General features: G+C 46.3%; 1 protein-coding gene, 5 long non-coding RNA genes and 3 gene segments (V, D, J or C); 4 read left to right on the top strand and 5 right to left on the bottom strand.

Annotated features, from left to right (window-relative positions):
- Positions 1-8,314: 8,314 nt before the first annotated feature.
- LOC123607692 lies at positions 8,315-10,269 on the top strand. Its single transcript, XR_006716854.1, has 3 exons — positions 8,315-8,753; positions 9,486-9,613; positions 10,159-10,269. It is a non-coding gene; the product is annotated as an uncharacterized LOC123607692 (long non-coding RNA).
- A 10,497-nt stretch (positions 10,270-20,766) lies between these two features.
- On the bottom strand, positions 20,767-27,894 carry LOC123607294. The segment is given in 6 exon segments: positions 20,767-21,001; positions 21,267-21,373; positions 21,508-21,525; positions 22,095-22,481; positions 25,770-25,988; positions 27,891-27,894. Coding segments are annotated over 6 exon segments (756 nt in total).
- A 1,658-nt stretch (positions 27,895-29,552) lies between these two features.
- LOC123606993 lies at positions 29,553-36,097 on the bottom strand. The segment is given in 5 exon segments: positions 29,553-29,816; positions 30,083-30,189; positions 30,324-30,341; positions 30,907-31,293; positions 35,922-36,097. Coding segments are annotated over 5 exon segments (708 nt in total).
- A 5,912-nt stretch (positions 36,098-42,009) lies between these two features.
- On the bottom strand, positions 42,010-45,823 carry PRSS2 (serine protease 2). The gene is made up of 5 exons (XM_045495948.1): positions 45,691-45,823; positions 44,295-44,454; positions 43,004-43,257; positions 42,505-42,641; positions 42,010-42,213 (listed from the first exon to the last, which is right to left on the bottom strand). Exons 1-5 carry the CDS (start codon positions 45,728-45,730, stop codon positions 42,061-42,063), a joined length of 744 nt encoding a protein of 247 aa, XP_045351904.1. The 5' UTR covers positions 45,731-45,823; the 3' UTR covers positions 42,010-42,060.
- Positions 45,824-47,377: 1,554 nt separating this feature from the next.
- On the bottom strand, positions 47,378-53,935 carry LOC123607012. The gene is made up of 2 exons (XR_006716609.1): positions 53,625-53,935; positions 47,378-50,029 (listed from the first exon to the last, which is right to left on the bottom strand). It is a non-coding gene; the product is annotated as an uncharacterized LOC123607012 (long non-coding RNA).
- A 7,930-nt stretch (positions 53,936-61,865) lies between these two features.
- Positions 61,866-108,762, top strand: LOC123607009. Its single transcript, XR_006716606.1, has 3 exons — positions 61,866-62,191; positions 81,369-81,496; positions 108,632-108,762. It is a non-coding gene; the product is annotated as an uncharacterized LOC123607009 (long non-coding RNA).
- On the bottom strand, positions 90,985-91,874 carry LOC123607002. The segment is given in 2 exon segments: positions 90,985-91,557; positions 91,684-91,874. Coding segments are annotated over 2 exon segments (432 nt in total).
- Positions 108,763-110,727: 1,965 nt separating the features above from the next.
- On the top strand, positions 110,728-120,907 carry LOC123607007. Its single transcript, XR_006716603.1, has 3 exons — positions 110,728-111,228; positions 115,930-117,672; positions 120,797-120,907. It is a non-coding gene; the product is annotated as an uncharacterized LOC123607007 (long non-coding RNA).
- A 2,167-nt stretch (positions 120,908-123,074) lies between these two features.
- On the top strand, positions 123,075-137,568 carry LOC123607006. Of its 2 annotated transcripts, XR_006716601.1 has the most exons (5): positions 123,084-123,186; positions 130,774-131,002; positions 136,151-136,289; positions 136,914-137,106; positions 137,219-137,568. It is a non-coding gene; the product is annotated as an uncharacterized LOC123607006 (long non-coding RNA). The 2 variants fall into 2 exon arrangements; XR_006716602.1 differs by lacking the exon at positions 130,774-131,002 and having other exon boundaries at positions 123,075-123,186.
- The last annotated feature ends 4,950 nt before the right edge of the window (positions 137,569-142,518 follow it).

The following is a 142,518-nucleotide window of genomic DNA, read 5'->3' as shown; positions in this document are numbered from 1 at the left end:
TTGCAATTTCCTTGGGATAAAAGACTTGCCTCAACGCTTCTGCCCCCCTTAACCTCTCCCTGTTCTCTCCGCCCGCCTGCTATCGTTCGGGAATGTTCACATCCACCGCCCTGCCCTCACCACCTCTCGTCAATGATACCAGTGGTTTGACTCCAGATTTTATTGACCTTCTTATGGCCTTTTAAATATTCTCACCCTCTCTTTCTGGCCACCATCTCCTCCTGGCTCCCCGGTGCCATCCCATTTTTCTTCTTACTTCTAGGACTACCTGCTTCCTTTCTCAAGCTTTTTTTTTTTTCCTTTCCTTTGTCAAAAAGTCTGGATTTTCAGCAATTCCTGTTTTTGGAATTGTGTTTGTTCTTTTGTCTCACTTGTTACTTTGGCGATCTCACCTGTGCCAGACCTTTCGATTATTATCTCTATGTAAGTACTCCCCAGTCAGTCCTGATATCTCACTAAAACTCTGGTCTTTCACTTGGACTTTTTCCCTGATGAATTGGGCCACTGTAACTTCAAGATCCGAGCACTAAATTATACTTATCACCCTCCCCAACAATCCTTGTAATTTTACCAATTTTTGTGGGTAACAACAAGGAGAAAAACCTTATTTTCTAACCAGCAGAATTCTCCCTAGATGGAGACTTAACTTTGTCTACTAGAAGTTGGATGAATCACTTTCAGTGAAGGGGGACAGGGGAGTGGTTCATGCCAGAAACCATGAAGCGTGTGTAAAATGAAGTGATGATGGGGCGCCTGGGTGGCGCAGTTGGTTAAGCGTCCGACTTCGGCCAGGTCACGATCTCGCGGTCCGTGAGTTCGAGCCCCGCGTCGGGCTCTGGGCTGATGGCTCAGAGTCTGGAGCCTGTTTCCGATTCTGTGTCTCCCTCTCTCTGCCCCTCCCCCGTTTTGCTCTGTCTCTCTCTGTCCCAAAAATAAATCAACGTTGAAAAAAAAATTAAAAACAAAAATGAAGTGATGATGGAACTGCTTTCCAAGACAAGCTGACCCACGGTTCCACTTTTACAGGCTACTCTCTCCACGACCTGAACTTGTCCGGGACGGTAATGAGGATGGCCATGGACAGAAGAGGGAAAAGGTAGCTGGCATCCAGAATGCAGATCTGGCGAAAGAACAAGCACATTGAAGAAGAATTTTATGAAGCTTTTCACTTGGCATGGAATTATAGATTTACACTATTTTTCCTTTTTTTAAAAAATTTATGTATTTAAAAAAATTTTAGTGTTTTTATTTTATTTTTGAGAGAGAGAAAGAGAGAGAGAGAGAGAGAGAGAGAGAGACATAGCATGAGCAGGGGAGGGGCAAGGAGAGAGAGAGACACAGACTCTGAAGCAGGCTCCAAGCTCTGAGCTGTCAGCACAGAGCCTGATGCGGGGCTCAAAAGCACAAACCGTGAGGTCATGACCTGAGCTGAAGTCAGACACTTAACTGACTGAGCCACCCAGGCCCCTATTTTGAGAGAGAGAGAGAGAGAGAGAGGGCAGGGGAGGAGCAGAGAGGGCAGAGAAAATCCCAAGCACACTCTGCAATGTCATTGCAGAGCCCGATGTGGGGCTTGAACTTACAAATGGTGAGATCATGACCTGAGCCAAAATCAAGAGTCAGGTGCTTAACTGACTGAGCCACACAGGCATCCCTAGGTTGATACTATTTTTCTATTACTAAAGGTGTTGCTCTACTGTTTTCCTTCTTGCATTGTGTTCATCAAGAAAACTTCTGCTTCCTTCTCTTGTTCCTCTGTATGAAATGGTCTTTATTCTCTGGCTGCTTTTAAGATCTCTACAACAATGTTTTTTAAAAATTTTTAATGTTTATTTTTGAGAAAGAGAGAGAGAGAGAGAGTGACAGAGCACAAGCAGGGGAGGGGCAGAGAGAGAGGGAGACACAGAATCTGAAGTAGGTTCTAGGCTCTGAGTTATCAGTGCAGAGCCTGACACGGGGATCGAACCCACGAACCGCTAGAGCATGACCTGAGGTTAAGTAGGGCTCATAACCTACTGAGCCACCCAGGGGCCCTCTCTAACAATAGTTTTGAGCAATTTGATTGTGGTATTCTTGGGGGAGGGATATGCGTGTGTGTGTGTGTGTGTGTGTGTGTGTGTGTGTGTGTGATGCTTGGGTTTTGTCAAGCTTCTTGGATCTGTGGGTTTAGAGTTTTATCAAATTTGGAAATTTTTCAGTCATGATTTCTTGTAATTTTTTTAATGTTTATTCATTTTTGAGAGAGAGAGAGAGAGCATGAGCAGGGAAGGAGCACAGAGAGAGGGAGACACAGAATCCGAAGCAGGCTCCAGGCTCCGAGCTGTCAGCACAGAGCCCCATGCGGGGCTTGAACTCACGAACCTGAACCATGAGATACTGATCTAAGCTAAAGTTGGATGCTTAACCGACTGAGCCACCCAGTCTCCCCTTGTAATTTTTTTCCCCCCTTTCCATCACTCTTCTTTTGTAGGGGGGGCTCTAATTACAAGTATATTAGGACATTTGAAGTTGTCCTATACCTCACTGAAGGTCTGTTTATTTTTGAAAAATTCTTTTGCTCTATTTCATTTTGGTTTGTGTTTAATGCTATGTTAGTTCATTAATAGTTTTTTTGTCTGCACTGTCTGATAGGCCATTCATCTCTACCAGTGTATTTGTTTTTCATTTCAGATGTTGTAGTTTTCCTCTCGAAGAGTTTGATTTGGGGCTTTTAAAAAAAGATCTTCTACGTCTGTCCTTAACATGCTACATCTTCCCTATAGGCTCTTGAACATATGGGATAACTTGTAATAGCCGTGCTAATATCTTTGTCTTTTAATTCTCGTATCCGTGTCAGTTCTGGGTTAGTTCTTATTGATTCATTTTTCTCCTCATCGTGAATTATATTTTTCCTCTCCTTTGCATGCCTGGTAATTTTTTTATGGCATACCACGCGTTGAATTCTACTTTTGTATTGGGATTTTTATATTCCTATAAATATTCTTGGGCTCTATTTTAGAACACAGTTAACTCACTTGGAAACAACTTGGAAACACTTGGTTCTTTTGTGTCTGGCTTTAAATATTTGTCAGGTGGGACCAGACCAGCATTTAGGCTAGGGATAATTATTCTCCACCCCTGAGGCAAAAACACTTCTGAGTTCTCTACACAATGCCCCGTGAATTTTAAGTTTTTCTGATCTGGCTGGTGAGAATATGCACTATTTCTGGCCCCATGTGAAATCCAGTCACTGTTCTCTTTAATCCTTTTGGATGGTGGTGTTTCCCGTCTCAGATAGTTTCTTTGCATCTGTGCTCTGATCAGCACTCTGCTAAATACTAACGATGTGAAGATCTCTCAAATTCTCTTTCTGGGTGGCTCTCCCTTCGCAGCTCAAAGGGGTTGCTGGTCTCCGCCTGGGATTCCCCCCTGTTTGCCACAGCCCGGAAATTCTCTCAAAGGAGCAGCTCCGGCAATTATAAAATTCACCTGACTTTTCCTGTTCTTCCTTGCCTGATGTCTAATGCCTTAACCACTATTTTTTTTTTAATTTTTAAAAATTTATTTATTTATTTTGAGAGACAGAGAGAATGAGTGGGGTAAGGGCAGGGAGAGGGAAAGAGAATTCCGAGTAGGTTCTGCACTGTCAGCACAGAGCCCGACATGGGACTTGAACTGATAAACCTTGAGATCATGACCTGAGCTGAAATCAAGAATCCGACACTTAACCAACTGAGTCACCTAGGTGCCCCTAACCACTATTGTTTGCTTGTTTGTTTGTTTGTTTATTTATTTATTTATGTATTTGAGAGATCGTGCAAGTGGGGGAGGAGCAGAGAGAGAGGGGGACAGAGGATCCAAAGCGGGCTCTGCGCTGACATCAGAGAGCCTGATGTGTGGCTTGAACTCACAAACCATGAGATCATGACCTGAGCAGAAGTCAAGTGATTCACTGACAGCCACCTGGGGACCCCCTAGCCACTATTGGTTTTTGTATTTTGTCCCTTACTTCATTTTGGTTGGCAGTAGAAAATCAGTTATTTTTTAAAATATTTAAAAAATAAAAATGTCATTTTTACATTTATCACATATTTAGTATTGACATTTCATCAGTCATATTTTGTAGCTGGCTTGCAGTTCATGAGACCCAAATGTTAAATACTCGCAAATATCATGCGCTAGTCGTTAAACCGTAGACGGCGTGACTTTGGCCCTGGAGGAAATATTTATGTTCATGATATTAGTCAGTGCTGTACATGTAAGCTTTTTCCCTCCTTTTTCATCCTAGCCCCCAGCCTTCCCTGACAGCTGCCTTACAGATTCCATCTGGACTTTTCTATTTTTTTCATTCTGCCTGAAAGATATCCTTTAACATTTCTTGTAGTGTGTGTCTCCCAGTTCTGAATTATTTTCGTTTCTGCAAGGCTTTTGCAAGATCTTTTCACCGGCTCCAGGGTCATTGCGGGTGCGATCCGTTGAGTCAGGATGAGGTCCTAGTGGAGCAGCGTGGGCTCCTGATCTGAGAGGACTGGTGTTCTGAAAAGAAGACCGCCATGTCAGGGGGGACGTGCAGGGACAGCACCATGTGATGACAGGGGCAGAGTTGGAATTTCGGAGGTAGCTACCAACCAAAGGAGCGCCAAACATTGCCAGTAAGCCAACAGAGGTAGGAACGGGCAAGAGAGAATTTCCCTCCACATTTCAGAGGGAGCATGGCCCTGCCGTCATCTTGATTTTGGACTTCTAAACTCCAGAATTGTGAGACAATAAATTTCTGGTGTTCTAAGCCACACGGTGTGCAGGACTTGGTTACAGTGGCCCAAGGAAACTAATATAGGGGACTAATTGGATACCAGTTTCTTCATCATAGAGGGAAGCAGAACTCTCCAAACTCCTTTACCATTTGCCGTCCGAATGACTTTTCCACCTCTTACCTTCCTCGGTGGATATAAGTTATCGGAAGGCAAGTATCACATCTTATTTATTTTTGTGTTTTCCTTAGCACCTCTTTAATGTTGAAGTTAACATGCATGTAAGTTGGCAATGAAATCTGGGACCCCAAGTATGGGTAGGCAAAATAATTTTATTTTCTAAAGTTAATATTTTATTTTATTTTTATTAAAAAATTGTTTTAACATTTATTATTTTTTGGGGGGAGAGAGAGACAGAGAGGCCCTGTGAGTAGGGAGAGGCAGAGAGAGGGAGACACAGAAATGAAAGCAGGTTCTAGGCACTGACTGCCAGCACGGAGCCTGACATGGGGCTCGAGCCCACGAACCATGAGATCATGACCTGAGTCGAAGTCAGATGCTTAACCAACTGAGCCACCCAGATATCCCAATACAATTTTATTTTATTTTATTTTTTTTTTTAAATTTTTTTTTCAACGTTTATTCATTTTTGGGACAGAGAGAGACAGAGCATGAACGGGGGAGGGGCAGAGAGAGAGGGAGACACAGAATCGGAAACAGGCTCCAGGCTCTGAGCCATCAGCCCAGAGCCTGATGCGGGGCTCGAACTCACGGACCGCGAGATCGTGACCTGGCTGAAGTCGGACGCCTAACCGACTGCGCCACCCAGGCGCCCCTACAATTTTATTTTTAAGTCCCCATTCCATCGGGATACATCTGGTTTATTTGGGGGTTTGTCAGGTAGGCCATGCTTTTCTCCTCATCCTTCTTCCTGGTGGTATCTAAGTTATGGAGAACTTACAAAGTGTCAAGGAATTGGAGTGCCTGGGTGGCTCGGTCGGTTAAGCGTTCCATTTCCACTCAGGTCCTGATCTCAACAGTTGGTGAATTTGAGCCTCACGCCAGACTCTGTGCTGACAGCTCACAGCCTGGAGCCTGCTTCAGATTCTGTGTGTCCCTCTCTCACTGCCCCTCCCCTGCTCGTGCTCTGTCTCTCTCTGTCTCTTAAAAATGAATAAACGTTAAAAAAAATGAATCGAGAGATGTGTTCTTTAAAAAGTAAAACAAACAACAAAGTGTCAAGACATTGTCAGGCAGGGTACTCGGTCTTTGGTCATTGTTCATCTTTTCCGCAGAATTCTCATTCATACTGGGTGTTCACCATCTGTCTCCACCTATGTCTGCTCCTCTTTGGTGTGTCTGTTCCTCAACCTCTGCTGATCCATGCAGGATGCTCTATGTCTTTCCTATTTCAACCAGGAGGTCTCTCCAGTCTTGGTGGCTTCTCCCAGTTCATCTGTTCTGACACGAGTGAGAGCATAGCTATACCGGATCTATCCTGAGTTCCTGGGGGTCCTTAGAGACTGTTTTGGGTCTCTCTGTCAAGAAGCATTGTGGAGACACGTCTTTGTTTTCCATTGCTGCCGTAATAAATTGCCACAAACTTAGTGGCCAAAAACAATGCACATTTATTATCTTACAGTTCCGTAATTCAGAAGTTTGACGCAGGTTTTGCTGAGCTAACACCAAGGTGTCAGCTGGGCTGAGTTCCTTTCTGAAGGTTCTAGGAGAGAATCCATTTCCTGGCCTTTCGCCGTTTCTAGAGGCCATCTGCATTCCTTGGCTCGTGGCCCCCGTCGGTCTTCAAGGCCAGAAACATAGCATCTTTCCGACCCTGTTTCCATCAGCAAACCTCTTTCTCTTCTGTTTTCCCCTTCCACGTTTACGATTCTCGTGCTTACATTGGGCACACCTGGATAATCCAAGATAATGTCCCTATTTTACACAAAGCTGATTAGGAACCTTCATTCTACCTTCAACCCTAATTCCCCTTTGCTATGTAACCCAACATATTCACAGGTTCTGGGAATGAGGATGTTGACAACTTGGCAGGGGCATTACTCTGCTTACCACAAGCCATTTCTACTTCCCAGTCTGTGACACAGGGGGACCGGGGACCTTGTAGTCCTCACCCTGGAAATTAGAATCACTGTCGTCTGCAAGAAACTTTGAGCTTCTGATTCTGCACCTGTCTCTCATTTCTTTTCCTGATCAGGATGTAGAGCCAGGGCACAGAGAGAGAGAGATCAGAGAAGTTCAGGAACATCTCCTTTGTTGACTCGCCTCCCTTTCCATTAGCCCAAGTAATTTTTAACTCCTTTATAGAGGAACAAATAGATCCTGTAAGAATCTTTCAAATCCATCATTTAGGGAGAGATTTCAGTTTTAAAATGAAAAAGAGAAGAGTTCTATTTATTGTCATTCTCCTCACGCATAAAGCTATATCCTGTCAGTAGTGATTCATTAAGAATCTAGCATGGAGAAAGAAACCCAATATGGTAGCAAGAGGATTTGAGGGGAGGCTTGCCAGAGAGGCGGGCGCCCACCTAAGAAAGTGCCCAGAAGGGCAAGGAGACAGTATAGCTCAAGCCAGCCTTCAGTTCAGCTTGTCTGGTTGACACCTCCTCGTCTGGGCCGGAGATATGGCTGGTTCCTCCCGCTCGGAGATGGGCGGAAACAGAGCAGAGGACTTGTATTCTCATGCACATTTCAATATATGAATGAATTGGATGAACAAGGAATATTGCAGATGGAGATGGAGAGTGAGGGATATTTTTCTAAGGCATGAACCATATGGAAGGAGCTCCAAGCTACTGAGTTGTGACAGTGATCAGGGAGTCACGAGCCAGCTGGTTGCCCTGATCTGGAGGACACGTCTCTTCGCCCTCCAGTCTGTGGTGCCGTCTCTAGGGAGGAAGGCGGCATTGCTCTGGTGCGTGGTGCTGACACTGAGCCAATGCGGGCGATGAGTTCCGTCCGTTCTCACGGGCCGTGCGGGGCCCACACGGCCTTAGCTGGTGTGAAAGCCTGCCAGCCAAATGAAAAGATGATGCAGCCTCATCAAGAGGGAGAACAGTTCCCTTCTCCCTGTGTCTGCGGCCCCTCTCTGTCTCCCTCCCTTCACTCAAGCAGTACAAATGCTGGGAGCAGACAGGAAGGAGGACAGAAAGGGAAAGAAAAGGAGAAAAGAGGCTGTGGGTATGCCTGTGGGCACGTGTCCATCTTGGGCTTACTCCCTGCAGCCCTGACTTGCATACATGTTATACTGAGTCCTATCAACAGACGTAAAAGTGGAGATCGAACAACTAATTGGCTACAGCAATTTTTCATGTGTTCTAAATGTTCACAGGATGCATGCTATGCTTACTACTTGCTTTACCAATATTTAAATAAATACTATAAAAGGATTCATTCAACTGAAAAGGATTAAAAAAAAAAAAAAACCCAGAATACGGTCCCACAAATACAGTGTGGCAGCTGAAACTCTGTTAGAAGCCAGAACCCCAGCGTGAACTTTGAATTGTGTTACTCGACCCTGATGAAATGGGACGCATCACAAATGCCCAATGTGCTGCAGGCTCACTCTCCCTGTTGGGTCACTTCTACTGCCTCCTTTCCTAGGTGCTCACCTTAAACCACTCCATCACATGCAACCCAAAGTGAATAATTGTTTTGAAAACGAATCGTTCAGGGGACAGAGCACGGCACAGGAAGAGGGCAGAGGAGGTTCTGAGGCACGCGTCGGCCATCTTCCCGCCATCTTGGGGTCTTACGACTCATTTCAGCAGAATGAGGTTCTACCAGCTGCCTAGCAGATTCTCAGCCTTAGCTATTATGGACTGATGGTCTGGCAATGCTTCTTGCGTCTCTGTCATTCCCTCAGCCCCCCACCCCCATCCCACCCCACTGTAAATCTTCTCGTCTACTGCAGGCACAGGCTTTCCCTGGACTTCAAAAAACAGCCGACCCTTGTAAGAGTTGCCTGTACCCGGCAACCGGCAACATGCATCTGTCAACCAGTTTGTAAGTATTATACTCCTTTTACTTTTATAGATGACAGAACTGAAGATCAGGACTTTCTAAGAGTTCCTAAACCAGAAAGAGGTAGGGCTGTGATTTGAACCCCAGTCTGTTTGATCCTAAGTCCCCATGACGTTTCCACTACTCGTGTTGCATTTTGGAGCATAAATTAGATCTAGTGAGGTCCTTAGAGGCACACGGAACCCAGGTTCTAACTTTGATGGGTTCAGTAGTTGACTCTGCCTGTCCAGGTCTCAGATTCTGTCTGCCAGGGACGAGGAGGTTGCAGATCCCTCGGTTGGCTGTCGGAACAGCTTCCTTCCCTCAGAACTGAGCCTTTTTTTGCTTTGAATGCCCTGAAGACCTAAATCTCTTGAGCTGTGATCCGCTTTGGTCTCCTTTCCAGCCACCCAGGTGACATGTCCTAAAGCCGGTTTCCAGCTTCAGAGACTGAGATCTCTTTTCATCATCCTGCCAGGGTCACCCTTTCTCTGATGGTTTCGAAGCTTCTCGATGGTCTCCAGGGGGAGCCAGAGAGTCATCTGTTGTTTACAGGGAAATAATGAGTCATTAAATATATTTACATACTAGGACTTGCAGGATTTCAATAAAGATAACCAGTGCAGGGTAAAGCTGGTTCCCAGGGAGGATGGGGTGATTCATCACACAAGAAAAGACCAGCCTCATTTCCGCCCCAGCTTGAGGGGAAATGAGCGCTCTGTTCTGTGGCAACAGGTCTGCGAGAGGGAGGGGCCCCACAGCCACAGCTCTGGCCCAGATGAGCCCACCCGTACCAGAGGAGCCGAGGCTGGCTTGAACTATGTCCTGCTGTCTCCTTGCCCTTCTCCTGGGCACTTTCTTAGGTGGGTACCGCTCTCTCTGGCAAGCCTCCCCTCAAGCCCTCACGCCAACCCCACGCATCCAGAGCCTCAGCTGTCGGATTGACCTCTTTGGTACATTCCTTCCATTTTCTGGAATAAATATGGGACTTGAATCCCAGGGGCTGGCGTGCTGAATCTTCGTTTTCTCTATCCTCTGGGAAGGCGTTTGCTCTCGTGGTCTCCCCTTGCCCGGTGTCCCTCTGCGCCCTTGGCCAGAGAGAGGGTGCAGTCCACTCTTTTTGATGGATCCCACGTGCCCGAGCCATGGGAGGGCCTGAGCCTCCCCTATGTCAGGCAGGAAGGCAAGCTTGGCTGGGGTCCTCCACTCTAAGTGGCCTTTCACATTTCCCTCAGGTGTCAGCGCTCAGGCCATCCACCAATGGCCACCTGTCAGGGTGCAGCTTGTGGGCAGCCCGCTCTCCCTGGAGTGCATCGTGAAGGGGGAATCAAACCCTTATCTATACTGGTACCGGCAGGCCGAGGGAGGGCCCCCCCAGCTGCTCTTCTACTCCCTAAATGTTCACCAGGTAGACCCTGAGGCACCACGGAACTTCACAGCCTCCAGGCCCCAGGACGGCCAGTTCATCTTGAGTTCTCAGAAGCTCCTCCTCAGTGACTCTGGCTTCTACCTCTGCGCCTGGAGTCTCACACTGAGCCGGGCGAGGTAGACATCTGTGCAAAAACCCCACCCTCTCCGGGAGCCCTCCCTCTGGGGTTGGGCGGAGGATATTTGGGTTTCTGATTGTCAGCCAATGTGAGAACAACAGAATCCAGCCAGATTCTCCTAAAGAACTTCATTAAGTTCTCAGGGAGAAGAGAAACGTATTCACGTGCGGGCCCCGCGAATCGCACATACACGGTCAAGTCCCCAGTGTACGGATGCCTAAGCCTAGGCTGTTACCCTCCAGCCCTCAAAGTGAGCTGGACCCTGCCTCACACCCTGTTCTCTCAAAGTCCCGTCTGTCCACACTGGGGAGTGAGAGAGTCGGGAAACACCTGCAGCAGGATGTGGTGTGGTGGCGGACAGGTGGACAATTACGAAGATGCCGACTCAGGTGACTTACTTGGTTAATTTCAGTCACCTGGAGAGTCTCCTTTTGTTGATCTTTCTGTGGCAAGGAGACATCTTGGGGGAGCTTGGGTGAGGCTCTGTGGCGGGGAGGAGCCAAGGCGTCCAGCCGACTGTTCTCGTGTCGGCTAGAAGTGCGCGTTTGTTAGTAGCAGAAATCACACTGAGGGATTTTGACTATTGATTTGGATTTTAGGCTTTTTAATTCGTGTTCCACTGTGTCTCATCCCTTCCCTTGTAGCGAAAGAGGGAGCAGAGAAGCAGATGGTGACCAAAGAGATACAAGAGACAGGAAAAGGATGAGGGCACGCGTGTATGATGCTAAAACCCTAAAAAGAGAAATTATTTGGATGAGCATGAAGGAGAGGAAAAGGCTTCTGGGGGTGGCTGGGAAGAGATGCCACGGTTTCCCTGGCAACCAAACTTCCTTCCTCATCCCTGAGTCCCTCATTCGTCCCTCGTCCTCCTTATTCTTAACAAGGTTTTCTTTTCTAATGTCCCTTGTGCTCCACAAGGGGGCACAAGAATCTTAAAATACTCTGTCCCTGGGATCTCTTCATCTGGGACAATTCAGACATTTGTTTTTATTTTCAGCATCATTCGATTTGCAGAGGGAAATCTGAGACAGAGACCGTAGTGTTGGAGACGGTATTTAATAATGCCCCGGGGCTCCTATCGCCCCTTCAGTATCTACTTACGTATTAAGCAGCTATTATGTGCTGGGCACTCTGAGCCATCACAGGGATCAAAAAAGAAAAAAATGGAGTGCACTCAAGACGGTGCTGGGCCTAGTCACAGCATGGTTTTAATCAAGGCTCTTGGTTTGCTTTTTTCCCTATGTGTGAGAATATTAATTGACGAAAGCAATCAGTAATGCCATGACCACAAAAGGAAAGATGCTTTTACGGCACAAGTTTGGTTCTCAATGAAGAGTAAACGATGTTTCAAGCCAATGTTTATTTGTTAACTGATTATTGAACGTTGGTGGAATTGGATCTCTCCCCGAAACAGTGCTGTCTGATAACTTGGAGTTAATAGACTTTAGAACAGGCTTAGTTTCACATAAAAACTGAGCAGATAACAGAGAAAGTTCTCACATTTGTTCCTCTGATCCCCCTGTTTCCTGTTATTAACATCTGACATTGGTGTGGTATATTTGTTACGTTTTTAAAAAATTTTATTTATTTTTGAGAGAGCGCGAGAGAGAAACAGAGTGACAGTGGGGCAGGGGCAGAGAGAGGGAGACACAGAATCCGAAGCAGGCTCCAGGCTCTGAGCTGTCGGCATAGAGCCCGATGCAGGGCTTGAACCCATCAACCGTGAAATCACGACCTGAGCCGAAGTTGGACACTCAACTGACTGAGCCACCCAGGCGCCCCTGTTACTTTTTATGTCTTACCTGTCTATGGTTTTTGACAAATATGCTGTGTCCTGTATTCCCCATGGCAGCGTCCTGTAAACAGTCTTACTGTCCCAGATCTCCTGCACTTCACCTGTTGACTTCTCCTCTCTTTCCCTGATCTTTTCACTGTCTGTATATTTTTAAGGCATTTAGTTTTTGAGGCTAAATTTACTAGTTGTCTTAACCTTGGGCGAATTATATCATTTCTCTTTCCTCAACTGTCAAACTCATTGGATTAAGTATATTAAATGAGGTGATGTCATGTTATAAAGCCCTATTACAGGGTCTGATTTTCAACGGATATTATTTTCCTCTTTTAGCTTACAAGATATTTTGATTCCAACTCACCCAAAAGAAAGACTTATTTAAAAAAAAAACATTAAATTTTAACTATTTATTAAATATTTTAAAATGCTGAGCACACTCAGATGGCAAGCCCGCGAAATTTTCATCCTGTGTGGTACCCATTCCGATAGGGGTGCTTTCTGGTGGGGTTTCATGCAGCTTCAGAATCCTTCCTAACTGAAAGGGTTCCGGGTAATCACCACTCGTCAGGTGGAGTTGGTAGGAGGGTTAAGACAGATTTTTCATTCCTATAAGATATTCAGAAGTTCTGGAAAACCTCATGAGGGAGATAGAATTTTAGCGAGTGTTAGGTTTTTAGGAGTCTAGTATTTAGATAAACAGAATGTCATTCTCAGCCAGAGTCTGTTTCAGTAGAAATGTGGAGGTCCCAGTGGATATCGTGAGTTCCAGGAAAGCCGTGAGTGAACAGCTCTGATCATTGCGCCGAGCGACAGAGAGACGAGAGGACATTAGTAGGTCAGGGGAGGCTAGTCGAGGAGAGACTCGAAAACCATCCAAATTCATCAAGACAAATTCCTATCCTCCACGTTCCTGCCCTAGTCATGACTATGAGTCCTCGTCCCTAACGGTTTCCCCATGTCAAAGGGCTCGGAGATCTACAGTCGCCTTAATTTCAGGGGACAGAGGAAAGCAGCCCAGACACCATCTCCTGCCAGGAAGTCACCAGTCTCACTTACGCCTGGGGCAGAGGAAGCTGCCTCCTCTCTAGGAGAGGTGCCAGGACCCCGTTCTTGGCGGACTCTGGAGGTGTGTCAGGAAAACCATTCCCACGCTTGTCATTCCTAGGCCACCGACATGTGGAAGACCCCAAGCTACACGCTGGTGGCCAGCAAAACTCCACGCACTCCTGGGACTGATAGGGAGAAAGCCGGGGCCTCTCTCTAGCCAAGGAAGATGGGGAAGGCCCAGGTTTGGGGAGCTGGTGACACTGAAATTGGGCTGCTTCGTCTTTTTGTCCAGGATTATATGCTTTGGGTTGAGCGTGTCCCAGCCCTGTGAGCTGCTGCAAAGCCGGCTTGGCCTGTTGTAGAGCCTGTCATTTCCTAGTCCCTCCTTCAGGGTTTTGTCTCTCTCTGGTTTTCTGTTGTCTCTGCACTCAGGTCTCCCTCCTCCTCTTCCCCAGATGGGGTAGAAAATATCTGTCACGCAGACCTTGCAGACCTTAGCAGTAGGGGACGATGCTTCGAGAAACCCAGCGAGTCAGGCACACAGACACCTGCCCAGATACCCAGGGACCGTCCATTTTCAGTCTGTTGATTATCTAGGGCTCTTTTTCCTGTGACTCATTAGCCCCTCTCATTAGATGACTGGAAGGAAGCTGGGGGGGCACAAGCGGGGGTGGGGGGTCCATTTAGGGGACAGGTGGGAGGAGGGAGTTGCCTGAGGGATGTGGGGCCAGAAGGGACCCCAGTTGGGTCAGAGCAGTTTTGCAAGCTGTTTTCATTCCTCACTATCTCCAAGGTGCCCCCTGCGGCCTCTGCTGGGGCGGGGGGTCGGTGGGGGGGGTCCACCTCCAGCAGGTGTAGATGCCGGGTTGGGGGCGGGGAGGTCTGCATGAGACGCTCAGGTGCCTAGATTCCCCCTCCAGAGGGGTTTTCCTCTCCTCTCTGTAGCTGTATTTTCTTTCCACCGCCAGGGTGCTCGTCTGAGGCCCAGGTAGAAAGAGAGGCAGGGAAGGGGTGGGGGCGGGATGGGGATGTGGTGAGTGTGGTTCTCGTGGTCCTCAGAGGGCGGGTGGTGGGGGGAAGGACTTTCACAGGCCCCCAGATGCAGGACCTGGTAAATGTCAAACCACATCCTGTTGTGAGTCCCTGAGATGCTCCAGGGGCAGGTGGGTGTCTGTTGTTACTTGGGCTGATGTTGCTCAGAGATAAACAGCTCAGCAGCCCGCACTGGGCTCAGACACCCCCAAACCTGCCCCAGTTGTCTCCTCAAAGACCCCAACCTGCATCTCTTTACTTCCTGCCTTTGATTCCAGGCCGCTGTCCTTTCAACACTAGTTTCTTCTCCTCCTTCGGGGCCTGGCCTCTTTCCTGGAGGAGGGCCAGGGAACAGGTGTCAGGCTCCAGGTGCCGGTTATTAGCACGGGGTTCCCGGGTCAGCCCATCCCCCTCACATCAGAGGCAGCCTCTGAGGCTCGGTGGCTCAGTGAGTGATTTGGGTCTGGGGAGAACTTAGATCCCCTGAGTTATCTCCCTCATGGTGATTCGGGGCCTGCAGACCTCAGATCACCGAATCAGAAGAGCAGAGTTTGGAGATTATTTAGACACCATTCTACCCCATCTCGTTACTTCACAGCCGAGGAGATGGAGGCGCAGGAAGCGACATGAGCTGTCCAGGGCCGCGCGGCTGTGGACGGAGGGGGACCAGAAGCGAATGCTCTGTGTCAGAGCAGCTCCTGGATCTCGGACGAAGCTCAGAGGAACGTGGGCTCCATACTGAGCTGTGATCTCGCTATGAACGTCATGAGCCACTTGTGTAAGGACGAGAAAGGCGCGACGGTCAGACCTGAGTGGCAGTTGGAGGGAGGGGTGAATACGATGACCACAGCTTTAGACTCCTCAGAAACTAGACCGGTTGGAGAGATGAGCTGACGAACTGCGACAAAATGAAACAAGGCTTCCTGTTTCCCCTCCTCCGCCTGCCCCCCCTGCCCCAGAAAGAGAAGAGCAAAGGTCTGCACGCAGGAAAGCAGCATATGGCTCATTTGCAAGACCTGTGAGAAAGACCCAGGGTCTGAGTCAAAAGTGAGCTCTGCGAGCGGGTACAGGATGTTGAACATTGCTCTAACGGTCCCAGTGTGGACGGCATCGAAACTGAGGAGGCAGAGCTCTCTCTCTCCCCTATGTAGGTCAGAGCCCACCTGGTGCTGCCTTCCTGGCCGAGCACCACGCATTTAGAAAAGTGGGAGGGTAAAAACAAACATAAATGTTTTCAGAAGAGGGTGGCTGGGCTGGGGAGAGTCAGAAGTGCTTCAAACTGGGCCACCTGAGGAAAACATCCTGTGCGTTGCATAGCGTGTGCGTTAATAAGATGAAGCCACCTTATGAAGTCAGGGTTGTGATTCAGCCCATTTTATAGGAAGGGAAGCTGAGTCTCCAACGTGATCGTATAGCTGATAAGAGCAGAGCTGAAGCTGGAACCTCGGTGTCTTTGGCTTAAAAGTCTATATTCTTTGTTGTCATCCTGTTCTCCTCTCTCTGCTGTATGCTTTCCCTCCGCTGCACGCTCAAGCTTTTAAGGGTTCTGTCCATTCTGTCTCTCACAGACATGTGGACTCAGCTGGGGTGGGCTTGCTAGCTGTCACAGGAAGTGTTCTCATGGGAGCACCATGATGGCCAACGAGGGGCGCTACAATGGGATGGATGGATACGCAAACAGGAGAGAATTCTTCATGAGAGCCACCCAGTGATGAAATGGCCTGCTCAGGTGGGTGGTTCTCTGTTCCCAGGACAGGTCAAGCATAACTGGGGGGGTGCAAGACTGCAATGCATGCTTCCTTACCACCCAGAGTGTATATGATTCCCCACCCCAGTCAAGAAAAAGTCTTACCGTGGGAGTGAGGGTTCCAGAGGACCGAGCTGGAATCGCTGGAGTGGCCCAGGACTTAGGCAGGAGTGGTCATGCCCAGGACCACCCTCAAGCCACTATCTTAAAAACCACTTCTTTATGTCAATGAGTTTGATCGGGAAGCAGTAGGGCACTGGGTCCACAGGAAGCCCTGGGGTTCAGTCTCCTGTGAAGACCACACTTCATACTCACGGAGGACAGCTGAGATAAGTTAGAGCTGGCTGATGACACTATCCTGGGGAGATAGTCACAGCTGTGGGCTCATTTTCAGGTCCTTCTTGTTGACATACAGATCCACTCACTGATCTCTGGGACCCCATGTTTCCCAAGGAGGGAACCCTATTAGGAGTGAAGTACAAAAAAGTAAAGATAGTGGGTGGAAATGGAGGAGAGTCCCAATGTAATTGGGACTGTGGGCATGTGGTGAGCAGAGACTATGTCCTCTGTTGGAAGGACATGATTCAGGACATGGTTCGGTGCTGTCACAGTAAACCCTAAAGAGAAACAGACAGGTATATTATGTTAAGGAACCCGGGGACCTCAGCTCCATAAACACAGCTCGAGAGAAGAAAGTCTCCAAGATGGGAGGGGAGGATATCCAACTGTGGACTGAGGCAGGAAACATTTTGTTTGGTTAACATCTCAGATTATGGGGTTATCAAGGCCAAGCAGTCACCCTTCTGGTAACTATGGGAGTCTGCCACAAGCAATGGGAATGAACCATAATTAAAATTGTTGTCCAGGCTTGATGGCCTTCCAGGCTCTGTGTCTTATACGGGCATAGAGTAATTTCCATGGACAGGGCAAAAGTGAACCGGGTGATGAAAGTTTGAGAAGAGGTCAGTGGGTGAGCAGAAGAGCAATCCATCCGTATGTCAGGCATCATGCTGAGAATTGATATGGGTGTTGTAGCCATTTGTGATCTCCACCAGCATCTGCTAGCACCCCTAAATGAAAATATGTGTAGGCATGAGCGTGTTTTTGTGGTACACGTATAGTTTCAAGAGAGGGCTCAAGTACCAGTCCTCTATTCTCACATCCATGATCTCACGAATGCTCCTCCTACATAGGACATTTAGGGCTGTGTGTCACACTGACTGTTAGGGGCTGAGATCAGTCAGGCTGCCCTTCCCTGGGTCCCTATGGAAGAAGAAAAATAAGGAAATGTCTTATGGCAGGAAATGGATATATTAGTATCTATCAGGATCTTCCCCCCACCTTGTTCTACAATCCTATTCTCTTTCTTCTCCCCCCTCCCTCCTCCGTAGTTATTTACTTAAGAGAGAAAAAACATCTTTGTCTCTTGGATGGTCCCAGCACCTTCTTCCCCCATCCCCATTGCCCAGCCTGTGTAGCTTGGCCATGAGCCATGCAGTAGGAAGGTGTGTGGGTCTTTGACGGATACTTGTGCTGACAGAAAAATTCTTCTGGGCAAGTGACAGTGGCTTGAGCAGCCCTTCTCCATAGGAATATCATCCCCCACCAGGATGTTCTTCTGATTACATGACCAGTTGGATGCTCCCTTTTCCCTCTTAATTTCTAAGTAAATCTCTAAAGGTCACAGGGTTGAGGTTCTTTTCCTGGGGAGCTGCCCATGACGAGTCCGGCTGTGTCCCAGCGATGGTGAGAACTTGGGGGCCCTAGACATCCTCCTAGAGATGTTTTGCTTCTAAGTTTCTTCATTCAGTAAGCATGTTTTGCCCCTGTACTGGTCTCACTTGTGGAGTTTGTCCCTAGATTACCTTCTGCCCACAGGTTTCTTCAATGGGATGAAGTTTAAGTGAATCTTGAGTTGGAAGAGGCAGACAGGCCTGGGCCAATGATGAGTTGCTTCAGTGCTGTCCCATTACAGGGATAACTCTGAACCCAGAAACTCTTTGGTGGCCCCTTTATTTTTATTTTTTAAAAAATTTAAAAAATTATTTATTTTTGCGAAAGAGAGAACACAAGCTGGGGAGGGACAGAGAGAGAGGGAGACACAATCTGAAGCAGACTCTAGGCTCCGAGCTGTCAGCACAGAGCCCGATGCAGGGCTCAAACTCACAGACCACGAGATCATGACCTGAGCCGAAGTCGGATGCTTAACCGACTGAGCCACCAGGCACCCCACTTGGGAGCCCCTTTAATTGGAAAGGCCACATATCCTACTTTGCCGGGACAATCCTTATTCACCTCCTTTGTCCCAGAATCCCGTCTCTCGCTCTCAGTAGTGTCCCCGTTCATGCAATAAATGTTAGGATTGCCTTACATCTAACCTGTCTTTGCTCAGTTTCACCTGGGGAAGGATGGACGGGATGCCCAGTATTGGTTCCGAAAGACCTACTTAGAAACCAGAGAGAGGGACAGAGGCAGAAGAAGTTAACTTCCTAGTGCTGGGAGTTGAATACTGGGGAGCTGGGGGTGTTGTCTGAGGGAGACAAGGAAGCAGCTGTAAAGATTTGGGGAAGGAGGCTCTCCTTGGGTCAAGCGGGCTGTGGGGTGGGGACTAGATGACATTTGTAACTTTCTCCATCTCTATTATGTCTCCTGGAGCGGGCAGGTAGAGGCTCATTCATCCTCCAGAGGACATTCCTTGGGTCCTCACCTCCGCCCACATCCTCCCAGCTGCCAGTGCCCCTGCTCAGCAGGCCCCCTATGAGATCACCAAGCCTACAGGCCCCATTTCCTGTGGGGGGGGGGTCTCCTCTTCCCACCTCCCCTCCATCTCTGTCCTGCTCTTGCTCAGTCCCCCTCACTTCTCTGCGCCCACAAATGCCTGTCCTCGATGCCCTGTCCCCGGCCACCCCCTCTGGCCCACACAACACCCTCCTCTCTCTGAGGCATGTTCTTGTCCCTTCTGTGCCGACTGTCCCTGGCCCACCTTTGTGAGGAAGAGCCATGCCTGTCTAAAGCATGGGAGGTGCTGCTCTTGCAGGTACTGGTCTAGGACCTAAACCCCCCCCCCCATTTGGGGGCTTCTTAGTCATTATAAAAACAAGTGAACAACAACTAAAATACTGCTGCTGTTTGAGAAATCTAGAAATAATTACAACTGATGGGAAATTGCAGGCGTGTGAGGCATTCCCAGGGTCACCCCCGCCCTGGGCCATGTCCTTTCCCGGCCTGTGTGAGCTGGGTCTAGAGAACCCTTAACCACCCCCCTCCCCGGTTCCTAGACACTCGGTGCAGTGGGATGAATAGCGTCCCCCCAGAATTCATGCCCACCCAGAACCCCAGAATGTGACCCAATTTGTAAACAAGGTCTTTGCAGATGTAAACTTTTCATCTCGGGATGAAATCCTTCTGAATTCAGGGTGTGTCCTAAATCCAACGACCCGTGTTATAATAGGAAAAAATAAGGGGAAAATCCAGGCCCAAGAACATGGGAAGAAGGTGATGTGCAGACAGGCCTAAAGTTGGAAGGATGCTGTCACAGCCAAGGGCCATCAAGAATGCCAGAGGTGGGAAGAAGCAGAGAAGGTTCTCCCCCTGGAGCTTCTAAAAAGGGATGCGGCACTGCCCACGCGTTGGTTTTGGCCTTCTGGCCTCCAGAACAGTGAGAGAATAAATTTCTACTGTTAAAACCATCAAGTTTGTGGTTCTTTGTTACTGCAACGCTGAGGAACAAATACACCCAGGGATCAAGGTCCCTTTACTCTGTTACTGTGGGTCCTGGGCTGGAGGTTGGGGGCAGCTACTCCAACGTCACCCGGGGACAGTCACACCCCTCTGGCCACTACTTGGAAAGAACTTCCTGAATTTCCATCTTCAAAAGAATGTGCCGCAGTTTCCCGGCTTACCAGCCATTTGATCTGCAAACGGTGGCTTCCTTACCAGTGGAGTAGGGAGAATGACACCTGTTTCTAGGGTCACTGTGGGGATGAACTGGGGCACCCTTGTGCCTCGTCCAGCCCCAAGTCTGGAACCAAGCAGGCTACCAAAAAGGGATGCCACCTTCCTCAATCTTTCTCAGCTTTCAGACTTCCTTCTCACCCCCGACTTTCTGCCTAAGCCAGCTTGTCTCCGGTCTCTGTCACCAGTCTGTGCCTTCTTTCCCCTGGGGCATCCCTCCCTTCCCCTGGTGCAATGACCTACCGCAGTGACTGTGATTCGCTTGTGAACCCAGAGTTTACCCCAGGAAGATAACTGTCTCTGCCCAGGCGGATGTGCTTGACGGGCTGCATCTGGGGGGGCCCGCTCTCCATCCCACCGAGCGAAGGGTCACTCAGGTGTCACACCTCAGTCCCTACCGGACCCCACCTCCCTCCCCCCGCCCCCCAGGGCCTGCCTCCACATGCCCCACTTCTGTGAGATCTCTGGACTTCACTTATCAGGGGTTTCAACTCTGTGCCTTCTTCGGGATTCTTCTAGATAGGCAGACTGGAGCTAGGTCTGAAGGAGGCATTAAGAACAGATGTAGATAAAACCTAAATGCATAATAAATGAAACTTGAGTCTTGAATTGAGAAATGACCAAGCATTCCAACACACAGGTTGCCCTGCCCTGTGCCCCATGCCAAGGTGGGGTTAGGGCTCTCTTGTGCCCAGCCCCTTACCCTGCAGACCAACCCCACACACCGGGAGCCTGGAATGGCTGGTGTGGATCAGGGAGCCCATCCTCCCTCAGGATGAAGGGAGGAAGCAGCATCGCTTAGGAAGAAGGGTCAGCGGTTTCATGTGCCAGAGGGGTGGTGCCTTCGCTAGGTCTTTGGAGGGCAGAACTTCACAGACACTTCTGAGACACAGCCAGGCCTGGCACGATGCTTTTTATTGTTTTAGTCTCATTCAGTGTCAGGGCTGAGGAGCTCAATCCACAGGGAAGTGGGGCGAAGGGACAGATAACCCGGCAGGAAGGAGATAAGAGGCGGAGAGAGAATCACGCTTTTAGAAACACAGGCTGGAAGCATGTAAAGGAGAATCCGGCGTGAGGATTATGAACTCAGGATACGCTTTTGGAGCTGGCCTCAGGAATCCTTTCTCTTGACCTGAGGAAGAGAGGGCATTGTCAGGGTCCCAGGGGCCACGAACAGTAGGAGAACCTGATTCTGCGCCCGGCTTGGGGTACAGCCGCTGGCTCTCCCCATCCTCTGGTGCCGCATCCTGTAACGTTCTCCCCAGTCTGGCAGCCACCTTATAATTTCTTTGAGACGCAGGAAATATCAGGCCCGGGTCGGGCTCTGCGGTCCCCTCACATTCCAGGTTCTACCCTCTCCCTCCAGCCTGCCCGCCCCGTCCTGCCCGCCTCCATACCTTGGCCATCAGCACGAGGACGCTGACCAGGATGGCATACAGGGTGGCCTTCCCCAGCAGGATCTCATAGAGGATGGTGGCCGACAGGACCCCCTGCTGGTAGGACGCTGTGGGCGGGAAGGGACAGCACAGAGCTCCCTGTGAGCCAGCGCCCCTGGCTCCCCCTCGCCCCCAGGGCCCAGGGGTGCCCCAGCTCTGGTGCCAGGGAGGCAGAGAGGAAGCGGGGGAGAGGGTCACTCACCCGAAGTGAAGCCACAGTCTGCAAGAGAAAAGGGGGAGGGAAATGGATGAGAGACCCCACCTCCTAAGGCAGAGGAAGAGCTGCTAAGTCGGGTACACCTGAAACTAACCCGGTGTCACCTGTCAACTGTACTCCAGTTAAGAACGACACGAAGGTCACTAACATGACAGGCGGAGTCCGCCTCGCAGGTGGGCACGGACTCCCAGGCTCAGACCAGCCCGCTCTCAGGCTGGACGGTCCCTCCTGTGCTGAGCCAGCACAGCCTCGTCATCCCTGAAACCCGTGGAACGTGGTGGCACGGGGGTGGGGGCACCCAGGTCGGAGCTGAGCCCCACGGGCTGGGACACAGAGGGGCCCCAGAGGCAAGGCCCTGTGGGGCTGAGGATGCAGGGGGGGGGGAGGGGGAGAGGGGGGGAATGAGCCCGAGGGGCCCGCTCACCCTCAGAGTGGGCTTTGGTCTTCCCGCTCTGCCCCACCCCACCCACCCCCCGTTTTCTGCATCCAGTCTTTCTGGTCTCCTGCCTGCCTGGACCCCCTTTCTGTGCCCCAGCTCACCCCCTGCCCATCCCCCCCGGCCCCCCGCTCACCTGCTCTGCCCCAGGTGTCGGCACTGACGTTCTGGGTGACGGGTTTGGCCTCGGGGTAGTCCCACTGGTCATCCTTCCCGAGCCCGTGGAACTGGACCTGGCAGCGGAAGTGGTTCCGAGGGTTGTGCCAGAAGGTGGCGGAGACCCTCAGCCGGCTGCTCAGACAGTAGCTGGAGCCATTCGCGCCGGACTGTTCCTTGTAGGGCTCAGGGTCCGTGCTGACCCCGTCGCGCACCTCCTTCCCGTTCACCCACCAGCTCAGCTCCACGTGGTCGGGGTAGAAGCCTGTGGCCAGGCACACGAGTGTGGCCTTCAGGGTCCGGGAGATCTCTGCTTCTGATGGTTCAAACACTGTGACCTTGGGAGGGCTCACCTTTTTGAGGTCCTCTGCAAGGGAAGAGGGGTTGGGGCCAGGCCTGGTCTGAGAGCTGTCTGGGTTTGGAAGGACAGTGTGTGTGTGTGTGTGTGTGTGTGTGTGTGTGATGGAGAGGGAGACAGAGAGAGACAGAGAGAGACAGAGACAGAGAGAGCTGGAAATGGGGTCATCCTAAAGCAAAATTATGGAGTTGTAGGTCCTGTGTGTTTGGGGGTCACTGTCCCATTCCTCTGTCATTGTTCTCCTGCCTTTCCTGTCCTTTGTAGTTACCCTACAGACATTTTGAGTAATGTCCCTTCATTAATGTTATTTGATTTCTTCTCCATCAGTAAAAGCTCACCTGTCTACATTTCACCATATTATGTAGTAGTTATTTCAGGGGAGCGAGCACAGGATTGGAATCAGAATAATAGGATCCAAATCCTAAAACTTGACGTTGCCCACCACTGTGACTTTGGGATGATGTCTTAATTTCCCTGCATCATTCTTCCTTCTTGTGAAGGGAGGATTAGGACACTGACTCTCCAGAGGGGCTGGGGGGTTTACGTGATGTAAACATTCAGAAGGCTCCCGTCCTGAGCTGGTGAATTGCATCTGAATCTAAGAGGCTCAGGTGTAATGGGGAACTGGGGATAAGGGGGGCATTTGGGGGCTGGGGATTTTCTTCAGATGACAATATACAGATGGCATAGGGTCGTGCACCTGTGTGAGGGTACACTTTTCTTTTATGGTGTGCTCATGAGAATGTGAGATTTTCTGCCTTTTTTTTTTTTTTTTTTTTTTTGCGGTTCATGAGTTCATCCTGGCCATTCGTCTGCCTTCGGGTACCCCCCAAGGTTCCTAAGCTCAGACGGAGAGCAATGTCTCCTTATGTCAAATTCAAGGATTCCTCAACCTTCTTTGCTCTTTTGCTTCCAAATGTTATCCTTTTTTTTCTACCAGTCAGCTCCCTAAATAAGCATCTGAGATCCTCAGAGCAAATTCTTGCTAGCAGTTGCTTTGAGACAAGTTTTGGCCTGAGCGTCTCCTCTGCAGAGTCGTGGGTAAAGGCCCAGGCCACCTTCTCATCAGCCTGGCTCACTTCTCCTGGGCCTGCTCTCCATTCATTGTATCCCACTCCTTTGCTTTCTGCTGATTTTTTCGTTTGTTTCTTGGCAATTCTGTTAAAATGCAAAATCTCATTCTTACGAGAATCTAGTTTAGCCTGGAAGATCGAGAAAATGTTCTTCTAGGGGATGCTTCACATTTCTAGGGCTGTGACCTAACTTCCAGGGCCAGCCTCATGGGTGTGTGACCCGTGTTCAGGACCCCACGTTTACAAAGGCCCCACTCTTGGCTTCCCGGCTGCTGTCACCGTCTTGAAATTCTTAACAAGAGCCTGGCATCTTCCTTTTGAGCTGATCTGGCCTCCCAACCTGTCAGCTTCCTCTCCCTGCAAACGTCTACTTGCTAACTGCCCCTATGTCCCTAGGTTTTTCCTGGCTGACCCAGCCTGAAGTACTAACAGGCTAATTAATAGCTATACTGCCCGGCTCCATCAACCTCCCTGCTCAGCCTGGCGTCTTCAGTCTTGTCTCAAAGACCCTGGCTCTGGAATTGTACCAGCTTTCCTGGGGCACCCCTCTGACCCCCTCATTGGCAAACACTCAGTCCTTCCTGCAAAATTAATGATGTCCTTTGAGCCACGTGTGATGTTTACTGGCAGGACAAACAGGACCTGGACGGCACTCTAGGGCACTGTCTACACAGCTCCTTGTGAGGCCGGGTCACTTTATCCTTCCATGTTTGTGAGTCCCTGCAGGGTGTGGGTGAGCTTGCCTAGGTGGGTGTAAGTTTGGTTCCAGTGGGCCTCTGTTTGTATCCGCTCTGTGGGTTGGACTAGCCTCAGGCAGATTTGTGAAGTTTCTTTCTTGTTCCCAGTCCACCGTCACATATGGCCAGCCCTCCTCTCCAGTATCCACAGGTCAAATCCTGTCCCTCCTTTGGCACTGGGCTCACCCTCTGCCCTCACCCCCCAGGGACCACCTAGGGGAAGGGTGGAGAAGAGAAGGGCTGAATGATAACGATCCACCATTGCCGAGTACTTGACATACAGGGTCCTATGTCACCTGCACAGCAATAGTAAGTGGTAGGTATTGGTGATGACATTGTAGAGGGGACCCAGCTTCACACAGATTCCTCTGCCCAAGGTCACCCGCTCACTAGTGAGCCAGGGATTGGGACCCAGTTTTCTCTGGCTCTAAAGCCTCGTCTTTTCTCACCCCTGCTGATTGCAGGAATCTGGCCTTTCCCCGGGACAAAGTTTAGCCAAGCCCCACTGGCTCCAGCTTAATGACAGTCTAACTCCAAATAGTGCCTGCTGTCATCAAAATAGTCCAGGTTCCTGTACCAGTCTTGGGAGTTTCTTCCCCTCTGTGGCCACAACATTCTCAGCACCAGGGGATGTTCCATCCAGGTGCTTTCCAGATCTAGGAGCTTGGGATCCCCCTGGGAAGTTTTCTCAACCCACAAACACCAAGTCTGCATTTAAATGTATGTTTGGGACAAATGAACTCCTGCCCACCTGGGCTGTTGAACTTGGTGTGAGGTCTGAGATTTCAGGCTGGGGTGGGGGTGGGGGGAGAGGGAGACATGGCCGGGGAGTGAATGCACCCCCCAGGGCTGAGGTTCCAGTCCAGCCCAAGGCAGGACTGGTGCTGTAGGCACACCTCAGGGGCCTCCCGCTTCGGAGAGAAAGGCAGGGGGTTAAATCTAATTCTAAATGCCGAACAGTAAATCAGGGAACCCTGCTTGTTTGATGCCTTCCTTCACTATTTTTCTGGCCTTTCTCTTCCTCTCCCGCTTTTCATCCCTTTCCTCCTCTGTCCAGCGGCCTCCCTCCATCGACCCCTCCCAGGAGCCGGCTAGGCCGGGTGCCCGCCATCCCTTGCTGGCCCTGCTTCTCCCCCCTACCCCCCTCCGGCTCCCAGCTCTGCGTAGCAGCTACACCTGCGCCTCCCCCAGCCCGGGGGTTTCCCTTCTCTGTCTGGTCCTCTAATCCCGTGGCCCTGAGTCCTAATCAACCCTCTCGTTCCCCACTCACCCTGGCCCTAAGTACCTCCGGGGCAGGAAAAGAGACCTAAAGCCCCCTTTGCCCTCCGCCTGGTTCGTGGCGCGGGAGGACCCGGTCCTCGCCCCCCTTGCAGGGCTGACCCCGCAGATGGACAGCGCGCCCCCGTCCACCCGCCCCTTCCACGGGGACAGAGGGGCTGGGACGGGGACGCCGGGGGTGGGGGGGGGAACAGACTTCCCAACCTTACCTAAGACGGTGAGTCTGGTGCCGGGGCCGAAATAGCGCTCGTAGGAGCACAGAGGTCCAGCCCCGCACGCAAACCCAGCAGCGCCCACCCCGCCTCGCAGCCCGGGCCGGCGCGGGGAGCCCGGCGGGCGCCCAGCGGGTGCCCAGGGGGTGCGCAGGCGGGACCAGCCCCGGGACCCGCCGCCTTCACTCCCGACCCCGCGACCACTCACCCACGACGCTCAGCCGGCTGCCGGCCGAAGGTCGGGGTGGAGGCTGCACAGCCCCGGCCGCCCCCCGCCGCGCTCACCTAGCACCGACAGCCGGGTTCCGGGGCCGAAGTGCAGAGGATTTTGACTCACAGCCCCCAGGCGCGGCACAAAAACAGACCCGCCCCCCTCCCCGGCCCCGTCGCGTTCCCCGGCGCCCCCCCGGGCACCCCCGCTTACCTAGCACGGTCAGCCGGGTACCTGTGCCGAAATACTGAGTTTCTGTGCTCACGGCCCAGAGCCCCAGGACAAAAACCCGGCGCTGCCCTCTCCCGCCAGCCCAGCTCCCTTGCGCGCCCCGCACCCCCGGACCCAGGAGTCCCGGCCCTGGCGCTGAGCCCCGCCTCTGAGCGGGACCCCCAAACGGAGCCGGGCAGCTGCCCACCTCTTCATCCCACCCCGCGGAGCGCTCGGTCCTTACCCAGCACGATCAGCTTGGAACCAGCCCCAAAATACAGCTGCCCGGTGTTTGCACGGCCTTGGGATCCCAGACTCAAACCTGCCTTCCCGGACTAGGGCCCAGGAGGGGCCAGCACCCACTCCTTGAGAGCCAGGGTCGGTGGGGAAGGTGTCCAGGCTGGGCAACGCACCCTCCCTCCCACCTGGAGCTTTCTTACCTAGGACAGTGAGCCGGGTCCCTGGCCCAAAGTGCTGCTCATTATTGTAGCACAGTGGGCAGGGGCTGCCAAAAATTTCTGCTTCTTCCTACTTCCCTTGGCACGAGCTGAGGGCGCGCTCTTCTCCTTCCTGGGCTTGTCTCTCCCCACTTACGGATCTAGCCTGACATAGTAACCTGGATACTGCAGGAGGTCATGGCCAATTTGCAGAGGAGAATCAGCTTGGCTTGGGGACAAAACAGTGGAGGTGGAAAATGAATGGGGATTGGTGAAGGGTGGTTTGGGCTGGAGTTGGGAAGTGTTCCAGGCTAGACCCCCGTCTCTTAGTACTTATAGGGCCTGCAACCTCTCTGGCCTTAGTTCCTTCATCTGAAAAATGGGAAAACATCTCTCCCACGGTGTTGTTGTGAGTTCTTCACAAGTAACGCGTGTGCAAATACTCTGTCAAGGGCGAGGTTTGTGAAAAGTGCTGTGTGATGATCCCACTTTGACACTTCCTGGGAAGCTGTCTGGAACAGGGAGATACAGAGGCGTTCCCTGAGTCCAGGTCCACGCAAGCGCCCGTCAGGGACCAGCTCCAGAGACCTCTCCCAGCCACGCCCCATCCAGGAGTGTTCCCTGGGCTGGGTGGGGATATTTGCTGAGGCAGAGCTTTTTGTAAAAGCACCTCCTCTACCTGAATCATTGTGTGCTACTCCCACCCCCACAATGTTACAGCGCGATACAAAAATGTTTCCTTCCCTCTGGCCCCCTCCCCCAACCACCAGGCAGAGACAGGAAGCACAGGTGGCAGAGGGCTGGTGGGGCAGAGAGGCCCCTTCACGGAGGCACACACCACTCTGAGGAGACCTGTGTCGCCGGGTTTCCCCTCTGGGACTCACTGTGCCCACCTGCACAGACTGGCATTTATAGTGAGGCGGGTGGGAGGAGCCAGGAGTGGAATCCACAGAACAGGTGATGGCAGCTTGTGGCATGGGGACAGACAGCTGGGAAACCTCTGTAACCCCCCGGTGCTCCCTGCACAAAGCCCAAGCTCCTCGTCCTTCGTGTATTCCGCACGCAACACGAGCACCTACTATGTGCCAGGCCTTGTGCTGTTTGCAAGGACCTGAGCCTGCCCTCAGATGAGCCTGCACCGACCTCCCTAACGTCTTTTCCCTGCATTCCCTGAACCTCACCTCTGGCTAAGCACCCACGAGCACCTGGCCCTGTTGTTTCGGCTCTGGTTCATGCCTCTGACTGCCCACCACCACCCACCCATGCGGACGATCAGACCGACTCTTCTCTGAAGGGTTTGCCACCTTCTCAGACTCCTCCCTGATGATCCCAGTGGGAAACCAAGAGCTAGCCTCTGGCTGCATTTTAGCAGACAGCTCACGTTGCCATTTCAAAGCATCACTTTGTATTTCAACGCTTTCTATACATGAGTTCCCCCCTCATGGTCAGGGAAGTGACTTGGATATCTTTATTTTCTTGGGGGTTAATAGCAGAACATTCCAGTGATATAGGCTTAATGAGTGAGTTAGTGCACTTGCACTATTAGTGCACTATTCGTTAGTGCATTCATACATATCAGCATATATATATACAATATATATTATATACGTGTTGTAGATACTAAAGGTCCCTAAAACCAAGTATCAGCCCTATCGCTGTTTCTAGAAATCCTTTAAGAGGTCTTTGTTGTCTCATATATATGTATATATAATTGTATGTACATGCGTGTGTGTGTGTGTGTGTTGTATATGTGCACACACACATCTGAGTACCTCATGTGTTGCAACACAGAGAGAAGGCTGTATGTCACAGTCCTGTGAGTGTGGCGACTTCAGACAGGCCTTATGGTGATGTCTTCTCCTGAACTGGGTCACTTGGGGCCCACTCCTTTATGCACTCACTTACTCAAAGATCGTTTGTTGTGTACTCACACTGAACCAAAGTGCTATGCCATATCCCAGGGACACTGTAATAAAACATGTCCTTGTTCTCAAGGAGCCGAGTGTCAGACGGGGACGCTTGAAGGGGTGAAGGGGCAGTGTCCTTCACGTGTGGCATGAAGGGGGTGTGTACAGGGCACTATGGTAGCCAAGTATAGGATGCATGTGGGCCGCCCTCAGGGAGTAAGGGGCAAGGAAGCTCCTGAGAAGGCTTCTTGGGGGGCAGATGTTGGAGCTAGAGCTTGAAGAGTAAGTAGGAGTCAGAGTACTAGGTCACTCCAGGTAAAGGAGGGCAAAGCAGTCCGAGAGCACGTGGCTCGGGGATGCAGGGGGAGACGAGTGAGGTATGCGTGGAGCAAGGAGGCAGAGGACCACTGCCGGGTCCCCTGTGCCACCCTCAGGACAGTGGGCCGCGTCACCATGGTGACAGTGAGACCACCAACAGCTCTTAAAGGATTTCTAGAAATAGCAATAGGGCCGATTCTTGGTTTTAGGGGCCTTTATTTTCTACCCTCCCGGGAGGGATCAGGGGATATTTTCACACCCCTCTGCTACTGAGAATACGTCTCCAAGTCAGCGTGTCCTCTTCGCCGCCGGGAAGCCTGCTTGTCAAGTGAAGACGGTCGTGTCCTCAGTGAGAGGGCGGAAAGGGAGCTGGCCGATATGTGTGAAAGCCGGGGCCACCTGACCAGTCACGGGTGGACACGCCTGTGGGCGTGGGCTCTTTCTCAGAACACCTTTGTCCAGGGGGGACACGATGTTCCTGTAGGAAACGTCACCATTTTTCTGGGCTGTTCCCGAGTAAGCCTCTTTTCATCTCATCACTACCATTCACATTTACTAAAGTTCTCCTGGCAAGGGAGGAGGATTGCCGACCACAGGTTGGGTCCCTCACTTTCCTCGAATACCTGGGGTCTCTCTCCTGACGCGAGTCACGTGGGAAGTCAGAGATGGGCGGAAGAGATATCCCGACACTCACAAGGCAGAGTCAAGCCAGAACAGGCCATTTTTATTGATTCAGTCAATTTCATCACACGAGGCCCCCCTGGCTTAGGGCAAGTTGAGTCGTGAGCGACCGCATGGGCAAGCACATAAGGGGTAGCTACTGGGGTAAGCAGAGGGATGAAAACAGCTCTTCAGAAGCACTGGCTCTAAGTGGGAAAAGGAGGATCCGTATTGGGGCAATGGCCGACTGGAAGCTCAGGACTCCTCCTCTGAGCTGGCCTCAGGAATCCTTTCTCTTGACCTGAGGAAGAGAGGGCATTGTCAGGGTCCCAGGGGCCACGAACAGTAGGAGAACCTGACTCTGCGCCCGGCTTGGGGTACAGCCGCTGGCTCTCCCCATCCTCTGGTGCCGCATCCTGTAACGTTCTCCCCAGTCTGGCAGCCACCTTATAATTTCTTTGAGACCGCAGGAAATATCAGGCCCGGGTCGGGCTCTGCGGTCCCCTCACATTCCAGGTTCTACCCTCTCCCTCCAGCCTGCACGCCCCGTCCTGCCCGCCTCCCTACCTTGGCCATCAGCACGAGGACGCTGACCAGGAGGGCATACAGGGTGGCCTTCCCCAGCAGGATCTCATAGAGGATGGTGGCCGACAGGACCCCCTGCTGGTAGGACGCTGTGGGCGGGAAGGGACAGCACAGAGCTCCCTGTGAGCCAGCGCCCCTGGCTCCCCCTCGCCCCCAGGGTCCAGGGGTGCCCCAGCTCTGGTGCCAGGGAGGCAGAGAGGAAGCGGGGGAGAGGGTCACTCACCCGAAGTGAAGCCACAGTCTGCAAGAGAAAAGGGGGAGGGAAATGGATGAGAGACCCCACCTCCTAAGGCAGAGGAAGAGCTGCTAAGTCGGGCACACCTGAAACTAACCCGGTGTCACCTGTCAACTGTACTCCAGTTAAGAACGACACGAAGGTCACTAACATGACAGGCGGAGTCCGCCTCGCAGGTGGGCACGGACTCCCAGGCTCAGACCAGCCCGCTCTCAGGCTGGACGGTCCCTCCTGTGCTGAGCCAGCACAGCCTCGTCATCCCTGAAACCCGTGGAACGTGGTGGCACGGGGGTGGGGGCACCCAGGTCGGAGCTGAGCCCCACGGGCTGGGACACTAAGGGGCCCCAGAGGCAAGGCCCTGCGGGGCTGAGGATGCGGGGGGGAGGGGGAGGGGGGGGAAATGAGCCCGAGGGGCCCGCTCACCCTCAGAGTGGGCTTTGGTCTTCCCGCTCTGCCCCACCCCACCCACCCCCCGTTTTCTACATCCAGTCTTTCTGGTCTCCTGCCTGCCTGGACCCCCTTTCTGTGCCCCAGCTCACCCCCTGCCCATCCCCCCTGGCCCCCCGCTCACCTGCTCTGCCCCAGGTGTCGGCACTGACGTTCTGGGTGACGGGTTTGGCCTCGGGGTAGTCCCACTGGTCATCCTTCCCGAGCCCGTGGAACTGGACCTGGCAGCGGAAGTGGTTCCGAGGGTTGTGCCAGAAGGTGGCGGAGACCCTCAGCCGGCTGCTCAGACAGTAGCTGGAGCCATTCGCGCCGGACTGTTCCTTGTAGGGCTCAGGGTCCGTGCTGACCCCGTCGCGCACCTCCTTCCCGTTCACCCACCAGCTCAGCTCCACGTGGTCGGGGTAGAAGCCTGTGGCCAGGCACACGAGTGTGGCCTTCAGGGTCCGGGAGATCTCTGCTTCTGATGGTTCAAACACTGTGACCTTGGGAGGGCTCACCTTTTTGAGGTCCTCTGCAAGGGAAGAGGGGTTGGGGCCAGGCCTGGTCTGAGAGCTGTCTGGGTTTGGAAGGACTGTGTGTGTGTGTGTGTGTGTGTGTGTGTGTGTGTGATGGAGAGGGAGACAGAGAGAGACAGAGAGAGACAGAGACAGAGAGAGCTGGAAATGGGGTCATCCTAAAGCAAAATTATGGAGTTGTAGGTCCTGTGTGTTTGGGGGTCACTGTCCTCTGTTGTTATTCTCCCACAACTTCACGATTTTTTTTCTGGGTTCCTCCATGGACGCACACACTTAGACTCTCTGGGCTAAGGTAGCAATGGGTCCTGATTCTCTTGGCTGTCTTTGCAGAGTCTCTTAAACAAGGCCTTGTTCCATATCTATCAAAAGAGTATATGTGTCTCTTTTTCTTCCCCATTCAAAGTCCTCTTCGCCGTGTGACTGTCTCTTGTTTTAGATGGAGAAGCAGCTTTAGCAGAGCTGAATGAGACCAGATTGTGAGGCAGAGGGTTCTCTCGCTAGCAACATCATCCTGGAAACCGAACTGACTTTTCCTAATTGTCATTGTTCTCTTGTACAAGGTGTTGAGGGTCCGTTTAGGGAGGGGGAGCAGGTACTAGAATTAGCCTTTGTTGTCTAGAAGACTCACTGTCCTGTTGCGTCTGACTATACTTTTTCCTAAATGCTTCTTTTCCCAACTCACTTTTTTTCCTTTTCTGCCTTCCCTTTTCTCTTGCTTTCTTTCTTTAGCATAGAACCTGCTTTGAGGAGCCATGAAGTCTCTGGCTATTATCAGACGCTCCACATTCGCTGCACTTATACTGGGGCACATGGGATATGTGCTAGCTTGCCCAGGTTGGCTATAATCCCATGAAAGATATTGCTCATGGATTGAACCCTTTTTTCCTTCCAATGCCCAGCAAGCCTCCCTGCCAGCTTTGGAAATCCTAGTTCACAGCCAAGCTTTACGTTTTTAAAAGCAGCAAAACCTTGCTGGGTATGAACAAATTCCAAAGTCCAAGGGCCATTTCATCTGAGCATTCATGTTGTAAAGTCCTGGGCCCTTTTACATGCCTGACAGATAGGGGAGAATTTCTGGAGTTGTTGGAAGCCATGACCTCATGTAAAGACACACAGGGATAAAAGAAAACACATCCATCTATTAAGCTTCCTTTTTTTTTTTTTTTTTTTTTTTAAACCAGAATGGACTCTGCCATCTATGGCTCTATATTGACCAGAGGAATGATTTTTTTGGAGCAGAAATGTGGGGAACCCGGATGTTTCCACTTTATCCAAATTTGAAAAATGTTTCTAATGGGAAAATTGAGACAGAGGTTGGAAAAAGGCCAAACTCTGACACGTGATGATGAGCGCCAGGAACAGAAAGGATTATCACGATGAGGTGAGCCTTTTATAAAGGTGTCCGTAGAAGTTAGTCCCTAACAACTTAACACCCCCAGGGGCTGGTGCTATCACCCCCATTTTATAGATCTCAGAGATTCTGAGACTTCTACTTTCCGATTGTTCAACCTCCCCCCGCCCCCCCCCCCCCAACTATCCCTTGAGCCCAGGCATTTCGAACCTCAGTAATTTGTACTTTCTAATTATTACACTCACCGGCATGTGACTTTGTCTCTGCAGGACAGAGTCTGCTCGAGCCAACCAATCTGGTAGGACCAAGTCTCCCGTTCTTCCCACCTTGTCTCTGTTCCCAACCCAGACTCATCCCATCCCTGCCCTCCCCTCTGCCTGCCCCCCTCCTCCAGAGCATGCCAATGGTGTGTTAGCGTTTTATGATGGGCCCTTTACCCTACCATCCCAGCACAGGTCCTGAGGTTTGGAAAATGGGGCCTCAGCCTCTTTTCTCTTCTTCGTACCTTATCTGTTACTAATGTGGCCTAAGTTTCCAGTTGTATCAGAAAGTTTATTCACACCTATCTCCTCGGATCCTGCCAAGCACTATGTCCCTCAGACACCCCTTGCAGCTTTCATGACACTGCGATGTGCCTTCTGTCCCCGGGGCTCAGAAATGTCCCTTAAACCCCAGCCTCGCCAGTCTACACACCACCCCCTGTGCCTCCAAAGCCCTAGATCCCTTCAGGAAGACACACATGGGTCTTTGGAGACTGGTGGAGATGGAGAAGGAGGACAGGGAAGGCAAGGGTGGAGTTCTGAGCAGGTGGACGGTGTTAGAAGGATTTTGACATAGAAAACAGACCCATTCGCCCAAATGGAGTCAACCATGAAGGACTGGAGTTAGCTCAGGAGGGAAGATGGAGAAGATCTGACTCAGATAAAGAAGGGAAAGTAAAACAACACACCCCTGAAAAAGAAGAGAGTGAAAGAAGGCGGCCCGGAGAATGAGAAAACAGCAAGAAAACACAAAGCCCCCAAGACCAAGTCTACCCCCGAGGGTCTGAGACAAGCACAGCAGAGCAGCCAGAGAAACTCCCGGAGGGAGGGGGCGGCTCGGACTTCTGTCCGTCACCCCCGTCTCCTTCCTGGACTGATGGGTCACGCATGGGCACCCCCCCCCCCCCGCCCGGAGCGCGGCCCCCAACCTGTCACGGTGAGCCTGGTGCCCATCCCAAAGTGGAGGGGTAAGTTATAGGAGCACAGCTGCAGGGAGCTGTGGTAAAACCTGGGGCGGGGGTCTCCTGCCAGAGGGCAGGTCCTAGCTCCCAGGGAACGGGCTCTGCCACCTTCTCCGCCTGGGTGCGTGGCTCTGGACCAGAGGAGACCTGGAGAAAGGTCCAGGCATATGATGGGGAAAGAGGAGAAGGCTCAGGGTGGGAAGAGGCACACACATGAGAAGGAAGGATGAACCGAGGAAAGAGCGAGGAGGTCACATCAAGGACTGAAGACCCAGGGAGGACAAATAGAGGGTCCAGGTGAGCCACACCAAGAGCAATGGCAGCCACAGCTCCCCGGAGAAGGTCCCCAGGATAAGAGAGTTTACCTGACCCCTGACAACCAGCCGTGGGGAGAGACGGGGCCCCGGGTCCCAGGGACCACAGCTCTCCCACCCTGGTCCTGCTCCTTACCTGAGACAGAGTTGAGTCCTATCTCCAAAGTACTGTGCCTGGTTGCTCCACAGCACAGCAAGAGTGTGACAAACCCAGAATTGCTGCTCTGGGGCCTTTCCTTCCAGAAGCTAGCATCCACCCAAACTTCCGGGGGCTCTAGCACCTACTCTGTTCCCCACACTCTCTGCGCCTTTTCCCGCTGTGCCCCCATCCCCACCCTGTCTCCGGAGTCCTTCTGGGACTGTACTTTTCCAACACACTACCCCCCCAGGGAGGCCGCTTGCTTCCCCAAGACAGAGAGCTTGGCTCCACTTGTGAAAAATTGTCATTGTTACACAACACTGCAGGCTGGTAGGAAAACTGCCCACCTGCGTCCAATTCCTGCCCTTCCCAAGTGTACCTGCCTGCTCTCTTCTCCCTTTCCGTAGCAGAATTTTGGCACTGGGAGGGGGAGAGGGGGCACGCGTATGGCCTGAAATGTCAGGGGACCAATGTGGCCATGTGACCCCCACCCCTTTCTCCCATGTCCCTCTCTTTTCTGGACGAGGGGAGAAAACAGCAGGACGAAGCTAGCTCTAAGGCTAGAGGCTTCCCATCTACCGTGGCCATGATGGGGTGCGCTCCAAGGAGACGGGAGATGGACACGGTGACCCCAAGACGAGACTACTTGCCTCCCAGCACGGGAACCCAGACTTGGCATGGCCAGTCTGTGAAATTACCAGGGATGGAGGCCGTCCCCTCCCTATCACCTCAAGGCAAGAATTCAGATCTTTCTGATAAAAATGTGCTTTAAGCTAAGCCCCCAGAACGGAGGCTCCATCTGGAGCCCTGCCCCTCCTTGTAGGTTCCCAGCCCTCCAGCCTCAACGAGCTTACCTACAACAGTGAGCCGGCTCCCTTCCCCAAAATAGAGGGTCTCGCCATAGCACAGCCTCTCAGATCTGCTTCAGAACCTCCCCTTGTTTGCTGAGCTCAGCTGGGATTCAGGGACAGATCGGGGTGTTCGTGGATCTCTTCGCTCACAGAGACACCAGCCCTGCTTTGCATATCCCCGTGCATATCCCCGTGCATGGACAGTCAGAAAAAAGGAGACAGCGTGGCCTCCTGTGAAATCCAGAGCAAGGGAAGATATGAAACCCCTGCAGAGAGTTCCAGTCAGTGAGGAAGGTGGGCCAGTATCAGAGCTCATTGATTGCCTTCTGGGTTCTCTCTAGGTTTTCTCTGGCAGGTAACTATTCAGAGGGGGCAGTGCTATCTCCTCTCCCTCCTCTGCCGGAACCACCGAGGCTCAGCTCTGAGTTTACAGAGGACCACCGGTGGCTACGTGGATTTACCCTGACCGGGACCCTCCCAGGTACTGGTTCCCAGATGCGGGCATGACATCTCCTTGCCCAGGACCCAGGGGCTGGGTGATCCCTTCCCTCCCACACTTTCCGGGATAGAATCCTCCCGGTCATGCCCTGCCCGGAGTCCCCACCGCCTTACCGACGACTGTCAGCTTGGTCCCTGGGCCGAAGGTATAATCATAGCACATCAGAATATGGCCACTCTAAAATGGACCTGCCATTTTGGACCTGCTTCCCCTATGAGGGGCTTGGAAAGACCCAGAGTCTAGCTTACCTATAACTGTGAGCCTGGTGCCTGCTCCAAAGAAAAGTTCAGTGTTCACACAGTGACTCCAGGCCAGGAGGAAAACAAATTTGAGGTGTGGAAAGAAACGGGGGCTGTAGTTGGTGTCTGAGGATGCTGGGGTCAGAAATCCCCGCCTGTGTTTTACCGATATTGCATAGAACATTTTCAACTCTGACTCCTGGGGCCACAGAGCATGGCCAGAGTGTATCCAGAGGGTCCCACACTACTTTCTTGATTTTTTTCTGAGGGTCCATTAAAAGGACGTGGATCTGGAGAGAAAGGCAGGGTCCTAGAGCCAGTGACCATATCCACGGAGAGCGGGGATATCTCTGGCTTCTTCCTCTGTGGAATGGGTCACCTCCCATGCACCTTCCCACTGACCTTGCCCCGGGTTCTGTGGGGCTTGGAGTGAAGGAGTCTCCCGAGTCCTTCACCCGAGGGGCCACTGAGACATTCTTCTCGCATCTGGGCTCTCTGCCCGGAAGATTCAGTCCCGATCCAAACCTGTCCTTATCCATGGTCTTGGCTTGACAGGTGAACAGGGGTGAGGCAGAGGCGTTCTGACCTGAACCACCCTCAGGCCGGTGACCCAGGACAAAAGTGGAGAGACTGTGGGTTGGGAAAGGCAGAAAGGTTTTTGTAAAGCTTTCCCGTAGAGTTGAATCACCGTGGCCCCCCCCATCCCCACAATGTTACAGCTTTGTACAAAAAACGACCCCTCCCATGGTTCTGCCCATCAGAGCTTGGGAGAAACCACCAAAGCAGCTGCTCCTTCAAGGGCATTGGAGGGCAGGTCAGTGACATCACTCCCCCTCGTGCGAGGCGGTGGCAGGGGTGCAGACCGGGCCGGGGAGGGGCTCCTGGAGGGGCTCCTCCCCACCCCCATGCCCTTCCTTCAGGATGTTCTTGGCTTCTCAGAGCTGTGTGTCTTTGCAAGGCTGGCTGCTGCAGGGCTGGTTTTCCCTGGTTTCTGCCCCTCTGCAAGATGTCGTCACTGTGGGGACCCACCCTCCCCACCCCCCAACCCAGCAAGAAGCAGCAGCCCCCTTTCAGCCTCAGGCCTGCCTGTGGCTCTGTCACTCAGAGGCCACACCTTTCATCCGGGAATGGGATCCCGCAATACTCAGACCTTTTGGCCCAACTCCAAACCTCTAGGGTGGTCTGGAGGGGAAGTGACCTTGAGCTACACTGCAGGGACGGGGTGGAGGACTGGGGCGTGTAGGGGTCCCTAGGTAGAGACAAAATAACAGCTGAGCTCCAGCATATTTTCAAGTGGGTTTGGACATGGGAGGGCTCCTGTGTGCATCAGCCCCCCTTCTTGTGGACTTCAGATGTCAGGTTAGGAAAAGGGAGTTGGGACATGGAAATGAATAGTCAGATGCATAAAGTCGCAGGAACGCTCAAATGCAGTCATGGACATAGCCTTCTCCTTTTTATCCCCGAGGGGCAGACACATTAAAGTTGCTGGTAGATGTTTTACTTTCCTGCACAAGAAGACCTTGAAATTCAACCTCCAGTTGAGTGGCCTGGATCTTATTTCACTCGATGGTGTTTCCTTTTATTGCCTTTCAAACTGTGAAGTTTCAAACTATTAAAATCTAGAAGAAAAAAAAAAAAAAGACGAACTTCACTCCTTAACGATGACACACTTCCGTGGAAAAATAAACGCAGAATCCAAAGAGAAATGACAATATGGGGAGAACAGTTGCAATCTTCCTCATGAGGGCTGATCTCCCCAGTATATAATGAACTCCTAGAAATCAGTAAGAAAATAATCCAGCAGCACAATAAAAATGGCAAAGAACAGATGGTTCAGAGAAAAAGTAACGCAAATGGTGCTTCACCATAGGAAAAAAATCTTGCAAAGAAAAAGCTGCATTGAAATATCTTTGTTCACCAATGTGACTGACAAAGTTGAATTAGGGAAGACATTCTATTAGCTTGTGCGTCGTGGGATATGCATTTCTACACGTAAAAGGATACCCATCTAAGTGGGGACCAATTTGGAAATATCTATGAAAGCTACAAATGCATTTACTTTTTCACCTGGACATCTCACATCTGGGCATTTATCCTGTAGTTATTCTTGCAGACAAATAAAAAATGTTTGTAAAATATTTGCGTTATCTGGGGGTAGCAAAGAGATTGGGGAAAGTCCAGTGCCCATCAGGAAGGGACTGGATAAATGATCTGTGATACATCCACAAAATGGAATATTGCTCGATGCTAAAAAAAAAAAAAAAAAAATACAAATGTTTCATGATACTACAGAAAGCTCTCTAAGATACATTGTTAAGTGGAAAAAAAGCAAGCTGCAGATTAGCATTGCTGTACATTGCCTTTTGTCCCGCAAAGGAGGGGAATAAGAACTGCTTGCTTGGTTCTGCATAAAGATACACCAGAACGACACAAAAGAAACTGATCAAAGTAACTGCCTACTAAGAATGACCAGAGGAGACAGAAACAAGGTAGAAGTAAAAGTAACATTTTTCAGTCTCAACTTTATTGTATTGTTTCAGTTTTTGAGCCAGGTGGCTATATGATCTATTTAAAATAAAACTTTAAAAATTTAAAGAAAATACACAGAAAACATTGCTTTGAGTAATATTTTGAAATGTGCTACTTAAAAAAGAAACCTACTTGTGTAATTTACAAACTCATTATTTTCTCCAAAGAAGATCAGTTTACCTAAGAAGATATGTTATGGTCCTGACTTGACATACTGGGTCCGCAATCACTCAGGAAGCTTGTGAAAAATGCATATTTCTCAGTAGTCCTTAGGATATGTTGTGTTAAAAATCTCTAGTATTGGAGTTATTATGTATTTAAATAAACAATCAAGCACAAAATTACCCGGGTATTTCCATTTCAGCACGGCGCTTGGGATGCACTTCTTGTCCCCTGACCAGGAAAAGCACAGGTGCGAGCCATGAAGAATGTCAGAGTGCTATCTGGTGGTGTCACAAGCTGGGTACAATAGTGTGGCTCTGAGAATTTAGGGAAAAAAGGAAAAGACAGCCTGTGCTTTTTACTCACGAACAGTGCTGGATCTCACAACACTCTGCCAATAACCTGAATAAAAGGTCACGGATGGCCTTTATCGAGTGGAAAGTGGCAAGCTTCCTTCTTTATTCCTTTCCCACACTGAGGATCTCTTTCATCGATGTAATGATTTATTTTGATCTATTTCCATTTTCCTGCCTTATTGCATATCAGTAATATACCCTCTAGGTAAGTTTCCTTTCGGCCATTTAGCTGGGGACTCTCCACCAGACCCTCCTTACAAAGAATACCGCTCTGCCTACTTCCAATCCTGATGGAGTTTGCCCCCCGTTTGCTACTCAGTCACACTGTCAGTGTGCTTAAATGCCCGTGAAGCTTTTTTTTTTAAGGTTTATTTATTATTTTTGAGAGAATAAGAGACAGTGTGAGCCAGTGGGGAAGGAACAGAGAGAGAGAGGGAGACAGGGGATCTTAAGCGGGCTCTGCTCTGTCAGTGCAGATCCTGACGCAGAGTTTGATCTCACAAACCGTAAGAAGCGACCTGAGCTGAAATCAAGAGTCCAACACTTGCTTAACCGACTGAGTCGCCAAGGTGTCCCAAAGCTTTCCCCCCCCCCTCCCCCCGCTGTGAGAGGAGTTTAGCTGGTTAGGCAGGTGTCCAGTGGGGTCATTCATCATCTTGGGCAGCAGGGGGCAGCCTGTCCTTATTTATTTTAGACGGAAGTCCTTGCCATCTCAGCGTGGCCACTTGAGGGCGTGAGAAGAATGTGGTTGGTGCTGGAGGGGACCCCCCCCCCACCCCCCCCACCCCACCCCCCGCCCCCAGCGGGAAACTGGGTTACCTGCCTGCCTTTCTCAAGGCTGAGGTGTGGGAAGCAGATAAACAAATTGCATCTCACATGTGTGTAATTCTTGAAACTTTTCAAGTGAGTTCTAGATTCATCTAAACCCCAAATGTGTCTCCTGATTTCCTCAGATGAAACTGAAATCTGAAGAGGCTAAATGAGTTGCCCCAAGTCATACATAATGAAGTGACAGCTGGCACTGACACCCAGCCCTCCCTAAGTTCTAGGGCTCTGCTGGGGCCACTGCAGGGCACTGAGGCCTCCACCCCTCAAGGAAGCCCGCCTCCTGGAGCCAGACTGCCCGGACTCCCACCCACCCCAGGCCCTCTTCTTATGTCTGTGAGGCCCTGGGCCGGTTACCAAGCCCCTTGAACAATAATACCACCTACCTTACGGAGTTCTTGAGAGATATGAATCAGATAATACACATAAAGCTTCATTATGGTGGCTGAATATAGTCAGCAAACACATTAGGGACTACTGCTTTCACGGAGAGCACTGGCCTAGGGATACCTTTGCTGCATTGGTTCTCACGCTTTAGCGTGCGTCACAAGGACTTGGAAGTCTTGTAAAAATGCAAGAGGCCAAGCTCCATCGCAGAATTTCTGACTCAGGAGATGGGGGAGGGGCGCCAGAATTTGTATGTCTCCTAAATTCCCAGGGGATGCTGGTGCTGGCGGTCCCCCGGTCTGCACTTGGAGAACCATTGTTCTGGAAGGCGCTTTCTTTCTTCTGTACATTTCCCTCCAGTCCTAGCTCATACTTGAGTCATTCAACCACTGGGTGCCTATTCTATTGTAGATGTTGTGTAATCACTAAATGTGCCAGGATGAGTAAGACAAGATTACTTGCCTAAGGAGCTCACCGTTGAAGGCCAAGTAGATACAACCACAATTATTAGGCAGCAGGAGCAGGACTGACCGCTGTAAGCATGTGGCAGGAGGAGGAGGAGGACTCCTCGCTCAGACCACAGGGCCAACGGGGCCAACACAGGGCTGGGGGAGGAGGATCCCGGAGCAGGAGGCGTCAGAAATGACTTTCCTAAAGAAGGCGAGGGGGCAGGTGGGAAGGCATCAAGCCAGCTGGACCAGTAACACGCAGAGTTAGAGGTGAGAGGTCCGTGGCGTGTTGGAGGAGCCACCAGGATCTCTGAGCACAGGAGCAGAGACAGAGAGGAGAGGAGAGGAGTGGAGAGAGACCAAGGAAGGAAATACAGGCGGGGCAGAGAAGGAAGACCCTCCCATCTGCAGGGTAAAGAGCTCAGGGTGTATTTTAGAAGTTGTGGGAGGTCGGGAGCCGATGTCACATGCAGGACCTCTGTGACTGCAGTGCTGGGAGATGGTCAGGGACCAGAGCCCCCGTGAAGCACAGGGAGGCAGGGAATGGCCCTCAAGTCTGTGAAAGAGCAGAGCCCATGGCCAGGTAGCGTCTCAGACCCCAGCAGCAGCAGGAGAGACAGTGAGGTGGGTAGAGAGAGCACAGGCTTCGGGGCCAGGCTAACGAGGAGCCCAAGTCCAGATTTACTATCTGCTGGAGGAGGGACCTGATAAGCCAACAACCTTCTCTGAGCCTTTGCTTTCTTGTCTGTACCACTGGAATAGTAACCACTTCAGAGTCAAGAAGGGACCAGATATAAAAATGTCTGTAACGTGCCCAGTGTGGTAGACACGTGTGGGTCTCATTACATGGGATGAGTAAGAGACAGATTTCTGCAGAGTGTGGGGGCTGTTGTCTCCCTTAGACACAGGAGCACATTGTGGGGGGAGGGTCCAGTGTGGCCTTCTGCTGCCGGGAGGCAGTGCGACCTGGGCTAGAAAGAGTATGTGTACAGGGGGCTCAGCAGAGGCCAAGGTGATTGGCGCAAGGGTCTCCGAGGTGATTAGCTCTGGGTCCCAGTGAAAGGAGGTAGTGAGATTCTGCAAACTAGGACCTGTGTGGCCCAACACGAGCCCTGCAGTCCAGACCCGGGGGAGTCCCAAGATCAAGGAACCTCTTTAGCACAGCCCTCTGCAAGGTATTGTTCTCTAGTAAATAGCCCCCCATTGCCCCCTACTTGTTAGTTTTTAGATTCCTTCTCTTCACATGCTGCTAAACCAGTATTCCATGGAACATATCTCGGGAGCTGGGGCATTCTGTTCGTCTCTAAGGGGTAGAGCCCTGTCTGGCTTCAGATGGGAGGATGTCCACAGAGCGAGGGGGCAGGAGGGAGCAGGTGCAGACACAGGCAGTTGTGAGAGGCTCACTTTATTAGGATAGGGATGGCAGGGGGTCTGGGGCCTTTAGCTGTTGGCAGCTATCGTCTCCTTAATCCAGTCTGTAAAGTTGCACACCTTGGTGTAGACGCCAGGCTTGTTCTTCTGGGCACAGCCATAGCCCCAGGAGACGATGCCCTGGAGCTCTCCTCCGCAGACCACAGGGCCACCAGAGTCACCCTGGGGAGGAGGCAGACGGGACAAGGGTTAGAAAGGAAAAAAGGGTAAATAGAGCCACACACAGTCTGAACCTTAAAAGACTGCGTTCTGGTCAGATCTGTGGTTCTGCACCCCTCCCATGGTGGCCCGTTCTCTGTTCTCACTCAAAGATGACTGTCACACAGACAAGCCTTCCTCGCTTCTTTATGAGTCCACTGCACGGAGCCCTCCTCCACCAACCCCACACCCACGGCCGGGTGTTCCAATCCTGCTGCTGGGCAAGGGTCTCAGCATGGGAAGGGGTCGAGTCACCTGGCAGGAGTCCTTGCCTCCCTCGAGGAAGCCAGCGCAAACCATGTTCTCCGTGATCTGCCCGGGGTAGGCGGCTTTACACTGGTCCTGGCTCAGCAGCGGGGCGTCCAGGCACTGTAGCAGCTCGGGGTAGTTGGCTTTGAGGAGCAGGAAGAGATCAAGGAAAGGAAAAACGGGAGTCAGGCCAGGAGAGGGGACAGCCATCCAGTGCTGAACACGGAGGGCGGCCAGGGGAGGACTCCAGGCACGTAAGCCCCAGTGAGGGACAATGGGGTTTGGTTCCCAGAATGATCGCTGCTGACCCCCTCCCTGGACGCGACAGTAGAAAGGGCTACATTTGTCCTATATTTCGATTCTAGGGAGTCAACTCCTTAAAGCTTTGCCTCTTTCTAGCACCCAGCCCCGAGCTCAGAGTGTAGAGGGGTTCAAGCTCAGGGGCATGCTTGGTTCTGGGAAATGCGGGGAAGTCAGAGGGTGAAGCAGTGGGGGTCCCACTCACTGCCAGAGCTCAGGGTGTTGCCCCAGCCGGAGATGAGGCACTGGGTGCCGGCGGGGGCACAGGCGGAGGGCAGCGATATGGTGGACACCCGGCTAGTGAGGGCTGCAGGTGAGGAGAGCTTGATGAGCATGATGTCATAGTCCAGGGTCCAGCTGTTATATCTGGGGTGGCGGATGACCTTGGCCGAGTTGATGAACTGCTCATCCCCCTCCAGGACTTCGATGTTGTGTTCTCCGAGCCTCACTTGGATGCGACTGTTGGGAAGAGAAGTGTGGGGAAACCCTCTTGTCCATATGCCCACTTTTCCCCAGGGTTCTCCAGGTTCGTGCTCATGGGTAGGACTGTAGCAATATCACCAGGCAGGAGAGGGGTGGTGGGTCAGTGCAGGTGTGAGACCAAGAACTTTCTGCTTGAGAGGTGGGTGGTCATGAAGTAGGGATGAGGTGAAGGGATCCAGTGGGGACTGCTCCTCAGCCTGCTTTCCCCAACAAACCCCCATGCCCCTGGCACCACAGGCACAAATGACCTGCTAGAAGCTTCCCATGCATCCCTCAGCCTCTGTCATTTCGCTGCCTACACGCAGTGACCTTATTCCCTCCCTTCTCGGTCTGGTAAGTGCCATCATCCTGTATGAGCTCACCCAGTGGTTCTCAAACTGTTGCCCTGGGACCTGCAGCCTCAGCGTCACCTGGAAACTTACTAGAAGTACAGAGGGTTGGTCCCCACCCCCACCCCCACCCCCGGATCTGCTGAATCAGAAGCTCTGGTGTGGGACCCAGCGGTCCATGGTTTAGCAAGCCTTTCAGGTGATTCTGATGGAGAACCCTTGGTCCAGGCAATGATCCTCAGCTCTGCCACAGGGTAGAGTCACCAGAGGTGGAGAGCATTAAAAACTCACCAGTGTTCAAACCCCTCTTCCTGAAAATTCTGAGTTAAGTGCCCTGGGATGGGACCCAGGCGTCACTATTTTTTGAACAGATCTTAGGTGGTTTCAATGGGTAGTCAACTGGCAGAGGAGACTCGTGCAAGGTCCTTGCTGCTTTCCCATTGGACCTCACCACCCCCAAAAGAGTCCCTCCCTACTTTTCTGACCCAGAGCCTTTGCTGTGTCATCCATTTGTTTTGGATGGGAGAGGCTTTCTATCCAGTGCCCCTCTTTGCCCCCTCACTTCTGTGAGTGGGTGGCTGGTGACAACCTTGCCTCTCCATTCACCCATCTTCTCCAACCTCCGCACTCCCGGGCTGACCCAGCACCTGAGAGGGCTCTGGGTGTGGGGGACCCAGCACTCACGACTTGTAGCAGTGAGCCGCAGACACCACCCACTGGTCACTGATGAGGGAGCCGCCGCAGAAGTGGTAGCCCGAGTTCAGGGACACCTGGTAGGGGATGGAGTTCTCCTCACAGGTGTAGCCCCCAACGATCTTGTCATCGTCGTCAGTGGGGAAAGCAACTTGAACGGAGAAAGGAAGGGAGAAGCCAATTCAGCGGATGTGGGCGGGGGGAGCCTGGAGCCCTGTGGTTGGATCATGCTAATCAGGAGTCCTCAACAGACACAGAGATGACAGACGGGCAGGCAGGGAGCATTACATCCCCAGTAGGTGCCTGGGCGCGTAGCTCTCTCCTGAGCCTCTCCGTGTGTCTGCAGGGCACATAGCCCGGTGCCTGCTGGGGCTCAGGCCCAGACCTCTGCCGGGGGCACCGGGCAAGAACACAGGAAACGCCTCACACTGCACTCAGTGTGACACAGGTCTGAATGTGGTTTTCTCATCCACTGAATGCTTCTCATCCATCATTACTCTACTCCTCACGGCTGTTTGAGCTCCAGATTGTCAGGATGGGTTGGCCTAGAGAGGAAAATCTGGCTAAGTAGCCCTGGCTGTACCCAGCTTTTCCCATAGCTAAAAATCTACAGGAGCCCCCAGGCCCATTAGGCAGGACAAAGGCAGACCAACTGTTATTGCCCAATAGAACAGTGATTCCCAACCTTGGCTACACACTTGGGAACCCTAAAGTCTTTTAGGAAATTTAAAAATTCAATACACAGGGACTACTGGGTGACTCAGTCACGTGTCTGATTCTTGATCCCGGCTCAGGTCATGATCTCACAGTTGTGGGATCGAGCCCCGCAGAGGGCTCTGTGCTCACAGCACAGAGCCTGCTTGGGATGCTCTCTCTCCCTCTGTCTCTGCCCCTTCCCTGCTCACTCTTGCTCTCTTGCTCGCTCTCAAAGATAAATAAACTTAAAAAAATAAAAAATAAAAAAATTCAATGCACAGGCCACACACCAGGCCAACTAAATCAGAATTTCTAAGGATAGGACTCTGGCATGAGTATTCTTTCAACTTCTCTAGGCATACCTGAGGTTGAGGACAGCTATAGGGGAGCTATCCCAGAGTTGCCAGAATTAAGCCTCAAGGCCCCCGGTTCATTTCATGGATGACTGGCACCTGGTCTCCCTTTCCAGCCCCTCCCAACAAAGTCCTAAATGGGTCGATGATGGGGTTGGGAGTGAGGTCAGCACAAGGTGGGAGAGTCTTACAGACAGCCCAAGAATGAGGAGGAGGGCTCCCTGGCAGGGGAGAGAGACTATCAGAACCCAGGTAAACACAGAAGACCGGCAAAGGTAGAGCAGGTGTCTCTGCCAGGAGAGGGGCGAGTGGGGCCCGAAGCCACACGTGGGACTCACCAGCAGCTCCCACGAAAGCAAGGATCAGGAGTGGAGTCATGGCGGCAGAAGTAGAACTGAGTGAGTAGTGGGGACGCTTTTATACCTCCCCAAATGAGGGCGAGGGGTGTGTGTGAGGGTGGAGGGTCACCACTCCTCCCGGGACAAACACACCTGTCACTTTCCCTTCCCGGGGCCTTGCCTCAGCTCTGTGTGTGGCCATCTGTGGATTCGTGACCCGCTGGTGATAAGAAAGCTTACCTTGTGAGGGCAGAGAGGAAGAGCAGCTGACTCCTGGGAGGGTTCTGGGGTGAGGGGAAGAAGCCAAACCCCCATATGTCACAGCTGGACCTTCTTAAGCTGAGATGAGAGGAGGAGGAAGAATGGCCTGGGCCCTCTGACCTCATGGAGATTTATTGAACTCTAAGCAAGAGCTGGTATTGGAAGCAAACTTGGCTGCTGGTAACCTGAAGCCCCCACAAGGGGAGAGAAGTCTTGTCTAAGTCTTGTATCTGTAAGCACGAACACCCTTCTCCCAAGTCTAAACCACTGGGTAGGAAGGCCACACTCAAGGGAACCAGCATCCCAATGTCAAGAGCTGATGAGAAGGGAGAGGCAGAGTTTCTTGGGAATCTGGCCTTTCAGCTGGCTTTCCTTCCTACCTAGGCTTGTGGACAGGAGCGTTTGGAGGGAGAAATGAAGTAGGCATTTGCCTGATGTATTTGGAGGACAGAAGGTCAACACCATATCCCTCCTCGTCGTCCCTATCACGATGCCGATCTTTCTCATCACGCACACTGTCTTGGGTTTTCTCTAAGCAACCTCTTGGTTGCCCTGGGAAGCTGCTCCCATGTGATGAAAACTTCCCCCACCTGCTGGGGGCTGGCAGCCTGAGGTCCAATTGTGTGCTCCAGATCAGATACTAAAAAGGGTTTGAAAGTGGTAAACGTGGGTTCTGATCAGAGAACCAGCAGTAGGTAGAGAGATTAGCACATAGTGAAGGGGTGGAGTATTTGATCATCGGGAACAACAAAGGAATGGGGGAATTCTGGAATTTTCTATCTTAGATGCAGTGGGACTATTGTACTGGCCTCAGCCCAGAGTTCATTTTCCCAGGAATGACTTCAGTTTGGGACCTGCCACCACCCACCAAGACACAACCTTGTAACCTATTGAGGCATAACCTGACCAGAGGGGACTAGAGGTGGAGCCAGTGTCTGTGCTCAAGTGTAATTATGTGAACCAGGTGGAGAAGCTGTCTGGTGAAGACACTTCTCCTTCTCAGCTCCTCTGAGCTCCAGGGTGGTGAAGAGCTGGAGCGGGCATGGTCCATGTTCAAATTCTCTGAAAGGTGGAAGCGAGGAAAGTTTCTGGCATTGATGAGCAAGGTGAAAAAGGCCGAGGAGTCTGGTGGTGAGACAGGAAGTAGGCTGGGGCAATGGAGTAAATGGAAACTGGCAGAAGTTGGGGAAAACACTATCGTGGGACTCGTGGTGTTGGGAGTGGCCCATAGGCCGGTCCGGTGCCTGGCATGGCTGGAGGCCAGCTTCCCCACAACAGGGGAGCCACTGCTCAGAGCTCTGGCCTTGCCTATGGCACCCCCTCTCATCCTGGTGGGCTCACACCTCTGGGGGAAGGTGCTATATTTGTACAGTGCCTGACAGCTTTTAACGAGCTTTCACACACAAACAGCAGTGGCATGCTGAGCTTCGTTTGTGTTGAGTTTCAAATTTGGCTTTTCACAAATGTTTTAATTGTGAAATGTGCAGAAAGAAATTATTTCCATTTCTAGAGGAAGAGACTGAGAATCAGCAAGGTTCGGTGTTGCCCAAGAACGTACATCTAAAAATGGCAGAGCTGGCCTCAAGGCTACTGGAAGACGTGGAAAGTGTTGGAAGTCTGGGAATTGCTGCAGGTGCCATCTAAGGGAATGTCGATTTGGGATCGAGCCAGAGGCTCCCAGAGGACAAAATGTACCTCCTGATCCCTCCTGATGCTTGGCTCCCTGGCAGAAATAGAAGATTAATTAGTCCTCTACCTGGCACCCGGTCTCAGAGCCTTACCTTGCCACGTCCAAGGCATGGATGGCATATCTCTCTGTGCTCCTGGGTGGCTGCCCCCGGCTGTGGAACCTTGACAGTAGGGGCTTTCCCCGTAACGTCACCAAATATGCTATTTTATCCCTTTGTTGTGGGATGTTCGTAGGAAGCCCTGCTGTAGTGGATAAAGAGAGGAACACGTCCAGTGTTCCCTGGAGAGGTGCACTATGAAAAGGGGATCCTTGGTAGGAAACTGGGGAACAGGGAGAACATTTCTGGATAGGTGCTTGTGGCTTTGACTCTGTCTGAAAGGGAACACCCAAGAGCTTGAGGACTTTCTGTGTTTAAAGCCTCAAGACTAGCTTTTTCCTGATATTTTGTGCTCCTCCTCAGAATAAACTATTACACCCACAACACAGCACGAAGTCAGTTTTCTTGAACGTAGCAGGAATCACCTTCTAGGGAGAGAAAATAGCTGTAAGTGACATTATTACCTTATGCTTTAGGCTCAGGCATGTAGGATGGATTCAGGTGCCCCTTTGCCCAAATTCAATATGGATAAGTCTGTGCAGCTCTTACACTCTTCATTCTGAGCATTTCTCTAAGACATTCTCCTAGTTCGTATTTTACGATTAGCGTATCAAACCACCGGCTTTTAATTACGGTAACAGTGAATAGTTTCCTTGTGCTTACTATCCCAAACATTGTCTCAGTCTTTCATGGACCTTTTTGTTTCACTTTATTATAACAACTACCCATGAGGTTGCCCATTTTGTAGATGATGAAATGAGCCATGTAGAGGTGGAGTAACTTGCTCAAGGTCACACAGCCAGTAAGTTGTAGAGATGGGATTTAAGCACGATAGTTGACTCTAGAACCCGCCTGCTCTACCATAGAATATTCGCTTCCCTTCTTCTTTATTTGATCCGCAGTGCAGCCTCATGAGTTAGGCAACAGACACCGTTTTCTCCGTTTTACCATAAAGAATCTAAAGCTCAGAGGTAAGTGACTTCTCCAGGGTCACCTGGCTGATGAATGTGGAGTTGACACCAGAGGCTTTCCCTACACAAGCTAAGTTATTTCCCATTGTGTTGCTACACACTGGGGTCTTTGGGACATCTCAGTGGTCTGAAAAGTAGATTTTGGTCAGATTCCAAGTCACTAGTTGTGGGTTTTTTGTTTTTTTTTTTTAACACTTTTCTCCCAAGCCCACCCCGACCCCCACCAGGCTCAGGTATTTCTCCTCCGCTTGTAGTCAACTCCCCCTTCGGCCCAGTGTCTTTTACTGATCTCCAACCACATTATCCAATTCCGAGCTGTCTTCTCTTTAAACTTCCAGCTTTTTTCTTCCTCTGTTATTTTTTTCTAAACCACATATTTTCACCATGGCACAATTTCTCATCCGATAAGAACTGCTTTCTTCAATATCTGAGCCTGGGAATCACTGACTCTTGATAGTGAAGGGGGGCACTTTGTGTGGCCCAGAAAAACATGAAGGCTGAGACAGAGGTGTCGAGGCGTAGGCTGGCCATAGCTGATTGGCTAAATGGGGGTGTCCACCCTTTCTCTCCCCCTTGTCCTGCTCCCCACCTCGAAGCCAAGGAAGATCAAGTTTTGTGCCCAGAGCAAGGTTCCATTTGCATATTTTATCTATTTTTCAGGCTTCTTTAGAGGGGTAAGTGGGAAGTCTCTGGCAATTAAGGCTTTAACACTAGCTAATGAAAGACTGGTTCCTGTAATGTTACGGCCTTCCTGTTCACATTCCCACCCCTCCTTGTCTCGTCCCTGAGCCTATTAGAGCTGCTTAAGTGGCTCCAGCATCTATTGGAGGGTAGTAAGCAGAAGAAAGGCAGGAGAGAGTCCAAAAGGAGTAGGCATGTGGGCTGTTATTATTGTAGCAGTCATGACTTGTCCCATGATACTCAGATTTAATTAATGGCATGTGTATTTATCTTTCTAAATCATATTAGATCCAGATTGAGCCCCACAAGCAAAGTTCAGTGATAAGCCCAATCAGTCAGTTGGGCTCTGTCCACTCATTTGGATTATAAAAACTCTAGAATGTGTTGTCCATTTGGAAGGCAGCCGCTTATTTGTCCACTTCTTATTGGCCAACCTGCCCAGAGGATCTCCAAGGCTCAGCACGGAGTGCTCACTTCACACAGGCACCTGTACAGTTCCAATTTGAGGACAATCCACTTCAGCGCCACTGTGTTTGAGCACGTTCTGGGCTTAGAGCTCTAGAACCCATCACATCTGTTCCCTTTCCCAGCCTTGGGAATGCAGCAGAGGGGACTGGCACGTTGTGGGGCCGCCTGCCTCTTCAAACATAAAAGTCAAAGCATCAGTTCGTCCCTGTTAGAACAATTCAGTTCATTTGCTTATGGGATTACATTGTCTAAGCTCTTTTTCTCCTGGGAAATCCATACTGCCTGGCAAAATTTCCTCTTTTCTTTTGAATCATATTTATTTACTCAATATATTCGTTTGCTAGGGCCACCAAAGCAAAATAATACAGACTAGGTGTCTTAAACAACAGAAATCTACTTTCTCATAGTTCTGGGAACTAAAAATCTAAGATCAAGGTATCAGAAGGATTGGTTTCTCCTGAGGCCTCTCTCCTTGGCTTGTAGATGGCCTTCTCCTCACTGTGTCCTCATGTGGCCTTTCCTCTGTGGGTACAATCCTCGTGTCTCTTCTAGGATGTCCTAATCTCTTCTGATAAGGATACCAGCCAGATTGGATTAGGGCCATCCTCATGGCCCCGTTTTTAAGTTAATTAGATCTTTAAAGACCAAATCTCCAAATATAATCACATTCTAAAATACCGGGGCTTAGGGCTGTACTTGTACGAATTTTGGAGCGCAATTCAGTCTGTAACACTCAGTAAATATTGGCTGAATTCCTGAAGCATTCCTGCAGTTTTTCTAAGCTGTAAGGAAATAGCAATGAAGAAGATAGGAAATGTCCTTTCATGGCATTTATGTGCATTTCTGGGTGTGGCTACACATATGTGAGGAGGTATATTTATATCAGATTATGGTGCTTAGGTATTGTTAAAATAGGATAGAGTGGTAATAAATGTGAGCTACTTCTGGGTTCACAAGTGCTATATTAGGTAAGGGAGTCAGGAAAGACCTCTTTGGGGGAGATGAGATTTGAACTTGAGACCTCACATAAGAAGGAGCCAGTCATGGGGTGCCTGGGTGACACAGTCGGTTAGGCGTCTGACTCTAGATCTTGACTTGGGTCACGATCTCACATTTCATGAGTTTCAGCCCCGCATCGGGCTCTGTGCTAAAGGTGCAGAGTCCGCTTGGGATTCTGTCTCTTCTTCTCTCTGGACCTTCCCTGATTGTGCGCTCGTGTTCTCTCTCTCAAAATAAATAAATCAACTTTACAAAAAATAAAAAAGAAGGGGCCAATCATGTAAAGACAGGGTAGGGAGGGCTTTCATTATTCTCTGCTGAGTCTGTAACAGAAATAAATCAACACACACACCATTGCTTTTTAAATTAAACAACCCTGTCATCTAGCATATGATATTTACCTTGCCATTGGTTTTAATTGTAAAAATTGACCATCCACATATTGAAATAGTCTTACAAAACTTAATGTAGATTTTTTGACATGAAACGGTATTTGTGAAATATTAAGAGAGTAAGTTATAAAGCAGTATGTGTTGTAAGATCTAACTTTATTTAAATGAGTGAGTTTAGGGGCGCCTGGGTGGCGCAGTCGGTTGGGCGTCCGACTTCAGCCAGGTCACGATCTCGCGGTCCATGAGTTCGAGCCCCGCATCAGGCTCTGGGCTGATGGCTCAGAGCCTGGAGCCTGTTTCCGATTCTGTGTCTCCCTCTCTCTCTGCCCCTCCCCCGTTCATGCTCTGTCTCTCTCTGTCCCAAAAATGAATAAACGTTGAAAAAAAAAAAATAAATGAGTGAGTTTACGTTTTGCAAAAATACGCATGGATTTTGTGATTAAAACAGCTAAAAGAAAGAGAAACAATGGCAATAATAAATAAAATGTTCCCAGCGAGGGCAATACCTAACCTTGAGGAAAGAATTACTAGTGGTAAAATTTCATATATTATAGTGAGAAAGAAATTTAGGCAGGACTAAATTAATTGTCTGTTTGTCTCTATCAGGCATAGTGTTCTGTGTTTTATGTGGATGATTTCATCTCATTCTCAATTTCTACAATCATAAGCCCAGGGTCGTGGGATCAAGCCATGTGTCCGGCTCTGCACTGAGTGTGGGGCCTGCTTAAGATTCTCTCTCTTTCTCTCTCTCTCTCTCTCTCTCTCTTTCCCCCCCTCTCCCCCCTTGCCTGCTCTCTATCTCTAAAATTAAAGAAAATATAAATAATAAAAATAAAAATATACAAGGGCAAGATGCTTTCAAAAATGACCGCTCATATTTGTAAAAGATCCAAGTAGAATTTCTAGAAACAAAAATATAATTTAACTAGACAAGGTCAACTGAAGAGTTAAAGGGCTTATTGGAACTGAGGAGTGAATTAGTAAACTGGATGCTGGTTCCAAAAAATGACCCAGAATGCACCACAGGGAAGCAAAAAGAAGGAAAATGTGAGTGAACAGTTAAAAGGTCTAAATGACAGTGTGAAAGAAATGTGAACACAGGTTAGAACTACACCTCAGGCCATCTTTCCTCCCATAAAATGGGAACACCTAGATTTAGAGGCTGAAGTTCTGGCCCCTTGAGATGATCATCGTCACCACTCCCTTTCCGACTACACTTGTGTGGCACTGTACTGATGATTCCAGGGAAACGTGTCACCCAGGCCAGAACACCGGCCCAGGGTTTTTCAGCTGGAACTAGGACACTCCCATGCAGCCTCGGGTGTGGATTGATGGTAAAGACGGGTGGGGTCAGAGCAACCCTGAGACTCACGCTTGCTCTTGAGAGTGAATTGAGACTGGGCTTGTGTATCTACTCTGTGCACGTCTAGCTTTACAGATCCGAGGGGCAGCTAACACACAGTTCTGACTGCCATAATGCGACGTGACACAAAGATCTAGGGTGCTCTCCAAAGGAAAAACAGCTGTTGGCGGATAGAAGAGTGTGGCTTCGCGCTAAAACTCCTTGCGTCTGCTCAGTGCGTCTCTTACTGGGGAAGGCTGGGGGCATTCCCGTCCCGCCACAGGGACTTGGAGAACGATGGACCTGCCTGGTATATGGCCCGAGGCAGCTTTAATCACCGCCTTGTTCTGTGGAACCCCCTCTCGCACTTCCTTCACCTTACAGATTACACAGCAAATGGACCAGACTGGCACACCCAACTGTGGTATATGGTAACTCCCAAGTCTAGAGAGGCCTTCTCAGCATCACACCTCTCTCCTTGGCAGACAGTATAAGGTTTAGCAGCTAAGAGGGTATAATCAAACACGTCCCAGACCTTGGACCACTCAAAAGCTCATCAATGTGGCAGGTCCCTGAACTTTTGCAGATTTTACGTTGGTCCGGCATGCATATGGCATACTGAGGCATCTCGAGTGCTTTATGATTCCAGGTCACCAAGAACAACCAGCAAAATGCCATCAGTCTAATGGACCAGTATGATAGCAAGATGGCTAAGAGCCTTCTGAAGTATATCAATAGAAAACGAGCCAAATAGAGCTTTGAGATAAAATAGTTGAAGGGGATTTCTGACCCTGCCCCTTGAAGGCAAACTGTGTCCAGTGGTCTTTCCCGAGTACTTCTAAATACTCTTACGAAGGAAATTTTATCCGTAGCCTCCTGACAGCTATACTTCCTGTGTCTGGCTGGAGTCCCCCTCCCCCACCCCACCCCCAGTTCGTCCTGCAGATTCTCTCCCTGTGGCCAGTCTTCCCCTTCACACCCAGACCTGCCCACAAGCACAGGAGCAACCAGAGCTGTGGTTTCCCCCTCCCACCTGCCTTGGCTGGGGCCTCGGGTTCATCCGGTGGGAGCCAGACAGGAGGGAGCTGGCTGAGGTTCTTGCTCAGACCTCTGATCCGTGCTGAGTACTGTGTCTCCGGCACTACAGAAGTAAAAGCTGCCATCTTCAAGGCTCACGTTGCTTATGGTCATAGTTGAGAACACTAGGGTTGGGCGGCTGATGGGAAACTTGTCCTTGGTAAATCCATGTTCGTAAGTGGCCTCCAGACCCTGGTTTGTGGTTGCCATCAGCGCCAAGCTCTGTTCTGGGAACTGATGGTACCAGAACATTAAGGTGAACTGGGTATCGACCTCACAGTGGATTGTCACGGAGGTCCCGCGTTGACAGATGTCTCTGTGTGGCTTCTGAGAGAGGAGAGCGCTGAACACAGTGTCTAGTTTCAGTGAGAGAGAGAGAGAGAAAGCTGACAAGCTCGTCCCCAGGCAGGAAGGTCTTTTCACTATTTGCTTTAATGTCACTTTGGATCCCTGGCATGGCCTCCATTTTGTTCTTCCAACTGTTATACCATCAGAATCCACTAATCCACTAATCCACTTCCCTCATCCTCTGATGGGTGGCCTCAGACCCTCTGCTCCTCCACTGGGCATCAACATTAACCCCAAACTTCCCAGTGGCATCAGACCCATACCTTGTCCCAGGAGAAGTAGCAGGCAAGTCAGCATCTTTAGGTGATAGCCTCTCACCTTCCCTGAGAAAAAGCATTGAGAAGGCAAACTCAAGTTCATCTCTCCTCCCCAGCGTGGTCTTCATTTCCTACGGCGTCTGTTTCCCTTCTGTAGTAGGAGGAGGAGCCTCTGCAGAATGTGCAGAAAATCCATCGGCCCCCTAGTGGAGCTGTGTGGCTCTCCACTTAGGATGGATCTTCACTCCCAAGGCGTAACATTCACCTGCCATCCATCCGCCACGTATCCACCACGTCCCCACCTGTCATTATGGAGCACCACATAGGTGCTACCCTTTGGGTAATTGCCACTGGTGAAGCCTGAAAGATCACACACAGGCTTTCAACCATTTCTCACCTCCTCACAGAACCTTTGCATTTCCATATACATTTCAGAATAAGCTTTCTAGTTAAACAAACAAACAAACCCCACCACAATTCAGTTGGTTCAAGAATTAGGATTTTGTTGAATCCATGGATGAATTTGAGGAGAACGCTCATTTTAACAACATCCAGACTTCCAATTTGTGAACATGATCTATCCCACGTTGCAAAGTTGTCTTTCGGGGCACCTGGGTGGTTCAGTCGGTTGAGTCTCCAACCCTTGATTTCAGCTCAGGTCATCATCTCACGGTTTGTGAGTTCGAGCCCCACATCAGGCTCTGCATGACATCGTGGAGCCTGCTTGGGATTCTCTCTCTCTCTCTCTCTCTCTCTCTCTCTCTCTCTCTCTCTCCCTCCCCCTCCCTCTCTCTGCACCTCCCCCACTCATGTGCTCTCTCACTCTCAAGATAAATGAAGAAAACCTAAAAAAAATAATAATAATAAAGTTGTCTCCCATTTCTCTGAGTAACGCTTTTTGCTTCTCAGTATACGTATCTTGCATGTCTTTTGTTAAATTTGTTCTTAAATACTTTGGGCTTGTTTATATTCTTTTAAATTCAAAATTTAAAACTCATTTATCCCATTGTTTGCCATAGCATATAAACTGCAGTTGATTTTTGCATGTTAATATTATAGCCCATGCCCTTAATAAATTCACTTATTAATTTCATAATTTTGTAGTTTCTTTTGATATTTTAATATAAATGGTGATTTCATCTCTTAAAAGATTTTACCTTATCATTTACTCTTCAGCCTTTTCGTCTTTTTCTTGCCTGGATGTGCTGCCTAGCACCTCCAGTAATGTGGGACAGAAGTGCTGTGCGTGAACGTTATTGACTCGTCTATCATGTTGGGGCTAAAGTGTTGAATATTTCTGCCATTCATTATGCTTTTAATTGTTGGCTGCTTGCAGATGTCCTTCGTTAGACTGAGGAAGTTCGTCCTGTTCCCACTTCTCGGAGTGTTCCTATCAACAATGGATATGGAATTTTATTAAGTGTTTTTTCTATCTCTAGTGATAACTGTTGTAGTTTTTATACATGTGCTAATAAGGTAAATGATAATTACTTATTTTTTTAATTTTTTAATTTATTAAAAAATGTTTTTTAACGTTTATTTATTATTGAGAGACAGAGAGAGAGCAGAGCATGAGCAGGAGACGGGTAGAAAGAGGGGGAGACACAGAATCCGAAGCAGGTTCCAGGCTCTGGGATGTCAGCACAGAGCCTAACATGGGACTCGAACCTGCAAAGCGCAGGATCATGACCTGAGCCGAAGACGGACGCTTAACCGACTGAGAAACCCAGACGCCCCTAATTTTTTAATTTCTATTTTATTTTTATTTTATTTTTTTAATGTTTATTTATTTTTGAGACAGAGACAGAGCATGAACGGGGGAGGGTCAGAGAGAGGGAGACACAGAATCAGAAGCAGGCTCCAGGCTCTGAGCTGTCAGCACCGAGCCCGATGCAGGCCTCGAACTCACAAACCGTGAGACCATGACCTGAGCCGAAGTCGGAGACTCAACCGACTGAGCCACCCAGGCGCCCCTTTAATTTCTATTTTAGAGAGAGAGACTGAGAGTGCGTGTGCAAGTGGGGGAGGGACAGAGGGAGAGAGATCATCTCAAGCAGGGCATCCCATGCTCAGTGCAGAGCCAAACCTGGGGATGGGCCCCACGACCCTGGGATCATGACCTGAGCTGCAATCAAGAGTCAGACGCTTAACCAACGGAGGCACCCAGGCGCCTCTGCAGGGACTGATTTTTGAGTATTGAGCAAGCTTGTTCCTGGGATAGACCCTATTTAATTATTTGAAAAGAATCTATTTTGACTTGTTAACTATTGACATTTCAGGTATCTCTCTATTTTTTTCTTTTAGTGGTTGGCTGAAAATTATCATACTCATTTTAAACTTTTTACAGTATACTTATGATTAATATCATAAAGATTCATTGAAAATATAAAACTTTGCGACTACGTGGGCCTGTTCTCTCCAACCTCATCTTTTGTGGTATTGTTGTCATCTTTATTGTGTCTATCTGCCACATGCCCGGCAATGCAGTGCTGAAATTTTTGCTTTCACCGGTTGTGTGTACTACAGGGAATTAAGAAAAATCTCTAATATGTATCTACACTTCACTATTTCTTGTGCTCTACATTTCTACCTCAAAATCCAAGTTTCCAACAGCTATTGTCTTTTGATATTTATCTATAGACCACTGGAATCTGTTATTCTTTTTGCACATCCCCCCCCCCATTCGCTAGACACTAAAATTTCTATTGCCATAAATTCAAGTTTACTGAATTTTTCTTCTGTTATCTCTAATCTGCTCCAAGCTCATTCAGTGAGGTTTTTTTTTTAATTTCAAATATTGCCATTTTAATTCTCAAATTTCCATTTATTTCTTATAGTTTCCATTATTGTGTTGTGAATTCCCATTTGTTTTCTTCATTACAGTAATATTTTCTTTTATGTCCTTGAACATGCTTTAAGTCCCTGTTCATGAATTCTATCATCCAGGTAAGCTCAAAATATGGCTTCACATCAGGAGTTCAGAGCTTGGAGCCAGGCAGCTGCCATACTGATGTTCTTTTGACTATAGGTCATGTTATTTATTTTCTTTATATACCTAGTAATTTTTTCATTGCGTCTTAGACACTGTCAAGGGTATGTCTGAATTTTGGTTATCTCTCTGAGGGGTGATTGGGTTTTTGTTTTCACTGGCATTTAACTTGCTAAATTCAACCTCTGAATTCTGTTCTCTTCTGTTTGACAAAAATGGAAATTTCTGTTCAGTTCTTTTACCCTTAGCATGGCTGATTGGAATGTTTCTCTCATGCATAGTTCAGGCATTAACCAGAGACTGGGACAGATTTGCATGCAGAATTTTGGATTGCCATTTTGTGGATATCCTTTTTCTGAGACATCCTCGCTAACTTTTTAGTCAATTCTTCATGGGTTTCTACTTGACTGCGATCTATTTTTTGGCAAAAATCTATAGAAACAGAAAACTTACCTTTCATCCAAGTGTTTACTTCCCCGTAGATTCTGCCTTCTTTTGGTTGCTTTTCAGCCCATTAAAGATAAACTTTAAACTTTTTTTTTTTTTTGGTCCAGAGTTCATATTTGTGATTTGTGAAGGATGAGTCTTACAGGAGTTATCATGGCATTACGAGAACTGCCTCATTCTTTTGAATGGCTGTTAGGTAATCAGCAGACTTTTATCGTTTGGTTGGTACCTATATCTGAAGCCTCTGAGTCATCTAGATTATTTTTAAGGAGGTCATCTTCTCCAGGCTGGATCTGGGTTTCTGATCGTGTGAACTGACGCTAGATGATGTTCTGGATGAGTTTCTTATTTAGTGTAGCCACAGTCTGTGTTTTGGCAGTAGCTGAAAATTAACCTTGGAGTCTTCCTGCTTCAGTCTGGCCTGGTTGCTAACTCGTTGCTCCGTACAGTTGTTATCCTGATGCTTTTTTTGGTTGTTGTTATTCTGAGTCAGATTCCCTATTTTCTGAATCCTGCCGTTCCTTCCCTTTTCGACTTTCTCCTGTCGTTTGCTGATACACATTATCCAGGAACTTCCTTAGGAAGAGTGAAATGGAAATAAAGGGTTTAGATCCTGGCAGAAATGAAAATTGCATTTGACTGGTAGCTTGGGTTGGTTGAGAAACATAGGCTGAAAATTGTTTTCTATCAGAGTTTTGCAATTATCTTTTACACCACCGTGTTCTAGCATTCAGTGTCGCTACTGAGAAATGTGAATCATTCTGTTTCTCATTTCTTTATTTATAACTTGTTTTGACTTTTAACATTTTTCTTTGTCTTGCATCACTTTAGATCATTTTGTCCGCACTGTTCTGAAACTGAATGAAGATATACCTTAGTTTCAGTTGTTTATATTCATCAAACATATCATTGGCCTTTTTTAATGGCCATCTTTGCTTATCCATCACTAGGGTGATACCGTTTCTTCTGTCAACACTTCATCGTTCTACTTCAAGATGGAAGTGTTGAAAGTATATGCTACATCATGGAAGGCGTCTTTGGTGCTGGCTATGCTGCTGGCACAGAGGTAGGAGACCCAGATAGTTGGCTGTGTGAATTATATCTTTCTACTAATGGTTGGATTTGAGACCCATTGAGCTGAGCTTGGAAATTTACCTACATTGGACTCCATTATCTGATCATTTCAAAAGCAGTATAGGAACACTTATCTCTGCCATTAACTTTCCAGCTGTGTGGCTTTGGGCAAGCTATTTAGATTTAGGTTTTTCATTTATAATTAGTAGGCAATAATACTTGTATTTCACAGCTGTATGTTACAATAAACTGCTTGGGATATCTCACGCTTGTCTAGGAAAAAGGGGAGATGTTCTCTTCTCTTTCATTGCCCCTGTTTATTAAGAGGCTATCCCCACTTTTCCATCATGTCCTAGCAAAGCCTGTTTATATTTTCATTTAACACAGAACAATTTGCTGTATTTACCCAAGCCACAGAATTTTAAACCTCTCTTTCTTGGAGATTTAGGATGGCATCATTCCTTCTATGAATTTTTCAGTATCTTAATGTGATGTACCTTTATCCAAAATCATGGTTTACATTTTCCGAATGCTTCCTTGTACTCTTATGGTAAACATTAGTAATATTTTATGTGCTTTTAAGAGTGTATTCTGTGAACTCTCTTTGGGACACTTTTTTTTTTTTTCAATTTATTTCTAAACTCAAGCCTCTTATCCGAATCTACAATCCTTTCAACCTCTTTAGATGTCTTGTATAATTCATTTGATGTATGATATTCAATCTCTGCTATTTTTCATTTAAGTCATGTGTTCTACCTCTCTGCTTGGGCGACAGCTCCTTAGCAAGGTAAGATGCCTTTGAAGGAGCAAGTGGCAGCGTGTAAGGACTGAAACCTGGTCTGGGGTGGCGCTCTTTCCACCAGGGTCTCAGTTTACTTGGGGATGGTTCCAGAAAGCACTGGGAATGCTCATATCTGTTCCCCTCTCTTGAGGTTGATCTTCTGGGTTGGTGCAATGCTTGCTGTGGGAAGTTAATACTTTATGAGAAATTATAGGACTCCCAGACACCCTGAAGGCCCACCGAAAATAGATGTTTGCAGATGTGTTCTGTCGTTTCACACTATTCTGCGAAGAGGTGCTTTCTCTGTTCTAGATGTCGACCTCCATTGGGAGACCTATGATCCCTATCTTTTTTTAGAGAAAGAATGCCACCTTTTCATTCCAGCAGGATTTCTCACAAGAATGTTGCAGGATATTTCTTACTTTTAATACTTCCTCTTGCCTTTACTTTTTATCTAAAATCAGCTCAAACTGGGTGCTATATGTAAGTGATGAATCACTAAATTCTACTCCTGAAACCAATACTACACTATATGTTAACTAACTTGAGTTTAAATAGAAACTCCGAAGAGAAAAAAAAAATCAGCTCAAGTCTTAGCTCTCATGTGAACTTAATACTGAATATTGTAATGTGATCGATTTACTTTTTTCTCTGAGTTCTACACCGTAAAAACTTAGCACTGAATCGAAGCATCTAATATGCCTGTTTTGTCTCGTTAATACTTTTGCACTGACATTTGGATTTCCAATATCCTTTACATTTCTTTTGTTTTCCCAAAGCAGAATAGGCTCAATTCATATTTACTGACAGGATAGTGTATGTTTCATTCCTAAAACAAACAGATATTTTCTCCAGAGGATTGTGAGTACAGATGTAGCACGACTAATTCTTTTTCTTTTAAGTTTTTTAATTTTTATTTTGAGAGAGATCTAGAGAACAAGAAGGGGAGGGGCGGAGAGAGAGGGAGAGAGAGAATCCCAAGCAGGCTCTGTGCTGTCCACACAGAGCCCAATGCGGGGCTCAAAATTGCAAACCATGAAATCATGACCTCAGCCAAAACCAACAGTCCGGACATTTAACCGACTGAGGCACCAGGGTGCCCTTAGCCTAATTCTTACCACCTTCTGCATCAAAGTGTATTCCTTCCCTGATCAGAAATTTCCAATCAAACATCATCGCGCATTTAGAGAAACTTAAAAAGATCCATTTTTGTCGGTTTTTCTCTTTCTCAACCGAGTAAGCAGAAGTCAAACTCCACAAGCTTTCTCTTGAATCAGCACAAAGAACGTTTAGCTAAAAAGTTTAGACTGTGTGAGCGCCCTCTAGCGAAATGTCAATTAAGAGCATACGGTGATCCAAGTAGCAAACAGTATGAGGGAGGAGGAAAGGAGCAGGGAGGAAAGATTGATAAACGGTCATAGGGCAGGGCCGCTCCAGTGTGAATAAGTGAGAGACTTCTCCTCCTGGTTGGGGTGGGGGTCTCATGAATTTAGGTTGGGGATGACACATACGGTGGGGCGGGTTAAGTAAGTTCAGAAGGGCCCCCGACTTGGGAAGCGGTGATGAGTGGGGCCTGAAAAACATCCATGCTCTCCTAGCCAAGGTGCGTGTCTATGGCCTTGCTTCCCCTTAGAGGCCGCCTTACTTCTAATTGGCACGAATGTGCCGTGGGAGCCAGTGCAGCTCAGTCCTGAGTTGGGGTCACTTCCCCCTGATATCTGCCCTTTCTGAGCAGAGAGGATGTGGCTGTGAGGCACTGTGGATTTACTGCTGGCACAGAGGTACACAGATGTCTGGTTGGTGCTGGCAGAGTCCAGGGCCAGGGGGAAGGCATTCTTCGTCTTCCTGGAGACCCTGTACCTGTCAGGGGCATCTCCTTTCTCAGTACTGCCAATATTATATGACCGATGGAGGAGCTGCAGCCCCAGACCTGGGTCTTGTTGATACCAGTACGTTCTTTCGTGGACCATATTCTGCAAACATTCCATCAAAACTTTCGTTCCCATTTTCTCGATGAGATATTTCGGAGTTTGGGTTCCTTGTGTGTCCACAAAGCCTAAGAAGGAAGGACAGATGAGGCGAGAAAAGAGGCCAGGAAGCCTGCTGAGGGATAAATCTTGTATTCTGGGCCTAGGAATAATGGCCCAGGGGTCTGCTGCCAACTCCCCAGACTCACCGACTCCCAGGAAACAAAAGGCCACAGCACAGAGGAGCCTGGGCCCCATGGCAGGCTCGAGGCAGGAGTGGCTCTTCTCTCAGGCTCCAGGTTGGTTGTCTGTGATGTCGCTGTCCCTGCCCACGCTCACGATCCCTTAGTCATCTTCTAGATGCTGGAGACTTTAGAGGCGCCAGAGTGAAAGCCGTCTCTGTTCTGCAGTGTGTATGTGTGTGTGTGTGTGTGTGTGTGTGCACGTGTGCATGTGCTTGTGGGTGCTTGTGTGTGCATGCATGTGTATGTGTGTGCACGAATGTGTGTGTGCGTGCATGTGTGTGTGTGCATGCACATGTGTGTGTGTAGAAAACAGCTGGCAAGGTAGGCCTGAGATGGCCATCCTTAGAAGGACCGGCTTGCGTGGCAGGCATCTGGGCGCTGGGACTTCAGGAGCGTTCCCACCACCTAGTGACTGGTAGGTGTAGATCGTTTTGCCTGGACTGCTTGCACAAACCATGTAATGTGTGCTGAACACCTGCTTTGTTTCTTTGGGTGTGGAATTTGGGTACGTATTAGGTAGAGAGGGCCTGTATGGTCAGCTGGATTACTTTTCCTGGACTGCCAGGGTGTTCCACAGACTGGGTGACTCTCCCTACAGAAATGGGTTTTCTCGATGTTCTGGAAGCCAGAAGTCCAAGATCAAGGTGTGGCCGGGCCGGTTTCCTCAGACGCCTCACTCCTCGACCGGCAGGTGGCCTTCTTCTCCCTCTGTCTTCAGTCTTCCCTCTGTGCGTGTCTGTGTCCTAATTCCCTTTTCTTACGAGGACACCAGTCAGATTGAGAAGGGGCCGCACCAGTGACCTCATTTAATCATCTCAATTAATTACATTAATTACCTCTCTAAAGAGCTCATCTGCAAATATAGTCACATTCGGAGGTCCTGAGGGCTGGGAGGTCAACACAGGAAATTTGAGGGGACACAGTTCAGCCCATAACACCAGCTGCCCCACACGGCTGGGATGCTGTGTCTCTAACGGGCCCCCCTGGGCAGAACCCTTGCTCGTAGGCTCTGCGTTTTCCTTGCAGGGGAAGGTATGCATCTTCCTGGGAGGGAGAGAGCATGAGGATGTCTGCATGGATGTGTCCAGACTCCACCTTGTCTCTTTCCGCCACCGCCTGCCTGTGTATCCTAACTCGGTCCGTATGGTAGAGCTCAGCCAGGGGTCCTGACGTGCCGGGTCCTTCTAGTGAGTCTCAGGAAGTGAGTCTCCAAGATGGGGACTTTTTTTCCCTGACTAACTCTGATGGGGAAAACATTATGTTCTCCCTCCCTCTCTCCCCCCACCCCCTCTTTCTCTCCCCTCCATCTCTCAACATACATTTCCTTCACAACAATTTTAGTTTTTCATACGATCTTACTGAGTAACAATAGTTACCACAATTAGCGCACTGGTTACAAAGGCAGGCTGTGGAGCTGACTGTCTGGGTTTGAAATCTGCTTTGTTGTTCATGTTACTGGCTGTGACCACGGGCAAATTCTGGGCCTCAGTGTCCTTATATGTCAAATGGGACTCATAACAGTACCAACTGCACAGGGTGAATGCAGGAAGGAACAAGTTGGTACCTACGGACCGATCATAAACAGGCAGGGCTCCGTAAGTGTGGCTGGTCAAAGCACTGACTCATCACCACACCGTTGTTTACTGAATACTGATTCTGTGTCAGACAGCGTGTTAAAATTCTTCACCCACATGATTTCTTGGACTCATCCTTATGTTCCCCTTTTGGGATAAATCTTTGTCTAAAAAGACTTGCTTTCCAAAATATTTCTCCAGGAATTGTTTTCCCATGAATTCACATCGGCAAAACCAAAACCACACTTGCTGATAAACTCTTGATATTATACTCTGGTTCATTACCAACTGTCCTACACCAGCCCTGCTGTTTCTTCTTTAAACTTCATGATACTTCTGTAATAGGGACTTTACCCAGGCAGTGTCCGATCCTGCTTATCCGCGAGGAAGGAAAAGCTTCAAACTCCAAATTCTGACTCAACCGTCAATATCTTTCCCCTGAATTCCCCGGGAATCTCATAACCAGAAGCGGCCAGAAGAAATACGTCTGACTTCGTGTTCAGGTTCAAATTCCATCTTCCTGTTGTGCTGTTCTCTGCTTTTGAAATGATTAGCTTTAGTGTTTAGGGGATTTTATCAGATCCCTAGTAGCTCCTTGCCATCCTGGGCACATCCTTATATCCAGGTGGCATCTCGAATTGCAAAGGATCACCAGTCCCCGAGTCCTCATTTCTACATGTCCATCCTTAAGTACACATGTAGTACGCTGAAAGTATTTAGTTGTAGATATTTCTTTTATCTTTTTAATGTTTATTTATTTTTTATTTTTGAGAGAGACACAGAGCGTGCGCGGGAGATGGGCAGAGAGAGAGGGAGACCCAGAGTCCAAAGCAGGCTCCAGGCTCTGAGCAATCAGCACAGAGCCCGACGCGGGGCTCCAGCCCACAAACTGCAAGATCATGACTTAAATGACTGAGCCATTCAGGCGCCCCCAGACTGGATTGTACACTTAAATACTTGTTAAAAGGGATTCGTGTTAAGTGCCCTTATCACAGATATGCACACACACACACACACACACACAATTTTAAAAAATAACCCTACAGAACAAAACAAATCCTCAACAGGTGATTTTGGGGCACGTTAAGATTTGTAATTATTACATGACTGTTAACAAAAAAAATATTGTGTAGAGGAGGGAATGCTAAAATATTATTTGCTCTGGCAGTTGAATAGGCTTGATACGCCATGGTCAGGAGGCAAAGGATTATAGGACATTTCTGTTACTTATTATGAAGAAGAGAAATCCCAAACTGAGACATACTCCAGTAAAGCTTACTTCCACAGAGCCTCTTTGTCACAGTCTTCTTCCTGAACTCACAATAGCAATTTGGGGCAGAGGGTCAACACGTCGGCTCTGAGCTCAGTGACCCCAGCAGTTCCCATGAAGGGTCTTTCCTCGGGAGAGCTTGCCTCCACCCTCCCGTGCCCCGCCCCCCCCCCCCCCCCCCCCCCCCCCCCCCCCCCCCCCCCCGTGTCACCATAGCTCCTCTCTGAGGCTGGAGGTGATTATGGAGTCTGTGACTAGAAAATTCTGTCCCTGAATCTTTAATGGTGAAGCTGTTGCAGAAACGGGGCATGGCTAGCTCAGAGATCGGCAGCATCTATGCTTAATAAGAAAAGCTTGTCTCAGAGAATTTATCCATAAGATTTGTCATCTAAGCTGCTTATTAAAAGGGTGCTTAGCTGGAAAGAGAGATCAGGAAGACAGATCCTGATTACAATTCTCGAAGGCCTCTTAGAATCCTTGTATTGATATTTCTCAAACGCTTGCTATGTGCCTGGCCCCGGGAAGGCACTTATGGACCACAGAGGCATGCTCCATGCCTCACGGAGCTTCGATTGGATCCATGGATCCATCGTGCAGTGCTTCAGGCACAAACTGGAAAGGTACATTACCTTAAATCAAAGAACAGATGGCCCTAAGGAAAGATTTAGAGCAAACAGTAACAACACGGTAAGACGATTGCAGAACTGAGATGTGTAGAAGGTGTGTGTGTCCAGGAAGTGACCAGGGACATTTAGGGGAGCATGGGAAGCAATCAGGAGATCAGGAGAGCAAGAGGGAGCTTGCCAGGCAGGCCTGGCAGAGGAAACGTCGTGTGCAATTGGATGTCATCCTGGCAGAGAGGTGGCGGCGACAGCTGAAATGCAGTTATAAAATAACGCTGAATACAATGTTGAGCCTTGGAGCAATGAAGTCTAGAGGCCGACACCTGAAATTAGAAAGGCAGTTTGTCTAGAGATGGAGTGGAGCTGGAAAACGAAATGTGGGCGATGGGGGAGGGAACAGGGCAGTGCAAAGGGCCAGACAGCTGGGGGTCCTGGAAGGAGTCCCTGAAGCCCCGCGTGTCTGGGTGGAAAGAAGCTCCCTCTAGCAGGTGGAAGCCGAACTGACCGCAGGGGGATCTTCTCAGGTTGCCTGGGCTGCGGAAGCTATATACAAACCCCGAGGAGGAGGGAGGGAGAGAGGACTGTGACAGCTCATTCCCAGGTGCTGTCCCCCCTCACTGTCTCCCATGTGGGTGCCACCTCCCTGATGTGACAACCCTTCTGGAGCAGAACGGAAGTGGCTGGGCAGCGCTGTGGGTTAACTGCTGGCAGGCGTGTCTGAGAAGGGCTGGATGTCTGAAGGTTGGGGAGAATGCTCGGTCTTATTTATAAGACACCCTGTCTCTTAGACTTCCCATTTGTTGGTACCCCTGGCACTGAGTAAAAGATTAATTGTAGCCTCACTCCCGGCTCTTGTCTGAATCAGCACATATGGGTCATGGTATGTATTTTGGTCACATCACAGAGTCACCCTTCGTTTCTGACCCTGGGATTTCAGTGGCGCTGGCATTCATGGGCACTGTGGATTGAAAGAGAGGGTACCTGAAGAGAGAGAGCTTAGGAAGGATGCCAACGTATGACCACCAGAGAAAGGCTTAATGTAGTGGTCTGGCCAACCAAGTTCAAAGACACCTACTGTGCCATGAACCATCTATCCCAAGGAGGAAATCATGGCAGATGAATTCATGGTAGGGTGTCTGTGTTGGCTCTGCTGTTAGTGTAATAATACCTGGGTACCCCACTTTTAAGGGAAGAACATAGAAATAGTAGTCCACCAAGGACATTGACAATTAGTGAACAAAAATTAATGTAAAAAAAAAAAAACATGACTAGGATTCTAAATCTGAAAATTCTCGAACTCTTGTAGATATTTCTTTAGCATGAGTGAGGTTGATTGAGGTGTGATTTACGCATCAGAAATAGATTCCATAAAGCAGGCTGTGGGTGCATCCTCTAAGGAATGGTTTAGAACCAGAAATCTCCTGGTCCTAGAATCAAGGGTAACAGAGTAACCTGGTGCCTAAGGCAGGTCCAAGTTAAGAATAAGGGCATCCTGGCTCAGATCCCTAGGTCCTATAATAGAGGGCTAGGTGTGTGGGACCCTGTATAAGTTTGACGGGGTCTGTCTACATCCTTGTCCCATGGGTTCGCATGGGATAAGGGGTCACTTGAGATGACTTCCAGGAAAGAGGTCATTAGATGGCAGAACCATTTACAGGAAACGGTCTCTCGTCTTATAATCTCCATTTACATCTCCGATTTAATTAATATAATTGTATTTATACTGAGGATGTGATCAAAGGTATAATGGAAACTCAGCTTAGACTGGAGAAGGAACAAGTTTTGTAGTTTAGAAATGTCTAGGCGAGTCTTTCAAAAAGGAGGGATTGGTCCACTGGAAGCCTATGTGAATAACAGCGTAAGATGCCTCCTTGAGAGAGCTCATCCTTCCGTAAGGGGTGGGGGATTGGCAGGGTGGACCAACCCAGCAATGCAGCCGTAGTTCTTGGAGGGATGAGTGGATTCTGAGCTCCGCTGTTGTATTTTGTTTTGTTTTGTCTTGCCAGATTCTGCATCCTGGATGAGGTTCTCTGCGTTCCATTGTTCCAGGGTATAACTACTATTTTGCTGGTTGGTGAGGAATGTATGTCATTGAACGAGCCTTTGTGCTAAAGTCTGTGTAAGAGATTGGGGATCAAGATACAGAACTGTAATTTTGCCCTTCCAACACAGAGAAGGGAAGGGAAAAGCCCAGGCAAAATGTTTCCTCTTGTGCTTCATTAATAGAGGTGTCACTCTGCAGGAAACTACCTGGGAGGGATGACGGAGCCCGCTGGCCCCGTCTGGCACATCGTACCGCTTGGCAAATGTAATGGTTCGGAGCAGAAGCAGCAGCGGTGGTGGGCAGGTGTTTTAGGGCCCATCAGAAGAAGAAAAGGATCCTGTGGATACAGTGGTACCGGAGAGGCAACATCCTTGTCAGGCTGACATATAGCACAGAGTCAACAAGGGGCCGGAATATAATAAAAAACTCTATTAAAGCACATGAGTTGTCTGGCTTGTCTACAGATGTGAAAAACCCTGGAATCTCCCCAAACTATGTGTAGGAGAGAAATTTGCAAGGGGTCTAGATACTGGACTAGTCAGAGAGGCTTTAGAAAGAGGGTCTGAGAGAAGACGGAGTCACTCATTTACTTAACAAGTCAATGGCAAGTATGGAGATAAAAAAGGTAAACAATATAGGCATGATCCTTGTTCTCATTAACCTTAATATTTATTAGCATAAACTTAAAAAAAAAGTTTATTTATTTTGAGAGAGAGCACGCATGAGCGAACTGGGGAGGGGCAGTGGGGGGGCGGGGAGAGAGAGAGAATCCCAATCTCTGCTGTCGTGCAGAGCTTGACGTGGGGCTCGATCCCATGAAACATGAGATCATGACCTGAGTCAAAATCAAGAGTTAGACGCTCAACTGACTGACCCACCCCGGTGCCCCAATTGTGTAAACTTTAAGTGGTAAACAGTTGAGCACGTGAATTTTCTTGAGGCTAGTGTGTCAGGCTGTCATAAGAGCAGGGGGCAGAGGCCTCACCCAGCTAGGGCTTCAAGGAAATCTTTCTGGAGGAAATGACTTCTGAATTAGCATGCAGAGGAACGATCGGTCAGCTCTCCGGGTAGGTGGGGAGAGGAAGGGGGCTCTGGGTAGAGTGAACGTTACTGGTAAAGACCCAGCAGTGAAGCAGCAAAGGGCATGTGTGGGGACCTGTAAGAGATGGAAATGCCCTGTAGTTGTGAGTGAAAGAAAGAGGACTTTCACGTTAGGAAGGTAGAGACAGGTATGCAAAGACCACATCATGGAGAGGCTTGGAAGTCTCCAGTTTATACCAGAGACTTTGGCCAGGTTAAGAAAAGACACTGATGGGTTTCAAGCTGAAGACAGTGGCTTCTGGATGGGGGCAGGTGGCAAACGGGAAGTGAGGGGTGACTACTTGGAAGGTGGTTGAGGAATCCAGGTGAGAGACATTTGGTGGGCCACACTATCATCGGTGAGGTCAGAAACATTGGTAGAATTGGCGAGGGATGGAACATCTAGAAATCTGCGGGGGGTGCGACGCATGGGGGGGTGGAAGGATGGGATGTGAGAGAGGGTGAGGCTGACTCCTGCATTTCTGGCTTGGCCGTCTGGGTGGATGGCGGGACCATGTGCTGAGATGAGGGAAATGGGAGATGGCAGATTTTGTAAACAACCCAGAACGTGCTCTTCCTCCCAGTGGCCAACATCCGGGAACAGGACCTGGAATGTGGGACAAAAGTTTGCGGAGCGCCTGGAGTGAAGATGGAGGGCTCGGGTTGGGCAGCCCTGAAGCCCGGTGAGGAGAAAGGGCTGCAGCCTGAGCTTGGGGGAAGCTTGTTCAGGGTCCCCGGATGTGGGGAGTCAGGGAAGGACTTCTACCCACACTGATGGTGGAGGGAATTTTCCTCCTGCTTGTGTGTGTGGGGGGGAGCTCCCCAGGAAGGAGCCTCCTTGCTCTTGTGGTCCTCTTTTTGTGCAGAGAGGATTTACTGCTGGCACAGAGATACAGAGGCGTCTGGCTGGTGCTGGTGGACTCCAGGGTCAGGGGGAAATTCCTCTCCTCCTTCCGGGAGACAGCGTACCCATCGGGGACGTCTCCCTTTTCAATAAAGTCAACATTCCTCGAATAGTAGATCAGCTTCAGACCCAGCCCTGGGTCTTGTCGATACCAGTACATGGCGTCATGGTTCATGTCCTGAGAACAACGCACCGTCAACCGCTTTCCAGTCCCCGTGATGAGGTGTCTTGGGGTTTGGGTCACCCTGGCTACCACGGGGACTGTGAGGGAAGGAAACAGAGCTAGAGACAGCCGAGGAGGGCATCTGCGGCTCTAGAAAAGGACTTGAGCTGAGACCTGCAAGCTACGGCCAGGTTGTCCACGTGTCCCGAAACTCACCTGCTCCCAGGAGACAAAGCAGACCCAGCCCAGGGGCCGGAAACCCATGGTGGCTTCACACAGGTGTCTCCTAGCCCCCGGGGCTCTAGTCGGTCTCTGTAATGTCTCCATCTCTGCAGCTTCTTGGCCCTCATTTTCAGGGGTGAAACCACTCGCCTTTCCTCCTAGGGCTGGAGTGAAACCCAGGCAGTCAGTACCGGCCGCTGCGGTCGCTCTCCTTTGAGGCTGCGTATTTCTGCGCACCGGACAACGTCTCATCAGTATCCTCTTGCCCAGCTTGCAAATATTGGTGTATTTTAAATCTTTATGATGAAAACTGGTATAACATGTTGGTCACTCAGATATGCGAGAGCGCGAAACTTACACTGTCATCAGAATTGCACTTTACAAGTCTTCACTTCTACTCTGCAGAGAAAATTCCAAGTGTTTTCCTGTCCTTGTGTACCCACCGACTAGCCTCCACCGTTTACAAGAGGCTCATGCGTAAAAATCCCCTTAGGTCCCCAGGGCGGATTATTTCACCGGTCTGTATCCAGTTCAACACGTTAGATGCAGGACCCTTTCCCCGTTAGCACAGTACACGTAGCTGTGGGCACGAGTGGCTGCTTTCCTCACGGTTGGTGTTAGGCATACCTTTCTTCCTTTCCCTCTTCTCTCCTCCCTAAAGGCAGGGGCGACGTCTGCTGACTTCAGTGACCTCACATACTTACCAGCCCACATGGTTTCTTTGTCTGCTACAGACCTACAACCTCTTTCTTGCGGTCTCCTCGTGCCGCTCCGCACGGAAGCATGGATATGTCCCGGATCCTGGCTGCGACTGGCTGTCTATCCGAGTCATGGGAAGTTCTATCTGTGGCTGGGGCCATCGTGGCGTCTCTTCTGAGTTCCTGCCACACATACTGCTCCCTTTTCCGGGTCACTGTGTCCTCCCTGCATTGAGGTGACTTGCCTGGGGTTGTCCCGAAAACTTCCCCTCTTGGACACCTTTGAGTTTGTTTGTGCTTTGTTGGAGCCAGAGTATTCTTGAGGGGCCCAGGGGAGGAGGAGCGAGAAGAGACTGCCTCATCTCCCCGAAATGCTTCCATCCATTCCATCCATCTCTGGGAGGCTTCCATCCATCCATCTCTGGAAGGCTAGGGCTTCCCGGAGATTTTGCCAAATCATTGTCATCCCCAGGCAAGAAGTGGGCCCTCATCCCTGTTTGGGGGCAGTGCCCAAAACTCAGAGATGCCTCTCTTGCCTGAAGTCGCCCTCAAGCTGGGGCTCCAAACTGTCACCATTCTAGGCCAGGGAGAGAGGCATGCTTGCTCTCAGGACGGTAACTGCTCTCAGGAGGCGTGTTCTGTCTTCGTATGTCGCTACCAGTTCTGTTCCTTCCAGGAAAAGCATGGCGGGGAGCAGGTTTGGCTCCACTTCAGCCCTTGGTGTTTTCCATTGTCCTGAGAGTACTCAATATCCTAGCTGGGAGACAGGTGTTCCTCAGGAAGGGAAAGCAGTTTTCATTCTCAGGAGCCCTCCTCAAGTCAACAATTTCCTCGTTACTTAGTAAACCTTGTCGTCCTGAATTTCATCTTTAGAAATCTTTCACAGTTTACCCACCTCCACAAAACTAAACCCACTATTTACCTCCCATCCAGTGGGTTTTCCCAGGTTCCATGGTGCTTCCCACATCATAGAGGTGGATAATTACAATTTAAAGATTTATAGTTCATCCCAAGCATTCTCCATGTTAGATTAACCCAAGATTCAGGAGGTATCTGATTCATTTTCTTAAAAATGTTTATTTATGAGAGAGAGAGAAAGAGCAGGGGAGGGGCAGAGAGAGAGGGAGACAGAGGATCTGCACGGTTAGTAGAGAGCGCGATGTGGGGCTCGAACTCATGAGCCATGAAATCACAACTTGAGCTGAAGTTAGATGCTTAACCAACTGAGCCACCCAGGCACCCCCAGGAGGCCTCTGATTCTGTCGTCCTTTCCCCCAGTAGCTAATTCACTCTCCTCAGACACAAGCCGCTCCCCTCCACCACACCCCATGGCCAGTGATCTGGTCTCTCTTTTCTTTCTCTACATCAACCCAAGACTCTAAAGCAATGCCACTAACCTGAGTTCCTGATACCCTTAGATCACGAGCCAGTTCCTATACCTTCCCACCTTTCCTTCTTGAGCCTTCCTTCTGACCTTTCCTTCCCAAAGGTCACCACTTTCAAGAGTTTGGGAGCTTTCTCCCAGTGTGGGGCAAACTTCTATGTTCCTAACAAAGAGACTGGAAGAAAAGAGAATCCTGTAGATGGCCAGGAGCCCTGAAATATCTCCCTCGTCTTTTGTACTTTAATGTAATGCATCTTGCTCTGTGCTGTCCATCTGTCCATGGACTTCTTCAGTGTCTGCTCTCAGCCCCCTCCTCGGGCGCACTACTTAGGAAATCTGCATTTCCCATGCATTCCTTCTGGGGTAACAGTCTCGGGACAATAATACTTATGCCTGCCTCTGCCACTGAGGAGCCATTTCTTAAAAAGCCCTGTAAGGGAACACGTTTATCCCTTTAAGTGCATGGCAATATTTTTTCTCTGGGTGATCCTGAGCCCAGATATAGGCTGTAGAATGGTTACCACGCTTCAAATCCTATTTTACTTATGCTGCAGCCATTTTAGTTCTGAGGAATTTGCTCTGCCCTATATATTTCCCTATTATATGATTAACCTTTGAAAGACCTCATGAGAGATATTTGTATACTGGTTCTCTTTAACTGATGATACAGTGTCCAGTTTTATCAGATTTTCTCATTTATCATTATTTGAAATGTAGAGTTCATAATAAGGAATACGCTAGTGCCCTCTAGTGGAATCTTACTGCAATTGGCAGAAAAATAGGCTCGGAAGTTCACACCCCATAAAATGAAAATGTTCAGAGTAGATTACAACAGGGAATTAAGGTTGTAGATACAATGCAGGTTACTAATCAGCAGGCCTTGATCCAGGAGACTATCCTGGGTTATCTGGGAAGCTCAGTCTAATCACATGCGTCTTTAAAAACAGGGAGACTTGGGGCGCCTGGGTGGCATCTGACTTTTGATTTCGGCTTAGGTCATGATCTCGTGGTTCTGAGATCAAGACCCATGTGGGGTTCTGAGCTGATGGTGCAGAGCCTGCTTGGGATTCTCTCTCTCCCTCTCTCTCTCTGCCCCTCCCTCTCCCTCTTTCTCTCAAGATAAATAAACAAATAAACATTAAAAGCAGGGCATCTTTTGCAGCTGTGTTTAGAGGGAGACGTGAATGTGTAAGAAGGGTCAGGGAGATAGATAAAGATAAAGGTGGGGAGTAAAGGTAGAAGCGGGGAGTCACAAGGCAAGGGTGCTTGATTTTCTCCTAGAGCCTTCAGAAAGAAATGTAGCCCTACCAATACATTGATTTTAGCTGAATGAGACAGGTATTGGACTTTTTTTTTTTTTAATGTTTTTTTAAATTTATTTTTGAGAGACAGAGAAAGAGACAGAGCACAAGCAGGTGAGGTGTAGAGAGAGAGGGAGACACAATCCGAAGCAGGCTCCAGGCTCTGAGCTGTCAGCACAGAGCCCGACGTGGGGCTCAAACTCACAAACCGCAAGATCATGACCTGAGCCGAAGTCGGACGCTTAACTGACTGAGCCACCCAGGCACCCCAGGTATTGGACTTCTAGCGTCCAGAACTGTAAGATAACAAATTTGTGTGTGTGTATTAAAAAATATATGTACTTATTTATTTTGAGAGAGAGAGAAAAAGAGAGAGAGAGAGCGAGTGAGTGTGAGCAGGGGAGGGGCAGAGAGAATTCTAAGCAGGGCTGCTGGGCCACCTTGTGGGTGGGGGGTGGGGCTCACGAGGGCAGAGTCACCGTGTACCTTGGGTTTGCCATTTTTTTTTTGTTCAGAGGATGTGGCCGCATTGATAAACTGCTGGTGCGGAGGGACTTGGGTGTCTCGGTTACTGCTGGAACATTCCAGGGACGGGGGGAGCTCATTCTTTTCCTCCTTTCCCTCTCTCTCCTCTTTCTGTCTCTTTTTCCCTCCCTCTTTCCATCTGCATGCTTGAGTGTGTTTGTGTGGTCACCTTGCAAGGGGGTGGAAGCTTCAAAGCCAAGGGACTTCTGCTGAGATTCACAATAACAGCACATTCTAATCTCCTGCTGTTTGGAAAGTGACTTCCTGTGTCCCATGTCACAACCTCCCTGCCTTCTGGGCAGCAGCACCTTGGTGGCTCTGAGCTACTCCGTGCTGGCCGCTGACTGTTCACACCAAAGGTAGAATTCTTTCCAAGAGAATAGGCCCCTGAGGCTGGCAGTGACTCTCCTCTGGAACATTCTGGTCCAAAGCCCGTGCAGAGGAGGCATTTGCAAACATGGAGCGCGCCAAGAGCAGGAACTGGCAGCATCTGCCTTTAAAAATGGCATCATCTGATTCAACCTCCTGTCCTTATTATCCCTCTGCCTCTTCTTAGGCTTCTCCCAGAGTGACTTTCTTCAACAGTAGCCTTCTTTCAGGGGCTCAGGAGTGGGGCTCTCTCTGTGTTAGTTTCCTGTCACTGCTATACCAAAGTATCACAAACTCAGTGGCTTGAAACAACGTATGTTTAGAAGTTTGGGTTCTCAATGGGTTGAAATCAAGGTGTAGCAGGACCCTATGCTCTTCTGCAGCCTCTAGGTGAGAATCCGTTTCTTTGTCTTTTCTGGCTTCTGGAGGCTACCTGAGCTCCATGGCCCCTTCCTTCCTCTTCATTAAAAAAAAATTATTTAATGTTTATTTATTTTTGAGAGAGAGAGAGAGAGAGCATGAGCAGGGAAGGGGCAGAGAGAGAGGGAGATACAGAATCCAAAGCAGGCTCCAGGCTCCGAGCTGTCAGCACAGAGCCTGATGTGGGGCTCAAACCCACAAACCATGAGATCATGCTCTGAGCCGAAGTCAGATGCTCAACCCACTGAGCCACTCTGGCGCCCCGTCCATCTTCAAACCCAGTCACAGAAGGTGGAGTCCTTCCCACATCACTCTGTAAGGACCCATGGAACTGCGCCCACCTGGATAATCCAGAATAATCTCACCATCTATCTCAAGGTCAATTGGTGTGCAAATTTAACTGCATCTACAGATGTAATTCTCTTTTGTCATGGAAGGCAATATATTCAGATTCTGAGCATAAGGAAATGAATACTTTGGTGGGGGGGGCATTATTGGGCCCACTAGGAACCCTTAACCAGAAAAGGAAGGTAAGGTTGGGAACTGATTAAACTTAAGGAATGTAATTTTTAGGGGGAGAAGAGGAAGCAAGCCCAGGACCCAGTCACTGTGGACACTGCTGAACCATTTATCCTTTCCTTTAATGGACATATAATGAATACCAATTGGGTGGCAGGATTTAGACTATGGGAATCCAGGCACGAACAAAAAGGACAATATTTCTGTCTCTAGGCTGATAATATTTAATATTGATTGTTCACGGTACTTATATCCCAAGCACAGAGGAAAGTTCTGGGGAAGGACTGATGGCAACACGTGTCTTCTTACATTGAAGATTTGTAGTCCAATGGGAAGTTAGCCATACCAATAATCATTTTAACTTGGCATCTGCAGGAAGGAAGAATTGTGTAAGTAAGGTGTAGTGAGAGTACAGAGGAAGGAGCTCACGATCTTGGGAAAACAAAGCACATTTTAGATAGTGCTATTGTAAGTGAGATTTTGAAGAGCAAAATGAGTTGAGGTCATTCAAGGGAAATGCTATGTGCTGCATGTTTGGAAATAGCTGGAGTTCGATGTTGCTAGAGTCAAGTGTGTGAGAACATGAGTGCCGGGAGGTGTGGGTGGATTTTCTAGAAGGGCTGTGATCACACCTTATATATGCAGGAAGTTTTGTCCACCGCCACACATCTCTGTCCTGGGGATTCACTTCTGTGTCTTCCGAAACCCACCACCATACCCAGGACTCTCTTGACCCTTATCAAGCTTGAGAACTAGAAAAAGGTTTAGTAGATGGAAGGAAAAAGAGCACTTGTCAGCATAGTACACATGTGCTTTAAGAACTGGTAAACCTAGGAAGACAGAGGGGCGGGAAATATCTCGAGTGTCATTTGGAGGCTGGATCTGGTCAGGTCATTTGGTTTTCTCCTCCTGTGAGAAGACCTGAAGATTCTGAAGCACGGACCTCTTCCAGGTACATACAGCACATGGGTAGGTCTTCCCTAATGCCCAACTGTGATGGACCTAATGGAAAAAGAGATCCGTAACTCAAGAGGGAAAAATAAAGAGCTTTTTATCATTATTCTAGACTCTAATGAGAACTTGACATTCTAATGCAAGGATATCTTTCTTGTAAAGTACTTAGTTTCCTTCCTTTCAAATTGTTTAAAAGGATTGTCATAAGTTTTTTTCCCCATGCTAATATATTTAGCTTTTATGTCTGATAGACCACAGAGAGCCACGGACGGATGCAGCGGAAGGGAGTGACATGGCCGGGTTCTTGCAGTCAGGACGATGGCACCTGGTACTGGGAGGCTTATACCGCATTAGATGGGGGAGGCTGGAGCTGGAGAAATAGCTAAAGAGGCTACTACATTTACCTGTGGAGCTGATTAGAAGAGCATAAACACGGCAGTGGTTGCACTGAGAAGATGGATGAAGAGAAAGGTTATGTAGGAGTTAGAAATCAAAGCACTTGGAGACGGGTTGGGTGTCCAGGGTAAAGGAGAACGAGAAATGTAGGACAACTTCAATCTCATGCAAGCAAATGCCTCACGCGTCAATTCACCAAATCGGCAAACCAGAAGGGTGGCTGTGAGTCAAAGGTGACACGTTGTGTTTAAACTCCAGGAGGGAGTAGTCAGTTGGTGTCCTGAATGGACTTGAGTTGAAATTAGTAATTGGGGTGGAGGGGACAGATCTAGAACTCATTAATTACAGAGTGGGATTCTTTATGCTCCCAGCCCCCATCTTGGGATGGTGGAAGGCAGCCACCTTGTAGAGAAAGACAAAAGACTGATAACTTCTCAGAAAGTAGCTTTTCTGTCTAAGAAAGTAACTTTTCTCTCCTCTTCCAATGATCACTCTCCATCTATGGCAGCAGGTGGAATTCAGTCCTGCTTGACTCATTAGTACTTGGGTTACCCTGACAAGAGCTCTGTTGTCTGATCATGGAAGAGTAGGTCAATTCAGGAGAAAAACAATTTGCTGCCCGAGACACTGATCAGTATCCAGATGATGCTCCAATTTCTTCTCCAGGAAACTTTCGCAAAGTGGCTGATAACGAAACTAAAATCACATCCAATAATGTCCTGCTAACTGGATCCTGATATCTGTTGTTTCCCCGAGGCCCCACATCAAGGTTGTTCACTTTCTGACTCATTGGAATTTCAAGAGATTATACTACCTCCCCCAAATAATCAATGAACTGTTAAGTTATTTCCGTGTCAGGTTACCTCAAAGTTCATAGTAACGAAGCTTATTACAGATCGCTTTCCCTCTGCCCACCGAGTTTATTCTCTTCAAAAAAGTTCTCTCAACTCTCACTCCATCCTTTTCATGGGCAGCTGTTCTGGTCTCATCTCTTGTCTCTTTTCTCAACCCAGAGATTAAAACGATATGGTTCTTTAGCCTGAGGCTTTGGTGTCCTTCCAGTAGGAACTAGATCTTTCTTCTTCCCCTTTCCTTCCTGTAACTTCTCTTTGCTCCCTTTACCAAGGGCCACTCCGTTCTACTTTTATTCTGTGTCCTTGATAAAACAATAGGAAGAAAAATTGATCTATTGTGTGTCCAAGACTCAGAAACATCTTTCAAGTAGTTCTGAATTCTAATTTAGTGTATTTGGTTGCATGCTCTCTGAATTTCCTGTCCCGATACTTTTGGTATTTGTTCTCCTTTGGTGTGGTAGACGGAATGCTAAGAACAACACCCAGGGACCCTTGCCCACGTATTAGCCCCTCCTCTTTGGGCATAGGTGGTACCTACGGATATGACAACTTGTCGCTCCTATGATTGTTTTACAGTATTTGGCAAAAGGGATATTATCCAGATGACCCCATCTTAGTCTAATCACATGAGACCTTTCAAGGCACAGTTTTCTCTAGCTGGTAGCAGAACGAGGGGGGTCACAGAGCTTTCCGGAGCATAAGTAGGATTTGATGTGCATTTCCGTCCTTGAAGATGAAGGGGACCAGAGAGAGAATGCAACGAACTGAGGGCGACCCCCCAGTGACCACCAACAAGGAAACAGGATCTTATTCCTACCACCGCAAGTAAGTGAATTCTGCCAATAATAAGAATGAGCAGGGAGGAGGAGTGGGCTCCAGAAGGGAGTGCAGCCAGATGACATGGTGGTTTCAGCAGACCTTGAGCAGAGAGCCCAACCCCACCACCCTCACCTTCCCACATGCCGAGGTGTGGGATGATAAATCGGTACTGTTGCAACCCGTCTAATTTGCAGTGATTTGTTACACCGCAACAGAAAATGAATACGGTTGATTATCACCCAACATTTGCCTTTGGGGAACTGCGCAATGAGCCTGCTGCGTCTCTGATCTACCTACTCAGCACCACACGTTTTCGTTTTCAACATGACACCTGCATCTACCCTAGTGAGGTTCTGCTCCCTAACGATCCCTGTGAACAAACACATTTTGTGTCTCTTATTACCTACCGCTCTCCCTTCTACTAACTTTTTCTCCTTCTCGGTAATCCTGAGTTCACGAGTTGTCTGAGAACTTGTCATCACCCTCTGCATCTACATTACTCACGCTCAGGAGTTCACATCGGAGGAAGCCCCCCTCCCGACTTATTTTCCTGTATGACTCAATTATTGAGAGACGCCATCATAGAATCTTTGAAGGATCTTTGCAAATCTGAGGGTCTTTTTCTTTACTTGATCAGGCTTCAGTTTTATCAAAATTCCCCTACATCTGTATCTGAAAATTGAAGTGCGCATTGGGAAATATTCACTTTGGGTTAATGCCCTCTGGTCTAGTGTTATATCAACCAGGGGTAAAGATTTTGATTATGACAGGAAAGATGTCTTAGAGGGACAAGAATGGGGGAAAAAAAAAGGAAGCAGGGAATATTAAAGTCAAGGCAGGGATTCCATATAATCTCGTGTGATAACTTTCCCTAATTTGGGTTAGGAGTCCGTTTTTTTAATTTTAAAATTTTTATTCATTTTTGACAGAGAGAGAGAGGGAGAGAACAAGTGGGGGAGGGGCAGAGAGAGAGAGAGAGAGAGAGAGAGAATCAGAAGCAGGTTGGACGCAGGGCTGGAATTCACGAACCACGAGATCACGACCTGAGCCAAAGTCGGAGGCTTCACGGGCTTAGCCACCCAGGTGCCCCACGGTTGGGGAATCTTGAAGGCAGTGTCCCCTCACTCCTTGGTTCGCCTCTTTCTTGTGCAGAGAGGATGTGGCTGTGCAGCGCTGTGGATAAACTGCTCGCGCAGAAATACACAGATGTCTGATTGGTGCTGGCAGAGTCCAGGGTCAGGGGAAAATATGGCAACTCGTTTCGAGAGACGCGATACCCCTCAGGGACGTCTCCTTTTTCAAAGGCTTCAGTACCAGTTGAGTAGTAGATCAGCTGCAGGCCAGATCCGGGGTCTTGGCGATACCAGTACATTGAAAAGTGATTCATATCCTGTGTGCACTGGAGGGTTAATTTCTTTCCTGTCCCCAAGATCTTATGTCTTGGGAACTGGGTGACTACAGCATCCTTGAGGCCTGTGGCAGAAAAAAAAAAGGGGTCAAATAAAGGCAGAGCCTGGGGAGGGGAGACTGATGCTACCGTCCTGAAAACACGTTCTCTGGGTGGAGCCTGGGAAGACGGTGACAGGTGCCCAGGACTCACCTACTCTGACGAGACAAAGGACAACACAGCAGAGGAACCTGGTGCTCATAGCAGGACCTGATGAACGGTGCCGTCTGGTGCTGTGATGAACTTAGTCTCTGAGGCCCACACTTTTTCAGCTGCTTCCTGGCCGGAGACCACACCCTCCTCCCTCACTGCTTCAGAGAAGAATCAAAAGCCTCTTAGGCTTAATAGATTGTGGTTGGTTTCCTTCATTTAGGTCACACAATCATGTATGAGGTTCTCTTAAAGCATTAGCGTGGCAGGTTTTTTTTGTTTTTTGGGTTTTTTTTTTACCTCTATGAATTCTAATTTCCCTTATACGATATATCCTTTGGTATATCGTATATGGTGGGTTCGTGTTTTTAGAATTTTTACCAGACCCGGGGCACCTGGGTGGCTCAGTCAGTTGAGCGTCCAACTTCGGCTCAGGTTGTGATCTCATGGTTCATGAGTTCAAGCCCCACATCAGGCTTGCTGGGTGTCCCCCTGTCTCTCTGCACCTCCCCCAGTAGTGTGCGCTCTCTCTCTCTCTCTCTCTCTCTCTCTCTCAAATAAAAAATAAAATCAAATAAAAGCATTAGAATTTTTACCAGACCCTTATTGTGAGTTGAGCAGTGTTGCATGAACCCTTGAGGATTTTCTCCAAACACTTCTCTGGAAACTCACTTCCTCATGGGAAACCATAGTACCTCTCTCCGCAGCTTGAAATTTTACTGTAAAAGTACTCTGATTTTAGCCAGGCTTAATTGTCTTCATTTCCATGAATTTCCACCATATAATCTCGGCATGCTTTCCCCATAACGCCTGTGCTTCCTGGGCTGTGAGCAGGTTGTGGTGGAAGGAACGGAACAGGAAAAGGTGCACAAACACAGGAAAATCTGGTAGGTGCCTGGAACATGCTCAGAGGTGGTCTGGATCTGTTGTAGGAACTCGTTTTACCAGAGGTTTACCAGTGGGGACAAACACCTTGCAGGCACTGGTAGTTGTTGATCCCTTTGGGTGACCTCGTAACTGCTCTCAAAACTGCTTGCCTGGGGAAGAAACATTTTAGGGAAATTGTGGGATGTGAGTCACCACAGATGAACTGAAGTTCCAATGTCATAGATGTGGCTTTCCGCCGTTTAACGCTATTTCTAGGAAGATTTTTTTTTTTTCTCAAATTCTGGGCCACCTGAGGAGGTGGCTGTGGATTGTCATAGAATGCTAGCACAGAGCGCAAAGATGGGTCCAGGGCCTGAAGAAACCTCCTCCTTCTTCCAGGAGGCACTGTACGCATCAGGGAATCTTCTTCGGTGCGGCCAGCAGCAAAGTGAGCTGTGGATCAGCTGTAGCCCCAGCACTGGGACTTGGTCACGCCAGAACATTCTGTTACAAGCAAAGTCCTAAAGACATTCAAACAAAAGCTTCCCCCCCCCCCCCCAATTCTGGATTTCCTGAATATTCAAGTGACCTGGGAGAGAAGGAGGCAGAAGTTATAGGCAGGGTCCACCAGGAAGGTCGTTTGGCCATGAAAAAAAAATAAGGTTTATGCCAGAGCCTAGAAATCCCAGTGTGTGTTTTCCTTGCGCTGCATGATCTCACCCGCTCCCAGGAGACAAAAAGCTGGTTCCTCAGAGAAGCCTGCTCCCCAAGGCATGATGAAAGAAGGGACGTGTCGTCTTCCAGCTCTCGTCAGCCTGTAGGTGGTTTGCCTGTGATGTCACTGTCCCACCCACGCCCATGGTCCCAGATCCTGCAGAAATGGAGTCCTTCCTTCCCATCACAGAGCATCACCCAGCTAGGCTCCACTCCTCTGGGCAATTCAGATGGGGAGACGTGGTTGTTCTTTTGGGTTTATACATGCTATTCCTTTGCGTTCTTTCTGCCACAGACATAGTTTTTCATCGCCGGCATTCTTTGACGACCACTACTGCCTCTAGGTTAGCGGTTACTATAGAAGGCTCTAGAGGGAAACTGCCTGGGTTCGAATACTGGTTCCGCCGCTTACTTTCATCGTAGGTGAGCAAACGAACCGTTTCGTGCCTTAATTTTACTGTCACTAATTCGTGCCAATGAAAGCGTGTGCCTCGTGGAGATGCTGTGAAGATCGAATGGGTTAAAATTCAAACGTTAAGAGGTTGTAACAAAGCCCCGTATAAAGTACCCATTCATTAAGATCGAGCTCGCAAAATGGTTAACTAGAAGCGCTGCTACTGATGCTACCGCTACTAACATCATCATTTATTATTGAGTCAAATTTTTGTGCTGGGGGTTGCGTTAGGCAGTCCATGCACGTTTTCTCAACTAAATAAAAACTCTGGGAGATACATATTACTGACTCCATTCTATAGACTAGGAAATGTCTTTAGAGAGGCTCAGTACCTTGGTAAAAGTAGGAAGTGGCCAGGTAAGTCGAATTCCAAAACCTGTATTTTCAACTATTAATAATGAATTTCTCAAGGTTTCTCTCTCTCTCTCTCTCTCTTTCTCTCTCCTTCTCTTTCTCTCTTAAGAGTTTGACTGGAGTCTTATGCCTTCAGGAATTATTTTTCAATTTACTCTAACTTCTAAAACTAAAAGCACACTTAGTATGCTATCTCCATCTGCCTGAAATGCAAAATATTCTTTACTCTCTGGTGTCCTAGGCTAACTCTGTCTATTCTTGCTGCAAACCTTGAGCATACTTTCGGCAGATGGCTTGCTCAAGCCCAATTTTTTCTTTCTAAATTCTTGGTGGATCTCTTTTCTTTCTTTCCTTCTTTCTTTCTTTCTTTCTTTCTTTCTTCTTTCTTTCTTTCTTTCTAAATATATTTTTTAATTTTTTAATTTATTTTTGAGAGAGAGAGACAGCATGTGAGCAGGGGAGGGGCAGAGAGACAGGGAGACACAGCATCTGAAGCAGGCTCTAGGCTCTGAGCTGTCAGCAACGGAGCCCAACGCGGGGCTTGAACTCATGAACCTGCGAGGTCGTGACCTGAGCCGAAGTTGGTTGCTTAACTGATTGATCCACCCACGTGCCTCCTATTTCTTATTTCTAAACAAATATCTTCAGCTTTTAGCAAGTCTGAAGTGATTCCAAGTACTTTCTTATCATGCCAAAGCATCCTTGTTAACCAGGTTGGACTCTTATTATGAGAATTAGGATAGAATTCTGAAGAATTTTGTCTTCATGTAAACATTTCTGTTTATAGTAAATACTTCATCCAACTGATATTTCTGTTGTAGCGATTTCTGTTCCTTTGGCTACCAGTTTGCTTCCAGTAAAGGAGAAAGTTGCAGGGAATGTGATTCTGGGAATGTGCATGCCGCTAAATGCCCCATAAACTCTCTTCCCACCTTTCATTTTTATTGGGGCTGCTTTGTTGCTGGGATGGTGATGGTGCACGTATTTCTCTTAGGGCCATTAGCCACTGTTCTGCTTAGACTTTCTATCTGCATTAGAGTCAGTTTTGTTAGACTGCATTTTCCTAAAATGTGATCCATTTCATTTAGGCTTTGAAGTTATTTGTGGAGAATTGTACAAAATACTGTTTTTAAAAATGTACTCTATTTTGATGATTTCCCCGTGTCATTCCTTATTTAGTATATTTGTTCTCCCTGTCTTTTAGTTGACAAGCAATTTTCTATTTTTCCCAAGAACTTATTATGTATTTCTTAGTTCTACTGTTTCAAAATTTTCTACCGCATTAGCTTCTGCTTTTGTGTTTATCTATCAATCTATATCTATCTATCTATCTATCTATCTATCTATCTATCTATCTACATACCTACCATTCCCTTTATATTGACTTTTTCAGGTGCTTTTTATTTCTTCCTGTGGATTCAAGGTACTGTCAGTGTCATTTTCTTTCAGCCTGATGGCCCTAAGATTTTTCTGTAAGGCAAGCCTGCTAACTAGTAATCTCCTATTTTTTGCTTATCTGGGAATGTCTTTATTTCACCTTTGTTTCCAAAGGGCATCTTTGTTGGGTATAGAATTCTTGGCGACTTTTGTTTGTTTCTTGCTACATGTCACACTATCTTCTGACCTCCATCATTTCAGCCATATTGCTGGTCTCCTACACATGATGAGTCATTTTTCTCTGGTTGATTTCAATATTTTCTCTGTGTATTTTGGCTTTCTGAAGTTTGACTATAATGTCTAGATGAGTATCTCTGTGTTTATTGTACTTAAGAGTCATTAAGTTTCTAGATTCTCTTGATTAATGTTTTCAATGACTAGAGAAATTTTTGGCCATGAATTCTTTGCTCCTCTTTCTCTTGCTCCTCTCTTTCTGAGATTCCCACTTTGCGTATATTAGTAAAGTTGGTGGCATCCGATAAATTTCTAAATTTAGTCCATTTTTGTGTAAAGAGCATTTGCATGGGCAACACTGGGGTGTCCCCTGACACATAGCAACAGAGTTCCAAAATGCATGAAGTAAAAACTGACAGAAATGACAGAAGACATGAACATATCAAAACTATAGTTGGTGGTTTCAATACCCTACCTTCAAAAAATTTTTTTAAATTTTTTTTAATGTTTATTCATTTTTGAGAGACAGAGAGAGACGGAGCATGAGTGGGGAAGGGGCATAGAGAGAGGGAAACACAGAATCCGAAGCAGGCTCCAGGCTTTGAGCCGTCGGCACAGAGCCCGATGTGGGGCTCGAACTCACGTACTGCGAGATCATGACCTGAGCCGAAGTCGGACGCTCAACCGACTGAGCCACCCAGGTGCCCCTCTACCTTCAAAAATGGATTGCACCAACTAGACAGAGAACAAGTCAGGGTAAAGAGACTGAACAACACTATCAACCAAGTTGATCTAACTGATGGTTATAGAACACTCTACTCAACGACCAAAGAATATGCATTCTTTTCAAGAATGTATAGAATGTTTTCCAATATAGACCACATATTATGCCATAAAATTATCTCAGCATATATAAAAAGATCAAGAGAATGCAAAGTATCTTCTCAGATCAAATTACTTAGAAATAAACAACAGAAAGAAATTTGGAAAATTCCCAAATACTTGGAAATTTAACAACATACTCTTAAATGAATCATGGATTACAGAAGAAATCTCAAAGAAAATTATATTTTTTAACTGAAGAAAGAAATATAAAATATGAAATCACATGGAATGAAGTAGTGATTAAAAGAATATTTATAGCATTAAATGGCTACACTAGAGAATAAAAAAAAAAAAACAAAGGTCTGCATTCTAAGCTAAATTTCTTCTTTCAGAAACTGTAAAGAGAAGCAAAAAGTATACCAAAAGTAAGAATAGGGAAGGAATAATAAAGATCCCATTTGGGGTCAAATAAACAGAAAACAGAAAAACAATGAGGAAATCCATGGAACTAAAAGTTTGTTTCTTGAAACAATCCACAGAAGTAATGAACCTCTAGTTAGACTGAATAAAAACGCAGGGGACAAGTCAGTCCTCGAATGCGGAATTGGCCATTCCCCATCTTCGTAGAGACTGACCCAGGGTTAGTTTTCTACCCACACTGTCATTCAGACCGCACTGTCTTCTCAGGGCCGAGGAGTCTGGGAAAATCTTCGGTGGCTTTTGTAGTTTCAGATGAGGTTAAGGTGGGGCTTCCTCACTTTTTTATGCAGGCTGTAGGTGCCTGTGTAGCACTGTGGATTCACTGCTGGCACAGAAGTACAGAGATGTCTGTGAGGGGCTGGTGGACTCTAGTGTTAGGGGAAAATGCTCCTTCCTTATTCTAGAGACGGTTGATCCAGAGGAGGCCTCTACTTCCTCCGTGGTATTAATACCATATGAATAATGGATCAGCTGTAGTGCCTTTCCTGGGTCTTGACGGTACCAGTACATGCTATCGTGGCCCATAGTTTGAGAACATTCCAGAATAATCTTCTTTCCTGTTCCTGAAACGTAGTGTCTTGGGGTCTGGGAGACACTAGCATCCACGAGACCTGAGAAAAGGAGACACAAATTGATGACAGGGTCCCGGGTGGACCTTGACGCTGGAACCAGGTTCAAAGCCAGAACAGGGGAAAATGTTTCTTTCTGATTTTAAAGAAATCTGTGTCAGTGACTTACCTGCGCCCAGAAGGTAAAGGGCCACGTAATAGAAGAGCCTGACAGCCATGGCACAGTTAGAGCAGGAAGGGTGTCTCCCAGTTCTGGGGAAGAGGGGTGGGCTCTTGATGAAGTCACCACGTGACAACACAGTCCCTGCAGATCATCTGGGCCCGACAGCCATCCTGTTGACATAGTGGTGTCATCTATCTCCCTTTACCTATCAAAGGACTGATATTTCTGTTTACTTTTCTCATGCCAAGTAGGCTCGATGCTTTGCTGGTTTATCTTAAGTCTCTACTCTTTTTGCAAAACATTAGATTGCAACCATATCACAAGCTACGAAAGGGAGGACTGCAGAGCTTTGAAAGGCTACAACAGGAAGATGTGATCTAGTCGGGAAGGTCGGGAAAGGAAGGGCTGTTTGGGGTGAGCTGAAGGATGAGCTGGAATGGATTCTGCAAAGCTGAGAGAAGAGCTCAAAACCAGGGCCCAGAGAACAGGGCGGCTGGATCAGACAGGGCACAAGAGACCGTGTTGGGAGGATTACATGAGGGAACACATTTAGGTCACACGTGGGAAGGGCTTAGGGCGGCAAGCGACACGTGCTGAGTTCTCCGAAAAACGTACGGTCATTGTCAGGTGCTAATTATGTCGCTTTCTTGGTCTTGTTTCTCATGGACTTGGGGTTCAGATTTTGCCGACTTTATCAACTTAGGCTCCATTTTATCAAGTTCATCTTTCTCTTCACTGCACCGTCAATCATGATAGAATAGAAAATTCAGACCTGCAGTTCTTTCTAATACATGCTTTGGTAACACTGGCTAAAATATTTTGGGTGCTGTCGCAGTAAACAGCATCCACACCAAGTACTGTCCTCTTTCCCCCATTTGTTTTCAACAGAAAAGTCTGTAGCTTCAGTTATGAGTCACAAAGATTAATCCCAGGACCCCTTCCCCCTTCCTCTGCCTCTTTTTGCCCTGGTTCACTGGGATTCACAGGTGACAGTCACTCAAAATCTTGCTTAGCTGCTGCTGACCCGGGATTTGGAGCTGACGGATGACCTCTTCAGACTTTATGCATTTTTTTGAGTTTATATACTTATTTTGAGATACAGACAGAGAGAGAGAGAGAGAGAGAGAGAGAGAGAGAGAGCTTGAGCATGATCAGGGGAGGGGCAGGGAGAAAGGAAGAGAAGGCGAATCCCAAGCAGGCTCCACACTGTCAGCAAGAGCCTGATGTGGGGCTTGAACTCATGAACTGTGATATCGTGAGATCATGACCTGAGCTGAAATCAAGAGTCAGATGCTTAACCAACTGAGCCACCCAGGTGCCCCTGGTCTTTATGTATTTTATGTATGACAACTGCACACTCGTGTTCACTCTTGGTCTCTCATACATCCCAAAAGAATATACCAATTTTGACTTACCAAACCCTGACATCTTGTCCGCGAAAGCCTTCCTTTAGACAAGGGTGATCATTAAAATTGAACAACATTCGGTCTTTGCTTTTACTTTGAAAGCTGGTCTTGCCTTAATAGGTAGCATCTAAGAAGAAAAAAATAATAATGAAATTTTACTGCCCCCTGCTGAAAAAAAATGTGAAAAGGATGAATAAACACTTAGAGATTTGGGAAGGGTTTTCTGATGAATTTTAAAGAAATAGGAAGGGGGGAGGCCCCAAGTTGTTCTAAGTGTGAAGATTTAAGAATGAGTGATGAACGGATGAAGACGCCAGCAGTAACTGGGTGTAAAATCTGATTCTCACAGAAGGAATTAAAGTAAGACAGAAGAACTTGGGGCAGGTCTTGGGCTGGGGCAGATATGAGAGGCTCGGGTCCCACTCGGATGAAGGAGTATTTGAAGGCAGAGATGACTCTCCAGCCCTCGTTTCCAGGGCAGGAATAATCCATGCTTGGCCCACCTTCCTGGCATAGTTCAGGAAGTGTCTGGAGCAGCTGCTGAGAATTTCTCAGTGTCAACAAGGAAGGCCATAGCAATGATCAAATTGTTATGTATGCCTCCACACTTTGGGTCCAGTAAAGCACCTTCTCTCATTTTCCGATGTTCTTAGTCTTCCTCTAGCATTATGCTTAACCAAACTTATTTTCTTTCTTTTGAGAGGACTTGTAGGTGAGGAGTGTGGTGGACTTAAGTAAACATGCCCCAGAACTCAGAAAATGTGCTGCTTGCAAGAAAATCCCAAAGAACTACTTGGAAGACGTATATGAGTCTATTTTTCTTTCCTTCCTTCCTCCCTTCTTTTCTTCCATCTTTCCTTTGCTAAGTCAGACATTATACACAGTTCTAGGGATATAAAATTGGAGGGACATCAGTCTTCTTTCAAAAAAATTTAAGTTGATTTATGTATTTTTGAGGGAGATAAGAGTGTGAACAGGGGAGGGGCAGAGAGAGGGGAGAGAGAGAGAGAATCCCAAGCAGGTCCTGTGCTGTCAGCACAGAGGCCAATGCGGGGCTTGAACTCACAAACCATGAGATGATGACCTGAGCCAAAAATGAGAGACTCTGAAACCAACTGAGTACGCAGGCACTCCTGGAGGGACATCACTCTTAAACTAGAGAATATATAGACTCGGTGAGAGTCAGTCTAGAATACAATAAGTATAGTATCTGGAAGGGATAAGAGCCGAATCTTCTCTGTTCATGGGAATCACAATAGCCGTTACAGATAAGCTCATCTCTGAGCTAAGAATTAAAGGCTGTGCAGGAGTGAGCCAGCAGTGAAGAAGTAAGTCCATCTCGGATGAGAGGGAACATTTGCAAAGGTACAGTTGTCCAACTGGCCTTGGCCTCGTCAGGGAAATGTAAGGTGTTTCAGCTGAGCTAGAGTCTAAAGGGCTGAAGGGAACATGGATGATTTGGCTGCATTTTCGGACACAGATCTTTTCATGAAAGGCTTTGTGTACCGTGTGAAGAATGCCACACGCAATCAGGCTGGTGGCAACATCTAAGACCGAGTAAAGCAGAGGAAGTAAGAGGCTGATAGACCGTCAAGAAGGGCACCAAGGTTTTTTTCTGGGGAGTGGATGATGAAAGTCTGCACTGGAGTAGAAGCGCCAAGGAAGGAAAGGAGCAGCTGAAGCAGATAAACGTGTGTATTGAAGACTGACGTGTCCCCTGTATCTCCCTTCAGGTGTGAAGGACAGTTTCCCCATCCATTAGGGGTGCTGCTGGCTGACGGCCCTCTTTATGAATGGTCTCAGCCGTCCCCACCACCTGCGGGCGTGCCCTTTCTCAGGGCAACACATTCACACTGACATTGTTGCAAGGAGAGTGGGGTATAAGACCTGGCCCCCTCACCCCCACCTCAGGTGGTTCTCAGGGCCACCCTATGGCTCAGCTAAGGCTTTTGCTAAGGTTGCAGAACAGCCCGGCTTCTTCCTCAGTCCATCCTTCCTTCTTTCCCTTCTACTTATGTTGATCACAACGGCATTTTTTTTTTCAATATATGAAATTTATTGTCAAATTGGTTTCCATACAACACCCAGTGCCCATCCCAAAAGGTGCCCTCCTCAATACCCATCACCCGCCCTCCTCTCCCTCCCACCCCCCATCAATCAACGACATTTTCTAATAACCCACTGAACACTGATCTCCCCTAACGAAGTCTGCTTTCTAGAAAACCAAACCTATGACAATATGAAATACAGAAGTAATAGATTTGCAAATGGATTTAATGAGAGCTTATGGAAGGAGGAATCTAGAATGGTGGTTTAAGACTGAGAAGAGGGGCACCTGGGTGGCGCAGTCGGTTAAGCGTCCGACTTCAGCCAGGTCACGATCTCGCGGTCCGTGAGTTCGAGCCCCGCGTCAGGCTCTGGGCTGACGCTCAGAGCCTGGAGCCTGTTTCCGATTCTGTGTCTCCCTCTCTCTCTGCCCCTCCCCCGTTCATTCTCTGTCTCTCTCTCTGTCCCAAAAATAAATAAAACGTTGAAAAAAAAAATTAAAAAAAAAAAAAAAAAAAAAGACTGAGAAGAAACACAGGGTTTGGGCCAGAATGGGTGCGTGTAGGGGAGAGGGGACGATAAATTCAGCAGTAAATCACTTGAGTTTGAACTGTAGAGCAGGTCCAGGAGACAGTTGAGTCTACCAGTTTGGAACTTGTGAAGAAATTGTCATGATCATGAGTGGGAAGGTTAAGGATGGATATCTATACTAGGGGGAAAAGAAGGCAGAAGAAAAAGTCCTAGGAAAATCTACTAGACATATCTAGTAAATAATTAAAGGGTACAGTTAATAGTTTATGAGAGAAGAATTATTATTACAGAATGAGGCTTCGATGAAGTGTGCATAGAAAGCAGAGAACAAAATTCTAGCAAACTGACCTTTTAAAGGGAAAGCAGATGAGCTAGAACTCATACAGGAGATTTTTTTTTTTTTTTTTTAAAGGTGTGACATTCTTCTCAGATCAGAACATGTAGAAAATGAAATAACTTGGGTTCTTTGAGTGAACTGTCACTGAGTCATGGATTCTTTTGCCAAAATAATTGAGGCTCGTGGAGTACAGAGACAAAGCACATAAGAAAGTCCTCAATTTGATTCTTAGGCAGGTTTTATGCTATGGAGCCCTTGATTGAGTATTTTCATGCCGGGAGTTTGCTGGCTCCCAGGAGGGTCCCCTCCGCAGGGGGCTGGAGGCTTATTCCAGGGCCTTTGAGAGAAAGAGGAATCTCCAAGCTCCGAGCTTTGGCTCCATGCTGGGGAGAAGGCACATTTTGGGGGGATCCAGTACACCCAGATAATGACACAGTCTACCTGCCCCTGCAGGTTAAGATTATTCTCAGCAGAGTTCCACATGTGGGGCAGTGGATGAAAGATAACTTTTCTAGATCCCAGTCCTGGTACTTGACAAACTTCACCTTCTGAGTCAGATTTAAATAGAAATGAAATTTATTTAGGATGAAGTTTTAGAAAACAAGGTAGTCGGCCTATTCCTGGTCTAAAGGCACTCAAATACAGAGCTGAAGAGTGGCTGGCACTTGGAGGGACCAGGACAGAGAAGGGGACAGCAGGATGAAGGGGCAGTCGGTAGGAACAGAGTGGAGAGGGGCACAGTGCAAAGTGGGCAGAGACAAAGGCAAAAGAACCATGAAAAACCACATTGTGTTTGAGCTAATAAGAGATGTTCTTATTGAAAATCATGGTGGGGGCACCTGGGTGGCTCAGTTGGTTGAGCGTACAACTCTTGATTTCAGCTCAGGTTATGATCCCAGGGTTGTGGGATTGAACCCTGCATCAGGCTCCTTGCTAAGCATGGAGCTTGCCTAGGGTTCTCTCTCTCTCTCTCTCTCGCTCTCTCTTTCTCTCTCTCTCCCTCCCTCCCTCCCTTCCTCCCTCCCTCCCCCTCTCCCTCTTCTTCTCCCTCTCCCTCTTCCTCTCCCCACCACACCCCAAAGTAAAAGAAAAAAGAAAAACAGAAAATCATGGTGGTATTGACAAATGTCAGGTTCATTCTAGAATGCCACTATCGGGCTAGCCCCACTAGAATACATAAAGAGTGTCAGTGGGTAGGGAGATAGGTTCAGTCCAGCCTGTGGTTTCAGTCACCCCATGGCCTAGGGACATTGATCTAATGTGGCCTCAAGCTCAGATTGAGGCACACGGAGCATAGAACTACTGAGACCTCTAAAGATCCCCACATCTCACACGGGGGAAGCCTTCTGTGCCCCTCTGAGCAAATGTGCCTGTCTTTCTGTATAGAAAGCAGGTGGCCGAGAAGCACTGTGAAAGTCTCTGGTGGCACAGAAGTAAAGAGCTGTCTGTTTGGGAATGGCAGTCTCTAGGAACAGGGAGAATTTCTCTCGCTCCTTTCGAGAGGCACTGTACCCATTGGAGACCTCTCCTTCGTTAATATCGTCGGTACCGTAGGATAAGTAGACCAGCTGTAACCCCAGTTCTGGGTCTTGTCGATACCAGTACATATAGGCATGATCCATAGTCTGAGAACACTCCAGTACAATGCTCTTTCCTGTCTCTATAATCCCATTCCTTGGGGTCTGGGTAATGCCAGCATCCACGGAGCCTGTGAGAAAACAAGACAGAAACTGGAGCCAGAGCTCAGGAAGGGTCCTCTTGCCACAGGCTCAAGGGAAAAGCTTCAGCCAGGACCTGGGACATGTAAGGACTTCCCTTTGTTTCCCAAACTCACCCGTTCCCAAGAGACAAAAGGCCACACAGCACAGGAGCAAGAGGAGGTCCATGGTGGGGAGAGGCAAGATGGAGGCGTTTCCAACTTGGAGTGCTGGGGAAACAGGGCACGGAGATAGGAAATGGGAAAAATTCGGTCAGTGATGTCCTCGCCCCTCACAGCTTATCTGGCCTTGGAGTAAGATGCAGCCACACCCCTTTCCCCACCAGGCCTTACCTTCCCTCCCTTATTACTCAGGCAGGTGGTGCCTTGGTTTACTTACTGGGGGTCCTACCAGAGGATGTTGAAACTCTTCAACTCCCCCCTCTTCTCTTCCTCCTTCTTCTCTGCCACCGACCAGAGACTAGTCTCTTCCTCTTCCCACGCCTTAGCTATTTCAGTAGCTCAAGGGCGTGCCCTCATCCCCGTTGAATAGGCTATGGAGTAAATCCAGATTGCTTTCACATAAAGAGAAAGTAGTTCCTGTGGAGGTTGTGACACTGTAACATTTCTTTCTTTCTTTCTTTCTTTCTTTCTTTCTTTCTTTCTTTCTTTCTTTCTTTTCTGCATTTATTCATTTTTTTTTTCTCACTCAGGTCTAGGTAGGCTATGCAATTTGAACATATTCACCATAAAGTTTGAGAGTTTTGTCTTTTCCTAGGGGACCAGCACTATTAACTTGGTTCCAAATTTACATTGCTCTTCAATGATGCTCTTGTTCTGGTCAATGTTTCCTGGGCACAGATCTTTATGGAAAATACAGGCTAATTGTAGGAAGGTATTCTCTTAATGTGGGTATACGCTTTAGAGAATACTTAGCACCTTCCCTCACATTTGAATGAACTGAAAAGAGTTCCGTGAAGAGGTAATTTTAGCTCAACATAAATTGTTCCTGACTTTAGGAGGAAAGTCTTCAGTAGTTCATTACGACAAAGTACAAAGACAGCACAACCACGGGCATTGAGGACGGCGCCTGTTGGGATGAGCACTGGGTGTTGTACGGAAACCAATTTGACAATAAATTTCATATTAAAACAAAACAAAACAAAACAAAGATAGCGGAACCACAAAGATCATGTGAAATATTGATGTGATCAGTTAATCTTCTTTGCCCCTCCAGGTCTGTGCCTCTCCTTGTTCCTTATCCAGGGATATACCAGAGCCTCCTACACTAATCGGTTCGGCTGTATATCACATCAGGAACGTCTCCTTTTTAATAGCTTCTCTTTTGATTACGAAAATTTATAACATGTATAAAACAGATGCTGTCATGATACAATGAGCCTCCCCGTACCCCCATGTTACCTGGCTGCAATAATTCCCAACTCATGGCCTCTCTTGTTCATTTGCCACCATTTCTCTCTCGCGCCTGTTATTTTGAATACTCATTGCTTTATTCAGAAGTACGCAGGCACATTTTGCAGCCAGAGTACACGTTCTCTATGACATATTCCAGTGTTCTCTCCCTTCTCTCTCTTTCTGGATAGAGTTCTTCATTAATCATATCCATAGAAACTTGGGGTTTCCCCCCCAATAAATTGCTTATCCAGGGGCTTGATTAAAATAAACAGGACAATTGTAAGAATGATTGTCATTTGGGTTTGTCCTTAGTGGGAAAATCATCACCCGAATCTGCAATTCTTAACATAAACATGCTGCTTTGCTGCTCCCCCTCCCCACCTGCTGTGGGCAGTGACTGGAGTGGGAGAGATTTGGGAGGTGAATGTAAACTGTTTTCGGGGGTCCTGTCCGTTGAGGGCTAGTGGAGTCTGACGGGAGAAGTGTGCAGACGCGTGGCAAAGAGAAGAGAAACATACATCGTACTGGGAGCAGAATCTGTGCCAGAGGAGGAGTGAACGACCATCATCAGAGGAAGGAACACAGGAGACACATAACTGGGTGGGAACAGAATTAAAAAAGACACTCCAATTTCTGCACACCCCAGATGGTCCTTGATGGCACGGACCAGTATTCCCCCTCCTCTGGGATGGCTCTTATGGCTCTTAAATCTTATTTACAACCCACTTCTCCTCTGACCCATCCCTCACCACAGGCAGAGCACACATCTCTCAGTCTCCGCCCACACCCTGCTTTTCACAACATGCTGTGTGTTCCTGGGTGTGATCCTAGGGACACTGGAAGCTCTCTTCTCATTTGTGAATTATTGATCTGTAGACACATCCTTGGGCACAAAGAATTTTTACTACTGGTTAGTGCTTTCTGTGTTGTAAGAAAACTCACAAAGATGTTTTCCTGTTTTCTCCCAGAAGGTGTGTAATTACAGCTTTTATACTAGGTCTATGACCCATCTCAAATTGACTTTTGTTTATGGGATGAGGTATCAGTCAAGTATATTTCATTTTACATGATCATCCAATTGTTCCAATGTTATTTGTTGCAAAAACTGCTATCTTAATGCACTGAAATTTCCAATCCATAGACATGATACATCTTTCCATTTTTAATATTTTCTTTAATTTCACTTTGTGATGTTTTGTAGTTGTTCACTGAACATCTTTTGTTAAATTTATTCCTGTTATTCTTACTATCGTATATGGTATTGTCTCCTAACATTTCTTTTTCAATTGTTTGCGATTAGCATAAAAACACTTGAGTTTTTTTATACTGACGATGTGTCGTCTTGCTACATTCACTAATTATTTCTAGCTGTTGTTTATTGAGTTCCTAATGTTTTTAATATACACAACCATGTGAACTGAAAATAATCATAATTTTATTTATTCCTTTACAATAGTTAGGACTTTTTATTTTTTTTCTCTTATTTTTTTTTCACTTGTCACAAGGTCTGGTTAAGACCCCCAATCTAATGTTGAAGAAAAGTGGTGAGAGTAAACATCGTAGCTTAATCCAACCACAAGAGGAAAGTGTTCAATATTAACCATTAAACAGGACGTTCGCTGTGTGTTCTTTGTTGATCACCTCCAACAGACTGGGAAAATTCTGTTTACCAGTTTGATAAGAGTGCTTACTTTGAAAGAGTACTGGATTTTGTCAAAATTTTCTCAGCATTTATTAAGATGATCAAATGAAGGGCGCCTGGGTGACTCGGTGGGTTAAGCGTTGACTTTGACTCAGGTCATGATCTCACAGTTCGTGAGTTTGAGCCCCGCGACAGGCTCCGTGCTGACAGCTCAGAGCCTGGAGCCTGTTTCAGCTTCAGTGTCTCCCTCTCTTTCTGCCTCTCCCCCATTCATGCTCTGTCTCTCTCAAAAATAAACATTAAAAATAATAAAAAAAAAGATGATCAAATGATTATTCTTCATGATTCTGCTAATAATTCTCCTACAATAAACCTACTTGGTCATGATGTATTACCACTATATATGGATATACACATATGCACACACATCCATATGTATATGCATTTGGATTTGATTTGTTAATATGTTGAAAAGGATTTTTTTTTCATCTACGGTCATAAAAATATTGTTCTGCGATATCTTTGCCAGATTTTGGCATCAGGTTTTTGCTAGCTTCACATAATGAGTTGTGAAGTAGTTCTAAACTAGTAGTTCTAGTTTCTTTTCTTTTCTTTTTTTTTAAATGTTTTTATTTATTTCTGAGACAGAGAGAGACAGAGCATGAGTAGGGGAGGGGCAGAGAGAGAGGGAGACACAGAATTGGAAGCAGGCTTCAGGCTCTGAGCTGTCAGCACAGAGCCCGACGCGGGGCTCGAACTCACGTACCGTGAGATCATGACCTGAGCTGAAGTCGGACGCTCAACCGACAGAGCCACCCAGGCGCCCCTAGTTTAGTTTATTTTCTAAAAAAAGTTTCTGTAAAGTTGGTATGATTTTTTTCCTCCTTAAATGTTTTCCAGAGTTCACCCAGAAATGAATCTGAGTCTGTAGTTTCCTTTGAGGGGATGTTTTTGATAAGTAATTCAATTTCTTTACATTTCTAATTCCACCCTGAATCAGTTTGGTAAGTTTGTGTTTTTCAGGTAATTTCGTCTAGTTGTAACATTTATATATGATATTCTATTATTTTAAGGTCTGTTGTGTTTATGGAGATATTCTCTTTTTCATCATTGATATGGGAATTTGTGTCTTTCCCCCTTTTGTCTTGACTGCTATGGGTTAATCACTTTTATCAATTGATCAAATTATGAACACAGTTTCCTGTAAATCCTGGAACATATTTCTATAATAATAATTATTTAAAATCTCTTGTCTGAAATTTCTGTGTTATTTCAGGGTTGGTTTCCATTGCCCATTTCCCTCTATGTATGGGGGATATTTTCCCATTTCTTTCCATGTCTAGTACTTTTTCGTTGCATGACTGAAATTGTGCATGCTGCATGGTTGAGAGTCTAGATTTTTCTTTCTCCTTTCTTTCTTTCTTCCTTTCTTCCTGCCTTTACTTAGCGAGTGCTATGCAATTTTTCTCTAGAAGCCATTTAATTTATTGACAGATCAGCTAGCTCCCAGGGAGGCTTGTTGAAGTTTGTTAGGGCAGTTGTAGAATGGCTCTTGCTCTTGGACCTGGGTGGCCCCCTTCTTGAAGTGTGACCCCCAGACTTGAGGTGCCAAGTGTATTCCCAGGGGATTCAGTGGGATCGCTCCTCTCTGGCTGGTCAGGATTCACATGGACCCCTGGACTGTGTGGCAGCTGGAATCTCCAGCCCTGCTCTCTGTCAGGCTTCACTGAGGCTCTCTAAGTGTCTGCTATTTGGTGTTTGACCCCTGGGCAATATTGGAGCCCTCTGTCTGCCATTTTCCTTCCCTACAGCAGCTCAGCCCTGAACTCTGCTCTCTGTCTCCCTGATGTTGCTCTGCTTGGGTTCCATGCTCTCGTGCTGCAGTTTAGAAGCTGTTCCAATGCACAGACCTGAGGCAATCATGACACCCCCTTTCATCTTCCCTCCTCTCTCTGATGATGGCCCTCCACTGCCTGCTGCCTGCTGCCTGAGAGCTGCCTTAAAAAATTCCATCAAGCTTTACAGTAGCTTCTAGATGTAGGCAAATATGGTAACAACTGTCCGTTCTGACTTGAAGCCAAATTCCTGTTATTCTCATTAAGGTCATATAATTATGACATTGTTTATTGCACTTTTAAGGTTCTGATCCTCTTGTCAAGCTGACACTATTATAAGAAGTTTATAAGAGTAACCCTCTGATAGAGTTCTTGATCAAACTGGATAATGCAATTCATCGTTTAAGGGTTCTTAAACACTTTTCACAAGTATTATTTATTTCCAAATTTACATGAGACTTTTTATATTTATATTTTCTCATTCCTTGTTAAACTGTTGGTTTGATCCTTTTCTTAAGTTATTATTATTTTTAATATTTTCCTTTGTGTGATTTTTTAATGTGTTTTTTTGAGGGGCGGGGCACAAGTGGGGTAGGGGCAGAAAGAGAGAGGGAGACACAGAATCCAAAGCAGGTTCCAGGCTCTGAGCTGTCAGCACAGAGCCCAGTGCGGGGCTTGAACCCACAAACTGTGAGATCATGACATGAGCCGAAGTCAGATGCTTAATCGATTGAGCCACCCAGGTGTCCCCTTTTCTTAAATGATTATATCCATCTTTATAGTAAATGCTGATAGTTTTCTGGGTATCACTTAAAATTTGTTTCCCTAAGTTATTCATCAGGAATTTGTTTTAATTTGTCCAAAGAAAAAGTTCTCCCCACAGAGCATATAACATTCTCATGTTTTTGGTAAAAAAAAAAAATCTATTTGCCATAACTATACATGTTATTTGAAATACACGTATCGTGTCTCTCTTTTTACGCTTCTCTCTTCCCCAGAGACTAAAATTCCATGCAATGTAACTAGAAAATTCCCAATCTTTTTATGTCTCAGTGACTTAAAATGGTGAAATTAATGTGAATCAGCTATCATATCAAGAGCTCAATGAAATTGGTGATTGCCCTGGATGGCATTTGGTCCTGAAATAGACAATCTGAGGACAAATGTTAAGTCTTTAAGAAAAATGTGTGAATTTTTACTGCTCCTTGCTGTAACCAGCCAGCAGAATCCGGTTAGAAAAAAGAGGGAGAAAAATTCATTTGGTTTACTCCGGGGGGCAAAAAGCATAGCCGAATGGAGTGAAGCATTTTCTTTTCATTTCTGGATGAAAGGAGGTTGTTGATGGGTGGTAAGCAGTGTGGGGGGCAGCAGTGGTTGGAAATGTTTGTGTGATACCCAATGATGGGAGTAACAATGGGAGAGAAATAGCAGTGTCTTTCATGTAATGGAGGTAACGTGCACCTGCTCAGAGGAGACCCACCTGTTTCTCTCCATACCTACTGGCTCTTTGAAGTTTGAGACAGGGGTGCACCATATAGGGAGGCGATATTTCAGCTTTATTCTAAGATAAAAAAGGGACTGATATCTACAAACCTTTGAGAAAAATACAGAACTCTCAGTAGAGAAATGGCCTAAGAATACAAATAGACCATTTCGAGAACAGAAATCCAGGACCACCATCTAATGAGGAAGGGCTCAAATTCATTAGCAGTCAGAAAAAATGCAAATGGGAGAAGTGGGGAGGGAGAGACCATCATCCAGCTTTCTAGATTGTTGCCAGTTGATAGTATAGGAGTGTAAAGTAACTTCTCTCTCTCTTCCTATTAAATTATTGGTTTTATTTATTTTTCTTAAATTGTCATCTGCATTTTTAAGGTAAGCACTGATGGTGTTCTAGGAGAAGGGGGGTGGATAAGAGATTGGAATCTCTTTACCTTCTTAGACCAATAATCTAGACAGCTGGATAACGCCATAAGAGGGTAGGGGATATGGGAAGCTTTATGTACTTTTAAGTGAGATTTGAGACTCATGCACCAACCTGCAGGGCCCTCTGATGGTATCTAGATACAGAAAATAATGTACACAAATGGTACTCGATGTCTCAGCAGTCATGATTCTGGGTGTACAATCCTATAAAATGATCCTACAGGTCCAGGAAGGGTTGTATACAAGCATACTCAAAGCTGGCATGACATCAGAGGAAAACTGGGTCTATTCCCGGAGAAACAGGCATAGAGTGCTGTAACTCACCTAGAAGCAACAGACTACACGTACATACAGAAGAATGAAGCATTTCACTCACCTGAGCTGAGTGGGGGAAATCTAAAAGGCAGAATTGCATGCATAATAAAGATTTACATGATTTTAAATACATGCGTGCATGCACACGTGGTAAAGGCTGAATGCTCTAGGAGAAGGGTCATGGTTGGATCATGACCAGGCTATTGTTTCCCCTGGATTTGACCCCAGGTTTAGAACGAGGTGAGCTGGTCGGTAGCATTGCGGTGGAATGATGGCAACTGAACTCGTGACCTTCAGTTACCATCTCATCATCACCTTCCACCGTGAGGACTGGAAGAAAAGAGAAAGACAGAACACAGGGAGAGAAGAACATGAAGTGGACAAAACAAGAAGAAAAGTGAGCCCCGAGAGGCAGTCATTCCAGCCCCTGGCCCAAGTGGTGATTTTTTCCAGAATTGTCCATCACTCCTTGATGGCTGCTGAACATCCTTTAGCCTCGTATTAAAGCCACTGTGGCTTAGGCTAGCTCCAGCTGACTTGTTGCTTCCTTTCAACCAAATTCGCCACCTGCTTCCTGAGTGGGGTCCACGACGAGTTTGTGCACGAAGAGGAGCTAACACTTCCGCGCTCTGCGATAGCCGCAGAAGTACAGTGCTGAGCCTCCTGGTTCAGAGGACCGGGTTTCCAGGCTGCAGGGTGAGTTTGGGGGACATTTAGCTGAGAATCGCTCCTTGAGCAAGTCGATTTGAGTAAGCACTTTATCGTTCTGAAAGTAAATTAAAAAACTTAAACTTTTTTTTCTGGGTCTGTTGATATCGGTAAACAAAAGTATGTCCTTTTTCGGGGATACAATCCATCCTTGTTTTCTGTCCTTTGCCTTTGACCAGATGTCCTGGAGTCTGGGTGACTTTGGCATCAAGGCAGCCTTTAAGAAGAAGACACAGAAGCTGTAGACAAAGCCCAGGAGGGATCCTGTGAGGGAAGAGCTTGGGGCTGGGAGTTGACAAGCGGGAACTGGATTTTTCTTTTGTGCTCAGGACTCACTGGCTCCCAGGTGACAAAGGGCTGCACAGCAGAGGAGCCCTGAGCCCATGGTGGCATCAGAGTAGCAAAAGGATGAGGCTTTTTCAGGCTCCATCAACAACCTTCCTGTGACGTGATTGCTTTGCAGACTCATAATCATCATGAAACTGCTTCGTGTCAATGAGCAAAAACACATCATGGCATTGGAAGGAAAGCTTTTATCCCAGCTCAGTAAATACACCCAGTTTGTGTTTTATTTATTTAGAAATATTCATTTTATTTACTCTTTGTCTTTTTTTCTTTTTTTAGAGAGAGGAAGTGCAAGCAGGGGAAGAGGGGCACAGGGGGAGAGAGAGAGAATCCCAAGCAAGTTCCGGCTCAGCACAGAGCCCGACGAGGGGCTCGATCCCACTACTGTGGGATCATGATCTGAGCTGAAATCAAGAGTTGGACGCTCCACTGACTGAGCCACCCAGGAGCCCCTAGAAATATTCACTTTAAAAAAATTTTATATCTAGTTTTGCCAACAGAAACAACATCTATTTTTTAGAAAGTTAGAAAATAAAGATAAAACCACATGACTGCCAAAGATGATGCCTGTTAACACCTTAGTGATGGTCTTTCCAGATCTCTCCTTTCCTCCCCCACTCTGCGTGCATGTGTACATTCTCTTTGATAAAAAGTATATCGTTCTGTAAATGCTGTTGTATAACCTTTTAAAAAAATGTATTAACTTAATATAATTTTCATAATCTTTCACTATCGATGCATTTTAATTTTATCTACTACCCGATTTTTATTCAGAGTTTAGCAGCTGTTTGAAAAAAAACCCTTTTACATGGATTTAAACACAGTTTCTAACCCAGGACTGGGCATTGCTTTGATGTTAATTATCTAATTATCTTTCCATTTAATACAGGCCCCTTTTGTTACTGTTGTTTTTGTGATTCTGAGGCTAAACACTGCTTTGCAGAATATTTTACCTTCTTGATATTTTTGGTATGTTTTGGCTTGTTCATTTATTGTGAGATAACCTCTCATTTTCTTCTCTGATTTTTCTATCAACCTTTAATTTAAGTAGTACACTTCTTTTCTTGTGATCTATTTTTGCTTACTTTCTTCCTTCCTTCCTCCCCATCCCCATTCTAGGGAAGTAATGTTAATAGCTTAATGTATACCTTTCCATAGGCTTCTCCTTTCCCCTTCAATTGTTCAATGGAGATTGTTTTCTCCACATTAAAATACTGATATTGAATATATATCCAATAATTTGATAACATACCAATACAATGAGCACTTGAACAAATAACCCCACTCCGGAAATAAAATATTGCCAGCGTCTTTGAAACCTCTTGGTTTTCCCTTCGAGACCTCATAACCTCCCAATACCACCCCTCTATTCTATTCTATTCTAATTACTCTCTTCCTAGACTATTAGCTTCTGGCAGAAAGGATGCGTTTCTATTCAATTTCGTATCCTTTGCATTCAGAAAGGGGACCAGACACAGTAACATCTCAAGAAAAGACACAGATAAATGTAAAAGGAGTGATTAAGACCCAGGAGGCGCACAGAATTAAGTGTATCCCCTGGGTCTGTTCTCTTGAGTGCGCGCACAGAATTAAGTGTATCCCCTGGGTCTGTTCTCTTGAGTGCTTGATTAAGAATCCAGAGAGGGGCGCCTGGGTGGCTTGGTCGGTTAAACGTCCGACTTCAGCTCAGGTCATGATCTCACGGTCCGTGAGTTCGAGCCCCGCGTCGGGCTCTGTGCTGACAGCTCGGAGCCTGGAGCCTGCTTCAGATTCTGTGTCTCCCTCTCTCTCTGCTCCTCCCCCACTCATGCTCTCTCTCTGTCTCAAAAATAAATAAACATTAAAAAAAAAAAAAAAAAAAAAGAATCCAGAGAGAGGGTGCCTGGGTGGTTCAGTCAGTTAAGTGTCTGACTTTGGCTCAGGTCATGACCTCACGGTTTGTGAGTTCAAGCCCTGAGTCTAGGCTGACAGCTCAGAGCCTGGATCCTGCTTCGGGTTCTGTGTCTCCCTCTCTCTCTGTCCCTCCCCCACTTGTGCTCTGTCTCCCTGGCTCTCAACGATAAATAAGGATTAAGAAAAATTTTTTTAAAAATTGCAAAAAAAAAAAAAAAAAAAAATCCAGAGAGTGCAGGAAGGCTACTCGGCAGAGAGGGAGTTTAGAAAGATTACAACAGTGGGGCCGCGGGGCTGCAGCAGGTGTGCGTGCAGGTGGCCAGTGGCCGTGCTCCACTGTGGTGCGCTTCCAGAACAGAGGTACAAGCCTGTTTGGCTGGTGTGCGCCAGCTTCACAGTGAGAGGAAGTGAGAGGAAGTAGCGCCTTCTCCTCTCGAGAGACACTGTGCCCTTCAGTTACGTCTCCCCTCGGAACATCTTTTTCAACCGTTGAGTAGTAAATCAGCCTCAGACCTCGGCCTGGGTCCTGCCAGCACCAGTCCATTGCATTGTATCGCAAGTTCTGTTTACGCTCCAGGATCACATGGCGCCCAGCCCTGCTGAGCAGGACTGCTGGCGTCTGGTAGATTTCAGCATGCGTGGGTCCTGCGGGGGAAAGGCTACAAAGGCTGAGGATAATGTCCAGAAGGGGGGCCCAATGCTATCGTAAGAAGAAGGTAGCCGAGTGGGGGGCTGCACGCCCAGGATAGGAATTTACTGACTGGGTGTTGGGCTCACCTCTTCCCAGGAGAAACAGGGCCCCGTAGCAGAGGGCGCAGCTGCCCATGACAGGGGTAGTCTTTGTGAAGGTCTAGACACGGACTGAGAGAGCCCAGGGGAGGGGACTAGAACGTAGGGCTCCCCCTGACTTAGTATGCAGAAGTTATCACCGCTAGAAGATGAATGACTGTCAAAGCTCATTTTGCAGATGGGTACAGTAAGGCTCAGAGATCAAGTCACTTGTGTCTTCTGCCTACGCAGCTCTTTATATCCCTTCTAAAGGGACAAGGTCCCAAGTGGTGAGAGGACCAGGTTCCCCGTTTCCCGGTCAGTTACACCCGATACACCCCGTGCCTCTGTGCTCGCTGTGACAAGAGCTTGGAAAAGAAATGCCTGCAATTTTCAGAGTCTATTGCTTGTCTATCAACTGCCCTGTTCCTGTCAATACTGTTGCAGATACAAGAACATGTTCGAATTGTTCGTGGTTATAAGATAGAGCCAATTCTTCCCATCCTCTGTATTTATTATAATCGATATGGTAGATGGAGCACAGACTCCTCGAGTGATTTTGGGATAGCAAAGGGTCCTAAGCCCACCCTCCCCTGGGGCCCGGACTAGGGCCTGGGCTTGCGTCCCGGTCCGGACATTTAGTAGTTACCTAAAGGTGGACAAGTCTTGTGCTTCCCTGTAATTTTATTTTCTTATTGGTAAGATGGGTATCATGAGTACCTACTTCAAAAGTTGTTGTGAACTTTATATAAATAAGGAATTTAGGATAGTTCTTCATACAGAATAAGCACCATATTTGCGTTTGCTATTATTATTCTCTGGACCTGGTGTTGTAATCCATGGGATTTGTGGAATTAGTACTGTGTCAGAAAAAAATCAGACATTTACTGACACAGAATTGTGCTAGCTAACTAAAATATCAGTTTCCAGTATTGAGTTGAAATGTATGCAATTAATGTAAATTCATTGCATAACATAGTTTCTTTTTGAGAGTTTTAGATAAATGAAAATAAATAATTGCAGGTTAATTATTTCTTAAATGCTATTATTTTGGTAGATTAATGGTTTCTTTATTTTTATGTCTGAGGTCATCTGTAATAAAAGACAATTTCATGGGGCACCTGGGTGGCTCAGTCAGTTAAGCGTCCAACTCTTGGTTTTGCCTCATGATCTTGCTGTTCTGGGTTCGAGGCCCCCACCAGACTCTGCGCTGACAGTGTGGGGCTTGCTTGAGATTCTCTCTCTCTCTCTCTCTCTCTCTCTGCCCCTCCCCTACTCATGCACTCGCCCTCTCTCTCTCTCTCTCTCTCTCTCTCTCTCTCCATAGAAATAAACTTAAAAAAAGACACTTTGGGGTGCCAGGGTGGCTCAGTCAACTAAGCGCCCAACTCTTGATCTCGGCTAAGGTTAATGATCTCACAGTTTGTGAGTCTGAGTCCCACATGTGGCTCTACATTGATGCCTCAGTGCCTGCTTTGGATTCTGTTGCTCATTCTCTCTGCCCCTTCTCCCTTTATGTGTGCCCTCTCTCTTTCTCAAAATAAATAAATAAACTTTAAAAAAAATTTAAAAAGACACTTTTATGATGAAGCTTAGAAATGGTTGCTGCCTGCTCCTAGAAGAAAGGGGCCTGTGTGTTTGTCCGTGTGTGTGTGTGTGTGTGTGTGTGTGTGAGAGAGAGAGAGAGAGAGAGCGAGAGGGTGGGGGGAAGGCAGTGGTATAATGATATAGAATTAGGACCGTCAGAAAGTGCAGCAGTGAGTGTAGAACTCGGAGAAAGAATTGCCTCCAATGACCAGGTCTAGGCTTCAAGTTCTCAATCACATCTGCAAAGCTGAGGATCTCATTCCTTATGCAGGGACTCTTAACCTTATTCATACATGGACCCCCTTGGCCATCCAGTGAATCCTAAGGACCCCTTCTCAGAATAATGTATTAAACCCACTAAATAGAATATATTGTATTATGAAGGAAGCCAGTTGTTCTGAAATGCAGTTATCAAAATATTTTAAAATAAATTTATGATATGTTAATATGACATCTTTAAAAGTTATTAAAAAATATATTCTGGTGAATTGAAAACTACCCTTATTCAAAGTAGTAATAAGAGTAAATGATATTTATTTTATGAATGAGGTATAAAAATATCTATGACTTTCATACCAACTGTAATATATGCAAAATATCTATGATTTCTATTATTGCCTTTGTCCAGGTACTGTGAACAGTGCTATGTTTATTAGCTGTATCTATCATGAACTAAGGTCTATAGTTTAGTTAGAGGTTAGTGAAGTTAAAGATAACATTTATCCCATTCAAATTCATGGATTCCCTGAATTCCATCTATGCACACTTTGGAGGTCCATGGGTCACAGATTAGGATTGCTGCTTTTTTTTATTTTTTAATTTATTTTTGAGAGAGAGAGAGAGCGAGCATGAGCAGGAGAGGGCCACAGAGAGAAGGAGACACAGAATCCGAAGCAGGCTCCAGGCTCTGAGCTGTTAGCACAGAGCCCGATGTGGGGCTCAAACTTGTGAACAGCAAGATCATAACCTGAGCTGAAGTCAGATGCTTAACCCACTGAGCCATCCAGGTGCCCCAGGATGATTGCTTTGAAAGAGGATATGATTCGCATTGCAATATGTGAAAGGAAGCATTAGGAAGCTCATATATTCCCGGAAATAGTTGGCCCACAAGCCTCAGATTTGTCAAAAATGTCCTGATTTTTTTTTAAAAAAGAAGAAAAAATGTAAACCACTACTTTAGACTGATTTGCAGACCTAAATTTGACCATCATGGGTACTTAGTGTAGTTGTATTCTAGTCCTGAGAATGTGATACAATTTCTATAATCTAGCTTTCTATGTACCATCTTCAATATCAGCTACCTTCCACCTCCCCTTCCTCCTCCTCCTCTTCCTCATCTTCTTTATCACGATGTATATGTGATTCTAGATGGAACTTACCGGAATAGAGAGTGACAGTGACACAGTGTGATAGAGATATAGTTTCTTGCATGGAAGAGTGAGGCTTTATGCAAAGGAACTCTGCAACTGGAAATAATATCTCCAAAATGGAATAGCAAAAAATCTACACAGTATAAACTTTATAAAATTTTTTTTTCAACGTTTTTATTTATTTTTGGGACAGAGAGAGACAGAGCATGAACGGGGTAGGGGCAGAGAGAGAGGGAGACACAGAATCGGAAACAGGCTCCAGGCTCTGAGCCATCAGCCCAGAGCCCGACGCGGGGCTCGAACTCACGGACCGCGAGATCGTGACCTGGCTGAAGTCGGTCGCTTAACCGACTGCGCCACCCAGGCGCCCCAACACAGTATAAATTTTAATATAACCTCTTACAATAGCAAACGTAACTAATTCTGAGACACGTCAGATCCCAATGAATGGTAATATGTGTGTGTGTGTGTGTGTGTGTGTGTGTGTATACACACATATATAGTCTTCTTGTTGACCAAATTTAGACCATTCTGTTGCATTCAAGATCCTTGTCACATTCATTGCTAAGCTGTGTCAGGTTTCAGAGGCAGCTCAAAGGAGTAAATAATGAAAAGTCGTATTATTAAACGTCTTTTCCCATATTGCAAAAGATCCCATGGCCTGTTCCCATTCCATGCCTTTGGTGAGGTACTTCACCATCTGGGATGTTTATATATTTTCTTATTTAAAAATTTTTTTCTTTATTCTTACAATTTTTTTTAATTAAAAAAATTTTAAATTTATTTTTTATTTAAATCCAAGTTAATTAACATATAGTGTAATAATGGTTTCAGGAGTAGAACTGAGTAATTCATCACTTACATATAACACCCAGTGCTCATCCCGACAAGTGCCCTCCTTAATGCCCATGCCCATTTAGCCCATCTGTCCACCCACTTCCCCTCCAGCAACCCTCAGTTTGTTCTCTGTATTTAAGAGTCTCTTAGAGTTTGTCTCTCTCTCTGTTTTTATCTTATTTTTCCTTCCCTTCCCCTACATTCTTCTGTTTTATTTCTTAAATTCCACATATGAGTGAAATCATGTATTTGTCTTTCTCCAACTGACTTATTTCACTTAGCATAATACATTCTAGTTCCATCCGCATTGTTACAAGATTTCATTCTTTTTTGATCACTGAGTAATATTCCATTGTGTGTTGTATCTATCATCTATCTATCTATCTATCTATCTACCACATCTTCTTTATCCATTCATCCATCGATGGACATTTGGGCTCTTTCCGTACTTTGGCTATTGTGGATAGTGCTGCTATAAACATGGGGGTGCATGTGTCCCTTTGAAACAGCACACTTGTATCCCTTGGATAAATACCTAGTAGTGTAATTGCTGGGTCCTAGGGTAGTTCTATTTTTACTTTTTGAGGAACCTCCATACTGTTTTCCAGAGTGGCTGCACCCATTTGCCTTGGGATGTTTATATATTTTCAAAACAAACAGTGAAAGAATAAGCCAGGAGAAAAATAAAAATGGTTACCTAGAAGGGGAAAGAAGAAATAGGTAAATGGAACACATAGGAAACAAGAGCAAGATGTGGCCTTTTCACTCAACTATATTAATTCTATTAAAAGTAAGTGGTCTAAACAATCCAATCAAAAGGAAGAGATTGCTGATCTGGATACTGAAAGCCAGGAACACCGAACTGATTGGGTAGGAAGGAGAGGAGAAAGGTGACCCTGTGCTGCAGGACCAAGGACCTGACAAAATGGCCCCCGAGGGGAACAAGAAGAGGGTTCCCGGCGGGACCAGCAGGGATGCGGCGCCCCAGCTCCACTCCAAGTCACGTGCTGCAGGCACAACACACCCTTCTATTATTCTTAACTCCCGGCTTATTTCCACCACCAAACCTCATCTTAGAGGGCACTCTGCAGAAGTTTCGCAACTTTTACCAATATGTTTGAACTAGTATGTTTTACCTGACAGCAGAGCTGACTGATACTTAAGTGGTTCAAAGAGGAGGTGAGGTTGACATTGTGAGCTCACATACACCTGCTGGTGATCGACCGTCTTCTCGAGAAGGTCTGTCTTTTATGTAATGTACTTATGGCGAGGCATCAGTTGAAAATGCAAAGACTAAACTGAATTGGGCTAATGTGAAATCTTGGTGGAAAATATTTGAATAAAGTTCTTATGAATATTAAAAAGCACATTCACAGTACATTTCTTTAAAATGAATAGGAAAAATTCAACAAAATATGTGCAAGGCGCGTCTGATAAAAAAAAATTCATAGTGGTGCTGACAGAAATTAGCAAAGGCCTCAATGAAAGAGTTTGGGGGAATGTTTTGGGGAGTAGGAAATGTTCTATATCTTGAATGTCGTGCTGGTCACATGGGTGTCAAAATTGGTCAGAAAGTTTTGAAATCCATACTTAAAATGGATACATTTTATGGTGTGTATGTTATGCCCCAAGAAAGTTGCTTTTAAAAGTTGCATAATTGTAGTATTCTGGAAGGAGGGGGTTACTGAGTTTCCTACCAAGTTTCTAGGGAAGGGACAGCTGTGAGGAGTTATGAACCCTAACAAGTCTCTGGGTCTGGTTCAAAGAAATGTGTTGGCCCAAATGGTCAGGGTTCACATGAAAGATGGGTGACCTACCCATTATCCTTTGCCAGGTAAAAGCACAGAATTACATATTTTCATAGAGATTGTTAAAACTCCACCAGATTCATGGGGAAAAAGGTATCTTGGGTCTTTCCTTCTTCTCTTTGCCAGATATCCTGCAAAGTGGGGAACCTGAGCCCTTTTTTTACACTTTCCTTCTCTCTCTTTGGGTTTCTGTCCCCATCAGCTGTTTTAAACATCCCTTTCTGCTCACCTAGAGTTGCTGTCTACCGTTTTTTCCTTCTGGTTTATGCTCCCCACACTGGGTTTCTGTTAGTTCCTACCTACCTAATATACCACATATTTCCTGGGCTGGGTCCACGATGTGTTTGTGTTCTAAGAAAAGCTGACATTCAGCACTGTGGATTCGCTGCTCGCACAGAAATACAGGGCTGAATCCCCTGGCTCAGTGGACTTGATTTCCAGGCTGCAGGGTGAGTTTTGGGGGCATTGAGCCACAAACTGATCTTGAAACTTCTCTGTCTTATCCAAAATATTTCCATTCTGTAAGTAAACCAAAAACTTGAACTCTTCCAGCTTTTGCCGATACCAATAAACATAACTGTGTCCTTTTACAGGGATACAATTCATCTTTGCTGTCTGTTTCTTCCCTCTGACCAGGTATCTAGGACTCTGGGTGACCTGGGTGTCCATGGAGCCTGTGGAGGAAAGAGACAGAAACTGGAGAAAAAGCCCAGGAGGCAGACTGATATTACAGCCATGGGAGAAAGTCCAGAAACGGAATCCAAGAAGCTTACCTGCTCCCCAGAAAAAAAGGGCCACACAGCAGAGAAGTCTGAAGCTCATGGTGGGCTCAGGGGAAAAGCAATGGCCCATGGCCTTTGCTTTAAGGCTTCCCCGTCCCCATCAGAACCTCCTTGTGCCGCGATCGCTTGCCGTTGCCTTCACAGCCACTGTGTGTACGAGTCCAAAATATTTCATAGGATGTGGGAGGGCAGGGAGAGCTGCTAAAAACCACTAGGGTGAGTTTCAACCTGCTTTCATTTTCTTTTTCCCAGACTCTGTTCTTTTGCTACTTTTTATAAAGTCACTTACACATTATTCACTTCTTTGCTTTTTAACTTGTCAATTTGCCTTCTCCCTTTCATCTCAGGTAATGAATCACATAGCGTCGTGTATATCAATCATAGTTTTGCCACACATACACAATCGCTGAGCAGTTACTTTATATGAAAAAATGTTGAACTATACAAAACAATATTTATGACAAACGCGTGATGCATCTAGGGAAACAACAGAATGACTACTCTCGCCTGAGGCAATCAGCTTAGGAAATGGGTTACGATTAAGAATTTATATTCTTTCAGTTGCATTGTTTTTCTCACCATGTCCAGGTCTCCATTGCCCTTTAGTTTATATTCTTATTCTCTGGGCTTTTGTTATATTTGTAGTACTTAAGTAAACGTCTATACGTTACAGATTATTTAATGTTGTTTATGTCTTTGAAATTTATCTCAGGGGGATCATTTTGTTCATATTTTCTCTGTGACATGTTCTTTTTTCCTTCAACATTAAGTCTGTGATATTAATCTATGTTGATGCATATGGTTTTAGATAATCCGTTTTCACTAATATGTAGCATTCTACTCTACTCCACTCATTTGCTAAAATTCATTATCCATTCTTGAATAAGCGTTTGTTCTATGTTTTAATGCTGCTATAAACAGTGCTCCAGTTTCGTACATTTTCCTGCATGTCTCGGTGCAGGATTTCCTCTACACCTGGGAATTGAAGACTGAGCCTTAAAGTGTCCATGTCACTTACATAATGTGGCAAGATGCTTTCCACGTTAGTCAAGCCACATAAATGGTCCCATCAACAGTTCGTGAGTGTTTTCAAATTCTCCACATCCAAGACTTAAAGAGTAGCTAATATCCTTTTAATGTTGTCAGGTTAAAATGGATCCCGCTACACTTCCATTTGGCATCTTTCTGATTGCTAAGGAAGTTAGGTATATTTTTCATACTTCTAGACCATGAGTGTGTTCTGTAAATGGCTCTGCTCATATTTCTTTGTGGTTGACTAGCTATTATTTATTTGTAACAGTTCTTTGTATATTCTGGGAACCAAACCTTTGTCAGTTATATATGTCGTTAATATCTCAATCTGTGGCTTGTGTTTTCATTCTCTTTGTGATTTTTTTTTGGTTGAATTTCTTCATTTGGTAGAGTCTATCATTCTTTTTTTTGGGGGGGGGCATACATTTTTAAATTTTTTATTAAAATTGCTCCCATAACCTAAGTTCATAAAGATACACTCCCATTTTATGTCCCAAAACAATGAGCATTTAGAATTTTTCATTTAAGTGTGTAATTCATCTATAACTTATTTTTGCTTATGTTGTAAAGAAGGGTTTCAATTCATCTTCCCTTCTATGGATAACCACTTATTCTAGAATAACTTACTGTCTCTTCCATCATTCCCTTATATTCCCACAGTGATGGCTGTCATATATTAAGTGCTTTATAGGCATTTAATCTTCATATTATTTTCTTTTTTTAAATGTTAATTTTGAGAGAGAGAGCACGAGTGGGGGAGGAGCAGAGAGAGACAGAGACACAGAATCCAAAGCAGGCTCCAGGCTCTGAACTGTTGGCACAGAGCCTGACATGGGGCTTGAACCCACAAGCCATGAGATCATGACCTCAGCTGAAGTCCAACGCTTAACTGACTGAGCCACCCAGGTGCCCCAAGTCTTCCTGTTATTTTCAATTTGTCTATTTATTCATGCCTTTCCCATTATATCAAGTTATAAAATAATTGGGTGATTGGTGGGGCAATCTTTTGTAAAAAGCAAGAGAGTTATATGATCTGAAGAGAAACCAGAGTATTGGTAGGGCAACCTTGTGATTTTAATTAGTGCTGCATTGATGATGATACTGCGGAAACTGGAACACTATTCCTTTTGGGTTTACTTATTTATTTTCATGGTACGTACCTCCACTTATTTCAGATTTTTAAATTTTCTGCTTCTAATATCCTGCAAATCACCAGGATATTCTTCCAACCAGCACCGAAAGTACCTCACCTGAGGTACCAAAAGTATCCGACAGCTTCTTAGATGGAGGAAGATCTATGCTTGCTCCTTATGCATCGGAGGTTATTTTACAAGAAGAGCCACATCACCACCCCTAGTGGTCAAAGGGGCAAATTCCTCAGCCGACCTCTGATCCCTCCCTGCCTTCACCTGCCAGGAGGTGAGTGGGGGGTTGCCGTTTCCACGTTGTGAAGGAGCAGCCAAGCACCTCCAGTTTTGGAGGGGGACTAGGACCCAAGCAGCCCTTGGTGTGGTAGCCTGCCTCCATACCGCACAGAATTGTTACTAGTAATTGCTACACATTTACTCAGTTATTATGCTAATATTGTTTGGTGCTTTATTGGTATAATTTGCCTTCTCAACCTTTTCTAGCCGCCATTTAAGTGCGAGTCCTCCTTCAGTTTCTGTCCCAGATTCTCTTCTCTTTGTACATTCCATCATCAAGGATCGTATGCTTTCATTCTTCCAGTTTTGCTAAATGTCCCAAAGTTTTAGCTCTCTCCCGTCTCATCTTGTACTCACCCTCTTCCTCCCTCTTTGCTCATGCCTCCCTACTAACTGCACCTTTCATTAATCACACCAATTGCTTTCCTAGCTGAAAAATGTTGCACCGACTCTTCCAGGCATGCCTGTCGGTTCATTATCCCCAGTTCCACTTAATTAACTCCGGCTCATCTTTAGGATGTCGTCTTATACACGACGTCCTCTAGAATCTGCTCTGTGGCTCTGTTAGGTCTCCCTGTGTCATAGGCAGAGGCACCTGGGTCCACACAATGCCCTGCCCGTGCCTGACTGACACAAGGGCAGAGACACCGGATCGCAACACATATTTTTTTTCCCATGACTTTGAAACTTTAACCTAGACAGGAGGTAGTGGTTGCTGAGGCTTTTTATGCCTCTTTCAGAAAGAAGATGTATGAGCTCCTGTTGCTTAGGAACACGGGGCTAGGGTTTCTGTTCTCATTAAACTGCAGTCAGTTGTCTCTTTTCTCATCCTCTGAGCTCATCAGGGCATCCAGGCAAGCAACCAATTCCCTTTAATAAGTTAAGTTAGTGGGTTAGAAAAGGGGCCCTTTCCTCCTGTATCGGATTTACTTTCCTTTTATTTTTGAACAGCTTTATTGAGACATCATTGATGCACAGAGAGCTGCACATATAAAATGTATAGAGTTTAATGAGTTTGGAGATAGGCATACACCCATGAATCCAGCACCACAATGAAAGTAACAGATGTATGTGTCAGCTCCAAAAGTTTCCCTTTATCCCTTTGTTTTGTGTGTGTGTGTGTGTGTGTGTGTGTGTGTGTGTGTTTTGGTGGCAAGAACAGTTAACATGGGACTTACCTTCTTAACAAAGTTTGAAATGCACAACACAACATTGGTAAGGATAGGCACTATGTTGTACACCTGTGTGAATAGCAGATCTCGAGCAAGTCTCCATCTTGCATAACTGAATTTTATATCAATCCAACAAATCCCCATTTCCTTCTTCCCGTAGACCTTGGCAATCACCATTCTACTTTCTGCTCCTGGGAGTTTACCTACTTTGGATACTTCATATAAGTGGAGTCATGCTTTACTCATCTCTCTGTGACTGGCTCATTTCACCTGGCTTTGCTCTCCAACAACATCCATGTTGTTGCAAATGGCAAGATTGCCTTCTTTTTTAAGGTTCAATAATATTCTATGATATGTATACACCACATTTCTTTATCCATTTGCCTATTGATGGTCATTTGCGTTGCTTCCATATTTTGGCTGTTGTGAATAATGGGGGTGCAGATATCTCTTCAAGATCCTGATTTCAGTTCTTTTAGCTAAATCCTCAGAAGAGGAATTTGTTGGGTGGTAGTGTTTAAGTTTCTTTTCTAATTAAAAAATTTTCTTTAAATTTTAGGTGGAACCTCCATATTGTTTTCCATAGCAGCCCCATCATATAGTGTATGAGGGTTCCAGTTTCTCCACATCCTCACCAGTACTTATCTTCGTTCCTTTAATAATAGCCATGGGAAGTGATATCTCATTTTGGTTTTGACTTGCATTCCCCTGATGATGAATGGTCTTTCGTGAGCACCTTTTGATCTAACTGCTGTCCATTTACATGTCTTGAGGAATGCTTATTCAAGTCCTTCGGCAATTTTAAAATTGTTATTATTTATTATTTTTCAATTTGCTATTGAGTTGTAGGAGTTTCTTATACATTTTTAGATACTAACATTTTATCAGATATATGGTTTGCAAACATTTTCTCCAATTCCATACAAAGCTATAATAATTAAAAGGGTATGATACTGACATAAAGACAGACATATAGACCAGTGAAACAGAATAGAAAGCCCAGAAATAAACCTACCTTGACCTTCGACAAGGGTGCCATACTGGGAAAGGACAGTCTCTTCAACAAGTGGTGTTGGCAAAAGTGGATATCCACATGCAAATGAATGAAAATGGACCCCTATCTTGTACAATGCACAAAAAAAATCAATTTAAAATTGATCAAAGACTGGGGCGCCTGGGTGGCTTTGTCGGTTGAGCATCCGACTTCGGCTCAGGTCATGATCTCGCAGTCCGTGAGTTCGAGCCCCGCATCAGGCTCTGTGCTGACCGCTCAGAGCCTGGAACCTGTTTCGGATTCTGTGTCTCCCTCTCTCTGACCCTCCCCCATTCATGCTCTGTCTCTCTCTGTCTCAAAAATAAATAAACATAAAAAAAATTAAAAATAAAATAAAATAAAATAAAATAAAATAAAATAAAATAGATCAAAGACTTAAACATAAGATCTGGAACTGTAAAACTTCTAGAAGAAAACACAGGAAAACTTGTTGACTATGGTCTTGGCAATGATTTTTTTTATCACCCTAAAGGCACTGACAACAAAAGCAAAAAATAGACAAGTGGGACTATATCAGAATAAAACGCTTGCTTTCCTTTCAAACAGTGAATTGGAAGTTTTTTACAAGAATCTTAAAACTGTCTAAGAGATTTTCTACTGGCTTTTCAGTTTCTACCCAAGACACTCACTTGTTGTCCCTCCTGTTTTCAGCCCTCTGCTTGTAAGAGGCAAACAGTGAATTGGAAGTTTTTTACAAGAATCTTAAAACTGTCTAAGAGATTTTCTACTGGCTTTTCAGTTTCTACCCAAGACACTCACTTGTTGTCCCTCCTGGTTTCAGCCCTCTGCCTGTAAGAGGATTAATTTCAAAAGTCTGAGCCTCTCTACCTGCACCCCTTTGGGGATAGTGAATCTAGAGGTTTTACTTACAATCAAGTAACAGCTTCGAAGGTGGGTGTTATTTTGATTGTTTTTATGAACATTTTTGGAGCAAGGAAAAATGACAACCATAGCATCTAATCTTAATTTCGTTAGTTATTTGAAGTGGTTTATTTTATGACTCTATGCTTTCAGAATGACTACAAATATGTTCCTCAAAAATAATTTAGACTGGGATCTTTCAAAGGATCTTGTAAAACATTTTTTTTTTTGCCTTATATTCTTATAAGGAGAAAACAGTGTGTCCGGCTAAAAGGACTCATGGATCTTGATATTAGGAACAATATTTAATGTTTTTTTTTTCTTATACCTTTTCTTAAAAGGAGGATAACCATTAAATGTATAAAATCAGGGGCTTCAAATTCTCAAGGGAGTAACTGATCAAGAGTCACCTGGAGTAAATTAGCCATAGTCCATTTTTCTTAGAAAAAATAAAAGAATCTTAACTGATTAAAAAATGTTTTTAATGTTTATTTATTTTTGAGAGAGACAGAGCATGAGCAGGGGAGGGACAGAGAGAGAGGGAGACACAGAATTTGAAGCAGGCTCCAGGCTCTGAGAGTCAGCACAGAGTCTGACGCAGGGATCGAACTCACAAACTGTGAGATCATGACCCAAGCTGAAGTTGGATGCTTAACCGACTGAGCTACCCGGGTACCCCCTTAGTTGATTTTTTTAAATGGCACCAGAGAGTAGATTACAGATGACACTCGGATATTTAGAGAAAGTTTTAAATGGACATTGGTCAGTCAGAAGTAGTCAGACTGCTTTCCATATTCCAGAATGGAGGAGCGACCACAGTGGTAGGAGGTTGTGATAGGCAGGAGCCTATGAACTGCTCACTGCCACGCCTGAGGTAGGGCATGTGCTATAGCCACTGGGTTGAGACTCCTGTAAACTACTTCTGGAAATTGTGTTTGTGGGACGTTGAATTACAGAGCCAGTAGACTCATAACCTGGAAAGTCTCTCATGTATAAGATAGGAAATGGACGCTCAGAATGGGCGCATCCAAGGATATGGGAGACTTAAGGAACCCTGACTTCCTAGAAGCCTGTGAAGTTCTCCCAGTGATGTCTCCATTGCTGGGCAGTGTTGTGCCTCTGTGGAGTGTGTGTGTGTGTGTGTGTGTGTGTGTGTGTTGGACAGTCAGGAAAAATACCTAGGTTTTACAGCTTTTAGCCCAGGGACATTTCTATGTAGCTCGGCCACTTTATAGGCCCAGCTCTGTTTCCATCTTGCTAGTTATGAAACAACTCCATACTCAGATATTCTCTCTCTCTCTCTCTCACACACACACACACACACACACACACACAAGCTCACAGATGTCTCAGTCAGAAAAGCTGTGGTTTTTTTCTCTCCGCAATTCCTTCCACAAGGCTTCAGGAGTTCGGTGAGGTGGGGAAGAGGGCGGCTGTTGACAGGGTTCTTGTCTGGGTCTCTGGTCTCTGCCCAGCGCTGTGTTACTAGCACTGCAGAAATAGAGGCTGCTGTCTGCAGGTTTCACACTCGTCACCGTCAGAGATGAAAATGTTGTATTTGGATGGCTAATGGAAAACTCGGTGTCAGAGAAACCTTGTTCATATGAAGCTTCGGAGGCCACATTAGAAGTTGCCATCAGCGTGAGACCCTGTTCCAGGAACTGACGATACCAAAACACAGTTGTGGCTTGAAGGTCCACCGAATGGCACTGGATCGTCACAGAGGTTCCACTCTTACAGACAGCTGTCCTCGGATTCTGAGAGACGAGAGCACCAAGCCCAGAACCTGCTGACACACAGGTCAAAGAGGTGAAGGAGGCCTGTACCACAGGCGGAAAACTCACGGCACCCAGAGATTCCTGCTGTTCTGTGAAATCTTCCTGTTAGACCCCCTAGGACCATAATCCCCCACCTCCCCTGCCTGGTGACTTCTCACCTTACCCTTCATACCTCCAGAGAGCAAGAATGTCCCCCCTCATTTTGATCCGCATAAAATAATCCACAACCTCTGCCTACTGCTCCACTCATGCCATTACACACACACACACACACACACACACACACACACACACACACACTTGCCCCAACTACTCAGATTGTAAGGCTCATACTGGGCCCCAGGAGCAGCAGAAGCATGAGCATCTTCAGATACTGGCCTCATATCACACCTCTCTCACTGTATCTCATTCTCCCTTTCTCCACCCCTAGAAGGATGGACCACTGCTTACATATTCCTGAAGATGCTCCAATCTGCCCTCTCGTGGTGATGTTTTTTTCCAGTGATGCAGGATCCATCAAAGAGCTGAAAGGGGCCTCAGATGTTCTAATTCTACTCCTAACTTTATAGAACATGCGCTAAGACCCAGATCATTGAATTGACTTAAAGAAGTTTCTTAGCTTTACTCATGAAAAAAGCTGTATGTGCATTAAAAGGAATTATCGCCTCTTCTTTACTTCTGTAACATATCCTCAAAGTAAGTCAGACAACTGATGATTGTTAGTCACTAACAATCGTGGTGATAAACAATCATGAGTGAGCATCAGAAATTCTAGGCTGTAAGTTCAATGTTTCTTCATACTGATGATAAAGACAATTTCTCATCTTCTAAATGAAGCATTTATTTCACGACTATCTCATGCCGGTCGCCGTCATATGGATGGTCTTAATACTAAACATAGCTATTTATCGTGGTTTGCACATCTCTGTGTAAATCACTGTGGAGGCTACGAGGATAATTTGTTTACAGCTATTTCCCCATGATACAGGTCATAGGCTAAGTACTGGCCAGTGGAAATAGGTTGTAGGAGATTTAGGGAATTATTTCTGCTTTGAACATGCTGGAATATTTATTTAAATGGCTCGTGCTTAGAAATGTATAGCAATTTCAAAGAAACTGAAGATTTTTCTCCAAAACATTATACTTTTATTCTTATAATAACCTCCCAGTTTTGCTTCATGAATATTTAGTTCTGTATATCTGGAGTGAGTAACTAAGGAAGGTGGGATTAGGACTTGATCCAACAAATTATGTTTGTAGCATAGTGACATAGATTTTTATCATAGTGAATATAACATTGTGTACTAAAGATTACTATGTGCAAAATACTGATGTATGTATTGAAGGGCATCTGACATGCTCTTGTGGCTGTATTTTTTTCATGGTGGGGGCAGACCGCATTACGATGAGGCCGCTTCTCACCATAACTGTACTTTTTCTGCAAAGAGTAGGTGAATGTGCCTTGTAATGTATTACGTCTGCACAACATTATGATGTATAAGGGATGAAGTGTCTGGAGGCCCCTGGATCAGAAGAAACTCTTTCTACTCTTCTTGAGGACCAGCAGCCATCAGGTATATATCTATGGTGTTTCATACTCATCGTCAACTGAACTATGGAAGAAATGCATTTCCCAGAACTTTCTTTGTGTTATAGCTCTTGATTAGAGTTGACCTCAAGAAAAATATTTGCAAATGAAGTAGCTGTCATTATACTCTGAAGTCATTGTTGGTCTAAAAGCAGTGAGGAACAGGATTAGTAGTACCAATTTATTACATTCTGGTAGCTACTTCTCAAAGATGGCACCCAGAAGAACCACCCTTCCCAGCATTCCCATTCCTATAAAGATCTGGGCTGACTTGAATGTGGGGGAAGGGACACTGTATGATTTTCATATGTGGCTTTATAGATTCCACCTGGGTCTCTTGAATGCTCACTCTCGGGGAAACCAGCAGTATGTAATAGTTTTAGCTACGCCGAGGCCACCGTGCGGTGACGAAACCTACCTAACCACATTGAAGGGCTCTGTGGAGAAAAGAGACATGCTGGGTGGTCTATAGCTGCTCCAGCCATCCCAGGTGAGGTATCAGACATGGGCATCAGGAAGCCACCTGGGATGTCCAGCCCGGCTGAGCCTTCAAGTATCTCCAGCCCCAGTGACTATCTGTCTGTCATTACATGAGAGACCCCAAGTGGGCACTGCCTAGAAGAGCCCATTCAACCCACAGAACCACGAGAGAGACTATATATGTGTTTTAAGTCAGTACATTTTGGGGTGGTGGCAGTGGTTGTTTTTCTAAGCTTTTAAAGGGAGATATATAATCCATATAGTAGACGGCACAAATCTTAAGTGTACAGCTTCTTGAATTTCAGAATGAATGCACTCAGATAACTACCAGCCAGATCAAGATATAGGACATTTTTGGAACCCCAGAAACCTCTCTCATGCTTCCCTCTAAGAAAATTAAAAATGCCTCCACATGCAGCCACTACCTTAACTTCATACGCTATGCACTCTTGTGTCTGGCTTCTTTGTTCAACGTTAGGTCGATGAGATTCAGCCATGATTTGGCAAATAATATTTGATTCTTTTGCTATATTTTATTCTAGTGTATAAATGTCGCACTATTTATCTATTGCATTATTGATGTTGGGGTGTTTTTCCATTTGAAGTCATCATGAATAAAGCTGTTGTGATGTTATTTTTCTCCCATATCCTTTTCTATTTCCTCAGAATCCTGGAATATTCCCTGAGTGTGCATCCAATTAGAAAATTGGTTTTCTGGCTAGTCTAATTTACTTTTGATTGCTTCCAGTATGTTTTTAAATTCAGAAATTATGTTTACTGTACCCAAGAAACACTACAGCTCTTTGATTATACTTTTCTATAAATTGCCCTTCCTCATTAATAGACGTAATGGCTCCTCAAAACTTGCTAAGGAAAGACCTAGTGATATTTTGACTTTTTGACTTCCATTTCATATAATAACTCTTACAATTTGGTCATGGGAATGGAGGAAATAATAATGATAATAGGAATTATTATGAAACTTCACAGCTAAGCAGTTCTTTTTAGTACCAAGATCACTCTGAAAAGGTAAATGGTTCAATAGTTTTAGAGTGGATGTTTTAAAATCCTGTTAAGTCTTTGTTTTCTAAGTTTGTCAACTGACAGGAGGAAATCTGTATCCTTTCAAGTTGTATCCAAGATAATAAAGAAAAGCGAGACTGTCTGTCTCCTACTGTCCTCCCTTTAATTTCCTTTCTTTCATTGGACAGATAACCTCACCCCATCCTATCACCTCTGGAATATGGTTTGTACCCATGGAGGAGCAAACTCTAGGGGCTGTGTCTCCTACTGGTCCATGACTGTATCAGCCTGCTCAGGAAATTATTGATCGGAAGGTATCAATGAACATGGTCTGGACAAAGTAAAGCATCTTAGATCCATCCCGTTTCGGATGGTTTCTTTACTATGGTCCAAGGGCATTAGTTGCAATGAGGGCTAGTGTTCATCACGCCATATTTCAGGGTTGTAAATCCTATTCGTAGGTTAGTGTCTCTTTCCCATTTCTGTTTCCTCAGTATTTTGGCTTCTGTGTGAGGCAAGCTTCCACAGAATACATGAGAGAAGAAATCCAAGGTTAACAGTTCAGAAAGGAAACCAAATAAAATGCACGAAGCCCAGGCTTATATGTAATGGTCAGGGACTCCCCACATCTTCACAGAAATTGCTTGTCCTGGGAAATACAGGGCCTTTCAGGAGAACAGACTAAGGTTTTAACTGCTTCCAAGAATAATTAAGAATGTATTTCATCCAGCATTTTTAGTTACATGCAGTGGATGGGACAGTCTGAACAATATAAACTGTCATTCATTTCTGCAAGCAGAATTATGTGATCAAATAAATATTTGTAAACAAATGAAGTCCTAAGAACTAACACCATCAGCCTTTTAATTTGATAGATTGGTGTCAGACCACAGAGGGAGAAACCATACAGACAACATAAAGAGCATTTGTAAACTAATACTGACCTCCTGTCTGATGATTAATCATGCAAATATTTCTCTCAAGTCCAACTGTCTCTCTCAAGTGCCAGGTGTACATTTACATGGGCTTACTAGGTATTTCTATGCAGGTATCCAAAGAAGGCCCCCTGGAAATAGAAACTCAACTCTCTTAACACCCTCGCTCCACTCGTTCCTCCAAATCATCTCCTGTTGCCATGTTCTGGGGGTGGAGGTGACCATCTTCATTCCTGACTTTAGCTCATCACTCCCTCCTGCCAGTTCCCTAAGCCTGTCACTGTTGGTGCTTGTCTACCTCATGAAATTCTACTCATCGTTGAAGTTTCATCTCATGGTTTTGCATTCTCTTTGAAGCCCTTCCTGGTGTCACCAGACAAAATCGGCCACGTTACTTCCCATAGACCACGGACATCTCTGATTAAAACACACATTATATGAAACTTGACCACAGTGTTTGTCTTCTATTCCTCTTTCTCCCTCCTTGGCTTTTATTATTCTGAAGGGAGGGGCAATTTTCTGTTCATTCGCGTTTTCTAGTATTTGGTAAGAAGAGCCAGGATGTAAAATTAACATCTTTTTTCTTTTGTCTATTCTCTTTCCGCCTCCCCACCCCCGTCCTCCTCCTTCTACTTTCTCTCCCTCTCTCTGTTCTGTCCCTCTCTGATACAGATACAAAAAGATATAGACGTAATTTGAAAAACCAACTTAGTGGGTCACTGAGGTGTCTTGTCATTCCGCGAAGCACGTTGATGGCAGCAGCTCCTTTGAGCGTCTGGTGAAAGTGGAAGAAAGCAGGGAGGTGAGGGCACTGAACACAGAAAGGCCCTGCCACCTGGTGGGGAAGCAGGGCTTGAGACGCACTTCTGCACAGAGAGGAGGTGGCTGTTCTTCACTGCGTCTCTAGTGCTGGCACAGAGACACAGAGCTGTCTGGTTCTTTTTCGTCGATGTCACAGTGAGAGGAAAGAATGGCTTCTTGCCTCGAGAGACACTGTAGCCTTCAGGTATGTCTCCTTTCTGAACATCAGTTACTACTTGTGAGCGGTAAAGCAGTCTCAGCCCTTGCCCTGGGTCCTGTCGGTACCAGTACATGGAGTCGTGATCAAAATCCTGTTCACATTCCAGAGTCACGCCTTGTCCTTCCTCTCTGATCAGGCATTTTGGGGTCTGAGTGATTCTGCCATCTGCTGTGCCTATAGAAGAAAGAGAGGCTCTAGAAACACAGCCCAGGAGGGTGCCTGATGCTGCTGTCATGGGTAGAAAGACTTAGATCTGGAGCTTAGCACCTTTGGGACAGGAATTTGCTCCCTGACCCCAGGACTCACCTGCTCCGAGGAGACAAAGAGCCACACAGCAGATCACCTGGTGACCCATGATGGGAGAGGGGGCTCCCTGGAGTGCTAAGCACCTGTTGGAAGACAAATGACGATAGAAACTTAGCTCTGGGGATCCCCCTGGCTTAAAATGCAGAAGTTGTCAGAAGGCTGGAATGGATAATTGGAAAGGATCCCAGGGGTATTCTGGACGGGGTCTCTAACTTTGCAGATGAGGAGACAGACAGGGGACCTGAAGCATTTGCACCCCCTGGGACCTCCCTCCCCAAACTGTGTTCAGCCTGCCTGAGTGGGCGGGCAGGGCCAAGGGTGCGGGCCAGAGTCTCTCTCCGATTGGCTCACTGCACCCTGAGCCAGACAACCTGGGTTTGTATCTTTCCTCTCTCTTTTGAGCTTGCGAAGAAAAATGAACTCGTGAAACCGCATTTGCTTTTTGCTCATGTTGCAGAAGACAAAAATATTTCCTTTGTCTGATTGTCTTAGATGATTAAATGAAATTCTCTATTTAAAGCTTGCAATAGAGAACTCAAAATAGAGTATAAAGTGAAGAAAAGAGAACTTTTGCTCCCTAAATATCTAACCTGAAAAATCATGTCCGGTTTTAAAAATCTTTACCTTTTGCTGGTGACAGTCTTAGTTCCTGAGCATGGGCTGGGATGTCTCGTGAGACTTCCACCACCATCCCCTATTTCCATGCTCGCCCTACAAAATGCTTTCTAGCGAAAATGTTCATTAATCCAACTACACGTGCCCTTCCCTTCCCCAGCCCGTGGCTGTTTCTGGGGCGGGGCCTGGAGGGTGTTCCTGCATTGACAGGATGGGACTCTGCATCGATGTGGGTAAGGAGCTGGCACAGAAGTACACTGCAGAGTCTCCCAACTCTGCCAGCCGGATCTTTAAGACGCTGGGTCCCTCTTTGGGAAATTCAGCAGAAAAGCGTTTTGTCGGCATTCCGGAGTCATCTAGGATATTTTCCTTCCCGAGGTAAACCATGAATTTCAGACCTTCTCCCGGGAGCTGCTGATACCAGTAAACGTAATTGTGTTCTTTCTCTGGGCTGCATCTCAGCGTTGCTTCTTGTCCTGTCCCTCTGACCAGGTGTTCTGGGTTCTGGGTGACGCCAGCATTCATGGGACCTCAGAGGAAAAGAGATTACATGAGACAGGGTCATAATGGCGGAGGAAGTGCGTGCGTGGCCACACAGCAACCCAAGGCGAGTGCGAATATCTTTTAAGTATCCCATGTTCGAGTGAAAACTCACATGAATTTTGCTTTTCGTGCCATGATGCAATTATTTGTTTTCATTTAGATGTCAAAAAAATCGGAAAATCTTTCAGAAAATCTTTGGGCAACATGAAGGTCCAGGGCCTATTTGAGACACAGAGAGCCACAGACAAAGCCCAGTGATGCTGATCCGTTAGCCCAGAGCTCACCTGCCCGCAGGAGCCAGAAAACTACCCAGCAGAGGAGTCTGGTGTGCATGGCAGAGATGGCATGAAGAAGACCCACAGGCATGGCCCAGGAGGGATGCTCACTGTATTAGCCCAGGGAGTTAGACTTCAAAGCCCCCTCGTCTGAGGCGGGTCTTCCTGTGAAGTCACCATTTCCGGGGAGCCTGTTGTCTCTGGACCTAATCTTGTACATCACTTGAATGAGACATCTTTTTTTCTTTACTGTAAACACATCCTGGCCTGGTATGTGTTACTACGGGGACAGCGTTACTCAGGTATGTGGAGTGATAAACACCTTCGTGATTGGTCCCCTGGCGTTCGGAAACATTTTTACCACTCCCCTCTCTACTTCTTATCTTTAGTTCCTTTATTTTCTTTCATTGGCTCATATCATCCCTTCATTTTCTGTTGTTGAGTAGAGGCGGTGACTAGGTATGATGTCTAGTTACACACGTTGAGAAACACGGAAGTGGAAGCCAGGGTTGCTGGGAAAAAATTAGAGGCAGGAAACGATTTGATTCTGGTTCCTTCTTTCTTCCTCCCCCTCAGCTAAGCAATGGTTACAAACATCTTCAGGGAACCTTATTTTATGGTTTATAACTCAGTTTTCTTTTTCTTTTTCAAAAAAATGTTTGTTTATTTATTTTGAGAGAGTGTGTGAGTAGGGGGACAGGCAGAGAGAGAGGGAGAGAAAGAATCCCAAGCAGGCTCCATGCTGTCAGTGTACAGCCCGATGCGGGGCTCGATCTCACAAACCATGAGATCATGACCTGAGCCATAATCAAGAGCCAGACGCTTAACGGACGGAGCCACCCAGGTGCTCCACTCACTTTTCTCATCTTTTGTTATTCTGCCTGAATTTTTGATGTAAGCAACCAAAGAAGAGCCATTAGGAAAACTATAAGCTCTCCCTCTGACCTTGTGTCCCCCGATCCTATTTATCTATCTGCATTATTCTCCTTAATTGTGGATGTGATGCCTGTTTTTGAGGGGTCTTCCTTCCTTCCATTCTTCTGTCCTTCTTTCCTAACCTGCAGGGTTAAATAAAAATTATGTGAAAACCTTCTTTGTTCTAGGCATAGTGAAAGGAAGAGTAAGGCACAGTCCACCCTATCAGAATGTACAGGCTCCCTGGGAGATAAAATCTGTACACCTAAGATACTCCAGGCTTTGAGTAATGAATAAGATCATCTTAATGTTTAGTGTCCAAATCACAGTGGTTTATGACCTTCTCTTATTGACAGCAGGGTCCCAAGTCCTCCCTCAAAGGGTCTCCATTATTTTGGTAAGTAGTTAGTAGGCTTCCCAAAATATACACTTGAATCAAAATACAGCTGCCATCACCACTTAGAAGCACCTCAGTGATTTTTCTTGGAGATACTCCTGTTGTTCACTAATGCTGTTGATGAAAATGCCCCACACTAAACACCCACGCCCAGTCTGAAGGGTCTCTTCCTGGGTGCTGTTAGACACTTATCCTCAGTCAGCTAGGGCAGTGGTGGAGTTGACACAGATGTGGGGGAATGAGTTGTCTCCTCCTCATCGATGAGGTGTCCTTGTTACTTAGGGCTCAAAGGAAGCTCTGCCTGTGTGCAGAATCTCACCAAGGAACTTGTGAACGGTTCCGTCAGCTGCTAGTTACCAGTCTTCCCTCTCTCTTGGCTCAAACCCAGTAGAAGGGGTTAGATAAGGAGCAGGTGACTTACCATTCCCCCCCCCTTTTTTTTAATATAATTTATTGTCAAGTTAGCTAACATACAGTGTATACAGTGTGCTCTTGGCTTCGGGGGTAGATTCCCATGATTCATTGCTTACATGCAACACCCGGTGCTCATCCCAACAAGTGCCTTCCTCATTGCCCATCACCCACTTTCCCCTCTCCCCCACCCCCCATCAACCCTCAGTTTGTTCTCTGTATTTAAGAGTCTCGTATGGTTTGCCTCCCTCTCTGTTTGAAACTACTTTTTCTCTTTCCCCTCCCCCATGGTCTTCTGTTAAGTTTCTCAAGTTCTACATATGAGTGAAAACCTATGATATCTGTCTTTCTCTGACTGACTTATTTCACTTAGAATAATACCATCCAGTTCCATCCACTTTGCTGCAAATGGCAGGATTTCATTCTTTCTCATTGCCAAATAGTATTCCATTGTATATATAACCACATATTCTTTTTTTTGTATTTATGCCTTTTTTGGATATGAAATTTATTGTCAAATTGATAAACCACGTATTCTTTATCCATTCACCAGTTGTTGGACATTTAGGCTCTTTCCATAATTTGGCTGTTGTTGAAAGTACTGCTATAAACATTGGGGTACAAGTGCCCCTATGCATCAGCACTCCTGTATCCTTTGGATAAATTCCTAGTAGTGCTATTGCTGGGTTGTAGGGTAATTCTATTTTTAATTTTTTGAGGAACCTCCACACTGTTTTCCAGAGCAGCTGCCCCAGTTTGCATTCCCACCAACAGTGCAAGAGGGTTCCCAATCCTCCACATCCTCACCAACATCTGTTATTTCCTGAGTTGTTAATTTTAGCCACTCTGACTGATGTGAGGTGGTATCTCAATGTGGTTTTGATTTGCATTTCGCTGATGATGAGTGATGTTGAGCATCTTTTCACGTGTCTGTTGGCCCTCTGGATGTCTCCTTTGGAAAAGTGTCTATTCATCTCTTCTGCCCATTCTGCCACTGGATTATTTGTTTTTTGGGTGTTGAATTTGGTGAGTTTTTTATAGATTTTGGATACTAACCCTTTATCTGATACGTCATTTGCAAATATCTTCTCCCATTCCGTCGGTTGCCTTTTACTTTTGTTGATTGTTTCCTTTGCAGGGCAGAAGATTTTATCTTGATGAGGTCCCCATAGTTCATGTTTTGCTTTTTTCCCCCTTGCCTTTGGAGACGTGTTGAGTCTCCTGTTCATTACTGCATGTTCCAGACCAAACCTTTCCCCTTTGGTCTTCCCTACCAATCAGTCATCATAATGAGAGCCAATGAATGCAAGCAATAAATTGTGTGTTGGGATGTGAGGAGTTACAATGCAGTGGTCCTGGTGTCCCGAAGAGTCATGGTGAGACTATGGTCGACGATGGCAGGGCCAACACCCAGCTCAGCAGCTCTGGAGGCTGCAGGACGACCGCTACAGTGTATGTAATCGTCTTTGGCGCCTGGAACTTACCTGGTCAAACTTCCAGACCTTCAAACTTGGCTCTTCTGGCAAAACTGTAGGTCTCTTCCCTCCCCGTGGAGCATGCAAAGGCTAAAAATTCATCCCAGGGGCTAAAGCCTCATTTCCTCCAATTTAAAGCCCTCATAATGTGTCCCTGCCTTCAAATGAGAGAGCACTTCTTCAGAGGGTAAAAATTGGCTAAACTACAGACAGGTCAGTAGCAAAAATTAATGCAGAATAGAAAATGCCATTTAAGTTCACTCATCTGTCTCCAAGCAGGTAAATTATTGGCTTAGACACTTCGTCGATTCCCTTTCCTGTTATTACTATTATAAACTTCAAAGTGGCTAAGACGCTGGATCTTAATTGTGTTCACCACAAAAAGAAATAGTAATTAGGTGACGTGATAGAGGTGTTAAGGAGCACAATGGTGATAATCATGCTATGATATATAAATGTATCCAATCAATATACTGTACATCTTAAGCTTACATAATGTTTTATGTCAATTATAACCCAATTAAAAACAGCTTTATTGAGGTATAATTGACATACAAATCAACTGCACACATTTAAAAAGTTTTGATGTATGTATGATAACAGGGGACTATCACCACAATCAGGATAGTGAACATATCCATCACCCCAAAAAGTTTCTTTCTATCACATTTTAATCCTTCCCTCCCAATCCTTCCCACACCTGTCCCATCCTTAGGCAACCACCGATCTGCTTTCTGTCAACATAGATTTGCTTGCATTTTCTAGTTGTTCATATAAATGGAATAAAATAGTATGCTTTTGTTTGTGTCTGGCTTATTTCCAACACTGTAATTATTTGAGACTCATCTATATTATTTATGTACCTCATAGTCAGTTAATTTCTTTGGCCACTTAAAGAGTGCATTTACTGAGAAGTTTATAAAATGTTTTATAATTTTAGAGGATTCACAAATTCATCAAACAAGTTGGTACACAATGCAAATTATACAACACGCTCCTCTATTCACGAGGGTATCTCTTGAAAATATGCTTTTCCCCCTGACATTCAACTTACAATATTTGAATCTTTTTAAGTTCAGCTTCCAGATCTTTTTTTAAATTGAGATAGTAATTCATGTACCGTAAAATTGACCATTTCAAAATGCAAAATTCAATGGCTTTTAGTGTTTATTAACTGGTGCAAACAATAATGCCATATGATTCTGGAACACTGTCATCATCCCCAAAGAAACCCTGTACCAATTAGAAGTCACTGTGCATTCACTCCTTTCTGCAGCCCATGGTAACTGTTAGTCTACTTTTTGTCTCTGAGGTTTACCTCTTCTGGACTTTTATATAAATGGAATCATATATTTTGCGCCTTTTTGTGCTTAGCTTCTTTCACATAGCATTTTTTTTCAAGGTTCGTCTATGTTACAGCATGTATCAGAACTCCATTCCTTTTTATGATCGAATAATGTTCCATTGTATGCATACACCACATTTTGTTAATTGACCAATTGATGAACATTCAAATTGTTTCCATTTTTTGGTGATTATGAATAATACCCAAATAAGGGACTTGTATCCAGAATATACAATTTTCAAGGTTTTCTGGATGCAAGTCCCTTGCAAGGTATATGATTTGCAAATATTTATCTTGTTTTGGGGGGTGACTTAAGCTTTCTTGAGAGTGTTCTTTGAAGCCCAAATTTTTTGATGTATATTTGTTTTTGAGAGAGAGAGAGAGAGAGAGACAGCACAAGTGGGGGAGGGGCAGAGATAGAGGGAGACCCAGAATCTGAAGCAGGTTCCAGGCTCTGAACTGTTAGTACAGAGCCCAATGTGGGGCTCGAACCCATGAACCACGAGATCATGACCTGAGCTGAAGTCAGACGCTTAACCGACTGAGCTACTCAGGTGCCCTGAAGCTTAAATATTTTTTAAGTTTGAAGAAGTCCAATTAATCTTGGTTGCCTGTGTTTTGGTGTCATATTTAAGAAATCATCACCTATCCCATGGTCAGGAAGATTTACACTTGTGTTTTCTTCCAAGAATTTTATACTTTTAGCTCTTACATTTAGGTCTTTGATCAATGTTGACTTAATTTTTATATGTGGTATGAGGAAGTCATACAAATTCATTCTTTTGCACATGGACATCCAGTTTCCTCAGCACCATTTGTTAAAAAGACTATTTTTTCTCAATTCAATGGTTTTGGCACTCCTATCTAAAATCAATTCCCCATAAAGTTGTGGCTTTATTTGAGGACTATTGATTCTGTTTCACTGATCAATGTGTATTCTCTTCCAATACAACACTGTATTGATTTCTGTAGTTTCATAGTAAGTTTTGAAACAGGCAAGTACTGGGATGCCTGGGTGTCTCAGTCGGTTGAGTGTCCGACGGCAGCTCGGGTCACGATCTCACAGCTCGTGAGTTTGAGCCCCGCATCGGGCTCTGTGCTGACAGCTCAGGGCCTGGAGCCTGCTTCGGATTCTGTGTCTCCCTCTCTCTCTGCCCCTAACCACTCTCATTCTGTCACTGTCTCTCTCAAAAATAAATTAAAAAAAAAAACATTAAAAAGTTAAAAAAAAATAGGCAAGTATGAATTATCTAACACTTTTCTTCTTTTTAAAAATGCTTTGGCTAATTTTGGTACCTTAGACTTTCATCTGAATTTTAGCATTTACTTGTCAATTTCTGGGGGAGGAAAGATAGCTGGAATTCTGGAACTTGATAGGGATTTAGTTGAATCTGTAGATCAGCTGGCAAATTTTGCCATCCGAAAAGTATTAAGTCTTTCAATCAATGATCATGGTATATCTTTCCATTTATTTGGGTCTTTAATTTCTTTCAAGCAATGTTTTGCACTTTTCAGTGTACAACTTTTTGATTTCTTTTGTTAAATTTAGGCTTAGATATTTTCTTATTTTGATGCATTGGCTCCCTGAGAAACTCTAATTGGCAATTATATGTCCCTTAATAGTAAAAGTGGAAATATGGATTAGCTTTTACTTCTCCAGAACAGTATTCTTGTTGGAGATAACAAGTTAGTTAAATGGGGTAATAAGACAAAATTGTTAATGAAAATAAAGCTGATTAGACTGCTTTTTAAATCTGGTAGTGCCCTCTGCTGGGGAGGAAAAGCCGACGTGTACCTCTACGTGGATGTCTTCGTAGGCATGGGTATGTATGTGCATTAGAATGTGTATGTGTAAGCCTTGAAGTGTGAGGTGGTATTGGGCAAGGCCACTGGCCATGGAAAGAGAGAAAAGGAGTTTCTTTTAGTTTTAAGGATATTCATGTGGATGCTTCAAATGTTTCTTATTTCAAAATGACCTTTTATTGAACATTCTCTTTCATCTTTGATTTCTAGATTTGTTGACCATCTTTTTATTCTTACTCTGTTATTTTTAGTCTCCTTCATCTCTTATAATGGATAAGAGTTAAAATTCTGTCCATTCTGTATCTCAAGAGCCCATTCTCCCCTTTTTCTGTTTGGTCCCATTCTTGGGCAGTCCTCAAGAGTCTAATTTTAGTCAGAATCATGCTAAGGTGGTTAGCCAGCATACCTTCAATATCTGAGTGCTCTTGATGTAAGACCAAATTCCTATCCCCGACAACTATCCCCCAGATGATTTCTGATCATCCTGGAGGGCCTTCAGCAAGAGTTTTGCTAGGACAGTCTAGCCAGAATCCTCCCTTACCCTGACGTCTCCTTTCGTAATTCTCCATCCAGTTCCACTCCCCCTCCCTGCTTCTTGGCTATAAACTCACTTTTCCTGCTTGGAGTTGGAGTTGAGACCCATACGTCTCCCCTACCACAGTTCCCCGTTGCGGCAGTCCCCCTGAGTGAAGTCTGCCTCATAGTTTGAGCCATAAGTCTGAATAACATTTTCTATAACAAAATTCACTACAATAGTAATAAACAATTTTATTAAACATCTCTTTTAGCACAGAGATTTTATGGTTTGTGTCATCATCAACAGTAGCTTTCTTAGTTTACTGTCTGAACCGGGACCCGTTAATATGTGAAAGAGCATGCTATTAATAATTTTGCCAGAACAGCAAGCCTGAACCAGGACTGTCTTGGGAGCCCAGAGCGCTTGACTGCTCTACATGGTCAACTCTCTGACGCTCGCCTTTATTGTCATCTGGCAGCAGTAGGGGGGATGGGAGGAAATAATCGACCATTTTTTTGTCATGACCTCATTTCAAGACCACATCAATGCTGGGCATACAGGGATGATCTAGAATGCCCCTTCCAACCAGATCTTCCCTGGATCTGTGTTAGCTACATTTACAGTTTCCTCAGTTATTGCCAGATGGTAGCGACATCCCCGGTGGTCACACGTGTGAGAAACGTGGAGATATATCCTGAGTCATACTCATGTCAAATCTTGGAGAGCAAACGGTGCGAGTTTCTAATTTTAAAGAGGAGAAAACTGAATCATAGAGCTAAGAGGGCACTTGCCAACACCTTACAGTTTAAAAAAAAAAAAAAGCCAGAGTTTGGATTAGGAAGCAGGTATCCTGACTCTCATTCCACTGTCTGTGGATCCAAGATCTCCGAGAGAGAAGGGACCCACTGAGTGTATGAAATCACAGAGTCAAACTCCATGATCCCCTGGATTTGAGACTTGAATTTCCTGAAGAGTCTCTGAATGGGGATTACTAATCAGTGTTTCTCCTGTTTCCTTCCTTTCTAGAGGTTTGTGGTTGCTGTTCCCTCACGTTATTCCCCGTTGAATCACTGCCCTGGAGAGACAGTCAGTCTTGTGGGGGAGGCAGATCTGTGACAAAAGGAGGAGAATAAATCTCTAGCGGTCAACATTCTGTTGTTCCACAAACAAGGAAGTCATTCATGTCTGTAGAGGGAAAGAGTCTTCAGAGGGGTCGCGTTTGAGATAAAATCAGTGGTAATTTCTTAGAGTTTTGGTAAGTTAATATCAACTTCAAATATCCAGTTTCTGTAGTTCAAAATAGTTTGGGGGAGGGAATGGGGGCTTTATTCTGAACTTGAGATCCACAGACTACCCAATTCTGTGTTCTTTTTAGGCATTTCCGAAGCCCATGTCCTGAAGCATGGCATGCCCACTGTGATAATTTAAGAGCTAATTTGTAGCCTTGCCCTCTCTCGCTTGCACGTGGAGCCACAACTATCCACCTGCCTCTTTCTTTCTTCTGAAGCACAAGACTGAGAAGTGGCCTTTTCAAATGCCTCCCTAGAGCTCAGGGGAGAGGAGAAGAGCCAGTGAGTTTGCACGCTGGACAGAACTGGTTTACCTGCACTACTCCAATGCCACCAGCATGGCGATCACAGCTGAGTCCCCCCGCTCTGCGGCAAGATGGGTCTTAGGGTGGAATATGTCTCATTGGGTCTTTCAACCGAAAGTCGTTCCTTGGGCATCCCAACTCAGCTGCAGTGTTTTAGTATCGGAAGGAAATCAGAAATTCCATCTCTTGCTTCAGAGTCTGTGGGCACCAGTAAACAAGTATATGACCAGAAATTGGATCACATCTCAGATTCCCTTCTGTCGGTCTTTGTGATCCTGTGGCTGGGGATCTGGCTGACTGCAGGGTCTGTGTGTCCTGTCGGAGAAGACGGAAGCCATAGAGAGTGGGCCTGGGAAAACATCTTCTACACAAATTCCCACATACTCCCAAGCTCACTTGCCCCCAGGTGTCCAAGGCAAGATCACTGGCAGGACAAGCTTCCCCAGCAATGGTTTCTGATGCACAGCAGCAGAGAGGAATGGGAGTTTTGGGTTCCCTTAGCCCCACAAGGTAGAATCTAGCCATGACATCACAGTCCCTGGGAACACCCACAGTCTCAGGGCACCTTCCACAGAGGGGATCATTGGTCCAAACGTATGACCTCATGTTTATTTTGGTACATGGATGATGTAAACAGGCTCCAAACCCACTTGAACATTCTTAGGAAAAGAGAAGTTCAAGGAAGGCACAAGAGGAAGAGGAAAAGGGGAGAAGAGAGTAAGAATAGCAAGAACAAAAGAAAATGATGGAGCACCGTGCTAGAGTTGCTATTTTACCAATCTTATAAAGATGGGCAGAAGTTCTCAAAACCCCACCAGGGGCTTGATGAGATGAAATGTATTCCCATAACCCACTTCTGGAAATTTTGACTCAAATTCTGATCCTGTCCTAGAATATACCTGTGTAACCTGTCCCTCGGGTGATACCGAAGAAAGAAGTTGTTTCAGACAACAGTTTCAATCCCTTCTGAGTAGAGATTTTGAATATCCCAAACTAACAAAAGAGAAAACCTCTTAATGAGTTAGATTAGAATGTTAAAACTTAAATAGAACAAGAATTTTCCTAGGACTAGGAATAACTAATGGATAGACTTCAGTTCTGGAAACTCCATTTACAAAAAAGAAGAGGTGGGAAATTGAGACCTAATTGAAAGTGAGGTGAGTGACGTCAAGGGAAGAGAAGTTTCCAGGGTTTAGGGGACAGTCAATATTGTCAAATGCTTCAAAAAGATCAAGTAGGCAGAGGAATGAAAATAAGCCTTTGATCCAGCAAGTTTATAGTTTTAATACTTAGGAGAATAGTTTCATAAGAATGGGACCATTCCATGAAAGGAGGCCCCCGAAGCAATGATTCCTCTGTGATGAAAGCAAAGGTGTGGGTGATGGATTGCGTGTTGTTACTTGGAGAGGAACAGAAATGGACACTAAGGAGGACTCACGTTTGAGTGCTGGAAAGAGAACCTGAAATTAGAAGCCATAACATTGGATACACCAGGAAGTTGAGAGCTTCTGTTTCAAAGGGTCAGAATGATGTTTGTTTGAGAGATGAAGTAAATTTGGACTTCTGGGGGTAAGAAAACCAGGTTCAGCTTATACTGAAATAAGAACAGACGTGACTAGAGAGAATATATAAACTTCTCTAAAGCTGAGTGGTAGGTGGTGGGGAAATGAACAATTTTATAAACAGGATGGATCATCAAATTTTAACAGAGGTATTTTGAATTCTATGTCTGTTCTATGTACCTGCAATGACCTTACAAGGTACAGTTGACGCCATAATATCTCCTTTACTCCCATTGGTGTTGAATGCATCGTCCCTCAGTACAATTTGGATCACATAACTGGGGATTTTCAATTGTCTGCACATCAATTTTGAATTGTCTGCACATCAGGTGTTTTCCCGCTGAGGTTAATCTGTCCCCTCCCTCAGCTCCACAGAATTAGCTCCTACTAATTAGTGACTTAGGTTTGAATTGTCATCCTGAAAATTAATGTGCTTTTTGTATTACCTGGATTTAACTCCTTAAAAACAAATTAACCAGAGTCTTCATTTGGTCTGACCAACTAAGGATCTTGATCCCCTTTCACATTCCTTCTTCTTTCCTAGGTTCTCTGTTTCTGGCACTACTTTTCTGTGATGGACACCCATTGGGTGTCCTGCCCCTAACTGGAGAATTCCTGTCTTTGAAATCTTTGATCCATAAGGCCAGAGTGATAGGCCTCCAGCTGCCATGTTGTTCCAACTGACCCCCTCGGCTAATGTTGAATTTTCCAAGAGCATGTTCTTAACTAAAACAGGATCAGTTTGTTTTCTGTTTTTAGGCTTTGTGGTCTTACAAGAGAGAAAGTCAAGTTGGTCCTTCCCAACGTGCCTGGAAGACCAACATCTTAATCTATAGTCTTTTGCTCTATGAGATCAAAAAACTGGAAACGACAATTTCTACTAATGGGGAGAACAATGGGGCCAACAAGGTGGAAAAAGAAATAAGAGTTGTCGAATCAGCCATGTCAGGGTCCCAAAGATTTCATTCCAGTTTGTTCCTGAGAAATTGCTGTGCTCTTGTTTTGGGTTCTATAGGATATACATGTAGCCTTGTGATAAATACCCGTTTGGCTGAAGCTAGCTCTAGTTAGATTCTGTTATTTCCTTCTACCCTAATATGCCAGCTGCTTCCTTAGCTGGGCCCAGGATGTTTGTGTATTAAGATTAGCTAATATTTAACACTGCGGATTCACTGCTAGCACAGATACATGGCTGAATCCTGCAGCTCCGTAGTCTGGATCTCTAGACGAGAGGGTGAGTTTCGGGGACACCTAGCTGAAAATCCCTCCTTGTGCATCCCCGTTTTATCGATTTCATTCTGGAAAGAAATCAAGAACTTGAACTCTTTTGCCGGGATCTGCTGATACCAGAAAATGTAACTGTGTCCTTTTATCGGGACACAGTACATCGTTGCTCTATGTCCTTTTCCTTTGACCAGGTGTCCTGGAGTCTGGGTGACTTCTGCATCGAGGGGACCTGTGAAGCAAGCAGACTGAAGTTGGAGGCTTAGCCCCGGAGGGAGTCCGGTGACAGGAACCAAAGGCTGAGAGCTGGGGGGTGGGGGGCTGAGGAGTTCAGAGAAGGGGCTTACCTGCGCTCAGGGGACAAAGGACCACAGGCAGGTGAATATGAGGCACATGGCCGCATCAGGACCAAAGAGAGGCAGGTGGCTTCCTCTGAGGCTTTGCCTCCCCCACGTTACCAGCTACTCTGTGACGTGATCACTTCACAGAACCCAATCGTGTCGGGTGTGCTGCTCTGTACAAGTGAAGGCACAAAGTGGAGTAGATGAAAGAACTGTACTCGGTCGCTGGAAAACAGGCAGCTCAGGACTGGGATTTTTCTAAAGCAAGAAAGAATAAGGCGATGTCCGCAGATGGCGAGGGGGAGACACTGAGCATGGCAAATTTGCTGAGTTGAGGAGACAGAGGTTGAATGTTAGAGGCCACACAGCAAGTGGAACTCACGAGGAGGACTACCAGGGAGGGGGAAGATACCCAAAGAACCCCGGAAATGTTCAGAGGGATCGTAATGAAGTTTCGTCCTAACAGGAACCCGTGTCTGTGTGAGATGAAACTTTAAGAAGCACCAGAGACGAACCCCAGAAATGAGTCACCGGCATCCCCAGAGTGGCCATGCTTTTGCAGTAGGACAAAATTTGGTTAGGGCAAGAGGTGGTAACTGACAGCCCAGGGCTGGCCACCTGTTCACGTACAGTTTTACTGGGGGTGAGATGCGCTTCTGGAATGGCAGCACGAGATTTGAATACCCTCTTCCCAGAGGAAAACAAACAAACAAACCTAACTTCTGAAAAGTTAGAAACAATGATTTAAAGGGCACCTGGGTGGCTCGGTTGGTTAAGTGTCTGACTCTTGATTGCGGCTCAGGCCATGATCCCACAGTTCGTGAGTTCGAGCTCTGCCTCAGGCTCTGTGCTGACAGCGCGGAGCCTGCTTGGGATTCTCTCTCTCCCTCCTTTCCTCTCTGTTCCTCCCCCAGTTGTGGTCTCTCTCTCAAAAATAAATAAAGTTTAAAAAACCACAACCATTTAAAGCCTCTGAACATTGTCCCAAGAGCATACGGCGAATGAAGAAACACTTCTTGGAGAAAATTGAAATCTCAGTGGGGCCAGTGAGACTCGGTGGCATTTGAGCCTCTCTGCCTCCTGCATCAACCTAAGCTCGGGGTGATGGGCGCTCTATGCTCTGCGGATGTGGTCGAGGACACAGGGCTCCCGCAGCTTTTCCTGAGGAGGCATAGGCTGCCAGCAATTCTCATCCCCACCAGCTCCATGATGCAGAAACTCTTTTCCATAGCAACTGCAGCTCAGGGGTCTGGGCTCCCTTTCTCCACCCGGCGCCCACTCGTGGGGCAGACCCTCTATTCCAGAAACAGCAGGCCAAGACTGCTAGGCCCCAATATTCCTCATTCTGGCCTGCTCATAGCGTGGGTGTTCCACAGTGGGAGATGCGAGTCAAAAAGACCAGGGCTTACCACCCCACCCAGCGACCCCTCAGAGCGCAGCGGTGTCCTTCCAGAAGAAGTGGGCCAGTGTCCCTAGCCCCAGCTCTGGAGGCTTGATGCAGAGTTTCTGTCCACGGCGGGAGGGAAGTCACAGAGCTGCGTAGCTCTGCTTTGACCTAAGGACCCTCCAGCCTGGCTGAGATTTGCTTGGAATTGTGCTGTAGCCCAAGACCTACTTTACTTCCTGCCTCTTCCCTCCCTTTTTCTTCCTCTTTTCCTTCTTCCTTCCCTCTCTCCTTCCAGGGGTCAGATCCACACCGCGACCTGACGGCCTCCCAGCCTCCTCCATCTTTTGCCCCATTTTCTCCGCTACGTCTCCTGCATGACTGACCCGCCTTGGCATCTACTTCTTGGAGGACCTGAAATAATGCTTCTTTCTTAGGTGGGTGTGGGGCCTCGATAGGGGTCACAGTCAGTAGTCATCTGTGCTGAAGGAACTGTCAGTTCCAGGAAACAGTTGGTGCCTGTAAATCCATCTGATGGCACTGGATCTTCACAAGGTTCTGCTCTTACAAGACGTCCTCATTTGGCTGTTGGGAAATGAAAGCCCTGAGCATAAGTGGGAGAGATCAAAGAAGGCTGAGGCCGGGATGAGCCATGAGCCCAGAAAGAAAGCCCTCCTTCCTGTATAAGTGGGATTGTCCAGTGCCTGTCCTTCTGTGACCGGCTTAGTTCACTCAGCATCATGTCCTCAAGGTCATGTATGGCAGGATTTTGTTCTCTTTTAAGGCTAAATAACATACCATTGTATGCACACACCACATTACACAAGATTTTAAAAGGGTAGATCTCATGTTAGGTGTTCCGGCCACAGTGAAGTGAAATGAAATGAAGTGAAGTGAAATGAAATGATAAAATAAAATAAAATAAAATAAAGTAAAATACAACATTCATGCTTGCTCCCCAACTCTCTTTAAACTCCCAGAGCATCCAACATTCCCTTGTGTATGTTTTCCGTTTTTTTCTATCAGATTCTCCAAAGATTTTCATTTTCTCCTTCCATAAGTGTGCCCTCGCACTTTGGGCGACCATACCTGCTAGAGAACAAGGGGATTCTCTGCTGCTCTGCTTCGCTACAGCAAATCCCACCCCCTTCCACCTCCTCCTCCCCCGGCTGGGTATGAGGATCAGATGGTCACCAGGAGCCGGACTTCATCTTCAGTCTCGAGGCCTCAGCTGTTATCTGAGCCTGGAATGGGGTGAGTCTTTGCTCTTTATTCCTCGCCTCCCTTTATTCAAGAGGACGTTGGGTATTTACATTGCCTAAAGAAGCTCTAACCTGCCCCTGGGTTGGATTATTTTGTTGTTTAGCTCAAGACGCATCAATTTCTTAAGCCTCATCATGGAGCCACAAATGAAGAAAGAGATCTGACCCCAACATCTCATTTTACAGAAGAAAGTTTTGAAATGTAGGTAGAAGCATAGAGATACACTTGTGAGGAACAGAGTACGGATGGTGGTGAGCAAAAGAGAGAGGAAAAGCAGAACACTGTAGTGACGGTGGGTGGCCCGGATGACAGTGGTTAGATTCTCTGAATTTCATTTAGTTATCAAATCAGGTACTGGGTGGTACCTCTTGGCCTCTTGATTACAGAGTTGGAAGCATATGGCATTGTTGATGAGTCTATGAGGAGATGTAATAAATCACTGCTTGGTAGGAATATCTTTGTGTTCTTCAGAATTAAAACGAGGACTTCGTCCTATCCTCTGAAGTGGGCATCTCACAGCTGGCGGATGCTGGTTCTTTCTTACACTGATGGTACATGTATTTTTTCGATCGGTTATCGTGAATACTTCAGTCTCTTAAAGGCCATAAGATACATACTGGCTTTCAGAAAGCTGTTCAAATGCGTTCCAGAAATCCCTTTTGCTTCAAACAAACTGCAGTACTTGGTATTTTTTATTAATATTAAAAACATAGGGCAAATCTAGTAATTTTAATATATCTTCTAAAGCACAGCAGCTGGGTTTTGATATGTGTCCGATCTACGTGCCACTTAAGTGGTTCATAAGCAAATCTATATCATGCAAAATAGCTAAATGCATTGTGAATAATTCATGTCCTAGGCAATTCATTCATCTTTGAATCTGGCACAAATTTTTAGCAGTTCTAATTTTCCCTACTCAATAAGAAAACCGTGAGATTGCAGCAATGCCTCTGAGGGCACATTCTTCCCTTAGGGCAAGGATTCATGACAGTGAGGCCATCTCTTGCCTGGTCCTGCCCCTTGTCATATTTCTATGTCTCCAAATTATATTTATTTATTTTATTATTTATTTTCTAAGCTTATTTATTTTGAGAGAGAGAGAGAGAGAGAGAAAGAGAGGAAGAGCCTGAGAAAGCAGGGGAGGGGCAGAGAGAGAGGAAGAGAGAAAATCCCAAGCAGGCTCTGAGCTGTCAGCACAGAGCCTGACACTGGGCTCAATCTCATGAAGTGAGATCATGACTTGAGCTGAAATTCAGAGTTGGATGCTCAACTGACTGAGTCGCCCAGGTGCCCCTCCAACTTATACTAAAAAAAAAAAAAAAAAAAACTACCTAAAAAAAAGTCCCTATTTACCTACTGAAGAGAACAGAATAGGCAACTAAGGTGATCCTGGGAAAATACCACAAACTGTATGTTGGGTTAATGTAACCACTTTTCCACTCTTGGCATAACTGTCAGTGGTTTTTGTAGGTTTCTGCCCAACTTCTATGTAGAGGTGAGATGGTGACAGCCATAAACCCACATCCTACCATTGTTGTAGGGTGGGAGGGTGGTCTGTCGAAGGATCTTGGATCTGGGAAACAGAGAGGTTTATGATCAGGGGAGAGGTAACACCCTAGCTCTGTGTCTTTGCTGCTGGCACAGAGATACACTGCTGTGTCCTCGAAGCCAGCCAAGCGGATGTCAAGGGAACAGAAAGAAGAGTTATCCCGGTTGGCTTTGAAGTTATCAGAGGTGTCTTTTTCGGTGTAAAGGTTTGTATCATAGTAGTAGAGCAGCAGCTTTGGGGCTTGGTTCGGCTTCTGTTGGTACCAGTACATGGCATCATGATTCAGATTCTGAGAACAGCTCAGAGACACTTGTTTTCCGATCCCGGTAACCTGGTATCTTGGGCTCTGGATGACCCTGGCACCCGTGTGACCTGCAGAGAGAGAAAGAAAATACAGAGACAGAGCCAAGGAGACTGTTATTGCTGCCGTAAAATAAAGGTACAAAACTGAGAACGAGATCACTTTCTCAAAGATTTCCTTTCTGACCAGGACTCACCTGCCCCAAGGAGACAAAAGGCCATACAGTAGAGCAGCCGGGGACCCATGGCAGGGCCACAACAGGAACGGGGCATCTGTGTCTTCTAGACTCTGACTCTGGGTGGAGAGATGGGAGTTCAGAGAACCTGGTCCCTGATAGGTAAATTTGTCTGTGATGACAGTCTGCCGTTGGCTTCACCAAGACAAGGGTCACTCCTTTTTGTGATGTTACACACAGCTTCCTGCTTGGCAGTGGGGCCTGGGCTTGGCTGGATCACGTATGGAGCAGATGCCGTGTTACCTCATTTGCCCCTTTTCCTACATCTGCCCCACGTTCATCCAGGCTTCTCTGTCTCACTCCTCATTTCCTACAGCCCGTAAGCAGTTCAGGGGTTCCTCAACATAAGAATAGTTTTTGCTAAAGTATCATTTATAAACCTGTTGAGAAAACGTCTTTGTGTCTTGCTGTCTACATCACAGATGGGATTGATGGCTGCAAACTATCCTCATCTTTTTTTTTCCCCCGTATATTTCTGATTTCAATGTTTATTAAGCACAGCACCAAAACAAAATTGTTTGTATGTGGGAGCTAAATTCTCCAAGATGGAATGTCTGAGTCAGGATGGCAGGGTGAAAATGGAGGTGTAAAAATAGCAAGATCAAATCATCTGCTCATTTTTTCCCTAGTCTTATGCCAATTTTTTTTTAATTTACATCCAAATTAGTTAGCATATAGTGCAACAATGGTTTCAGGAGTAGATTCCTTAGTGCCCCTCACCCATTTAGCCCACCTCCCTCACACTCCCTCCAGTAACCCTCAGTTTGTTCTCTATATTTATGAGTCTCTTCTGTTTTGTCCCCCTCCCTGTTTTTATATTATTTTTGTTTCCCTTCCCTTATATTCACATGTCTTGTCTTTTTAAGTCCTCATATGAGTGAAGTCATATGATTTTTGTCTTTCTCTGACTGACTAATTTCACTTAGCATAGTAGCCTCCAGTTCCATCCACGTAGTTGCAAATGGCAAGATTTCATTCTTGTTGATTGCCGAGTAATACTCCATTGTGTATATATATATATATATATATATATATATATATATATACCACATCTTCTTTATCCATGCATTCATCGATGGACATTTGGGCTCTTTCCATCCTTTGGCTATTGTTGATAGTGCTGCTATAAACATGGGGGTGCATGTGTCCCTTCAAAACAGCAAACCTGTATCCTGTGGATAAATGCCTAGTAGTGCAATTGCTGGGTCGTAGGGTAGTTCTGTTTTTAGTTTTTTGAGGAACCTCCATACTGTTTTCCAGAGTGGCTGCACCAGCTTGCGTTGCCATCAGCAATGCAAAAGAGATCCTCTTTCTCCGTATCCTCACCAACGTCTGTTGTTGGCTGAGTTGTTAATTTTAGCCGTTCTGACTGGTGTGAGGTCGTATCTCATTGTGGTTTTGATTTGTATTTCCCTGATGATGAGTGATGTTGAGCATTTTTTCATGTGTCGGTTGGCCATCTGGGTGTCTTCTTTGGAGAAGTGTCTATTCATGTCCCCCCAATTTTTTTAATGATGAGAGATTTTATTTCATTTCTTCTTTTGGACATGATAAGAATTCTTTTTCTTTAAAAAATTTACATCCAAGTTAGTTAGCATATAGTGCAACAATGATTTCAGGAGTAGATTGCTTAGGGTCCCTTACCCATTTAGCCCATTCCCCTTCCCACAACCCCTCCAGTAACCCTCTGTTTCTTCTCTATATTTAAGAGTCTCTTATATTTTGTCCCCGTCCCTGTTTTTATATTATTTTTGCTTCCTTCCCCTCGTGTTCATTTGTTCTGTGTCTTAAAGTCCTCATATGAGTGAAGTCATATGATATTTGTCTTTCTCTGACTTATTTTGCTTAGCATAATACCCTCTAGTTCCATCCACGTAGTTGCAAGTGGCAAGATTTCATTCTTTTTGATTTCCCAGTAATACTCCATTGTGTGTGTGTGTGTGTGTGTGTGTGTGTGTGTGTGTGTATATATATATATATATATATATATATATATCACATCTTCTTTATCCATTCATCCATCGATGGACATTTGGGCTCTTTCCATACTTTGGCTATTGTTGATAACAAACTATCCTCATCTTAATACAGAAGTCAAGCCCTGCAATCCTCTGTTTATATCCACACTTCATAGAATGACAAAAACATTCTCTACAATTTTTGGCTATCAGTGACACCATAATGCCTCCTTGTGGCCAGTAGAAAAGTATCTACAAGCATCCTTCTTTCACTTCTTGTATTTCCAACTTGAACTCTGACATCAGGGAGCTCACCATGCTCTGCCTGGGTCTCCTCTCCTGGGCCCCATCATGGCCTCCCTCCAGGTAGTGAGGTGGATGGCCATAGAGCTCATATTGGTTATTTCTCATCTCTTGGGGATCACTGTCTTTTGTTGCCTGATTCATAATGCTTTGAAAACTGTTGTTTCATGTATTATGTTTGTTTGTTTTAGCTGCTTTGAGCAGGTTAAATCAGATTCCTGTTAATCCATCTGGGTTGGAAGCAAAAGTCCACTCCAGGGCCATACTGAATTTCTTACTCTTGGGTCCCCAAGGGTTTCAATGGTTGTAGACCTTTTTTTCAGTTTCTGAGTGTGTGGTTTCCATTTCACACAACATTGGCAACATTTTATTCCAAAACGTGTGAGACACAGTCCAGAATTTCAATTTCTCTGCTAACTTTTCCCTTTTGTCTAGCACTCAAGGTCCTGACCAAACACACAATTCTCTAACTGCATTTCCTGGTCTTTGGGTTGTAACACTTTTAGTCTGTGAAGGCTGTGACCATTTTGAGACTCCAGGATTAATGTAGGAGTTGTTATTATAGGTTCTGTCTCATCTCTACTATATGGGCATTGAAAACCTAGATCTGGTCTGAAACCTGCTAAGTTCCTATACCTTTAGCTCTTCCTTGCTCTGCCTATAAGTTCTCTCTTTTTTCTTCTAACTGGTGAATTTCTTTTTCTTTTTAGATTACCTATGTATCATGTAGAGGTAAAGGGTATTTCAAATTTAGAAAGAAAAATGGACTAAGACAAGGGTAATGATCTTTCTGCTCTTCCTCTGTAGCTTTGTCCTAAATAATCAGTGGTACATTTTACCACTTCTGCCTTCCTTGTACAAACATGCAAACGTATATAAACTTCAATAAGGGGTTTTGTTGATTTAATTATTCTTAAATAACCTTACATACTATGCATTATTCTGCAAATTATCTCCCCCTTGACAGTTTGCCTTGATCATCCCTACAAAATAAATAAACATGCTATTTGGTTTTCTTTTAGTTTCTTTGTGCCTGTAAGGTGAAGCACATACACAT

The sequence above is a fragment of the Leopardus geoffroyi genome, chromosome A2 (assembly GCF_018350155.1).
Source record: "Leopardus geoffroyi isolate Oge1 chromosome A2, O.geoffroyi_Oge1_pat1.0, whole genome shotgun sequence".
NCBI classification, from domain to species: domain Eukaryota; kingdom Metazoa; phylum Chordata; class Mammalia; order Carnivora; family Felidae; genus Leopardus; species Leopardus geoffroyi.
This window is presented reverse-complemented; position numbering and strand designations above follow the sequence as displayed.

What these genes read in the sequence shown, in the direction of transcription:
- PRSS2 (XM_045495948.1), bottom strand. Translation starts at nt 45,730, where the DNA reads ATGACTCCACTCCTGATCCTTGCTTTCGTGGGAGCTGCTG. An exon ending in TGCTTTCGTGGGAGCTGCTG is followed by an intron (nt 44,455 to 45,690) that starts GTGAGTCCCACG and finishes TCTCCGTTCAAG; the next exon opens with TTGCTTTCCCCACTGACGAC. An exon ending in CAACACCCTGAGCTCTGGCA is followed by an intron (nt 42,642 to 43,003) that starts GTGAGTGGGACC and finishes TGCTCCTCAAAG; the next exon opens with CCAACTACCCCGAGCTGCTA.